Source organism: Marmota monax, unplaced genomic scaffold, assembly GCF_021218885.2.
Source record: "Marmota monax isolate L192 unplaced genomic scaffold, Marmota_monax_Labrador192_F-V1.1 WCK01_AAM20220418_F8-fsc00024, whole genome shotgun sequence".
In the NCBI taxonomy this organism is placed as follows: Eukaryota; Metazoa; Chordata; class Mammalia; order Rodentia; family Sciuridae; genus Marmota; species Marmota monax.
Window position 1 is genome coordinate 35,686,876 of NW_026695224.1, and position 121,352 is coordinate 35,808,227.

General features: G+C 64.4%; 1 protein-coding gene across 6 annotated transcripts; it reads right to left on the reverse strand.

Moving 5' to 3' along the window:
* Nucleotides 1–1,924: 1,924 nt before the first annotated feature.
* Nucleotides 1,925–66,229, reverse strand: Cbfa2t3 (CBFA2/RUNX1 partner transcriptional co-repressor 3). Of its 6 annotated transcripts, XM_046434380.1 has the most exons (13): nucleotides 65,649–66,229; nucleotides 64,541–64,709; nucleotides 20,175–20,321; nucleotides 17,728–17,805; nucleotides 14,211–14,452; nucleotides 14,009–14,098; nucleotides 10,292–10,473; nucleotides 9,541–9,761; nucleotides 7,260–7,345; nucleotides 6,457–6,655; nucleotides 6,040–6,108; nucleotides 4,680–4,870; nucleotides 1,925–3,809 (listed from the first exon to the last, which is right to left on the reverse strand). In XM_046434380.1, the coding sequence occupies exons 2-13, from the start codon at nucleotides 64,614–64,616 to the stop codon at nucleotides 3,540–3,542; spliced, it is 1,851 nt and encodes a 616-aa protein (XP_046290336.1). In that variant the 5' UTR covers nucleotides 64,617–64,709; nucleotides 65,649–66,229; the 3' UTR covers nucleotides 1,925–3,539. The 6 variants fall into 6 exon arrangements, with proteins under 6 accessions (XP_046290336.1, XP_046290337.1, XP_046290340.1 ...); XM_046434381.1 differs by lacking the exon at nucleotides 65,649–66,229 and having other exon boundaries at nucleotides 20,175–20,318; nucleotides 64,541–64,998; XM_046434384.1 differs by lacking the exons at nucleotides 64,541–64,709; nucleotides 65,649–66,229 and adding an exon at nucleotides 45,895–45,988 and having other exon boundaries at nucleotides 20,175–20,318.
* Nucleotides 66,230–121,352: the final 55,123 nt, after the last annotated feature.

Genomic DNA, 121,352 nt, shown 5'->3' on the forward strand with positions numbered 1-121,352 from the left:
GGACACTGCTCTGGATGCAGTGGAGGGCCCTCTGCCTGGGGGGACTACAGGACACAGGACAGGTATGGGGTGTGCGAGGCCATGGGCACCAGGACCAGAGTGGGTGAAGGGGGCCAGGGTGGGGTAGAGGATGGGCAGATGGACAGGGAGGGGCAGAAGAGGGTGGGTGGAGAGAGGAGGGTATGTGGATAGATGAACAGATGGGTGGTGGACAGGTGGGTGGATGGATAGATGGACATAGGGGCAAAAGGTTGGATGGACAGAGGAGGGTGGACAGATGGATGTGTAGATGGATGGACAGGTGGGCAGTGGTGGGTGGACAGGCAGGTGACCGGGGGACCAGAGAGACAAGATGAGGAGTGCGTCAGTGGCCGCATCTGGGCTGGGCAGTGGGCAGAGCAGGGACAGATGAGGCCAGAAACACAGCTGTGGTGTCAGCCTGAGGGCCCATTTGGAAAAACTCACACCAGGGAAATCTGGGGCCCAACCTAGTCCCTGTCCACTGTGGCTTGGGTGGACCCCCGTGCCCTCCAGCCCCAGCTGTCCCTGAGCTCAGGGACAGTGCTGATGGACGTGCGGACTAATGGGGGGCCCACTCCTTGCCCTGCACAGCCCTGGCAGGCAGTGGGGCTGGGGTGTGGTCCAGCCTGTCCCACCCACCACCATGGCCACGCAAGGAATGGGGAGGCCCACGGGACGCAGCCAGGGTCCTGGGCAGGGCAAGGAGACGAGGGCGGGAGAGGCGAGGGAAGCACACCAAGGGTCTCTTTCCAGAAGGGCAGGGGCAGCCCCTGACCGCCCGTCTGCCTGTCCCTGGACGGGCCTCGGGCTGGGATCTCTGGCGCCACCTGTCTGCTGTGATGGTCTCCCGTGCGAGCTTTGGCCCTGGCACAGGAGGTGAAGCTGCCATCCTGGTTGGGCGCACGGTGTTCATTGCCACCCATGAGGCAAGGGACACATAAGTGCCCTGTCCCCTTGGCCACCGCTCTGTGCTTGGTTCTGCTGTGGGGTCTTTGGCTGGGTGGATCCTGAACACAGTGGCCCCAGGGGCCCTACCTTCCTCACTGCTCCCCGACTTCAGGGGGCCTGGGGAGCCCCTCAGCACAGCACCGCCACCTGCGCTTGGTCTTGGTTTCTGGGTCCCTGGTCAGGCTCCTTACACACGCAGGACTTGCTCTGGGCAAGTGGCATTTAACAGTTGGCCTGAGGGGCAGCTCTTCCCAGCTGGCCCCTGGAGGCTGGTCTGGCTGGGTACAGCAGCTGGCCCCGCCTCTCTGTCCTGCTGGTCCCCAGGGAGCAGGAGGGGCTTACAGACAGAGCCAGGTAAAACCGCAGGTGAGCGCTCATCCACACCCACCTGGGTCTGCTGCCCCTGCCCCAGAGCTGCCCAGTCCTGGCCTGGGGACACGGGACCCAGGAGGGCTGCGCTGGTCCTCCTCACCCAGAGCCCACCTCGCCAGCCAGCAAGCCCGTCTTCCTCCCGGAACATGGTGTCCCCCCACCGAGCTTTGGCCTTTTGGGCAGTGGGCTGCTGGGCCGGGCACCAGCAAGACGCAGCATTGGGGGCATAGGTGGGGAGCGAGGTGCCCCCCCAGGGAGGCAGGGCCCTCTGTGGGCATGGGCATGGGCACATCCTCTGCACCTGAGCCGAGGCTGGATGCGAGACCAGGCTGCGTGCCCTGCCATGGAAGCAGACCCAGGCCCTGGCTCTCTGAATCCCACAGAAGCAATCCTCCCCCAGGGCAAGGGCCCGGAACCTTCGGGAGGTCACAGGAGCCAGGCGGCTGTGCCAGGCTGGGTTCTGCAGGCCCTGGCTGGGATCTTCTCCTAACTCAGAGCAGACTCCATGACAGCTGGGAACCCGCGCCACAACCACGCTCCCCAGGGCCGCGTGCAGGACCCGAGAACTGGGTCCTAAGCCATGTGCTTCCCAGGTTTCTCTTAATTCTTTATTTGGCAAACATCTCTTCCTATCACCACCATCGCAGACACCATTTTTGGACCTCTGCGAAAACCAAGTACATTCACATTCATGCGCACTGTGCCTCGGGTAGGGCCCCTGGACGCGGTCAGAGGCTGGCCACCACGTATTGCACTTGTCCTTGGCGCTTTTCACAGCGATGCACAGCAGTGTGGGTGGTAGTCGGCTCTGCCCTCCCACTCAGCGTGGCAGGGACTGGCCATCCTTCCTTTCCTCCTTGAGTGGTGGACACCATGGGGTGGAGGGCAGGGGAGGGCTGGGATGGCCAGGGTGCCCAGAACGAGGGTGGAACTCAGGGCTATGTACATCTGAGTCTCGGGGAGGGCAGGGCAGGGGGCTTTTGTTTGTGGGCTTTTTTTTTTTTTTCTGCAAAAGTTTGGGAGAAAGAGTAGCTGCAGGGAGACATGGGCGGTGGCGTTGGGGCTCCATGGAGGTGGGACGGGCGGGAGCGGAGGTAGAGGAGGAGACCAGAGCGGGTTCTCAGGAGCAGTGTATCTCCTCTTGCTTTGAAACGCAGTCCAGAGTCAACCCAAAAGATCAACACGGCGTTGTTTCGGGGTTTTCTCTCTCTGGGAAGAACACTCGAGCACTTTCTGCTCACGGGTGGAAAATGAAATGTGAAGTGTCACAGAGGCGTGGGGACAGAGCGGTGTCCTGCTTGCGCCTGGGGATGACAGCGCAGGGGCTCAGGCTCAGCGTGCCTGCCCAGGGCCGCCAGCTCAAGAAGACCCCAGGGTGTGCCAGACCCCACTGTCCCAAGACCTCCAAACAAAACCAAAACTGAAACAGAGAGACCAGCCCCCAAACGAACCCAACGTGACCGAGACAGCGCTCTGGCAGTGACAGACGCCTGGGTTTGGACGTGGTGCTTTCTGGGCTCCCTGCAGCGGAGGTGAGTGCGGTATCCTTGGCTGGCTAGCTGGCAAGGTAGTTAGCGGGTCTGCTTCCTTCGCCTTTTTAAAAGACTTTTTGGATTTTTACTTAAAGCCAGAGTTTGACATTAAAGGAAGAAAAAAACCTGAAACCGAAAACACTTCTCGAGTCGGAAGCTGGACTCCCACCAATCCTGCGCACCTGTCGGCCGCAGGGAGGCCGAGTGCAGTGAGTCCAGGTCTCCGGCTACAAAATCACAGTTTTATTCCCTTTTTAACAAGGAGGGGGACCCCCAGCCTTCCTTGTCCCTTTCTGAGTAGCTCTTTTGCCGACAAAACCCCTCAAAATTCTTTGCTGGAAACATAAGCCCCGTGAGACTTCCAGTGTAGAGAAGGCGGTGGACCGTGAAGACGGAACGCCCGCGGAGGGACGCGCGGCCACTCCCGCGTGTGCTGCGGCGTGGGTCGGTGGTGGAGGCGGGGTCGTGGGCCGCGGCCGAGCTGCCTGGGGCTGCGAGGCTGGCGGGTGGACTTTCTCGGTCCTGTTTTCTTTTGGAGACAAGCAGTAGCAGCAGTGACTCCGACCGGCCGCCCTGTGGGGCCAGGTGGGCGGTGGGCGCGGCCTCCAGTGAGCCGGCCGGTGGGCGGGGCATGGGGTCCATGTGCTGGCCCGGGCCTGGGAGGGGTCAGCGGGGCACTGCGGTGTCCAGGGGGCCGGGCGGGCCGGGGGAGCCGGAGCGGGAGGGCCCGGCAGAGCCGGCCTCGCTGGGGCTGGCCGTGGTGCCGGGCTGCGCGGGCAGTGGGTCGGCCACAGCGGCCGCGGGCCCCTGCAGGCCCTGGCCGCACACGTGGTGGTGCTTCTCCCAGTCCCTGTGCTGGCAGAAAGACCCGCAGTAGCGCGCCACGTTGCAGCCGCTGCACGTCTCGCTGGCCTTGCGCCCGCAGTTCCAGCAGCTCTGGGTGCGAGGAGCAGAGGGCACAGTCAGCCTGGCCAGACCCGCTGCCCAGCTCCCGCCCGGTGCAGCCATCCACGGTGCTCAGGCTGGCCACCGTCTCACCGAGCGAAGCTGTGGCCGGGGAGGGCGGCGTGTTCCCCCCGCCTGCTGCACGGCCCCCACTGACTCCCCTGCAGGTCTGCTGTGCCCACTGGAGCAAGGAGCCCCTGAAGGGCCACACACTGCCCACGTGGTTCTCCCCAGGACATCTCTGTGAGGGCTTCGCTCTCTGTCTCACCTGCTTCTACGCCATGTCCCCTCTGACCCCCAGCCTAGCCCAGCACAAGCCCAGGCAGGTTTGGGGGTCTGTCCTTCAACAAAGGGCATCCCCAAGGCCCCCCTGGAGAGGTCTGTTCCTCTCCCTGATGTTTCTGCTGACCAAGTTCTTGGGCAATGAGGAAATGGGCCGCAGACTGTGCCCAGCACGTGGTCATCCAGGTGCACAGGACCCTCTGGCCTTCTGCTCACGTAGCCCCTGGTGCCCACAGGTCTCCTCAAACCTTCTGCTTTCACAGCTCAGAGAAGAACCTACGCTTTGGTGTCAGCGACCCAGGGTCAGATAATGGCCCCACACAGGCCAGGGCCTTAGCCGGCCACCTACCCTTGGACTAGTTTCTGTATCTGCATGATGAAGAGGGCCGCAGGGCACCTCACCAGGCTGTGTGGGCAGCAGGCTGTGTACCTACTGCAGCCACCTGTGATGGCCACCGGATGCGGACCTGGGTTACAGAGCTGTTGGCTTCCAGCCACACTTGGCCCACCCCAAGTCTCACCGTCAACCCCAGTGGACCCAGAGACAGTGCGGGGCCTAGGAGCGGCCAGTGGCCCTACCTCGCTGGAGTCCTCCTGCTGGTTGACCACGGTGAGGGCGTCCTCGGAGGCCTGCCGCTTGGCCTCGGCTAGGGCCCGCTCCATCTTGGCACGCTCTGTGCTGATGAGCTCGTGGGCTTTGCGCTCCGCGTCCGACACGGCCCTCTGCAGCTCCGACATGGCCTGACGCTTCACCTCATTCACAGCCTCTTCTGCAGGACACGGAGGCCAGGCTGGGGTCAACAGGGCTCCGGGCCTCCCCCACAACCGAAGCAAGGGCCATGTACACGCACACACGGGCACAAGTGTGTGACCTAACACGTGTGTACAGGCAGGGGCCTGAGGGACCGCGGGCCGGTCGAGCTCTGACCACCACTCCATCTGTAGCGGTCTTCATGCTGGTGTGTGAGGGCCAGGCCCACGGGGAACCCACACACCACACTGGCCCAGGCCCCTCTCCAGCACGTCAGCAGAGACCTCAGGCCACCTGGAACCTACGCCTGCTGCCTGGCCCTACAGTGGAGCTGCAGCACAGGGCTGAGGCTGCGGCCCACGTCCAGAGTCCACTGGTGACTTGCGCCATTCAGTTCCGTGGTGACACTCCTGCCCTCTGCAAGCGCCTGCTAAGCACCCCGGGGCTGAGGCCTACCTCAGTTTCCCCGAGGCCTGCTGTCCCTGCAGCATGGTGTGAGCGGGGCTGCTGAGAATGTCCCATGGGGTCAGGGTGGGACCAGTGGTGTTCCCTCCTCAGGTAGCCAGGCACCGCAAACCTCCCACCCCAGCCTCTACGTGGGGATTGCTGGCTGCTGGCAGGGCCTGAGCCCTGGTCTGAGTGACATCAGGACCTCATCACCACACAGCTCCACATGGACCTCAGCAAGGCGCTCACCAAGCCCTGCCCCGTGGACAGCTGAGGTGCCTGCCAGGCAGGGGGTGTCCAAGCCAGGACCCTGGCCACAGCCCACCCCTCATCTCCAACTCTCGGCGGGGGCCCTCCCTCCTCTGTGCCTTCAAGACCCGAGGATCCCGTCTTCCTCCTGTTTCACACTGAATCCTGCCTGCTCCCATCTCCTCTGAACCACTGCTGCCGAGCAAGCACGGGTCTCTCTCGCCACCCTCAGATCTTGCTGGGCTGTTTCCCGCCGTGCCAGCGGATGTTCCCACATCCTCCCCTGCTCAACACGGTGCCCAGCAGGCTGCGTGGACTCTGAGTGCTGAACTGCACAACATCTGAGCGTGTGCACAGCAGGATGTGCAGAGTCCCTGGGCTTTGCTGGGGGAGGCCCAGCTGAGACCCTAGGTGCCTTTGGGCACCCCTCACTGCCGGGCCTGTGAGGGGCTCCCACAGCTGTCCCGGGGTCTGTCCTGCAACTATACTCACCGGCTCTCCTCCAGATCTCCTCTGGCATGTAGCCAGAGAGGGTCCGAGGTGTGAACTCCCGGTGGACATCTGAAAAAGATGCGGCCTGAGGTCAGCTCCTCCTTCACACTGCCCAGGCCCCAGGAAGTGCTTTTCACTGGCAAGAGATCCCTAGGTGCCCAAAGGTGGAGACCCTGCATTGGCATGGGGGGCAGGAAGGGAATGCTCTGGAACCCCACCCAGGTGGACCCTGGGTTCAGGCTGGGAGCTGGGCACATCCTGGGCCCTTCTTGGTTTTGCAGAGTCCCCTGGGGTGTCCCAGTCTTCCCACAGAACCGGTGGCGTCTTTGTGCAAAGCGGAGAAGGCACCACCTTTCCAGGGAGACTGTTTTATCCTGGCCTGTCCCCCGGGCCAGCCCGGCCCTCCTCAGTGCACACCTGGCTGAGACCCCTCGGGGCTGGCGGAGCTGTTAAGGGTGCGGGTGGCAGCGGGTGTGGGGCCCTTTTTCACATCCTCCGTGTCACTGAAGCGCCGTATCCAGTGGTGGAGCTCCTCCCGGTCGGCCTCCTGGCACCTGCGCAGCACCGTGAGTGACCGCCGTGTCTTCTCCACCATGTCCATGATGCAGTTCAGGAGCTGAGTGGACAGGGCGGGCTTCAGCACCTTGGAGCCTGGGGGCAGCCAGACACGTCCCGCCCTGCAGGGTTGGCTAGTGGAGACCGGTCTCCATGGAGCAGAGCGGCTGGGCAGGGAGGGCTAGGGCTGGCTCTAGGCGGGGTCCTCATTACCATGGGCATCAGGCTGGCATGGGTGTGGGGACTGGAGTCCCTTCTCCCTGACCCTCTTAGGATGCTTGCTTCGGGACTGCCTTTCCTTCTCAGGCGAGGCACGGGTGGAGGGGACGCAGTCTCAGGGCCCACAGGTGGTCTGAGGAGCAGGACGTGGCCCACCGGCCCTGAACCCCTGGGCCACTTCCCACCTCCAGAGGCCCCACGGGACTTTCCCCAACGTCCTACAAGGTTCAGGCGGTGCCCTGGAGAGCTGGGCAGGAAGTGGCAGGAGGGCTCCCGGTTCCTCCAACAGTGCCTGGCCGGCTGCAGCCCACAAGGGCACACATGAAGGTGGCCAGAAGGACAAGGTGGGTCCAGGCAGGGCGCTGGGCCCAGCGGAGCCCACGCTCAGCGCAGCTGCCCCCAACGGCCCCCTAGCCGGGCAGCCCCGCGGCCCGCTGGGCACTCACGTTGTTGAGGTGCTTCCACTCCTCGGCCCACTCGCGCTCCGTGAGCCTGTGGTCAATCACTTCCTCCTGCCGTGTCCCGGGCGCCCCTGCAGGAGGGCAGGCGCAAGCTCAGGCCCCGCCCACCATCCCAACTCCACCAAGCCCCGCCCCACAGCCCCTCACCCTCCCAAGCCCCGCCTCTCTCCCAACCCCGCCCATGCCCCTAAAGCCACTCTGCTCCGGGGACACCCATTCGCCCCCAGCACCGGCCCTGCTCTCGGCCCCTCCCATGGGCTGTGCCCTGGACCCTGATCCTTTGCCCACTGACCCCCAGTGCCCCAACCCCCATTGGTGAGGAAACAGCTCAACAATTGGGAAGAGGAGACAAATCTGTTCCTGCCCCTGGCCTAGCTGTGTCCACCCCCCTCTGCCTCCTTGCTGCCCGCCCTGGGCCCACAGCTTCTCCAGACCTGACTGTGAAGGGCCTGCGGCTGCTCAGCAGCCCAGGCTCCTGCGGCTGGCCCTGAGAGTGTCTCACAGTAGTCTGCACTCCTGTGCATTCCTCAAAGCCAGGTCACCGCCCTCTGCAGTGTACCCAGAATTCCTGTCCCAAGTGCCTTGTTGTATTAGGTAAGGTGACTCTGTCTACTCTAGGTCCTCCTAGAAGAGGACAGCTGCGTGTCCCCAGGGCTGAGCTCTGGCCTGGGTGCTCAGTCTTTTCCACTGGAGCATGAATGAGCCAGCCCCAATGTCCCAGCCAGCTCCGCAGCAGATGGTGGGGCTGAGAAGCCCATTCCCCATGGGACCTGGGTCCTCATCTGGCTGCCCACGCCTCAGTTAGTCCACCCTGCCTACCTCCTGGGGTGAGAAGAGACTTCAGAGACATATGCCTGGGAAGCAGGCTGGTAAGCGGGGGTCCTGTGGGCTGCTGGGTGGCGCAGGGCTGCGTGCCACATGCCTCAGCCCTTGCCCATGCTTAGCCCTGGGGGCCGGTCATCCTTGGAGGCTGGTAAAGGGGCTGTGTTGGCCCAGACACAAGTCAGGGAGGGGTGGCGGCAGGTATGGCCCAGGGTTGGCCAGCTGCAGTGAGCCCTCAGTCCTGGCCAGTGAGGCGGCAGGGGCGATGGAGGCAGGTGCTCAGTCTCTAAGACCCAGGGAGGTCCAGCATCTGGTCCTCCTGAGAAATGCCTCCAACCCTCCCCTATCATGTCCCTGTCTGTGCCGGGTGGCCCAGAGTCAATCTATGCTTCCGAGGCCTCTTTTGGGGCCACCTTTGGTCCCTAAAGATCTCCTAGGTCACTGGACCTCAAATGCCTCCCTCAAATTACAGAAGGGCTTGGGAGGTGGCGGCTGGAGCTTGCTCTCCACCAGGCTCCTGGCCGCCAGCAGAGCTGGGGCCCGTGCCAGGCCCCAACCAAAACAGTGGCTGAGCTCTCTGCAGCAGCTGGAGTTTATTTTTGCATTAGCAGAAGCCGGTGGGAATCAGCACCTGCCTGACCCGCCACAGAGAGCCAGGAGCCGTCACCTGCTGCCTGGGCCCAGGCCCCGCGTGCCTGCAGGGTGGGGTGGGAGTCAGCCTCCTACAGGAGGGGCTTCCCTGGCCCTATCTGGGACTGTCCGCACCCTGGGACCCTGGGCCGGCTGCTCCTGGGCTCCTTCACCAGCACACACCGGGGCCGTGTGGGGGGCATCCTCTTGGTCCCAGCCCACAGGGGAGTGAGGCCAGGCAGGTGTGGCCACGAGACCTCGGCCGTGTCACCTGCGCTCTCTGGGCCTCGGTCTCCCGTCTGTGGTGTGGGTGTGCAGGAGAGGGCGCCAGCCCCGTAGGGTGTGGTCCATGTCAGCTGCTGTCCCTGTCACCAGCTGGGCCTCATAGCACACGCTGCCTGGGCCTGCGGTAATGCCCCGGTCCTCGCATGACTCCTGCTCAACCCAAGTGGCAGAGGAGGAACTAAGGCACAGTGAGGCTGCCAGACCTGCCCGAGGGTGCGCTGTGGGGAATCACCGATGGGGTCAAGAACTGGGCAGCTCCTGGTCAGAGGCTGCCCAGCCTAGGTGGGTGCCAGGCCCTCAGGGTGGTGACCTTGCAGCCCCAGTGGGGTCCCCATGGGTGCAAGCTGCCCTCCAAGGCAGTAGGAGGAAAGACGCACTCCCGGCCCCCCCGGGGTGTGGCCGGCCCGTCCCCCTACCACTGCTCCCTGGACGGCCTGCCATGCCCAGGTGCAGGTGGTGGTAGGTGCAGCGTGTACTTGGGCACTCGCAGCCTGCTCAAGCACCCGACCAGCCCCAGCACGCTGCTCACCCAGCTGCCGGTGGCGCTCTCGGGTGTCGGGGTGGCGGTAGGAGTCGCGGAAGTGGTGGGCCATGGCCATGTCCTCCAGGCGGAAGTGCTGGGGCGGGGGTGGGGTGGGGTGGGGCAGCCCGTTGCTGGGGCTGTAGCGCTGTGCGGGGCTCAGGGTACACGGCCGTTTGCTGAGGTGGTCAGGGTGCAGGGAGTCACGGTCTGACCCGTTCTCTTTGGTCCTGGCCAGAAGAGCAGGTGGAGGGCAGTGGTTATGGGCCGCCAGCCAAGGATGGAGGTCCCGTCAGTGCGCAGGGACATGGGCGTCAGAGAGGAAGGAGGTGCAAGGGAGACAAGTGGTATCACCCTCTGCCTCCTTCTCCCCTGGTGGGCGGGCCCCCCGGGTGCCCCAAACCAGAAGCCCAACCCCCTGTCAGGGGACCGGGCAGACAGGAAGGCCCAGTGACCAGCAGCCCCCAGGAATGTGGACATGTGCCTCTGGAGGCCAGCGGAGGGGGCCCAGCCCAGCCGCCTGGATTTGATCCCCTCGGGCTGTACATTTGGCACCAAGGGAGAGTGCCAGGAAATATCTGGGGACAGACGTCCTCCTGGGGCTCCCAGGGGCATCTGGGTCCAGCCCGGCAGGGCAGGCTGCTAGCAGGGCAGGTGAGCTGCCCGCCCGCCTCGGTGGAGCCTGCGGTGGGGGCTGCTGGCCAGGCAGGGCCTGAGGCAGGAGGACCCTGTGCCCCCTCCTGGCCCGGAGCCGTGGTACCTGTCGGGCGTCCTCCTCTTGCCGTTCTCGTTGACCTCCAGCAGGGGCTCGGAGCAGTCCGCGGGGGAGGGGGTGCTGGTGCCCAGCAGCAGCTGCTCGTGCTGGGCCAGGTAATGGGCAGGCGTCTGCTTGGCCAGGCGGGCAGAGTGCAGGAGCTCCCGCTGCAGCAGAGGCAGGTTTGCCTGGGGGGGGGGCGGGAGCGGCTTGGCCAGCTGCACAGAGCCCGGCGCCCGCTGGGCTCGGGGACTGCCGAGTGGGGGGAGGAGGACAGCGGGCAGGACGGTACCCTGTCCGGGGCACACAGTGGCAGGTGGTGCCTGAGACCCCAGCCCAGATCCTGGACACCCAGGCAAAGCTTCCTCCTGTCACCTCCCTCCCTGGGGACATCTGGAGGCAGAGGGAGTGTGCCTGCACCCCATCTCAGCAGTCACCACACCATCCCCGGCACCGAGGAGAAATTCAAGGCTCAGAGACTGGGAGCAACCAGCCCAGCACACACAGCAACTGTAAAGGGGGGTTGAGAGCAGAGCCCAAGTGTGTAGTGCCCGGGGTCTCCACTGGCCCCACCACGCTGGTGGGCAGCCTCCGGCTCCTGCCCTCTGGAGTTCCAGGCTCAGCCTGAAACAAAGACTGGTGCTGGGACTGGCCACCAGTGTGCTTCCTGCCACCGCAAAGCTCTGGGCACATGGCGCTGGCCCCTGTCCTGTGATCCCCCTGCCATCAGTGACATTGGGGCCACCAAGCAGGGAACAGGACTTGGCTGAACCGCTTCTAACATTCTTTGCCAGACACCGGGCCCCTCTGGGCTCTGGGCTCCGGGAGAGCGCTGCTGGGCCCTGGCCGGGCTCCTCCGTGCTTCCCAGGCTCCCCGAGCCACTAGGGGTGGGGCGGGCAGGCTGCGCCCTACCACAGGCTGGACGGGGCCCAGCGGCAGGCCGCTTGGGAGAGCGGCCACTCTGAGTGCTTGTAAATAAATACGCTCCCAGCTTGCTCCTGCGCACAGAGCCTCCGGCCCCCTGCGCGTGTCCACGGCTGCCCAGCAGCGGCACACCTTGTCCAGCTGCATTAGCTGCTGGGCCTGTTCTCTATTTGCATAGCTGGACAGGGCCAGCACCACCTGCCGAGCATGTCAGAGTTGTGAGCTGGGACCTGGGTCCGTCCAGGAGGGCCAAGAAGCCCAATGTCCCCCCCCCCCCCGTGGCCTCCCCTTGGCCAGTGTGCAGGGTGGGAGAGGCAGGAGTACTGCTGGTCACTGTTAGGGTTGGGGACATCTGGATTGCGGCCCAGGTGGGGCCAGCCAGCAGCGGCCTTGGGTGGAGGCTGGGGGGCAGGTCTCTGGCCTCTGGAAAGCTCCCATCTGGCCACACGGGGGTGGGTCCCGGAAAGCTGGAGGGTCTGATGCACAACAGCTCTGGGCTGGGGGATAAGGCCACTGCTGGCCCAGCCCCGTGGGGGGGCAGTGTCCCCACCTGTCCCCAGGAGCCCAGGACTCGAGGGAGACGTCACTCTGAGGCTGGCTGACCGAGCTGGTCACAACACCCTGGTGTTCGGATGCTACAGGAAGTCCAGACAGCCCTCCTCACCGACGCAACTGAAGGGAGGGACCCTGAGCATCAGAGAAGGAGAGCCCCCTGACCCTGTCTCTGGCTCTGCTGAGAGCCGCCTCTCAGGCTCGCCGGACTGAGGGTGTGCTCTGAGGACGGCCCCCCGGCTCAGCCACTGAGGGGCTGTGTGGTAGTCACTTAACCTCTCTGGTTTCTGCCTCACCTGCAAACCATGGCTGCACAACTCCCCATGTGTCAGTTTCCTGAAAGCCCTGGTCAATCAGCTTAGTCCTTCCTATCACCCAAAGGAGCCCGTGGCTCCAGGCAGGACCCAGACGGGTGCCTCCCAGGGCAGCATGAGTACCACTGGGCAGGACTGTGGGGCCGTGAGAGTTGGGAAAGGCTCTGCAGCTGCTCACGGCCCACTTCAGACAGAGCCCAACCTGAGGGGCAGCTGGGTTCCAGGTCCAGCCTCAGCAGGCCAGACTCCCACTGAGCTCTGGTCACAAGCAGTGGGGACAAGGGCTGCTCCCAAGGGGGACCATGGGTCAGGGCTCTGCTGAGCCTGATCAGCAGGCCCTGGAGGCTCCGGCCTCCCTCAGAAGCTCCCTGGGGTTGGGTGGGCTTCGGGACAGTTGGCAGGCAGGGACCTGGGTGGCCACGAGGAGGGCAGGCCCCTGGGCTGCCTGGCTCTCACGACACCGAGAGCCCTGTGTGCAGAGGGGAAACTGAGGCCAAGGGTCCCTCCTGGGGGCAGTGCTGGGCCAGTGCTGTCTGCTGGGGTACCATGCTGGCGTGGCTGGGTGGACGCTGGCACTGACTGGGCTGGGGGCAGGCTGCATGCCTGCTGGGTAGTGAGGACGCCGGACGCCCTGCCCTGCACCCAGGGTAAACAGGGCAGGGACACTGTGGGGCATGGGCCACCAAGGTTGGAACTGACGTCCCACAGGGGATGGTGGAGTGAGCAGTCGGGGCAGGAGGGGTCCAGGGATCCCAGTGATGGCCAGATGGGCTGGGCTCTGGTGCCAGCAGCTGCTCCAGCCCAGCAGGGTGTGGGCGGCTAGGGAGGGAGTGGATGTGGGTGTGACGGGTGTCCCTGGAGAACAGGGGCTGCCAGAGAAGCCCCGTGGTGGCTGTGGGGACGAGGGGCTGGACAGGCCAGGCTCGAGTGTGGCTCCCTGTCCTGGGGGGACTCGGGCCTCGGTCGTCCTCCCTAACGGGGAGCAGTGGGGGTGGTGTGTCTCCCTCTCAGGGGCGTGGGCGTCTGTGATGAGCTGGACGTCACCCCCGCCTCAGGGAAGCAGAGTCCCCAGCACTGCTGCCCGGCCAGGCCGCACGTGCACCGGGAGGGGGCGTCCCTCCTGCCTCCCAGGCCTGGGGGTGCCTTTCTCGCCACAGAAGCTGAGGGCAGAGCGAGGGGTCCAGGCGGCCATGGTGGGGCCAGGCGGCAGAGAGGTGCCGAGGACTGCTGATCACGGGGCTCGGCAGGAAGGGCTGCGGGGCCACACGGGGAGCCTCCGGGAAGCACTGACCCGCAGGGGCCACAGTGACCCCTGGTCCCAGTCCCCAGCCTGCTGTCCTCATCCTGGTGCACACGGACCACCAGCTCCTTTTACAACTAGCACCTTGTGGCTCCATGGGGCGGGGCTGGGGCCCAAGCTGCCGCCGCGCCTGTGGTCAGGCCCCGGTGCTGGCCTTCTGTACTTCTCTGATAGCTCTCCAGCTGCCCAGCTGCCCAGCCACATGTCACTGCTTCCCTGATCTCTCCATGTCCCACTTACCCTCTTCCTGGACACTGGCCCTGCTCCAGGGCCTTTGCCCATTCTGTTCTTGCCACCTGGAAGACTCTGCCCCTGCTGCCCACTGGCCCTCCCAGGGGGACACCCCATGCTGGGACTTTGAGGGCTTTTCCTGCTGCACAGCTCCAGGCTCTCCAGCCACAGCTGATGGTGGCCAGGTGCTGTGCTGGGGACTGGCCCAAGCGGGAGCTCTGTCTCCGAGGGCTAGTTTGGTAAGTGACCAGTTGGGTCTGGAAACTAGTTTGCAGCCTTAACTAGCAGAAATCAGCCCTGGCAGCTCTGTCCCCCAGGGTGGCCGAGAACGAGGCCGGGCCGGGGCTGGAGGGCCGGCCTGGGCCTCGTGGGCTGGGCAGCAGGTGGCAGGTCCGCCTCACCTTCAGGAAGGGGATGACGAAGGGCCGCAGGGGGAAGTTGGTGGCCTCTTGGAGCTTGGCGTGGAACTCCTCAATGGTCAGCGTCGAGTTCTGTGGGGGACGCCACCTCACTGAGCATGGCCGCCTGAGCCGCCGTCCAGCCACGCCCAGCGAGGGGCAGCCCCGGGGACACCATCGCCCTCTCGGGCGCCCAGCCACTCACCACCAGCCCCAGCACCAGTGTGCGCACGCGGTCCCCGATCTCCGGGGAGATGTCGCTGCCGAACTGCTGCAAAGTGGTGAGGAACCGCTTGAGCTTGCTGAGCTGCCGGGCCCCACAGGCCGGGGGCAGGTGCTGCGTGGACAGGGAGGCCGTGGACGAGGTGGCCGGGCCATTGCTGAAGCCGTTGGGCGTCGACGGGCTGCTGTGGATGGCCGTGGGCGAGTGGCTACTGCCGTTCATCACTGTGAGGGGAAGGGGGTGAGGCCAGGCAGGCTGTGACGCGCGGCAGTGGTGACGAGGATGGCGATGGCAGCAGAGCCCTGGCACAAGGCGTCCGGCCTCACCTGCGGGCTGCTCGCACCCCTTTACAGGTGTGCACAGTGGTCGTGGGGCCAGGCCCTTCAGCCAGTAGGGATGCGTGCCCATGGCGGCCTGGGTGCCCACCGCGGGCCGCAGGGGCTTCGGCACCCTGCGGTCGCTGGCTCGCTCCTTGCCCAGGGGCGGAGGGCCTCCAGGAGCGAGAAGGACCTGCCACAGCCCACTCCCACCACCACAGCCCACTCCCACCACCACAGCCCACGCGGTGTCCCCACAGTTGCTTCTCAGGTGCCCTGCCTGCACAAGGCCATCGCCCATTGGTAAGTGACCAGTTGGGTCTGGAAACTAGTTTGCAGCCTTAACTAGTAGGAATCAGCCCTGGCAGCACTGTCCCCCAGGGTGGCCGAGAACGAGACAGGGGTATGTACATAGGCCCCTGGCTGGCCACACAGAGGCTGGTGGTGTGGGGCCAGTACCACTGGCCACTGAGACGAGACTGCCTGTGGCCTTGCCATCAGTCGATGTCCTAGGGCTCTGGTGACACCGGGGCTGCTGCACTGAGTCCCGGGGGGTCGAGGCCACCTGCACCCAGGCGCGTGCACCAGCCACACCCCTGCTGCTGGCTCTCCTGGGCCTCCCGAGGGCCCCTGCCCCACCAGGCCCCCCAGGTGGCCGGGCTGCAGGAAGCCTGTGCTGGGGCCGCGCTCAGGGCCACCTGCTCCCTCAGGCCCAGTTCCCCTGAGGCTGGGCCCTCGCCTGCCACCTGGGCCAAGGCCTGATAGGGTGGCAGGTGGACGGGGACCCAGGGCTCGGCTGGGGCAGTGCCAAGCCGCCTGGACACTTGAGTCTGCTTGTGTGAGTGTGGGGCCTTGGTGTGTCCCCCTAGAAGAGGCACCTGCCCGGCCATCCTGACCTGGGCTCTGGTGACCTCTCCTGACCCCTGCCATTCTGTCGGCTAGAAGGCAGGGCCTGCCTCTGTTCCTGGCCTCGGTTCCCCTGCAGCGGCCCTTGCCAGATCCAGTCCCCGCTCTGCCCACCTCCGCCCTGCCCAGACGCAACCCCATGTGGCCATCCCGGGGCTGCAGCCTGCTCCCCTGGGCTCCCGGGCCCACACAGGCCACTTCTGCTGACCTGTGGCCTGGCCACTGGGTGAGACTCGCCCAGACACCGCTAGACGCCCCACTGCAGAGGACCCTGGACGGGGCAAGCGTGCTTCCACCCAGGTGGGGGCCTGCAGTGGGCCCGCTGCCTCCCAGCCCACACAGGCCTCACCTTCCAGAGGGCTGGATGGACACAAGGCAGCGGGGACCTCGGCAGGATGCTCCCACGGCCAGGCCACAGTCAGTGTGGCTGTCCCCTCGGGTCCTGGCCCTCGCTCCACCATCCCTCACCCCCCGTCCCCGGGCCTGGCAGTTGCCTGCTGTGGGGCTGCTGGAGGGGAGGCCATCGGAGGACCTTGGACCCCATGCCACGAGGGCAAGCCTGCCTGGAGCAAAGTCCGGGTGTGGGTGCCGGTCAGCCCAGGCCTGGCTCTGTCCTCCATCTGCACTGGCCCCAGGTTCTCCCGTGGAGCTCCAGGGCAGAGCACCGGGCCGCCCGACTGCTGCAGGGCCAGCTGCCCCTCCCTGCCCGCTGTCTCTGCTGGGATTGAGTAGGCTGCTTGCTGACCACTGTGCCCCACACGGCAGGGCCTTGAAGACCACTTGCAGGCAGGGGAACGGGATGCACATGCGCCCACTCTCCTCACGGCGGCACCCGTCCAGCACGCTGCTGCCCAGGCTCCGGGTCCTTCTGAACCCAGCTCTGAGCAGCTGGGCCCGCACCTGAGCACGTGCCATGGGAACGCTGTCAAAGGACCTCAGAGCCCCTCCGGGCTCCGGAGTGACTGGCCAGCGATGCGCCAGTGCCACACAGCAACAGTCAGCGAGGGGCCAAGTGCCGGAGCCTCCCTCTTACTCCGGGTGGTCAACGGCCACCAGATTCAGCTCCCTCAGCCCTTGGTCCCCACCCTCCCGGGCCTCATCCAGGACCCTGCTGTGCAGTGGGCACGGCCAACCCCTGGCAGATGTCAACACACACAGCCTGGTCAAGTCTGAGGACAGCCCCTGCTGCCACCCAGCCACGCAGGGGATGCCCTGTCTCCACGGACCTCCCATCGCAGTGGGCTGGCTTCTGGCGGCTGATGTGCGGGTGCCAGGTCTCTGGGGCTTCTGGCGGCTTCTGAGACATGCCACTGTCCAAGCCGCCGGCCCGGCCTGCAGCGCTGGCCTGGCCTGGCCTGGCCTCCCCGAGGCCTGCTTACCAGCCTTGCCTGGGCGCCCGGTCCCTGGCCTGCTCGCCTCGCCTGTCCGTCCGTCCTCCCTCCTGCGGCTGTGAGGCAGTCTCGGCAGCTTGCTAAAGAGACGCCGAAAATAGCCCGGCACAAGTGCTCCCGTCCCGCGACAGGTGTGTTACTAAGTTAGACCGCACACGTGTCCCCGGCTGAGGTTTGGGGGCACATGCTGGCACCCCCACGGCTCCCGCCGCCTCCTGGCTGCGGCAGGGTCAGGCTGGGACGGAGGAACCCCACCAACAGCCTCCTGCCGCCCTGCGGCTGGGAGCGCCATCCCCGTCCACAGCAGAACCCTGGCCACGAGGGCAGACAGGGCCAAGTGCAGCACGGTGACTGCTGGACCAGGACCACGGGCAGCCGCAGTGCCCATCTCAGCCTTCCTCACCGCCCAGGCGCCAGCGCACCCGCAGAGGGGCTGCAGCACCTGTGGGACAGCGCTCTGGGTCCCAGCACCCGGAGGCCGTGTGGCCAGCACTTGGAGTCATCCACGAGCGACCACCAAGCATGAGGCGCGGCTCGCCAGGCCCTCAGGCCCTGGTCGGGAGCCGGGCACAGTGGCCTCCCTGCCGAGGCGGCCCTGCGTCGGGGCGGGAGCTGGAGGCGGCTCGGCTGGACTCACTATGGACAAGGGTCACTCTGTGCCTCCCAGTGCTACTCTGCTGTCAGGGAAAGAGGCCCACGGTGGCCGTGCCCCTGCTGCAGGTGCCACAGCTCCTGCCCAGCAGTGACTGTGGGACTCAGGCCACCGTCTGCCCTGCCCTCTCCTCTCTAAGGATGCAGCGGGGTGGCTCGAGGGGGCCTCCCCGGGCCGGCTCTGTGCAGGGCGAGGGCCTCCTGGAGGCCCGCGGGTCTCGTTATTTTACTTACAGAGGCAGACCATAGACCACTTTAAGGAGCCGTGAAAACGGCCGTGGGGCAGTGACGTCGCAGCTCCGTCCTCTCCATCTGTAAGCAAAATAAGGAGAACACGCAGTCAGGAGGGCGCTCAGCCGGCCCCCGCCTGCCGGCAGCACTGTGGGGACTGGACTCTGGCATTGCCAGGCTGGTGCACACCCTTGGGCTCCTCTGCAGAACCCGGGCTGGCTGGGTGGCCTCGAAGGGCACTCTGGCAGGACCCTCCACGAGTCTACTAGGACCCTCACTCTTAAAAACCCCTCTTCCTCCAAGGAGTCTGAAGACACCACTCTGCACTGTCCTCGAGGCACCTGGGGCCCAGGAGTGTCGCAGGGACAGGGTCAGGGATAGAGTCTGGAAAATGGACCTGGGGCTAGAGCAGCCTTCAGGCTGGGCATCCAGCGAAAGGGCACATGTGACTGTCCATGGGCGGTGAGCGGGCAGGGCTTCAGGGAGACCAGTGGGAGCCCCGTGAGCAGGCAGGAGCCCAGCCAGGGCGCGTGGACAGGCGGAGTGGGACCCACTCAGGGGCTCCTGTCCTGGGGAGGCCTTCCCAGGCCTCCAGCCTCCTGCCCACCCTCCCAGCCACACTGTGGCTCTGACTCCAAGGCCAACTTGTGCCCAGGAAAGCCACAGCCCTCAAGGTGGAGCCCAAGGTCAGTCTCTCGGCTCTTGAAACTGGCTGGCTGCAGAGGCCTCGCCAGGGCTGGCCGGCCAGGTGCGTGGGCACAGCTAACCTCCGGCTGTCGGGGAGTCACATGGGTCGGGGACAGATCGGAGTCACCGCGCCATCCTGAGCCTTGGAGGGATGCTCCCGCCAGCCGGGGGCGAATGCCGGCAGAGAAGGCAGCCGCTGTGTGGCCCTGCTCACGGGTGGGGCCCGAGCCGGCCTGGCACCAAGGGCAGGGCACTGAGCCCCCTCACCTGCCACCTCGCCTCTGTTCACAGGCCTCCGAAGGAACCTGAGGGTCCCACAGATCCCGAGTGTGGCCCCGCCAGGACATCTGCCTGCTTTTGGACAGGGCCTCTGGTCCCAGGGAGGGCAGGCAGGGGAGGTGGAGCCTGGGGCCAGGACTGCGCTGCCACCGGCTGCTTCTCCCTCCTGCTGGGTCCAGTGCCTCACTGGTCACATGGCCTGTGGCTCAGGGGCCACCCAGAGCCACCACCTGTCCCCAGGGCAGCACAAGGCCCCCAGTCTCCCCCCCCCACCTGAGAAGAGCTCGGAGGCCCTTCAGTGGACAGATGCGCGCCCAGAGGGAGGACTGTTCCGGAAGAGGGAGGGTGACGCCCAGGACCCTGAAGGCAGAGGGGCTGGGCCCTTCGGAGACAGTCGAAGGATAGCGTGGTGGGCCATGACGCCCCTACCCTGGACTGGCTCGTCCCAATGTCCCAGGAGGCCACCCCTGGGAGCAGGCGGTCCCCGCCTTCACCAGCAAGCCAGATGGGCCCAGAGCGCCCGCCCTGCGCCTCGGGCTCACGTCCATCTCGGCCCAGAGGCAGGTCCCGGGAGGAAGGGGCCAGAGCAGCCCAGGCCTAGGCCCTGGGCAGAGGAAGGCCACTGAGGAGGAAGCTCTGGTTCTCAGCCTGTGGGGGCCGGGGCCACCAGCCTGAGGACCTGCCTCCTCCTGGAGGGCCTGGGGGCCAGAGCAGGGAGGGCCAGGCTGAGGCTCCTCGGGAAGGGCTCGGTTGGAGCTGGCCACCCCCACGATGCCCTCTGGCGGCTGAATGCGGGGAGGGTGGTGTGGGGTCCTTCACCCACAGAGACGGTTTTGAGCCCCCACGTGGGTCCAAGCCTGGGGTCTCCCTCCTTCCACCCGGGCAGGACCCAGCATCTGTGCGTCTCAACTCTGAAAGGGGCTGCAGTGGCCTTGGACCAGAGCCTGGCTCCTGCCCAGCCCCCGCCAGCTGCCCAGCCTGGCCGTGAGCTTGAGACCCCTGCTGGGCTTGGTCCGCAGCTCTGCTCCTGCCCCGCCTGCTGTTGGAGGCCCTGGGACTCCTGCTCTTTGCCACCCCTCACGCCCTGTGGGGCTGGTGCCCAGGCAGCCTGCTGTGTGACCCTGGAGACATCCATGTCCTCCTCTGAGCTCCGGGTCCTGGAGAGGCCTGTCCTGGGCATGTCCAGCGGTCACCTGGCCCAGCTGTGTTCTGGGAGTGTGCCTGCTAGCCCACTGTACCCTCATAAGGCCCCAGAGGCAGGGTGTGTGGCTGCTCCGCTCTATAGGTAGGAACCAGGCCAGAGAGGTGAAGTAACTTGCCCAAAGTCACACAGGGTAGACTGGAGCCTCCAAAGCTGAGGTGCCCAGCCAGGGACCTCAAGGTCCCCACCACGGGCCTCTGCTCAGGGCCCAGCACAGAATGTTAAGCGCCGCTGCCCCCACCCCTCCCTGGCGGTGGGAGAGGTGGAGGCTAGGGTTACTCACACGTGTGAGGCGTGCAGGAGGGGGGCCGGGTGGCAGCCTGAGAAGCAGCGGGTGGCGGGGGCGGCATGCTGGGGGGTGTGGACCGAGGCTGGCTCTTCACCTCCGCAGGGGAGTCGGGCATCGCTGCGGCCTTCTCCTTCCTGTCTACTGGGCAGCAAGGGGAGAAAGAGAAGGCAAGTCAGGCTGGGCAGGAGTGTCCCGTCCAGGCCCCTCGAGGCTGGGCTGGGCCGAGCACCCTGGGCCCCTGGCTCCACCCACCCTGCAGAGCTCAGCTGCCCTCACAGGAGGCCGAGGTCCAGCCTAGACACTGGGTTGACCGGAGGGTGGGCTTGGATCAACCAGCTGGGGCAGGTCCCCCAGCCTCGTTTCTGCAGACCCCGGAGTCCGTGCCCCCCACCAAGGCAGGGCCAAGTGTGGCCTCCACCTGCATCCCCTGCATCTGTGTCCAGACGGACGCCAGCCTCCCACCCCAGCCGCATCCGTGGCCAGGGCCCGGGAATCTGCATTCCCAACAAGCCCCAGTGAGGCTGCTGGAAGGTTCCGGGCCTTCGGGGAGTGTGAAGGGAGGATGCATCGATCCCAGGGTGCCCTGGGCCCAACCCTGAAATGTGTCATGGCACAGGCCAGGGGCTGCAGCGCCTGGGCTTGACTGGACCCCAGGGGACATGGGCTCCCTGAGGTCCCACAAGCTCTGCTCAGGATAGTACATGGGGAGAGGGCAGAAAGATGAAGGCCAGGGTGGACCAGTGGCTAGGTGGCCCTGACCCTCTGATGTGCCCCAGAGCAGGATGCTAAAGGGACAGCACCTGGCATTGGGGCCAAGAAGGCCAGGCTGAGCCTGGCAGATGGGCATGAGCCCCAAGCCCCTGTACCTTGGCAAGGCCAGCGGCCGGGCAGGTGGGAAAGGCCTAGAACTGCAGCTCAGGCACCAGGGGCCTGGCTCCCCGGGCCAGCAAGGTGGGTGTCCTCTCCCCGCAACGCACCTCCTGCTAACAGGAGGCCGCAGGCCGGGGACGGGGTGAGCCAGCTGGGGCCCCAGGCCTGCCGCATGGTCCTGTGACCGTCATCCCTTGGCACACCCTCATCTCCACCCCAGGCACCAGGGACACAGGGACGCGTGTGGGGGCCTGAGCCCGCCGTCTCTGTGGACGGTGACTATTTAATGACATTGCCACCTTGGAGTGCCCAGCACCACACAGACCTCACCTCGCCACCCCTCCCCGCTGCAGAGACACTGGGGACGTTCCCAGAGCCCCACAGCTGGCGGGTCCCGTGGAGAGGCCAGGGTGGGAGCAGCCGGTGAACAGCGGCCACCCAGGCCGCCCGGCACCTGCTGTCCCTCAGCTGCAGCCTCTGGCCTCCCTCCTGCTGGGAGGCTCCCCTCCCCCGCGCCCGCCTGTCCCAGGCTGATGGCCGGGCACACGTGTGGCCGCAGCTGTGGGGACCCATCAACACCATCCTGGCTGCAGGGCCGGCAGCCAGTCCCTGGTGACAACCAAAGAAGGCGAACGTGGCTGGCTGCCGAGAGGAGCAGGCCGTCCTCCCAGCCGTCGCCGGCCAGCAGGCGATGGGTAGGGCCTGGGCCAAGCACTTCAAATGCCAGGCTGGCCTGGGCCACAGGCCTGGGCCACTGGGGACACTGCCGTCTGGAGTTTGCGAAGTCCTTCCTCGGAGGTGGCTACACTTGAGCCTTGAGAACTGAGCAATGCAGAAGCATCAGAGAAACCGAGGCTGGGCAGGAAGCAGGGGCCCACTGCTGCCCGCACCGGGGGCTGGGCATGGCTTCGGGTAACAGCCGTGCTGCCAGCAGACAGACTGCCCAGGAGACCGTGGTGCTGGGGGCCCAAGTACCACGTCACAGAAAATCGCCACCTAATGTCACTTGATGTCCCGACCGCGCCCGTGTGCCCGCAGTGTTCCAGACGCTGACACTGTGCCTGTGAGCAGCGGGGGTTAAGGTCACCCTTTGGGCAGAAGAGGAGGGCGGCAGGGTGGGCTGCCCCGGCCTTCCCTCCACCTTGTGCTCATGAAGACCCTACGAGGTGGTCGCGAAAGCCCGTTTCACAGGGAGGGCCAGGCTCAGAGAGGTGCAGTGCCCTGCCCAAGGTCACAGAGACAGACGGGTGCGGGAGTTCTCCAGGGTTCACCTGGTTGTCTCCAAAACGCCTCCTATTTAGGGTTCAAGGGCCTGCAAAGAGGGGGTCCTCTGGCATTTAATCCAGAGGTGGACTTGAGGTGTGGGAGACAGGAGGTCCATGGCCAACCTCCCAGGTCCCACCTGCCCGGAGTTGTGGTCATGGGGACAGCTGGGGACAGTGGACGGGACGCGAGTCTGACGTCCCTGCTCTGTGGCCTGCCTCCAGCCTCAGCTGCCCGGTCTGAGGGGGGTGATGGACCTCTCTGCAGGCATCTGGGGAGCAGAGGCAGTGAGGGTGATGTCCGGGCACCCAGTGGCACTGAGCAGTAGATGGCGAGCCCCTGCGTCCCTGCTCTGGGGCTATCCCAGCACAGACCCTCACCCCTCCCAGCCCAGCTGGACGGCCTCGTGTGGAGGAGGGGAGGGGTGGGCTGAGCGGCAGCTGCAGGGAGCTCCCGGTCCCTCCTGCCCAGGCCCAGCAGAGCCTCCAGTGCAGGGGGCCTCGCCTGCCCACCAGGAGCCTCCCGGGGCTGAGCTCAGGCTCCGCTCCCTGGAGAGGCTGCCCCCAGCTCCCCGGCCCTCCTGGTCATTCTGGTGGAATGGGGCCCACGCAGGACCACCTCACACAGCACGCTCTTGCTTGGGGCCTCCCACGGCAGCGGCCCTGGACGGAGGGCTTGGGATGGACCTCCCCATTGGCAGCCCCCAGGAGGGCCTCTGGAGACAAGTGTTTCTCCGGGGATCCCCAGCCTCAGGTCTGGGGGGACAGAGGGGTGTAGGTGGGACGGAGCGGTGGTCAGGGGCTGGGCTGAGAGCTGGCCTCGGGTCAGGATCCCTGGACACTGGCTCTGGGCAGGCTGGCGGTCCTGTGGGCCTCTCGGAGCCCCCTTCCTTGCCTCACGGTGGTGGGGGCGGGCCAAGGAGATGGAGACAGACCCCTGTCCACCAGGGGCATGGCACCCACAGCAATGCCTGGCTTGCTCCGTGGCTGTTAGGGTCCCCGGCAGAGGCCTGGGCTGAGGCATGTCCTTCCCGTGCCCGGGTTCCTGCCTGCTCACTGAACCTGTGTCCCGCCCAGGGCTGCTCCTGCCCCCGAGACCCACAGTGGGCTCAGAATGACCTTGCAGCCTGACAGTAGCCAGCGTGCAGCCTCTGTCCACTTCTGAGCAGGGACACTAGCCCGAGGCTCCACTGCAGGTGCCAGGGGCAAGAAGCCCGCAGCTTCCCACCAGGGTGCCCAGGAGCATAGCCCAACAAGGTCCAGGTGCTGGAGTCGCTGACCTTCTCCCCAAGAGCCCCTCCATGTGCACCCCGTGTCCTCAGCTGTGCAGGGCCTGGGTCTCCGGCCCTCAACCCTCCCCAAGGGCACTGTCACGGCCCGTGCCACAGGGGGAACCGACCGAGGCCCAGAAACGACTTCCCAGAGCCAGCCATCCTGCGAGGGGCTGAGTTGAGCTGGACCCGTCCACCTGGCTGCAGCCACAATCCTCTGCCCCCACCTGATCTGGGCTTGGGAGGCCGGCTCCAGGGTGAGGCTGTGGAGGTCTGAGGCTGAGGCAGCTGGCGGTGGCCGCTAGGCTAACTTTTCCCTGGAGGTCGGCACATCACGTCAAAACTAACAGCCACACAGTGCTGACCACAGGCTCAACCGCTGTCCCACGGGTCTTGCTGAGGTGCCCAGCCATGGCAGAGGGGCAGGACGCGAACCCAAGTGCAGCCCTGGCCTGAGCCACTGTGGCCACTCCGCAGAAGCAGGGCTGCCCGTGCAGTGAAGCCAGGCGAAGCCAAGGGGACGGGGCAGGGGACAGCTGCGTCCCCACAGCAACCCCGTCCCCACGCCTGTGACACTAGCCTGGTCCTGCTCCTCCTGCCCTTCCAGACAGCTCAGGTCCCGACCCTCCCGGTCAGAACAGCACTGGCTCCTCCTGCTGGGCAGGTGGAGAAGCTCTGGGGCGCCTGGCTGGCCCTGGGTCCTGGCTCCGAGGCAGGTGGGTGGGAGGCAGGGCCCGTGGCCCCAGGAGCCCAGCACACGGCCTGCGCAGGAGGAAGGTCTCCTGGGCCAGGGCCAGGCTGCCCTCCTGGAGTTGCCCGCAGCCCTCGGAGGTAGAAATGGCCCCACCCCATCTTACGGGTGGGGACAGCAAGGCCCAGAGCTGCTGTGACCTGCCCAGCTAGTGACAAGGGAGAGCCCCATCCTGGTCCTGGCTGCCTAGCTCGGCCGCCTCTTCTTGCCAGTCCCAGAGGTCAACTGCAAATAGCCCCTGCCTGGGAGTCAGAGGGGTGGGCGCTGCCCTCCACCGTCTACCCTCCCCCATGTGTCTCTGGCTCTCCCCAGCACCAGGATGCTCCTCCCAGTGTGGACGGCCATCTAGCCACCCCACCAGGGACTGTCACCCCACCCTGGGCCCCAGGAGCCTCTCACGGGACTGGGCGGAGACTTAGGGAGCAACAGAGTGGGGGTCCCCAATGCCATGGCCATCCCAAAGGCCGCCCCAGGCACAAAGGAGCCACCAAGACGTCCCAGAGACGAGGGCGGTTCTCGGTGGCTGGGCGCGCTCCTCCCCCTCCTGCCCAGCTGCAGGCTCTGCCGCGTTCCCACCCTGCAGAAAATTCCCAGGGCCCGAGGCCACTCCCAGGGCCCACGAGGGACACTGCATCTCCCAGACGGCTGTTCCCGTCCCCAGTGTAGGTCACTGAGCAGCCAGAGGAAGGGCTCCCTCGGCCAGGCAGCGCCGGTGGGAAAGAGCGTGGAATGCGCTGGAACAAGCCACTCCATCCATCACTGTCCCCGTCGGCGCAGTTCCCAGCCCGCCCTGCCCAGCCAGGAACTGGCCACAGCCCAGTACTCCTGGCCTGGGGTTCCAGAACCCTCCAGGGAGGGGCCTCTGGTTTCTGTGGGCGCCTGTTGGACTGGCTGTGCTCCCTCCAGACCTGCCGTGGCCTCTGCGGGTCACGAGCTGGGAGGCTCCCCTGGGCCCTGACCAGCAATGATGGGTGTCAGCGTGGCCAGAGTCCCCACCTCGCACCTCCGCCCCGAGCTCTCTGTGCACATCGCTGCGTTTCAACCCCACCCTGGGCAGGTGAGGAAGCCAAGGCCCAGCGGGTAGGGGCCCTGGCCTCAGGCCCACTGGCCTGGGTCTGGAGTCCACTCTGTGGGTCCTGATGTGCTCCACAGCCCCACCCAGGTTTTCCTGGCTGGCCACAGGCCCCTGGAGATCTGCACGATCCCCAGGCCCAGGCGTCTCATCCTGCCGGTGCACCGACCCTGCCCCATCCCGGGATGGTCAGTGCCCAGCTGCTGAAGCCCCGAGTGGGCAGCCTCAGCATCCACATCTGTGAGCACGAAATGCACACGGCACTGTTCCCGGAGGTGACATGGCGCAGGGCCGACAGACACGGGCCTCTCAGGGGTGTTTTCTCTCAGTGTCACGCAGATGAGCCAGCAGCAGAGAGGCCAAGGTCCCCCGCTGCCTCCTCGCCCCTGGGAACTGTCCCACAGCCCAGGGCGCCCGAGGGCACTGCACAGCCGGTGAGGCCTTGGCTGGGCAGCAGGCCAAGGCTCAGGAGCCCTGCCAGGGGCCCATGTCAACCCCATGCCTGGCCATCTTAGGAGCCAGAGGGTGGGCCACCCCCACAGGACGACCCCAGCCAGGACGTGCCACATGGCCGGCACTCCCTCTGCAGCAGGGCAGGGCTGCCCAGGCCCCATGGCTGCCCTCCTGCAGAGCCTGCAGCCCCCTGGGCCAGCCCCCAGAACCGCCTCGGGCTTGTCCCCTTCAGGACAGCCATGTCTGTTCGCCTTGGCTGCATCACCCACAGCAACTCCAGGTACACAGTTGGTGCTCAGCAAATGCTTGTTGAGGGACAACCACAAGAACCCAGGGAGCCTTGACATGGGGACAGTCCCTGCCCACGCCTTCCTTCACCTCCACAGAAGGCAGCTCCCAACCTTCAGACCCAACACTCCCACACTGGACTCCACGCCCAGCTGTTTAAAGGGGTCTGCAGCAAGGCCACACACAGAGGGGCCACGCTCCAGGGTGTCCTGCAGAACCCACCCGGCAATGTCTCAGGACAGCGCCCAGAGTGGTGCCCACTGGCTTTGCAGAATGGACACTGTCCTGGCCCCCATGGTCCTAGGCAGGCCATGAGCTGTGGGTGGCAATGAGCAGTGTGGGAAGTCCTTACATCAGGGGCTCCGTGGTGACGCCCCTGTGGGGACAAGAAGGCTTCCTCTGAGGCCATTGACAAGCAGCAGGTGTGGCCTTGACACAGGTGAGGCGGGCACACGCCAGCCACGGCAGGGCTGCCCCGAGTGGCCAGAGCCGGGAGACGCAGCAGAGGCCTAGGTGTGTCCCTGCCTACCGTGCCCTCCTTCCCTCCGCTGCAGGGACTGGCCTCTGGGGTTCCCTGAGGTCTAGAGTCCCTGGGGTGTCACGCAGCCAGGCTCTCTCCGCCAGGCCACTCGGGGCACTGACTCTCCTGGAGCAGCCCGGTGAGAATGTGTGGCACCCACGGGGAGGGGAAGGGGCGGCACCCACGGGGAGGGGAAGGGTCGCACCCACGGGGAGGGGAAGGGTCGCACCCACAGGGAGGGGAAGGGTCGCACCCACGGGGAGGGGAAGGGTCCTCTTCTCCGGGGCGTGACGTGGGGCCTGGGCTCCTTGGTGGAGGGGCAGTGAGGGCACTTGGGGCTTCCTCTCGCTAACGCAAGACACTGCGCTGACCCCGGAGCTGACCGCGGGCTGAGCTCTCCCAGCCCTCCTCCAAAGCGCTGGGAGGGGGCTGGCCCGAGCGCAGGCGTGGCGGGCGGGCGGGCGGCTGCAGCCCTGGGAGTCCCAGGCTGAGTGGGCAGCTCCCACATCTGGCTTCCATTAAGGTCCCGCCGCCCGACGAATAAGGAGTAAAAATAAAGGGATTAGTATTCTCCCTCCATTGGTCAGCAGGCCACCCGCCCCTGCGGGTACTCAGGGCCAAGTCCGGATTCCTCCCACCGGCCCTTCCCTGTCCTCAGAGGCCTGACCCAGGACAGACCATTCCTCCGGCCATTAACTCGCTGCCTGCCACCAAGCCCGCCCCACTGTCCAGCGCTGGCCACTCAGGACCTGGGGACCCCACGGCACCCGCCTGGGAGATGATGAAGGCCACAGGTGGCCATGGCAAGAGCGCTGGCTCCCACATGGGCGGAGAAGGGGGACTGCCCGATGTCTGGGGGCCTCCTGCTACCCACCGGGAAAATGAGGTCCTTCCTGGGGGTGAGCTGGGACAGAGAACACGGGGCGTCGGCGAGCTCAGGACCCTCCACCGTCCTGCGTGGGAGCTGGGGAGCCACCCCTCTCAGGCGCCCTCCGGCAGCACTGGGGAGGGGAGTCCGGGCCTTCCCAGGGCCTGCCTGGCCTCTGTCTCAGCAGCACCGCCGTCGGGAGGCAGCACGGGCAGCCGCCCTGGAGACCTGCACGTGGCGCGGGCTCTGCACGAGGCCCCTTCGGCGTGCCTCACGGTGGGGCCCGGCGGGCTGTCCTTGCCCAGGGTGTTAAGGGCCTGAGCAGCGGCCGGGACCCCCACCTCGCCTACGCCCCCGGCCAAGCCGCGAGGTGTGGAGCCCGGTGTGCAGACAGGGATCTGAGGCTCGGAGCTGCGATGCCACTTGGCTGGGCACTCGGTCGACCCACCACAGGCCCACGTGTGGCCAGCTCCGGGGTGGACCTGCCCAGCTGGTCACAGGCAGCCTTGCCCCTCAGGTGGGTGTGCTCAGAGCCTGGCCAGGGAGAGCCCAGGGCCACAGCCTGGAGGTGACACCACATTGGTGCCGGCTGGCGGTGGCCTGTCAGCCCACTGCAGTGAGCCACCTCCACACAGGCAGGTGCCAGGAGGCCCTCAGGAGTGGAGGCAGCAGGTCAGCCTTTGAGCAGAGGCCGTCCGAGCCTGATGTGCTGCAAAACTGGGCCCAAAGCAAATGCACCGCACTCCCCGCCCAGACCAGGGCCCTGTGGAAGGGGAGGGCACCGCCTCCACCCTCGGCTGCCCCCAGCTGGTTCCCAGGCCCAGGGAGAGGCCCTGTCCAGGCAGACCTGGCCTCTGCTCCCTTCCACGCACCATGCCCATCCATGTCTGGGGTGTCTGGGGCTCAAGCTGCATCTGAACTCTTGCTCCCTATGATGAACCTGGGTTCACCAAGGAAGAGGGGACCAACTAGACACTTGCAAAAGAGCCTGGTGGGTGACAGAGGGACCCAGGGCCTCCCACCATGCCTCTGGCTCCATCTTGGCCAGCTGCACTGGCCACCCTCCAGTCCTACCACCCAGCACTGTTATGCCTGCCCCAGGGCCTTTGCATCTGCAAGGCCGTCTCCTTGAAAGGTGGGAACCTTTCAGGGTTGGCTCCCAGGTCCCTCCTCAGAGAGGCCTTCCCCAACCACCTCACTCAAACTACCGCGCCCTCCACACCACCCAACCCGTTTTCTCCCGAGGACTGCTCAGCACCAAGTCACACTGCAGGGCCCCTTGTGTTTACCACCTGCTTCCTGGAGCAGCGTCCGGAGCAGGGCCTGGCTCTTGGTGCTCAGAGAAGGCTGCTGTGTGGCCTCCTGGCGCCTCCCTGAGCCAGCTGGCCTGGGAACTGCCCCTCTGCCGTGGGAGGCCGGGAACAGATGCCCCTGCAGGTGTCTGCAGGCTCAGGAGTGAGCCCGTGGCCAGGCTGGACCCCTGCTGGCTCCGGCTGCTTCAGACCCTCCCCCATGAGGGGACACGGCCGCCAGGTGCCCACTGGAGCTCTCCCCCCACAGGCAGCTTCCCTGCCCTTGGACCTGAGCTGGCCCCAGGCCTGCTCTGGCTGACGGCCAGCAGTACAAGATGGGGGCTGGCCAGGCCCCGGCCCCAGCTGCTCCCTGGCGGAGCCTTGGTGAGGGTGCAGGCCAGCCTGCAGGAGCCCTGGCACACGGGAGCCTGGCGCTCAGCAGAGCCGCTGACCTGACCCACCGCTGACCACAGACTCCAGGGCAAGCCCCACTGAGGCCAAGGGACGGCCACTTAGCCTGCCCCAGCTGCCCACCTGCAGAGCCACCAACCAGGGAGGACAGCCGTGCCAGGCACACAGCTTGGGCGTCCAGGGCCTGGCTCATGGTGCCTCTCTCCATGAGCCAGGTGGAAGGGAGGCCAACAGTGGGGACTTACAGAGGGCAGAGGGCAGGCTGGGCACCAGGAGCAGAGGGTCTGTGGCACCTGGCTGCAGAGGCCGAGGCCAGCGCCACCCCAGTTCCCTGCCCCTGCTCCTCTGTGGTGGCATCTCAGCTTCGGCCAAGTGCTTCCACCCCGTGGATCGCTAAGGACGGACCTTGGTGCCCCGACACCCACCTGGGCGGACATTCAGCACAGCACTGTGGAGGGTGACCAAGGCATGGGCAGGTGGACACAAAGGCCGGCCAGTTAAACTGCACCCAGGACCCTGAAACTCAGGCTGTAGGCAGGCTGACGTGGGGACAGGGCAAGGGGGGACAAGGCTGGCCAGCATCTGCCAACAGCAGCAGCCCAGGGCCAGAGCAGGGGCCTACGCCTGTTAAGCACCCATAACCTGCCCGGTGCTGCCCATGTGGACGGGCACATGTGTGTGGCCACCCTGTGCCCCAGGCCCTCAGTCTCCCGAGGCAGGAGGAATGTGGATCCAGCTGCCCGGGGGACTTGGCGAGGCCCAGCCTCAAAGAGACGAAGGTTAAGGGACGCATGAACCGCGGCACACGAGAGTGGACTCAGGGCTTCGGGGAAGGGCAGAGGCACCGCGTGACACTCAGACATGCAGACCCCAAACCACGGCCAAGCCCTCCGTGCAGCTCACAAAGCCTGTCCTGTGGCACAGGTCGGGATGCGGGCTCCTCGCCGGGGGAGTCGCCAGGAAGGGCCCAGGGGCTCGGACATCGGGAGACGCTGCGCTGGCCGAGGTCCAGTGCACACTGGGTGAGCATCAGGCTGGGCACTCTTCTCTGTGGGCCGTACGTCCCAAGCGCCTTTCCTGGGAACTGACCACCAGAGTGTATCTACTGATGTGGAAAGAGGCCCTCGGGGGAAGGTCACAACCGGTGGCAGTGGGCGACCCCCTCGTGGACACAATCACAGCTCTGGCTTCAGGTGGGAGTGGGCGGGGTGATCCCATCCTGGCCCACGGTGTCACTGAAGGGGCTTGGGCCTGCCTGAGCTCTGGTTTGGCTACAGACCCCAAAGTGCCACCAACCAAAAGTGCCTGGTCCCTGTCCCATGCCCCTTGGCAGTGCTCAGAGCATGGCCTTCCAGGCTTGCTGGGCCAAGCAGAGTTAAAAGGCGGGGAGGGTGGACGCTCAGAGTGGCTGGAATTAAAATCTTCCAGGCGCTCCAAAGGCCCGCAAATGGGATCCAGATGTCCAGGCCTGCTCACCCTGCGGCTGGCGCTCAGAGGAAGCACATTCCTCGCCCAGCTGCTGGGGCCGAGTGCCAGCTACTCCCCGAGAGCCCTGGGGAGGCAGCTCCGCCATCTGGGCCGCCCGCTGCCAGGCTGGGGCGGGGGCTGAGGAAGGGCCTCCGCGCACAGCACTGTCCTGGCACTCTGGGATCGGAGGTGGATCTGGTCCCTCACACCCCAGGCACTCATGCCACCAGGAAGTCGCCATCTGCAGTCGGCATGGCAGGGCTGAGCGAATAGCCACGAGAGCAAACATGGGCAAGGTGCCCGGGCAGGTGAGCAGCCAGCAGGTGGGTGGTGGGTGGGTGGTGGACAGGTGGGCGCAGGGATAGGTGGGTGGTGGAGGGATAGGAGGGTGGATGGCTAGTGGGTGAATGAGTGGATGGAGGGATGGGTAGGTGGGTGGAGGGATGCGTAGATGGATAGGTGGGTGGAGGGATGGATGGACCGACGGATGGGTGGGTGGGTGGAGGGATAGGTGGGTAGGTGGATGGCTAGTGGGTGACTGAGTGGATGGATGGGTGGGTGGGTGGATGGTGGACGGATAGGTGGGCAGGTGGCTGGGTGAGTGGGGGAGCCCGGGTGGATGGCTACCCCTTGCTCCTGGTCCCATAGTGAGTCCTTCACTAGTCTAACCTTAGAAAGGCTGGAGCTGCCCCTCTGGGAGACAAAGGTCTGTGGAGCTGGGCACACAGGGTCAGTGGGTAGAGGGATGGGTGGACAGGCAGATGAAGGGGCTGGCCATGGATGGGAGGACATGCCTAGGAGGTCAGGTGGTCAGTCCTCTGAAGAGGCCCTCCTCCCTCGGGACCACTCCCACACTGACCCCAACCTCTCAGGCGGTGGGAGTGTCCCGAAGGCTCCTCTCCGGTCAGTTCAGCCCAGGTGCGACCCAAGCAGGAGCCCACCCTGGACCTCATGGGCGGGGTGAGGCGCAGACACAGCTGCATAGTTGCCCGGCTTTGGGTCAGGAAGGCCCAGTGCAGGCCCCAGCTCCACCTCTTGGTGGTGTCCGGCAGGGCTCACTTGTGTCCCCTGGACAGTGGTTGTGGGATTAAGGGAGTCCCTGCCTAGGGACTGCCTTGCACCTGCTCCACCTGCAGACTGCCCCGGTCAGGTGGGGGACCAAGGTGGGCACCTCTCTGGCTATGGGGCTGGTCGGTGTGGCCCTCTCTCTGGCTATGGGGCTGGTCGGTGTGGCCCTCTGGACGAGGCGTGAAGGACAGAGCGTCCAGCAGGGGACGTGCTGCCAGCAGGGCCAGGGGTGTGTGAGCCTTGTGCCAAGCAGGAGTGTCCTCTCATGTGGTGAGGCCTGGGGACATGGCCCTGCTGCTTACAAGATGACCACAGATAGCTGGGCAAGGCACCTGGGGGGTGAGGGGGCACCCCAGAGCCGGGAGGCCAGACCCCTCAGCGCCCAGGAACGAGCTCACCAGCCCACCCCCCGGGGGACAGCGGGAGCTGCCGGGGAGGTCCTCCGACGCCGGGAAACCAGGCCAGCAGCGCACAGGGCTCCCTCCGCAGGGGGCCGGCGAGCGTGTCCCTTGATTAAAGATGTGCAACCCGGGCTGTGCCAACGCCCAGGGCCGGCTGCTCCCCGGGACACTCCAGGCCACCCCCCCAGCCCCGCAGGGTGCCGTGCCGTGCACAGGAGACACGTGTGGACAGGTTTGTGATCTGGTGCCGGGAGCCTGAGACTTGGCTCTCCTCGGCTTTGGTGGGGACACAACCCACCTGGGCCCAGATGCTGCCCCTGGAGGGGGCTGGGCAGGCCTTGCCTCCGGACTCCCACCTGTGTCCCCTCCTCGGCGGCACGAGGACATCCTGTGGGCTGGCATGAACCTCGTCACATGGCATGGCCTTGGTGCCCACCGCAGGGGCCCTGTGGACTCATGAGCCTGGGAGGGGCCGGCCTGTGGCTTTCTGTCTTCCCTCATCCAAGCAAGAACACCAGGCGCCCCTTCTGAGGGCACCCAGCCGGCCCCTGACCACAGCCCATCTGCCAGCATTGGCCACAGCCGACCTCACACCAGGCCCTAGTGCCTGAGCGGCCTGGAGCCCACTCTTCCCAGGCCCATTCCTGCCGGGTTCCAGAACATTCCATCTCCTTGCTCCATGAACCACTTCTGAAGGTCCCACAGACCCCAACTGGGGGTCAGCAGAGTGCAGACTCCCCACTGGGGTGCTGCCTGGAGCCTCAGGTGCACGCAGTCCACCCAGGTGAGCCTGTCACCTGCTTCACAGGTAAGGAAGCTCAGACTGGGCAGTAAGCCGTGGGCTCTGGCAGCCTGGCCCAGGCGGTCATCCCCATGCCAGGTGAGGACCAGGTGAAGCTTGCTCCCCCAACACTCCAGAGCCAAAGGTGCGGAGCCCTGACCTGAAGTCCCCTCTGCCGGCAGCTGCTGTGCACCCCACAGGTGTGGTCCTGGCCCTGGGCCCCTAGCTAGCACAGCCCTCTCCGATGCAGACCCAGCCCGCACTGCAGCCCCCACATGGGACTCCTGCAGTTGGAGACGACAGGGGTGCCACAGAGCAGGGCCCATGTGGTGCCCAGGCGCAGGCGGCTCCAGTCCTGCTCCCTGGGGGGCCCAGCGCCCAGCCTCCTGCCTCCGCAAAGCCTCCAGTGCCCCTGCAGGGTGCAGAGGTCCAGGCCTGCACTGTGCAGCACTGGCCAGACCCACGGCCACCAAGCACTGGAAAGGTGGCCACACAGGGAAGACCCAGTGGTAGTGCAGGCACAGCACCCGTGCCCCCACCAGCAGCCCGGTCACCGTCCCTCGGTCGCGATCACCCGAAAGCCGGCCAGAGGGAAGCCTTGGCTCCCTCACAGGAGGCACCCACCTCTAGCCTGGCAGTCCAGCTCTTTGCCCTGGGCCAGCTGGGCCTGGGGAGGGGTCCCCGGGGGCAGGCTGGGGCTGCCCGAGTCCCCCGCCCAGGAACACCACATCCTTTCTCTGAATTTAAGGAAGCAGCTCCCTGGAAGCTCAAGCAGTGGCAGATGTTTCCTCCTGGGGCTCCCTGCCCCGCCCGCGGCCAGGCTGGGCTCCAGGGCCCTGTGGAGGTCAGGGTGCGGGCCAGCCTCGCCCCTCTCTGGGCCAGGAGGAAAAGGCTCGACAGCGTGTTCCACAGACGCCTCTGCCATTGTTTATGTAAACAGGTAAATTGTTTCCTGCCTCGATTAAAAACATCTGCTACGTAAATGAACACCAATTAACTCATCCTGTTTTTAATTACTCTGTTAATTACACGCAGGCAGCAGGAAGGGTGGCACCGGAGCCTGAGCCCTCCCCCTGCCTGGCAGGCATCCGCAGCGTCTGGCTGGTGACTGGCTGGTGACGCCAGATCGGGGTGGCAGGGTGGTGGTGGCACCCTGCCAGCGGGATTTCCTGGTCAGGCTGCCAAGTGGGGACCTCTTCCGGGATCTCCCTGGGTGGGGGTCTGGCCCGCAGCCCCTCCTGTCCCGGGCTGCCTGTAGGTCCTGCTGCTGCTAGGAGTCAAGGCCCAGGGACAGAGGCCTGCGTCTGCCTCTGCCTCACTGGAGGCCGGAGGCGGCCTGGCCTGGGGCAGGGCCCACCCTAAGCTCCAGGCAGGGGAGGTGGTGGGATCAGGCCCACCCTCAGCAGGTGCCCAGGCACAACCTGTCAGCTGTCCGGAGCACACAGAGGAGAGGGTGCTGGCGTCTGGGGAGCCCCAGTGTGAGCACACTCCTGAAGCCCCCAGGACACGGCCCATGCTCCAGACCCACCGGTGGGTTCTTCCTCCCTTTCTGGAAACACCGCCGCTCGCCAGCCGACTCCCAGCATGTAAATAACCAGGACCGAGGCACCGTGCCCCTTCGCCTGGTCTCCAAGGTGCGCCCTCACTCCCATCTCCTGGGTCAAAGCCAGCTCAGGAGGGTGGTGGCCGTCCAAGGCTTGGGACAGGTCAGAGCAGGACTCGAATCCATGTTCCTTTGGCCCAGCCTCTGTCTATGTGGCCAACCGATAGCTTATTTAATCCACCCAGCAGCCTGGGAGTCGCCCTGGTGGAAGTGAGAGGTTAAAAACTCCCGTGGTGTCGAGACGCGGCACTGAGGCCCAGAGAGGGCGAGAGGGCCTACAGCGCACAGGCAGGGGGACGAAGCTGGGGCTCTGACCCAGACTCTGTGCTCACACTGACCTCCCAGCCCTCGCTTACACAGCTGCCCGGCTCCATGGGGCCCCAGTGCCATGGCTCCGGACTGACAGGTGTGGAGGGAGAGGGCCGGGGCTGGGTGGGGAGAGCGGGGCCTCCAGCCAGGAGGCCTGTCCACTCTGTGCTGTGGCTGTGGCGCTCAGAGGAGATGGGCCTCTCTTCTGCCCACAGGCAGGAGGACTTGGGCTTCCTGTGGCCTCTGCCCCAGGCTGAGCTCCGGCCTGTGGCCTGGGGGTGTCCTGGGTCCCTGGGCTGAGGCCAGCTTGCTGTCGGACGACCCGAAGGTAGGGCCTGGACCTTCCGCAACCTGCACCGGGGCCACTGTGAGGGTCTGGGCCGCTCCTCTGGGCCTTTTCACCAGTTTGAGTAAGAAAACGGACCCTCTGCCACCCGGGTGGAGGCCAGCCTGTCCCCGCTCCCGACCGTCCCAGGCAGAGGAGGCCAAGCCCCTCTGGACCTGGTCGGCACCACACCTTCTGCTGGGAGGCCTGACGCTGCTGGGCGCTGACCTGTCAGGGCGGGGAGGGCCCCGGCAGTGGTCTGGGCTCCTGGCGTCACCCAGTCCCGTCCTTCAGGCCTACAACACACGGGGGGGGGGTGCCTGCTGGGGGTGGCCCCGTGACCTCCAGGCAGGCTCTGGCCTTGCTTCCCCACCTGGGCCCAGCTGGGTCACCTCCTGGGGTCGGGGCTTGCTGTGAGGACCGGGGACCGTGCACAGGGCCCAGGACAGGCCCAGCCCTGGTGAGTGGCACAGGCTGGACCCACTGGGCCAGACAACCTGCTGCACGGCTCTGCGGTGGGTGGCAGGCCTCCCGCTCACAGGGAGGTCCCTGTGGGCCTGGTCTTGTCCTCCTGGAGCCGGCAGGTGGCCTCAGACAACAGACTCCCGGGGAACAGAGGAGCCAGCCCAGGGCCAGGGAGGCTCAAGCGGAGGCTCCCAGGGCAGGGCAGGGCGGCCTCAGAGAGGGTCCAGGTGGGGGGAAGGCCGGTCAGGGTGGACAGGGCCCCCAGGGCCAGGGTGGGGGTGGGGCAGGCCTGCTGGGCTCTGGTTTACAGCGGCCCTTGAGATGCCGGGAGATGGCAACTGGTGTCCCCACAATGTGGCCCTGGGACGAGGCAGAGCCCCCGCAGGGAGGACAGGACCCTCTCATCAGACCACATCTGATGCCCACACTCAGCCCATCGCCAGGCTGGCTGGACGTGCGGGGGCCCACCCGTGGGTGAGCGACCGGGCCAGCTGACATGCTGACCTTGGGCTCAACCCGCTCTGTGCCTGAAACACAGGGTCCTCTGGGGCTGGAGTCTTCACACCAACCTGGGTGACAGGGAGTGAGGCACACAGAGGGACAGTCCTGGAGGAAAGTGGGAGCCACGGGTCACCGTGCTCACAGTGCCCCACCCAGGGTGAGGTGTCCACCCCCTGTCTCAGCTCTGCCAACCCAAGGTGGAATTACACAGAGAGGGCAGGGGCCTGCCTGGAGTCACACAGCACCGGCCTTTGCCTGTCACTTCCCTGACCCAGGGAGACAGGCCGTGTCCACTGTGGGTGCACAGCCTGTTTCCAACCCTGCCCCAGATTATCCTCTCCCTGTCTCTGCCTTGGGAAGGTGCCAGGCGGGCAGATGGGCCGGGTGCTGGCGCTGGCACTACCGCAGCCGGGGTGGCAGCTGCTCTGGGGGAGATGCGGAGCTGGCTCTGCCGCCTGCCTCCCGAGCGGAACCTTCTGGATGTTTTGACTCATTCCACCCAATGGTCTCCCGGAGCCTGCAGATCTGGGGCTGGGCCCTGCCAAGTCAAAACAGCTCGGGAGTCTTCCCCAGGGAGGGAGGCCGGCGGCCAGCTCTGGGGCCCAGGAGGCCTCCCCACCCAGCTCCTGGGGGCCACGCCGCGTGCTGGCCACCAGGCTCTCCTTAGAGGGCGCAGGGCCTCAGCCAGAAAAGGGCCCTGCGTGAGGTCCGGCAGTCCAGGGGCTTCTGTAGGCAGTGCTGACCAGCAGGGCTGGTCTCAAAGCCTCCCTTCCGCCCACCAGTAGGCAGCTCCCAAGGAGGGGTGGCCCTGCCCACGGGGAGCACTGGCCACGTGTGTGGGCCGCACCTTCCCACCTGATAAGGGGCCTGTGCGGGGGACCGGGCAGCCAAGTCACAGGCCACAGGCTGCCGTGGGGCCTGGTGAGACTCGCAACCCGCCTGGACCTCCCAGGGCGGCTCCCGGGGGTGAGGGGCACCGGCGAATGCCAGCTCAGGCCAGGCAGTTCTGGCTCCTAAAGGACACGGCAGTCCTCTTCCGGTGCCCAGGGTGACACCCTGCTGCTCACCAAGTGTCCCGTGCAAGGACATCGTCCCAACCTGGCCTTGGAAATGTCCGTGCAGACCCTGCCCAGGGCACAGCCTTCAGGATGGAGCAGCCAACCCCGCTCTCTCTTGCTGGCGGCACCAGAGAGCGTGACGGAATCGTGACGGGAGCTCTGTCACACGCCGCACTGGGGAGGACCTGTCTGTCGGGGCCTTTCTCAGGAGGGGTGTTGAGCTGGGTCAGCCTGGGCGGCTGTGCCCAGCAGGGGGTCAGCATGGGCGGCCGTGCCCAGCGGTCACCAGGGTGGGGACTCCCAAGCCTTGGGTTCCTTCGGGGCTGGCTTGGTGGATGACCACATCAGTCTCCAAGGGGGCTGTGGGACACCACTCTGCCTGGCCCAAGTCCACTGTGGCCCACCCCGCTCCCCCTGCCTCAGGGCCTGGTCACAGCCTGCCAGCCACTGCCCTCCCCCGCAGGCCTCAGCAGTGTCCCTGTCGAGAAGCCAGGCCTGAGCCTGACCCACCTGCTGCCCGCCCTCCTTGCCCGCCGGGCCTGAGGACAGTCGGGACAGCAGCGGCAGCTTGAGCTCTGCGGGAGGGACGATGAGTCCACCCGAGACCTCCACGGCTAGGGACCAGGGTCCCCGCGGGTCAGCGTGGAGGTCAGCCCTCCGGTGGCCACCTGCTCACTGAATGGGCCTTTCTGAGCCGTTGTGGGTGCGGATTGGGTTCCACCAGGGGGGTCATGGCAGCTGGAAGCCAGAGGGGTCGACTGAGGGGAGCCAGGTGGCCACCCGAGGTCCTCCCTGCTGCTCGGGAGGCGGCGGAGGCCAGGGAAGGAGGCCAGGGACTGCCACAGCTCACGCCCCACATGGGAGTGGCTGCTTTCCCATTCAGAGCCAAATCAAGGCCATCGTCTGGATGTGTCCTCAGGGGCCATGGGTTCTGCCCAGGGTCCAGTCAGGTGGAGAGGGCAGGGTCCATCTCTTCTTCTCTAGGACCACCCACCTGGCTTCCCGGTCCTGCATGGGACCAGAGCCAGAGTGACCAGGAGGACAGCAGCCTCAGCCACTGGGGGCCTCTCCGGCACGGGAAAGTATCTAACGTGTCCATGCTCCGTGGGCCAGGCAGCAGAGGGCAACAGGAAGCTGATGTGCAGCAGAACTGTCCACCGCCTGCCACTTCTTCCTGCCCACGCAGCCCAGGTCCTAGCCCGTCCTGACTCAGGTCAGGGGCTCGACCCCGGCCACCCGCTCCCAGGCTGCGAGGAGTGGCGCCCCGTGACTCTGAGGTCAGCTCAGGACAGCTGTGGCCACGCGTCGACCTCCATAGACCCCGGGGCCCCCAGGCAGAGCCTTGGGTGCGGCAGTCCCAGCTGCTGGGTGCCCGGCGGGGCCCTGGACAGAGGGCAGGGACGCTGGCCACTGGGCGTCCCCAGGTCACAGTCCACAAGTCCTGGATTAAAGCTGCCCAAACAACCCGCTGCAAGCCCTTGCTGCAAGCCCCCGGCCAGGGTGTCCCAGCCAGCAGGCAGCTGCCCCTCCCCGCGGCAGCACTGTCACCCATGAAAAGCGGTGGCAGGGGTTGTCCGGCAGGCCTACCAGAGGACAGGGCGCAGCCCTCCAATTCTTCTTGAAGCCAGTGGACAAGTCAGACCCAGGGACCCAGGGACCGTAAGACAGAGGTCCCAGCAGAGGTGGGCACACCCTCTCAGACACTGCAAGACCACAGCCAAGGAGGCAGGAGGACCCTGGTGCCCCTCAGCAGATGCCAGACTGGCTGTGTGGCCTGCGCACAGTGGGACACTGGCGGCCACATGCAGGGCAGAGGCTGACTGCACCGCGTGGGCAGACCCAGAGCACACCGAGTGAGACGGCCGGCTCCCCGGGGCTCAGGCTGACCCATGAGTGCCTGAGCAGGGCTCCACGTCCACCGCCGTCCACGGAGAGGCCGCTTCCAGGGGCTCCCCTCAGCAGGGCCCCCGCAGCCTCGTCCCAGTAGACAGGTCAAGCCACCCTCGGTCCCAGGACCAGAGGACACCCTGCTGACCTCGGAGGTTGGCCTCAGAGGAGTCCAGGGGGACATCCTGTCTGCTGGGCACCAAGCGTCCGCAGACTCCAGGTCCTGAGGAGCGTATGCCCCAGCGTGGTCACCCTTGGTACCCACCCTGCCCTTGCTGGACACTGCAAGGCCTCCTCTTGCCTGTCTGCCCAGTGACCTTCTCAAGGGGTAGCCTGGCCACTTGGGGCTCCCTGGGACACGCTGGTGCAGGACCAAGGCCAGAGCCCTTCGCTGCCCTGCAGCCCCCGGCCTCCTCGCTCCCAGAGGGCCTCTGCCCAGCTGGGCACCTGACCCTGGCACCTTCAGGGCCAGGGTGGTCACTTCACTTTGTGGTCACTTGGGGGGTCCCTGCTTCCTCCGCCCTGCGCTGCCCAGTGAGCTCAGAAGCCCAGAAGGGAGAAGACCCCCAGCAGGAGGAGCTGTCCCCAGGTCACAGTCCACGAGTCCTGGATTAAAGAACACACGGCACAGATTGATCCTGCCGGTCCCGGTCCTCGTTCTTACTTCTTGGTTTAGGTAGTGGGGATGGAACCCAGGGTGCCTAACTACTGGGCACACCCCAACCCTTTTTACTTTTCAGTTGGGTCTCGCCGAGTTGCTTAGGGCCTCCTAAGTTCCTGAGGTTGGCCTTGACCTTGTGATCCTCCTGCCTCAGCCTCCCAACCTGCTGGGACCCCCGTGTGCACCACCATGCCTGGCCATTTTCTTTCTCAATGTGGCTGCTGGGCCACCAGAATGGTGCAGGTGGCCCTGGCCCCTCAAGGGCAGGGTTGTGTCCCTTGGCCTGTGGGGACAGCTGAGGCCCATGTGAGCAAGTGGCTCATGGAAGAGGTCACAGCTTGGAACACTGAGTGTCTCGGGTCACATGCAAGCAGCAAAGGAGGTGCCGGCCAGGAGAGGTCAGCACTTGGTAGCCTGACTCTCTCTCGGCACCCAACCTGACCCTGTCTACCCTGGCTCCCAGGAGGCAGAAGCAGACAGGGTCAAGATGCACGGTCAGCAGGGAAACCAGAGGATCTCAGCCCAGATGCCCAGTACTGGGCACTAGGAAATGACAGTGGAACAGAAGCCAGCTCTGAACCTCGAGGTGTGACAGGGGGCACCCAGGCTCAGAGGGGTCAGGCATCTCACCAGCCTACGCGTTCCCTGCCTTAGCCTGGTACATGAGCGGACATCTGTGCATGAGTGTCCAGCTGGGCCAAGGTGGTGGTGTGGTGGGGTGGGGTGGAGGGAGGAGGCAGGGTCACAGAATCCCAGGATTGGGGGACCTGGTGTGGCTCTGGAGTCCTAGTGGCCCTCTGCCCCCAGCCTTGGTTCCCTCTGTGCTCAGGGAGTGCAGGGCCCCCAGCCCCGTGCTTGGCTCTGAGCTCACTGCTGTGCCTAGGAGGGAGGAGGACACGGGGTCTGCTGTGCCACAGGACAAGCCCTCTCTGCTCCCTGTACTGCAAGGAGGCGGCAGGGATGGGCTGAGCATCCAGGGTGGGGGCCAGGAGAGAAGGACGGGGCACAGACGCCTGATGCCCACACCCACCACAGTGCTGGTGTGCCCAGAGGACAAGGCCTGTGCCACCCATGGTGCTTCATCGCCACAGGAGAGCCAGTGCCCCTGAGACTGTCTGCACAGAGAGGTGCCTTTCTGAGTGTCCCAGAGCTGTGGGGAGGGGATCCAATCCAGACAGGGCTCAGAGACGGGGAGTGCTGTCCCTCCACTCCCCACTTTCTCAGGACAGGGCAGGGACCCCCAGCTGGACCGGGGGCTGTAGCTGCCTCTGGCCTGGTCCTGGGGAGTGTCCCTACACCTCCATCCCACCTGCCAGCTCTCCACCTGTGAGACGGGACCCAGTGTCCTGTGCCGGCTGGTTTCTCCCTGGGTCACTGGGTGCTACAGGGGTCCTCGGGAGTCCCCCCTCGCCAGGCCACTGGGGCACACAAGGGCCTTCCCAACCTGCTCTGGGAGTGTCCGAGGGCATCTCCCAGGGCGGCCTCTCCGTCCCACCGGCTGCCTGCTGTGTGGACTGTGCTCAAGTAAACAGAAGAGCACTTGAGCCGGACATCCTCAAACTCCTGCCACGTCCACCAGGTTCCAGCCCTGGGGGCCCCTGGGCACACTGGGGAGCAGGTGGGGGCTGAGCGCCTCAGTGGAGGGGGCCTGGGGCCGGCCTGAGCCTTGGCTGCAGCACCCTCCTCCCATCAGGCCAGCTCCTCTGCTGTCCTTCCCAGTGACAGCCGGCTCCTGTGAGATGCCACCAATTACCCAAAGCAGAAGTCCGCCTTCTGTTTTATTGCCTCAGGAAACTGCAGCAGGCCCCGCCCAGGTCAGGTCAGGCTGGGGCTCGAGGGCAGGACGCGGGGCTTCCACTGTGGGTGCGGCCCCATGGCCCTTCTTGCCCTTGCTCGCTTGGCAAGGTAGCCAAGGTGGTCAGGGCACATCCCCACGGCTCGCCCCCGCCTGCCCTCCCCTGTCACCAGCCCCCCAGAGCATCCCACAGGGCAGCCTCAGAAGCAGGATCAGTTCTTCTTGCCCAGGAGAAGATCTGAGCTGCTGGCCACAGTCACAGCAGTGTCTGGGGAGACCAAGAGCCAGGTTTGTTTCCGTAGAATAACAGTGTGGGGTACCATGGCCTGAACCAGACCCCAGGCCCCTGTGAACTGCCCCAAAGTAGCCCTGGCCCTCCTGCTGGCTCCCACCAATCACGGTTCTTCCCCCATCCAGTCCTCTCCCCTCCAGTGGACAGGGTGGTCTCAGCTGAGGATGCATACAAGCTGCCAGGGGCTCCGCAAAGCCCCTGCCCTGCCAGCCCCGTACTGGCCACTGGGTGGAAGCTCCAGGGTGCCCACCTCTGCTGCACCGGATAGCACTGCAGGGGGCTCCCCAATCTCTGCCACTGAGCTGTGAGCTCTGAGCCTCCTGGGGTAGGAAAGGGGGGGTCCACAGCAGCCACCTGCAGGGACGGTGTGAATGGGAAGCAGGGGGGCACGCCTCGCCCAGTGCAGCCCGATGGACCCCCGTCAGCAACAATGTCCGGCCCCTGGCCCAGCAAAAAGGAGGTGTTCAATCAACACCTGCCCAGAGAATGAGGGATGGTGGCACACACTCCAGGAGCCTGCTTTGTCCCATCAGCAGCCACAGCAGGGCCACACGGTCACCAGCCTGGAGCTGAGCCCTGGAGGCCCAGAAGCCACATCACCACTTGGACCTGATTCCAACAACAGTGAGCACCATGTCCACACAGCAGACAATGCCAGGCTTATAGCTGGTCTCAAAGGACACCCCCCACCCCCCGCTGTAGCATGCCAGGTGGGCAGCAGCAAAGGGCGGCCAGAGCCTCAGGAGGCCAGGAACCACTTGGGTAAGACGGGTATTGGGTCTGCATGACCCACACAGGGCAGAGGTCGAGGCATACTGTCCTGTGGTTGCCCCCAGGTATCCATGACAGCTGTGGCCACCTGCCTAAGGCAGGCCCGGGGAGGGCTCCTGCATTGCAGAATCAACCTCCGTCACCGTAGAACCCAGGTATGCTCAGGAGCCCCAAGAAGAGGACCCTGGGGCCCAGGCAGAGGAGGCCACAACTCAAAGGGCTGGCTGTGGTCAGACTTGTCCCCAGGACTCTGAACATCGGAGGGAGGGAAAGCGTCACCTCCCTCAAGTGGTCACGGGTCTTGGACAGCGACTGCAAGTGGGACGCGGAGCTGGGCAGCAGTGAGCAGGACAGGCCCAGACACAGCAAGCCCAGTTCCCGCACCTGGCACCCACACACCAGCTAATCCCACACGGGGTCCCGAACACACCTGCCTGTGCATGCACAGGTGCAAACACACTGAGGTTCTCCTGCCCCTCCTGGGGAGGAAACAGGGCCCACCCTGCTGCCCTGATGCACGGGGGGCTGGATGGTCAGAAACCCCAACACAGCCCGCCTGCAGGGCAGCAGGGCAGGAGGAGGCCCGCCGCCGAGGAGGCGGCAGTGCCAAATCTGGCCCTCCTCGGTGGCAACCCTGCCGGCTGGGATCCTGCAGATTAGTGACCCAGCCCTCCGGCGTCTTCAGATCCTTGCGTAGGAAGGAAAATTAATCTCTTCCAGTCATGCAGAAAAGAAAATACATGGAGCCGAACCAGAGCTTTCCTGGAGGTGGTAACTCAATTATGTGGATAACCCGGTGACAGGAGGAGAGACCAGGACCTTGAGGACCGGTGGGTGGCACAGCAGCCCCAGAGGGCATGGGGGAGGCTGGGGTGACCTCCACTCGCCAGCCCAGGCTTTGCACACGGCAGTGAGAGGCCCCAGCACCAGGAACCACTCACACGCCTCCCACTCCCCCAGTCAACAGAGATACGGCATCTACCCTGTGAGGCAGATTCCACCAGAAAATTGGTCCTAATGTGATAGTCTCCCTGCCTGTGACCGTCCAGCTCGGGCAGCACCAGTGCAACAGCTGCCCCTCCAGCTCTCAGCTTTCCTTCTCTGCGTTTCCCTCTCGTGCTCAGGAGTGGTCTCAGCCCAGCAAAACAATGCCAAAGCACGGCTCTGGGGCAGGGTGCACAGGACAGAGCCCGCCTGCCAGCTCCCTGCCACCGGCACCTGCCTGCCCAGGGCCAACCACGTTTCTGGCCTCCCACTGTCCACTGCAGCCTGGTGCTCCCCACACAGACTCCGTGTATGCGCCCAGGCACTGTCTGCAGGGCCTTGCCTCCCCTTCCCCTGCACGGAAAATGGGGGCCGCTGGCTTTGCAAACTGGGCAGGTGAGGCTGGACTCTCACTCCCAGCCCTGACCCGGGAGGTCTGGGAGAAAGCCGAGTGCCAGTCTCAAGAAGTTTCTCAAGCCTGGACCAGCAACTTGCAGGGGCAATGCCAGGGCTCGGAACCTTGGGCCCTTTGTCTCCAGCCAGCCCTGTCCTGAGTGGCGGCCCGGGAACCTCCTGTTTCTGGGCCCAGGGAGGAAACACACACCCAGTCAGGCAGTGAATTGACACCCTGGCCACAGGGTCGAAGGAACGGGCCTGATGGCCACGCAGACTAACCCACAAACAGGCACACAAGATTGTGTTTCCTCGCAGCTACTCCCTGGGTCAGGGTCAGGCCCGAGCTGGGGGCTGCTGTGGGGGAGGGGCTCCAGGCTCACAGGTCTGCCAGCCACTCTGGCCACCCAGAACACACCAAGTTCAGAGCCTGTGCTCAGAGTAGGCCTGGGAGCTGGGTGCCTCCAGCCTGGCTGCCTTCTGCTCCACCTTACTGACTGGGGCTGAATTTCCAGCCATCTGTCCCTCCTCATCGGCTCACACCTCCCTCCCCACTGTTCCCACAGCCTGGCTCCAGGCCTGCCCTACACACACAGATGGATGGTTCCCAAAGGCTGGGAGCAAGATCGCCCCCCAGGGCTGGCCTGAGCACCTGGAACGTCAGAACCCAGGGAACACCTGCGGGCCCCCCTCCCCACCACGGAGCAGGGCACACCTTGCTCCACCACCCTGGGTGGCAGCTCAGGGACCAAAACAAGAGGGGGAGGAGCTAGAGGGAGCCAGCAGCCCCTCCTCCCCAACCAGGCCACCCCAGTCTTTCCTAGGGTACCCCTCTGCCTCCCCAGTCCGGGCCCTGTCCCCCGTGCCGCGCAGCTTTGTCAGGAAACCCGGTCGCTCCAGGCGGAGTCGCGGGACTCCGCGCCGGGCGCTCAGTTCGCACCTTAAGTTTAACCACACCCCCGGAGGGTCGGGCTCTCCGCTCACCTGGGGGGTGCACTCGCCCAAAGGGGTGGGCGCTGAGCTGGCTCCACCCTGCCGCGGGCACAACTTTGTAAAGTGGGGGCGGGGGCGGCCCGTGCGCTCCGTGTGGCTGCGGTGCAGACCCGGGACGACAGCGCGGGCTGAGCCGGTGACAGCGGCGCCGCGCGGGCGGACACAGCACTTACGGTCCCGAGGTCCGGCGCGCGGCGGGCGGTCGCTCCCTCGCCACCCGGCTCCCGAAGCGTCTTTGCCTTCGGACTCAGTCCGCACCTCCGTAACTTGGGGGCGATCGGCGCGTCGTCCTCTCGCGCGGCGCCGGGCTCAGGCGCGCCACGGGGCCGGAGCGCGCGGGGCGGCCGCCTGGGCCATGCCGCTGGGCTCAGCCGCCCGCGCGGGAACAAAGCGCGCACGCCGCCCGGGCGGTCTGGCCTTGCGGCCGCCGCGTCCAGCCGCCGCGCCTCTGCTCGGCTGCCGCGCGCCCGCCCGCGCGTCTCACGGGGCCCCGCGGCCCCCTCCCCGCGCGCTCCGCCCCCGCCTCCCGCGCCCCGCCGCCGCTGCTGCGCCACCTGCCTCCCGCTCGGCGCCCATTGCGCTCGCTCCGCCCCGGGGCGTCGGCGCGGGAGAGGCGCCCGGCCGGTGTGCGCTCGGCGCGGGAGAGGGCGCCGCCCCACGCCCGGAGCCGCTCGCGCGTCGCCCCGGGGCAGCGAGCCGGGCTTGGGACGCGGGGGCCGCCCAGAGCGCGGGGCCGTGCGGGCGGGAGCGGGCGCGCTGTCCTGCGAGGCGCGGGTGCGGGAGTGGGCCGCGCGGGCCCCCGAGAATGGTGCGGGCGGGCCCCTCGCCGCGCCGCCCCCGCCCGCTCCGCAGGCCGCGCCCCGGGAGGGCTGGAGCCCGAGCGCGCTGCTGCGCACACCCACCTCGGAGCAGTCGGCGGCCGCCGGCCTCGCAGCTCCGCAGCCAAGGCGTCTGCGCCCGGGCGGGAGGCAAGCGCCGGGCGCCCCTCCTCCGGCCGCCGCGCCCCCAGCGCGCGCTCCGTGGGGCGGCGGGGACCCGGGGCCACCTCCACGCTCGGCCGGCAGGGAGCGCGCTTCCCCCGCTGCGCGCTCGGCCTCGGTCCCCGCGGCGCTGGGCGGCCTGCGGGGAGGGCGCAGCATCCCGCGCCCCCCGCAGCCCGGCCGGGCGTTCGCATATGCTTTGCATACGTTTGCATATCATTCATTTTAGTGTCGGCCTGCAGAAAGGCCCCAAACCGCTGCCCCGCCGGTTCCGCGCCCCACTTTCTCCTCTTCCCTCCCTTCCTGGGCCTGAGCCCCAGCCGCCTTGCCCCTTTCCTGGAGGGCTGGTTGACACATCTGATGCCGTTGCCCATTTGGCGCCTTTTCTTTTCTTTTACCCCAGGGTCACCCTCTTAGGAGACAGAAGGGGTTACAACTTCAGAGCAGCAGTGCCTTGATTTGCATCTCATTTGGCATAAATCTGCATGTGAAGACTCAAGGTCTCCAATTGCTAAGTATAAAAGCAGCCATGTGCCAAAAGAAGTCCCTCTCCTGCCAGGTCTGCGGCTCTGCCTGTTTCTCCCTTCCCCAGTCCTTCTTGGGATGTGGCTCTGGGAGCTGCGAGAAGGTAAACTGAGACAGAGTGGGAGCTCCTGCCCACCGGCCACTCCAGGGGCACTGGGCAGAGGTCTGTCTCGTCCCACCACTGGCTGTGGTCTAAAGCCTCAGTCATCATCTGCCTGAACTTTGCCCAGTTTTCCAGTCACTCTTGGCTGGTTCTGCCCACGTGCCTCTCCTGCTCTGTGGAGCATCGACGGGTCCCAAGCCCACTGCACACAAGGGTGTGGATCTGAATGCCAGGTGTGCGGCTTAAGGCGGCAGATGTTCCGCCCGAGTGGGTTGACACCAGTCCCCTGCCTCCTTGGGCTCCAGGGCCGGGACTTGAGATGCGGTGGTGCTGTGTGCCACAAAGGAAGGAGAGCACCCCGCCGTCCTCACCCCAGCTGCCTCCTGATTCAGAGAGATTGGGGTGCAAGGAGTGTGTCGCCTCTGACCCCCTGGGGCAGGAGGCCAGACCAGGGCTGGCGTGGCCCTTCTCGGGGCCTCAGGGGTGGGCCTATCACTGTCCCAGTCCTCTGGGTCTTCTGTGTCGAATGGCTGTGGGGGCCCTGAATGAGCAGCGCTCACAACCATTGACCCCCAGACGCTGAGATGGGCCTGCGTCCTTCCTGAGAGGTCCCTGGTGCCCGCCTGAGAGCTGTGGCTGGTGGGCACATAGACGCTGGGTCCCTTTTGTGCTGAGTGGGCCGACCACTGCCCAGCCCAGCCCAGCCCAGCCACATCGTGCTCACATCATGCTCGCATCATGGGGGTTGACAGCTGCCGCTGCGCTGGGCACGGCCACCCACTTGGCCTCCCGGGCTCAGTGTCTATGGAGTCAGGAGCTCAACTCACGTCAAAGGAGCTACCTCCCTGCTCTGGAATCGCGGCCACCCCAAGGGAGCCAGCTCGCCCACGCCTCGAGTCCCCACTCCTGTGGAGGCCTGCGAGGGACGTTGCCTTGCCCAGGGCCCTGTGCAGGCTGGTGCCAGGCAGGTGCTCTGCTGCAGCTGGGGGCTCTGCGTCACGGCCACTCTCAGGCTTCCAGGACTACTTGAGTTGCTTCCGCTCTCCTGACCATCCCCAAGGGCAGCGCCCCTCAGTCCCCACAGCTGCCAGCTCCGGTTTCCACCCAGATGGACTCCAGCCTGGTGTGCTGCCTCTGCTGCACCACAGGTCTTTCTTCCGACACCTGGTAAGCCCCACGCCGGGCAGCCCTGGCCAAGTGCAGGCACCCAGCACCACCTGCCACGTCCCACGTGCCTCCGTCACCCACATGTCTGCCATCACCCACGGTGGCCTGCAAAAAGCTTTTGAGCTACTATGGACTCCCATAGTAACAGACGCTTTTCTGTTATCTCCAAGAATCTGCAACAGAAGTCTAGCTGCCACGAGTATAAAACCTGACCTACTCTGAGTGTGGACTGGTAAATAAGCTAATGGGTCTGGGGATCATGGCTGTTGGATAGGAACCATTATCTGTTTAAAAATATGCAAACTGACTCCCGGAACACCTGGATTCCACTCAGGTCTAAGTGTAACATCAGCATGACCTGTGAAGGAAGGCTTGGCAAGCTGCACTTACCAACATCTCAGACTTTTGCTCTGCAGAGAACATGACAAGACACAACGGGGGAGCGGCTCGTAGACCCTGCCTATTCCGGAATGCCCAGCATCTCCGTGGAGAGAAGACAGATCCCAGTTCACAGGAGAAAGGTCTGGGCAGGCGCCTGTCTAGGAGCGGCCAGGGCAAGTGGGCCGGCGGGCCGGCGAGGCCCAGGCACACCCGGGGATGCAGACCAAAGCAGCTGTGCACCTGAAGAAGGCTTGGGGGACCGACCCCTGCTCCTGCTCCTTAGCGTCACCCACACACAAGAGGGGGGTTTCATTTTTATTCATTATTTATTTAGTAGTACTGGGGATTGAACCCAGGGGTGCGTAACCACTGACCACACCCCGGCCCTTTCTATGTTATTTTGAGACAGAGTCTTGCTAAATTGCTGAGGCTGGCCTTGACTTGTGATCCTCCTGCCTCAGCCTCCCAAGTTGCTGGGATCACAGGCCTGGTCCCGCCCCCACGGCCTTACCCAAGTGAGCTAAACAGAGGCTCATACGAATCCCTGCCAGGAAGGGGTTAGAGAAGCTTCATTCACAATTGCTCAAAGCCAGAGGCAACAAGCCATCCTTCGAAAGGTGCGTGAACAGGCTGGGGTCCACCCATGGAGGAGGACGAGTTATTTGGACAGGGAGGCCCAGGACCCTGGTGTGCATGTTGCTAAGTGAAGTAGCCATCTGAAAGGCCACCTGCTGACACCCTCACCCCATCCCCCAGTCTGCAGCATGCTGCAGAAGACAAAGACAGTGCAGGTGTGGGGATCCAACTGTCTGCCTTTTATCAGGACTGCAGTGCAAGGTTGCACAGGGAGTGCACTGCATCAGAGGCTTCTCGGGTGTCACTGTTTTGCAGCCACCTCTGTCTGTGACCAAAGATGGCTCTACCAGTCACCAGGTGAACTGTCCTCAGCCAGGCCCGAAGTACCCTTCTGGGGTCCAGCAGGACCTTCGTGGCCCAGGTTTCCAGGGGCCACAAGAGGCCTCTGGGTTCCCAGCTGCACCTAGGAGCTGAGGTCGCAAGCTCTAACCCAGAGCCACCGTGGGAAAGAAGGATCAGCAGGGCCAACCAGGGCGGTGACATTTCAGGGGCACCAAAAACTTGGTGATCAATGGCAATTGCATTTTGATCCAGTATTTTAAAATATTAGAATCAGTGACAAAAACACATCATCATGAGCACAATATCAAAATCCCACGTGAGGACAGGGTCACCCTTGGACTCCCTTCGCCACAGGCAGCCATGTGCCCAGCCTGCCGTGTCCCCCACCAGCTCTTTCCCCCACGTGAATCTCGAGGTCCGGGGAGGCCCGGGGACCTGCGCTGAGACGGGACTAGAAGGTGCTGCAGCCTGGCCCCCCGCGGCTCCCCGCCGGGCCCTGTGCTCCTGGGGACCCGGGAGTCCTGGGAGGGGCCCCGCGGCTCCCAAGGGTCCAACCCGGGGTCACTTGTCTCTAGGTGTTGGAGCCCTAGCTGGGAGCACCCTGAGCAGAACGAGGCCGGGGTGAGAGAACCACCATCGGTCACCGCAGGCAGAAGGCCCGCTGGGCAGGACGAGGCCTCGGGGGCGGCCCTCAGCAGCCCTGCCCCGCCCACCGTCCACAGTCCCTCCTCAACCTCAGGAGCAAGCCGCTTCTGCAGATGAGGCCACTGGCCCCAAGAGATGCAGGACGGGGGTGGCCGTGCCAGGATGGGCTCCGACCCGCGGCTCTCACTTCTGACCATATGGGTTCAGTCTGGGCCCTGTCCTGGCCACCCATCTCTGCACAGGGGGTGATGTCCACCAGAAGGAGGCCTTGGGCAACGAGGGCCACCCTTCCAGACCGTCGGGAGCGGCCAGGAGGAGGCGCCGTGGTGGGAGTGGGCGCGGCTGGGCAGGGAGACTGGAGGCCTCCTTGAGCAGCGCCCAGCACCAGCAAAGCCACGCAGCTGCCTGCACAGGGCAGAGGCGGGCGTTGGCCCGGGCGCTGGGCTCCCAGGCAGCAGGCCGCTCTCTGCGTCTGGCTGTCCTGGTGAGGTGCTCACCCCAGCCTCCCTGAGCTCGGAGCAGGAAGGGTTCTGCACACCTCTCACCCCACGGAGCACCCACCACCCCGGGCCACAGGGGGCCTCTGTCTCACTGGCCACCCAGGGGGCCATCTCACCAAACGGCAAGGCCCCGTGTGGTGATGGAGCTGGGGAGCCGGGCTCGCAGCTCTGCAGGGACTCACTGGGCACTCACTGGGCAGCGTGGAATGGTCATCCAGAGCCTTGAAGTGGATCTGCAGCCCATTTGCCAGGTGTGTCCACCAGAGGCGTTTGGTGTAGTCCACAGCAGTCAGGGTGTGCCAGGGCCCACCCAGGCTGAGGCCAGGTGACCCTGGAGCCTTCCCTCGGAGCAGGCCTCTGCGTAAAGGTGTGGAAACACATTTGGACTCTCGCGAAGTGAGAACAGGCCGCTGTCTGCTGGGAGGAACGAGGAGGGAGGCCGTGGGCGGCGTGGCCCTGTGTCCTGCTCTCTGCTCCTACGTGCATGGATCCAGGCTGTTCATGCAGTGTGGGCGGCTCCTCTCCTGGGCCCATCCCCTCGGTCCTCCCTTCTTTCCGTCATGGTCTGCTGTGGCTGGAGGGAAGTGGCCACAGCTCTGGGAACTGGGGACTGAAGAGCTGCAGGCACACAAGCTTGTTTTTGTCTTGTCAGTTGTGGAGGCCAGCCTCAGGTTTCGATCCTCCTGCATCAGCCTCCAGAGCCTCTGGAATCACAGGTGTGTGCACCCACTTGCTCACACAGTTGTAAAGTGGCCCAAAGACAAGTTTGAGTTCTTGCTTGCATTTGTTGGGCTTCAGATTGGAACCAGGACCGGCATAGACAGTGGGAATGACTGGCAGACAGAGACTCTGGCAATGCACACCAGAAAGGGAGTGTGGGTGGGGTCAGGGTGCCCCAGGTCCCTGGGGAAGCACTTGCCCTCTGGAGTGGCCCAGGACAAGTTCGTCATATTTCTCACTTCCTTTGGGGGGACAAAGCCCACCTGCATTAAGGAAGGCAAAACAAAGTCCTGAAAGTATCAAGGGAAACACAGCGTCCGCTGGTGACGACGCAGCCCGGTGTCTCGGAGACAGTGCAGAACTGCCCGTGGGCAGAGCGAGTCCCCTGCACCCCGGGGGCCCCTGACACAGGCCCACGCACGCCATGGGGCACCAGGACAAGCCGCACCGCAGCAGCAGGCAGAGTGCCTGTCCACCGGGAGGACGCATGGGCACAGCCACCGCGTGCTGAGGGCCACGCGCCTTCTCTGCTCCTCTCTCAGGCTGCCCCTCCCGTCTCGTCCCCTCTGCTCTGCGGGGTTTTGAACTAATGAGAAGGGAGAACCCACCCTTTGCTCTGGGTGAGGGGCAGTCCCAGGGTGGAAGTGCCGCAGAAGGGGAGTGGGCTTGGCTGCCCCGCGGCTCTGGACGCAATCCTGGCCTGCCTGCCTCCCTCCTGCTGAGTGACGCCACTTGCAGTCTCTGTGTCCTGACTGGCACCCCGGATCCAAGGCCCCCGAGGGGAGTGAGTGCCCAGGGAGCCCTAAGACCCTGGTTCCAGCAGCCCAGGTCCATTAGTGCCTGGGCCAGAAGAGGCCTGTCCACTCCCTGCTGTGCAAGGGGGTGCCCTCAGTGAGCCAGAGACCTGGGCGGGCCCGGTGCTGAGCCCTGGTCCACACACCTCCAGCTCTGCAGGGCCGTGGTGGCCACTGTCGCCATCGTGGGCTTCCCCGTGCTGCCCCACGATGACCTGCTGTGAGCTTTGGGCACCCCCTTCGCTGCAGTGAGGCTCCCCGCCCCTGGCTCACTGGGCCTGTCAGGACGGGGTGAAGGAGTGACCCTCTGACCACTCACACCCCTGAGCTGCACTCTTCCTAAGTCTCTCAACACGCCTGCTCCTGCCTCGGAGAGGAAGGGCCGTGGGCCAGCTGTGCCCTGCCGGCCGCCCTGTCCTCTGGGCTGCCTGGGTCCTGCCCCACCCCGTCTGACCTGTGTGCCCAGCAGGCTCTGTCCAGGACCCTGGGCCTCAGGAGACAGAAGGAAGGGAGGCCAGAGGTGCTGCCTGCTCAGGTGGGTCGAGGAAACCTAGAGCAGGGCGGGGGCTGGACCTCAGAGACAGAGGACACAGGGTTCCCCAGGCCACCGGCTTCCCTGACTCCCACGGGCTGTCAGGCCACCCGAGCACCTGGTCCCCGCAGACCTCTTCATGTCAGAGCTCCAAGGGACTGAGGGCTGTGCTCAGGGAAAGGGGCGGGGGCCGCCGGCCGCCTGTCCTCCCCTCCCAGGACGCCCTCGGCTGTGATGGAAGGACCCGGAAGTGAGGTCTCTGGGTGTCTCCTGCCGAGCGAGGGGCTGAGTGGGCCTGCAGGGGACCCACCCCCTTCTCCCTTCCCTTCCTGGACACCGGATCTCAAAGGGTGGCCGAGCTCAGAGGCCGGGCGGAAGCCCTGGGCACCTCACAGGGTCACATTGCAGGCAGGGGCCTGCTGTGGCTGTGCACCTCGGCCTGTGTCCTCCTGCTGCCCGGTGCTGGGCACCCAGCCAGCGCTGAGTGAGGCAGAAGTGACCAGGCTCCGGTGTCCACCCCAGAGTCGAGCTGCAGGCCTGAGAGCGGCTGGGCTGGGCTGGCGCGGCCTGGAGGAGGTGAGACCACCGTCCACCCCAGGCCTCGTGCGTTGGGAGGGTGGGAGGGTGGGAGGAGAGCCTCCCTTGCCACTCAGGCCAGGGAGATTTCTGTCAAAGTGGAAATTTACTCCCGGGGAAACAGGCGCTGCTCCCTGACGATGCCGTGAGTCTCAGCCGTGCTGCCCGGGGCTTCCCTGAGGGGCCACTCCCTCCCTGTCCAGACCAGCTCCAGTCCATCTCTGTGTCCTCTGGAGGGTGGGCTGGGCCCTTGGCTTGCTGGCAGAGGAGGTGAGAGGGCCAGGCGCAGCCCCTCCGGGCAGGGCCCCCGTGCAAAGGCAGTGAGGCGGGCAGGTGGGCACCAGGGTTCTGGGCGTGGCCGGAGGGGACCTAAAATAACTCAGAGAGCCCGAAACTCCCAGGGAGAAGCTGAGGGCTGAGGTCTCCTCTGATGGGGAACCGCTCCTGGCGGGAAGGAGAAGTTCTGCTGGGCAGGGGTGGGTGGGGCTGCAGGGAGCCCGGGTGCTCCCGCTGCAGCTCTGCAGGGGCGCCTGACGGTGGTGCAGAGGCTGGACTGAGGCCCAGCCCCTGGGCTCCTGCTGCTCATGGGGCGGCTGGAGAGTCCGTGTCCCTAGACCCACTTTGCAGGATAGTCTCCAGGCAAGAGACCAAAGTAGGCTGCCCGTGAGGTCTGAATGGCCCACGAGGCGTCGCGCACACGAGGAGTCGCTCTTGGCGCACGCCCGTCTCGGCCGACCCTGGGCATACGCTTGCACTGAACGGGTTTGTTCTCTGAGTTCTGACTTATCCAAGTTCACATCTGTGGATGAGGTGGCCGAACCAGAAGGGGTCCGCGGCGGGCCGAGGGCTCCTGTGAGCAGCAGTGGAGCCCTGTCTCCTGTCTCTGTGGCCACCCATTCTCCCCCTGAGCTGGCCTCTCTCCAGCATCCTTCAACAGGAAAAGAGACGTGGACTGTGGGACTCAGCACCCAGGACAGAGCCACCAAGGATGTCCAAGGGTGTCCAAGGGTGTCCAAGGACACGCGGCCTGTGGGAAGTCAGCCTGGGCCTTCGTGTAGCAGCTTGACACACACAGTGGTGTTTAAATGGCTTTCTTTGACCTTGATGCTTTCCCAAAGGCGCCATGACCGCAGATCAGGAAGAAAGGGGGGTTCTCAAGAGGCTGCGACCCCCGGCCCAGCCTTGAAGGGCCAGCGGGCTTCTTCCTGCTTCGCAGTCCCACTGGGGCCTCACCCTGCTCAGCAGGGAAGTGCTCTGACGTGAGAGAGGCGCGAGGCTCCCGAGGCAGGGCCGTCGGTGGGGCCTGGTCACCCAAGCCCATTTGCAAGGACCCCAAAGACAAACGGAGCTCTCGGGCACAGCATTGCCGAGGGGCCTGCCGGACCCTGCAGCCGCCTGCACGCCAGCATCTGTCTGCTGTGACGCTCCTTCCCATCTTCGTCTGATGTTGAGGTGGAGGCCAGGCCCTGGGCAGCTCCATGCCACCTCCGGCACAGATGGCGCCTCTCGTGGTTGGCTTGGGGGGGGCCCAGGCCTGCCCATGACTCCTTTGCTTCACTGGTGCAGGAAGCAGAGGGTCCTTGGCACCCTGTGGCCTGCGGGCGAGGAGGTCAGGTGGTCAGGGAGCGATATAACCCCTTCTTCATGGATCCCAGAGCCAGGTGGACGGAGGCAGGAGCTGCAGGCCCCGGGCAGGTAAGCAGCTGTGGGCCAGGCACGGGCGGGCAGATCCCATAGCAGTCTGCAGAGGGTGGGAGGTGGCGTGTGGTGGGCACAGGCCCAGGTGGGAGGGAGGGAGTGGCGCCCAGGGCAGCAGGGTCTCTGCCAGCAGAGAGGTCCACCTTCTGTGGACAGGCCTGCCCTGGTCAGCGGAGGCCTGGACCTGGGGTGGGGCTTACCCACTGTGTTTTTTTTTTTAAAAATCAAGTTTTTAAAAAATGTGATAAAATAAAGAGAACGTAGACTTTCCACTTCAACAACCCGAAGGGGCATTTGGACCCTGGTGTGTTGTGAGCCCATTGGGTCTACCTTTCGGGGCAAAGCCAGCACTTCTAGACCGAACCCTCTGGCCCTGGTGGTCTCTAACCCACTCAGTCCTGTGTGTCCTTTTGTTCTGCACATTTGTAAAGATGAGGTCAGGTCGTGTGTGCCTCTGAGCCGGCCGTTTCTGTGCGGTGCCGTTCTCACACCCTGAAGGTGTCGAGAAGGTGTTTCGAAGGCAGTGAGCCTCCAGCCATCATCTCCCAGCCCCCCCTCCCTGATGGCATTTCCTGAGCACCTACTATGTGCTGGCACTGAAGTGACCAGCAATCATCAGGCCAGCAGGAGCAGCACCTGCATCACAGGAGGGGACAGGGGAGTGGACAGGGGAGGTTGTCCCAGCCACACAGGCCACTGACTCCTCTCTCACCTGTCCTTCCTGATCCTCCTCCCCCAATTCACTATGTCTTTGCCTCTTCCCCGACCACGTCTGAAATGCATCTTTGACACATGCTCATTATGTATTTGCATAGATTGCATTTTTAGTCTTTTGGAAAGTGTACCCTGAACTTTCCTCCCTGCCTGCCTTCCTGTGTTCTTTGCCATTTTCACATCCACCTACCCACCCAACCATGCATCTATCCATCCAATTATCATCCATCCATCCATCCATCTATCCATCCACCCATGCATCCACCCATCTACCCATCCACCCACCCATCCATCCACCCATCCATCCACCAATCCATTCATCATCCATCTATTCATCTACCCATCCACCCATCCATCCACCCATCCATCCATCCACCCATCCACCCATCCATCCACCCATCTACCCATCCACCCATCCATCTACCCATCCACCCATCCATCCATCCACCCACCCATCCATCCATCCACTCATCCATCCATCCACTCATCCATCTACACATCTACCCATCTACCCATCTACCCACCCATCCATCCATCTATCCGTCATCCATCCATCTATCTACCTATCTACCCATTCACCCATCCACCTATCCATCCACCCACCCACCCATCCATTCATCCATTATCCATCCATCCATCCATCTACCCATTCATCTGTCATTCACCTATCCATCCATCCATCCATCTACCCATCCATCCATCCATTTCTATCAGTGTTAGAATTCAAAGTGGCATACTTGGGGCATTTAGTAACATGCTCATTTGAGTTAAGAGCTGACAAACGTCCTTGGTGGGCTGGTTTTCAGAGAGGACATTCTGCCAATAGTGTTCAAGGCAGAATTTCCAGGAAGGTAGTGAGCCAAGTCTGCAGCTTCGAGGCTTTCATGAAATGGGTGCTGAGCATGCGTGGCACGTGCGGGTGCTAGGAACACCCCCCCCCCCCGTGGCTGTTGAAACAATGGTGTTCAGACGTTGGGAAGCAGCCCGTCGGGCACCAGGGAGGGCCCCCTCTAAATGGGTGCAGAAGGACACCAGAGGCGCTGGATGCTGTCTGTATGACCTGGTCATGTCCCACATGTCTGTCTGGGTGCTCAGACCTGTCCTCGTGACCCAGGGGTGAGGCTATGAGGTGTGGTTTGCTGTCACCTCTGGGAACTTCTCTATCATGCACTGGGCCACCGTTATCCACCAAAAAAACAGCAGTCCCAGGTTTGCATGTGACCGAGCTGAGTAAAGTCATTTCATAAGAGATTGCACATCAAGGGGAGGACTTGGTCCATCAAAAAACAAATTGAGGGAGCATGCCAGCGGACATTTAGAAAGCATTACAGAGCACTGGGACTCCCGATAGGCCCCGAGGTGTCCCTGGCACGTCCCTCCCCGCTGACACCCCTCTCAGCGCTGTTCAGGGGGAGGCTTGGGCCAAGGCGGGCAGAGGGAGCCCAGGAGCGCAGGCAGGTGCAGAATTTCCCTCGGGCCACCTACACAACAGAGGAGGCAGCTCTGCCTCTTCCTTCTGCCTTAAAGGGAGGCCCAGGCGATTCCCACCACCCGCTCCAAGTGCAGCGGACTTTCCCAGGTGCCCAGGAGGCCATGTGCTCACTGGCCTGCAAATTCCAGGACTTTCCACCATCTGAGTCACACCCCAGAGGCTCCCGAGCCATAACTGCTAGGTACAGACAGAGCTGGTACACCAGAGCTGCCCTCCTGTCCAGTCTCCCATGGACTGAGGAACCCCTTGGAGCAGCATGTCCAATAGGGATTTGATGGGCATTGCCCAAGAGACGCCCTGTGTTCTACAGCCAGTGTCCCAGGGAAGGAGAGTGAGGGGAGCTTCAGGCTACAGTGTCCACCTGAACCCATACACAGGGACGTGTGGCTGCACTGTACTCAGTCTCAGCGGTACTCCAGTGGTTTGCACCCGTTTCTGCAGAGGACTTTGGAATCCCATGTGCTGTACAGGTCATCAGGGCTGCCTTCGGACCAGCTGTCTGCAGTAGCCCCTGGAGGCTGCAGGGCTGGAAGGACCCCCTGCCACACCTGAGGCAGGATCCACAGGCCTCCGTGGGGGGTAGTGGGCAGGATGGACTGTAGGTGCACAGGCAGGGTGGCGGGAGGGCGGCCTTGCAGGACCGGGGCCAGCTGCCTCCAGGAGGGAGGAAGCACCTGGCAATCTCGCCTTGGCAGGAAGTTGCCTCTCGCCTCCGGCTGCACTCTGCTCTGGGTGGGGAGCCCCATGGGGACCCCCGGTGGGGATGGCCCCTGCACGAAGGCAAGGAACCCCTGCTGAGGGGACCTAGCGACTGCTGGGTCTGGGGAGGACTGGGGACAGGAGAAGCCCCGAGGGACTGTGGGCAGTGGCAGTGCTGCCGCTTTCAGAGTGTGAGGTCCCAGCCCTCCGTCTAGAGCATGCTGTCGGGGGATGGGAGTGGCTCCGGCCGCTGCCTGTCAGTCTGTCCAGGGCTGGGGGACATTGACACAAGGCCATCATTGGGGTCCCCTTGGAGATCACCTGGGAGGAAGCTTGGCATCAAGTTTGCATGAGCCACTCCCAGTGGGGAGGACAGGAGTCACCTCTGCAGGTGGAGCACTGTGCCTGGCCTGGGGACATGTGGGCCACCAGCAGGGCAGATAGGACGCAGTGTCGTGGGGAGGCTGAGTGACCACGGGCACACTGCCCCTCTCTGGGCCTGACTGCTGAGCTCCAGGGTCTGCAGGGCTGGCGGAGCCCTGTCCCCACACAGAGCGTGTGTAGTGGGTGGAAACCTCAGACCTCTCTTGGTGGAGGACCCAGCAGTGGGAAAGCCCTGAAGGCGGCGAGGGACCGGCTCCTGAGGAACCCCCAGATGCGGTGGAGACGTCTGTGCCCTGCTGGCCCCAGCTGGCTCTGGGTGCACTCAGGTGCACCCCGGCCGAGAACTGAAGTGAGGGGCCGTGAACGCAGCCGTGAGGGCCTCCGGCCCCCACCCCGCACCCTCTCCAGGGTCTGTGAAGCTGGGGCTTTCCAGGCACTCAAATCGCGCCCCGATCCGGGAGGCCAGGAGGAAGCTCTGGGGCCCGCAGGGCGGGGTGAATTCCCCAGTTCCCTCTCTGCTGGGCCCTCCTGGCCTTTGTCTGCAGGGGCAGCTGCAGGGGCGGCACCAGCCGGGCTCCCTGGGGAGGCATGGGGGTGAACTGGGGCTCTGCTGTGCCGGCCCCTCTTCACCAGCCGCATTAGGGGGACTCGGTGGACGCAGGCAGCTGGTCTCCACCTCGGGGGTGGCTAGGTCCAGCCCACCACCCTTCACACATCAGGAGGCCCAAGGTCAAGAGGGCTGCCTGTGTCCAGCACAGAGGACAGAGCCTTGGCCTTGCACCTTAGCCCTGGCCCAAGACCCAATGTACCCAGGCCAATGTAGAGTCTCCCCTCTGCTCCCCCCCAGTGGACGGTACTGCCCAGGAGGACCACAGTCATGACCTGGACAGGCCCCTCGGTCCTCCTGACTGTCCTGCTGCATGACTGGGCTTCTAGCCCCTTTTGGGGGGCGATGCTCACAGGCTGGGCCAGAGTCCACAGTGGGCCCATCCCACGGCCCTCCGGGGCTCTGCCTGAGCTCTGGGGACAGCCAGGGAGATGGGGGGTTTGGGCAGAGGGGAGCCAGCTGCTCTGGCAGGTGTGGAGATGGGACCTGGCGCTATGCCTGTCCTGTCCCCCGCAACGGCGCTGTACCACAAGGCAGGTCAAGGCCCCTCTCGTGAAGACCTGTGCTGCCCAGCAGGCGGTCTCCTGGCCCACCCATCTGAGGGTGGCCCTGATGCCAAGCCCAGGTTGGCTCGCCTGACACCTCCTGACAGTGGCCTGTGCACACACGGCCCCAACTAGGTACCAGGGCTGGGAGGGGCATGGACACACTGCAGGGCCTTTGGGCAGTCGGTGCTGCAGAGGGAGGGGGTGGAGGGGAAGCCATGCCGTCGCCCTGGGCCCCGTCCCTTCCCATCTTCCTCTGATGCGATGGTCTTCCCAGGGTGCGATGGAGGACGCAGGGCTCCGGGGAGGGCCTGGGCTCTGTGGAAGCCTCCGGGTGTGGGTGTGGCTTGTGTTCCCAGCATCCCTCGCCCCCCATGTCCTGGAGGCCCCTGCCTCCCCAGGTCCTAGCGTCCTTCCTGAGACCCCCTCCTCCAGGGCTGGCATCGCCTCAGCCCGGCCGTCCCCCAGTGAGCAGCTGGGCCATCTGGGGCAGCCTGCCCAGCTCCGGAGCAGGTGCTGGGCGGGATGGGCTTGCCGGAGAGCCCAGTTCCTCTGCTGGTAGCAGGAAGAGAGCAGGGGGTGGGTGGGCAGAGGCCTGGGGCTCACTCACTACTGACACACTGTGTGGCCATGAGTGGCCGTTCCCCTCCTAGCCCATGCCCCTTTGGTAGAGGACGAGGTAAGAGCAGATGGAAGTCAGGGACCAGATCTGCCATATTTAAGGCCTGTGATAGTCCTCAGGCTCTGACTGCAGGGGTCCTGGCTCCTAGGGAGATGCCCTCTGGCTTGGAGGGACAGCTGTGACCCTGTCCCCCTGCCTGGGCAGGAGCTGAGGCCTTATGAGACTTAAGGGAGGCTGGGCTGTAGCCTTGATCCTGGGCTCGGGTCAGGCCCTAAATCCTGGGCTGCTTGGGGGCAGAGGTGGACGCAGCTGAAGGGGGTCTGGTGGGTCTCAGCAGCCCCAGGAATGCCCCGGCCTTGGCAGTCCCACAGCAGCCTGTGACGTGCTGGTCACGTCTGCTGGTCCCACACCTCAGGGACACCCCACAGGCCCCCCTGGGTGAGCTGGCCCATCTGCACCTCTCCATGGACAGGCCCTTAACTGTCCTCTGACCGAGGCCCTGACTAGAGAGACCCAGACAGTCAGGCCTCCCAGGCCACGTGGCGGATGACCCCAGCTAGTGCCGGAAGGCGCCCAGACGCATAGATCCGCTGTGTCCAGGAGGCTCTGACACAGCAGCAAACAGTCCATCATGAGGCTCCCAGCCAGAGCTCGGGCTCCCTCAGGCCAGTCTCTGAGTCCCTCCCCTGAGCTGGAGCCCAGCACGAGACCTAAAGCCCAGCACCCGGGGGCCCCGTTTGCCCCTGCCCTGCTGGCTGTGGGGCAAGGACATCTCCTCCTGTCTCTGGGCCCAGATCCTGCTCTGACCAGGCTGAGATGGCAGATGGGGATCTCGAGGCCCCGCAGGCCCACGGCCCGTCCTGCTTCAGCCTCGGCAGGAGTGCGAGCAGGTCGCCTTGAGCCTGCTGGAGACCAGGGGTCCTTTCTCTCTGAGCCCTGAGCTGGGTGCCACGGCCACCATGAGCTGGCAGGCAGGGGACACGTGGATCAGGGAAGCGGCGGGTTTGCCCAGTGGGATGACCACGGAAGGAGCCGAATGCCGCAGGAAAAGACCGACGGGGGACAGGCCTCCTGAGGAGCTCTGGGCAGCTTCCAGAGACTGACCAGCGCACGCGAAGGCCCTGGGTGTGGTGGAGCTACTGGCTGCGAGGAGAGTGCCGAGCGGTCGACAGAGTTCGCAGCAGATTGCTCTTCCAAAAGACGTGCCGTCAGGGTAGCCCTGCCCTCGAGGGCCTCCAACCTCTTTCTGGGCAGCCCTCCTGAGGGCCACCTCCACCTCCGAGCAGACACCCTGGGCCAGGCAGACAGACCCCTGCTTTGGTCTGACCTCTGACTCCATGACCATCGATAACTGTAACAATGACCAGAGCCCAGGGGCATCTGGGGGCAGCTCCCCCAGAGGGGTGGACGGGTTTGGCATGTGTCCCCTGGAAGGAGAACTGGGCGGGGGAGTGGGGGTCCTCACCCTCGCTGCTCCCATCTCTGCCTCCCGTCCAAGCACATCACAAGACCAACGTGTCAGAGGGGCTGTGCTGGGACCCGTCAGCGGGAGGCGTCCCCCGCGACCTGGGGAGGAAGTGAGAGCCGGCTTCGCGTGAAGGGTGTCCACCTCCAGCCTCCAGGACCACTTCCCCCACGAAGCTGGCCTGACTGCCTGTCCTGCACCCTCTCTCCCTAGGCTCCCCTGCACAGGGCTTTCAGGCTGGGGTTGCCTTGCCCTCAAGGAGCAGGGCCCAGTCTCCCTGGCACAGAGGAGAGCCTCTTGAACTCCGCAGAGACCGGCCTTCCTCAGGGTAGGGCCACTGGACAGCGGGGGAATGCCCAGGGGTGGCGGGATCAGGTTGAGAGCTGGGGGCTGGTCAGTGGGTTGGCCCGCGTGGTGACAGCAGGCAGGTGGGGTGTGGCTGGAGGGGGTCCCTGGGCTCTCTTGGTCCCTGGTGAGTGGTGCTCTCTCCATTTCCTGGGGCCACACCCTTCAGCTATGACCTTCTGTCTCACCTTGGGCCCAGAGCTGTGGAGCCGGCTGAAGGCGAACTGAACCTCCGAGGCCATGAGCCAAAATAAACTGCCCCTCCTCCGAGTTGATCCTGCGTCTTTCGCTTACAGCTGAGTAGCCCATCCCTTACCAGAAAGCTGCCCTGTGGACCACGTGGGTGGCGGGAGGGCTGGGGGACAGTCCACTCTCCTCCTCGCCCCTCTCCTGATCCCTGCTGGGACACCTGAGCCGGCAGCACCCTAGGGCCAGCCCCCTACCTAAGCCCACTCAGTGGTCAGTCTGATGTTACAGTGCTGGAGCTGTTCCAAACTGCCCGCCCGGCCCTGGGCCTCAGACCCTGGCAGAGGAGACCCTAACATCATGAGGTGACCAAGAGGGAGGTCGGACGGGGGCCGGGGATGCCTGCAGCATGCGAGAGGTAGAGGGACGGAGAGGGACGGAGAGGGACGGAGAGGGACGGAGAAGGAGTCTTGCCGAGCTGGAGGGGCACAACCTGCCACAGCTGGACTTCAGCCTCCTGGCCTCCAGACTCCAGAGGGTCCTCTCCCATTTCAGTCCCCAGCTTGTTGTACAGTTGTGCCTTGGGACAGTGAGGGACGGGTTCCAGGATCCCCCGGGGACACCAGAACCTGCGGTGCTCAGTCCCTTGTATAAACAACATTGTTTGTACAAAACCGACAGACATCCTCCCGGACACCATAAATCAATCACCTGCAGGTCACCCATGACACCTGGGCGGTGTGAGTGCCCCGTGTGCAGCTGTCACACTGTGCCGTTAGGGAACGAGGCGAGAAAAGCCTAAGCGCTCTGTGCACATGCACCTTCTCTTCCAAGTCTTTCTCCCCGAGGTGGCTGTCCCTGGGCGAGGGACTGGCCAGTGCAGAGGAGCCACACTTGGCTTCTGCAGCCCCGAGGAGTCCATCCAGCGGGGAAGGGCATTCCCGAGAGTGGCCTGACTCCGTGGCTGCATGGGTGGGAATGTCCCCGGAGCCAGCCCACGTCAAGCTCTGGGTGCCACCACCCCCAGGCCAGGTGGCAGGCGTCCGGCTGCCTGTCACCTTTCAGGGCCTGGCCCCTGTCCTCCCTGCCTCTGTGTGGGCTCTGCCGGTGGGGCCAGCGCACTGCCTCCCCGTGGGCTTAGGCTGAAGCCTGCCAGCTGGACCCCGTCCTCCATGGCCAGCCGGCCTGGCCTGGTTCCTCCCCAGCACCTCGGCTCCCCCTTCCGGGGGAGGCAGTTTGTCCTCTGACTCAGCCTCCTTTTCTGTAATCCACACGTCTCCTGCTGCGGACGCGGGCACCTGGCACCTCTCTCCCTAGGCTCCCCTGGACAGGGTTTGCAGGGTGGGGTTGCCAGGTCTGCCACGAGCAGGGCCCACCTCCCTGGCACAGAGGAGAGCCCGGCCTGTAGACACACCTCTAACCCCTGACTAATGCCCCTGCTTCAGGATCACCGTGCAGAAGATGGTCAGGAGTGGAGGGCCAGGGCCTCCCTGCGCCCTGCTGACTTCCGGGCCTGACATGGCCAGAGGGGGTGAGGGCCTTGCCCACCAGGCCGTGGCCAACTCTCCCTGCCACTAATTGTGAGCAGCAGCGGGCAGGGCAGACTCACCCTTCAGCCTACAGTAGGACACATGACCCCTATTCAGACCTCCAGGATTCTCATGGCCTCCTGGGGCCCGGCCAGGCCTCCCTCCTCCTGGGCCAGGGTCCTCCACAGCCTCCACAGCCTCCTCCAGCCGGGCCCAGCTCGACACTGCCCCTGGTGATGCTTCCTGGAAACGCAGGGCCCCAACAGGGGCCTTGGGGAGTCCCTGGCCCACGAAGTGACCTTCTGAGTGACTGGGTGTCCTACCAGAGGCACACCCGGACCATCTGCTCTGGGCACCCCCAGCCACCAACACTGCAGGCACGAGCACAGCACAGTGGGGTTCAAGGCCACCTCTTGGCTCTGACCTCCTCCAGGGTCAACACCCCAGTCAGACACACCTCTGGCCATGCACTTGGGACCCTCTCTTCCCACCCCTCCCGGCCTTTCAGAGGCCATGCCCACATCCATCCCGGAGCAGGAGGGTCTGAGGAAGCAGCCGACCCAAGGGTCTGCAGCAGCAGGGACAGAGCAGGCCACAGGCCCCCAGGACATCCCGGCCGGCAGGACCACCCCCGGAGGAGGGGCAGCTGCCCACGCCTCCGTCGCGAGCGTCTCTGAGTCGCCCCCTGAGAGAAGCCAGCAGTGTGGAAGCTACCTGTGAGTCACCGGGCCCTGGGCTAGCTGCAGGCAGGGCCAGCCTCTCTGGGATGGGCAGAGGAGGCCATCCTGGGTCCCCAGGCACAGCCAGGCCTGGATCTGCAGAGGCACCGGGAACATTGGCACTGTGGGCTTCGGAAGGATCCAGAGGCTGCCCAGAGAGGAGCCACGTGGCTGGACTGGGGAATGGGGCTGTCTGCCTGCACCTCTGAGCCCCCAGTGTCATGGGATGAGGCCCTCCCAGGGCCAGAGGGACTGGTGGGCTGGGGTCAGAAGGCGTCAGGAAGCTGAGCCCTGCCCAGGCTCCATCGCCCCCTACTCCTAGTCAGGAATGGCCTGCTCCCTGACACCAGGGCCAGCACCCTCTCCTCTGGCCTGGTTTCCCCTCCCAACCTGTAGAGGCAGCAGGCGGGGGCGTCCCAGGAGGAGGGGGCTCTGCGGGCCCCACTCCCGACTTCCAGCCACAGCCCCCACGTGGAAGGTGCAGCCCACCCTCTCCTGGACGGGCTGAGCATCTGCCCCTGGGTGGGGCCAGGGTGAGTCTTGGCACCTGCCAGGGCCTCACAGGCCACCTGCCCCAGCTGCGGGGTGCTGCTCCGTGGGGGGCCACCTTGATAATTGGGGCGGGTCCACACGGCCACGTTGTCGCCCAGTCTGCCACCTGCTCAGCTACTGCCCCTCCCCCGCCCCGGCCCAGCCTCTTACCTGGACCGCCCTTCCTGGGCCCCCGGGGCACGGAGGCCAGGGGCCCACTGTCCAGCGTGGAGGCTGCTCGGGACATGGAACTGGAGGTGGGTTGGAGGCTGGACTGGCGCCCTGGCCCTCAATCCTGGCAGGCCTCTCTCAGAGGTGCCTCTCCCAGGCCTCTTGGGGTCTGGAGGGAGAGAGGAAGGGTGGGATCCGGTGGGGTGTTCTGGAGCCTGGCCTCTGTCCCCCGAAAGCTCCAGGCCCTTCTAGCACTGCTGCCTGCAGCCTGGGTGTTTGGCCCTGGGGAAGGGGGGGGAGGCCGCAGGGGCTCATGTGACAGGGCGGACTTGGGGACGGTGGGGGAGGTCCGCCAGAGGCTGCAGGGGCGAGGCAGCCAGCTGTGTGGCTGTGATAGTGCGGTGGGGGCCAGGGGCCGCAGCTGCACCCCCCGGCTCCCCAGCAGGAACCATCTGGGTCCCCGCCGCCCGCCCTCCCTCACAGTCATTCCGGTTTGACTTTCCAACAACTTCCTCCTGCTGCCCAGCTGCCCTGAACAGCCCTGACGGCTGGCCCCTGGTGGGAGGTGGTTTTCCCGGCCCTGGGGCAGGTCAGCAACACGGGGCAGTGTCCATCCTGGCCCAGAGCCCCCACCTCCCAGCCTGCCTGTCCTCCCACGGGCACAGCCAGAGAGGTCTGGGGTCTCCACCTCTCCTCCTGCTCCCAACAGACCCCAAGGCCCCTTTCTGCTTGTCCCCCACTCTGGAGCCGCCCAGCCAATGGGTCTCTGGGGTTGGCTGTGCCTTGGGGCAGATACGGGGGAGAGTCCTGGTGGGCCTCTGACCAGCCTCCCGTCCAGCTCGGGCTCCAGAGGGCTCCCCCCACTCTCTGGGTTCCTGGGCCCCCGGCTGCCCTCCAGGGACCTCCCAGCAGGTTGGCCGAGGCAGCGTCTCTGCACGGCCCACACAGGGTGTGGGGGTATGGCTGATGAAAACCTCGGGGTGAATCCCACCCACCCCGCCCATGGGCCACTGGAGGTGACCAGCCACAGGCGCGTGGTGGGCCACCCTGCCCAGCAGCCTGGAGTTCACTGGGAGGCTACCCACCTTCTGGAGGCTCCAGAACCCACCTCAGATCTCCTGTGACCAGACTCGAGGGGGGCACCCCCATGTGAAGGTGCTGGAGAAAAGCTGTGGTCGGGGGTTCAGCGTCTGTCAGGACGGGAGGGCAGCAGGCAGCTCACAGAGGGGCCAGTGTGCCCAGGCCTGAGGGGCTCCAGACACCTGTGGACAGGTCCATGGCCCTGGTGGAGGCTCAGGGGTCTCAGGCCAAGTGGGGGGGCACAGACCCGGGGGGGCGCATGGCAGCTGTGTTCCTCTCAGTCTCCCCAGGTGCCCGGGGCCTGCAGGCGGAGGTGGTGTCCCCACTTTGAGTCCAGGGAGCCTGTCCCTGAGGAGCCTTCCTAGACGTGGCCCTCTCTACCCTGCTGGCCCCAGGCTCTGTCCCCAGTGTTGCAAGCGGGGATTCCAATGAGCTGGGGCCACCTGCCACTGTCACTCTGTGTCCCTGTGGTCTGACCAGGGTGGGATTCGGGGTCAGCTTCCTGACCCTCGGTGTGGATGCTCCTCCTGGCCCCAGGTCCTGGGGTGCAGGGGTGCATGCCAACGACCCTCAGATGGCCTGTCCACTGAGGGTCGGGCTGTACTCACATCCTGTCACTGTCTACTGTCACTTTCCAGCCTGCAAGGGAGCCAGTCTGGGGGGAAGTGAGGTTTGGGCGGAACAGTCCTGCCCAGGCAGGCAGCCGCAGGGGACCCTGGGCGGGGCTGTGGGGCAGGTGCTTGTTCCCTCCCCGCACATGCAGCACCCCAGATGGGAGCGTCCACTTCTCCAGGGGCTCTGAGCTGGCCTTCTGCTGGTCCAGCCTGACTTTCCCGCCGGTGGCTGGACAGGGGTGGGGCTGGGAGGAGACGCTGCCCACAGTGGGGGCTGCCGGCACCTGATCCCCATCCCCTGCCGGGCAGTTGGTGCTTGTGGGAAGCAGACGTTGGCTGCGGCTTTCCGAGCCGGGCGGCCCAGGAGATAAGGCGCCAGGGAGGAAGTGGCTGCAGGGGGGCACTCCCCAGAGACCACTGCCGTCTGTGGCCAGCACCCCTTCCCTCCTCTTCCCTCTCCCTGCCCTTGCACAACTACCTCTGGGGCCACACTGGGGTCACACAGGTGCCTGAGACGCCCTGGTCCTGCCCTCTGTGACCTACAGGAGAGGGACACCCAGCAATGAGCCCATAGACGTGCCTGGAGGCCACGGGAGGCCCCGGAGGTGGGGCTGGGGGGGCTGCAGGGCTACCAGAGCGGGAGGGCGGGGGCAGCCACAGGTCCTATTTGTGCCCCTGCTCCCGCTGTGCTGCCCGTGACGGCTGGGTGATGAGGGACGGGTGAGGAGCGCCTGGCTCTAGTGAGCGTCCTGTCCACTTCACAGAGCAGGGGGCCCCCGGAGCAGCCTCCCCGCCACACATCCCTGACAAGACCAAGTCACCCTGAGAAGGCCAGATGGGGACACACAGCCTCCCGCCTCTACCTCTCTGTCCCAAATGAGGTGTGTCCGGTCATGGTGGACAGCAGGTACTAGGCAGTATAGGTGAGGCTGGATACCAGATGCCCACTGTCCCCAGCTCAGGGCGGGGCCGAGCAGACCCAGAACCAGGGAGAAGGTGCTCAGCACATGCTGGGGTGACATAGGGCCATCCTCAGGAGCCCAGAGAAGGGCCACTGGGGAGGTCCACAGCAGGGAGGGTGGGGCTTGGGCCCCTTCTGGGCCATGGGCCCCTTTGGCATCTGCAGAACCCTGTGGCCTCTTCCCGAGGGATGCCTCTGAGAACACAGTGAGTCCACGGAGTCTCTGAGGCCCGCTGGCTGCAGCCCAGCACCCAGACAGGCTTCTCGCTGACGGCCCCTGAGCCACGGGGACCTGGCTGCACCAGCGCCAACAGCAGCCGAAGGGATGAGCCAGGCCGAAGCTGTGATGTCCCCGACATAGGGACAGGGCCATGTGGGCGTGGGTCTCAGGTGCACCTCGGTGGTGCCCAGCGGTGGTGCCAGGTCTAGGGTACATGGAGTGCTGAGTTTTGGTCAGAGGCTACCAAGCTCCATGTGTGTCACTTCCTGCGCTGTCCTGGCTGCCCTAAGTCCGACCTGAGCCGCCTTCCCTGCCCTGTCACCCCCTGGCTCCAGGACCCAGGTGGGACAGCCTGGGCCTGTGAGGGCTCCCGGCCAGAAACCCCAGGCTCAGCGTCCTCAACTGTGGAACGAGGGTCGCCACGGAGTTCACAGAGGAGCTGGTGGAGGGACTGGAGCCCCTCCATCCTGGCTCGTGTCCAGGTGAGTGGAAGCCAAGGGAGGCCACCCCTCCAGGGGGTCCCGGCCAAGAGGGGCTGGGCCAGGGGAAGATGGACCCTTCCTGCCATCTTGTACCACCTGCCTCCAAGTGGGCTTGCTGTTTCTGGAAAGTTCTTCCTCACAGTCCAGGGCCCTGGGAGCAGAGGGCTTCCTCTTTCTTCCTGTGTGTGCCTGTCTGTCCCCAGCCCTCCTGTCCCCCACACTGCCACAAACAGCTCTGCCCCAATCCCGATGTGGCCGCCACTCCTCCTCCTGAGCCTTCAGTGGCTGCCAGGCCCCCGCCAAGGGATGGACTTTGAGGGCACCTCAGACGCCTGGTACAAGATGGCCCAGCCCCTCCCGCCCTCAGAACGGCGCCTCGTGGTGATTCCTCACCTCTGGGCCTTCCCGACCCTCCCACAGAAACTTCCCCTGCCTGGAAACCTCCTGCCATCCCTCAGAGCCCTCAGAAGTGCCCCTCACTCGCTCCGTGGCCACCAGAGCCCCGTCTCAGCACTAGCACGTTGGGGTGTGGTTCCTGTGGGCTGGTCTCCCTGGACGAGTGGAAGGCGCCCAGGGCTGGGCCTCACTGACCGCTAGGCAAAGGGCGAGTGGGGGCTCGTCCATCTGGGCCCTTTCTGGCTCAACCCCACCCTCTCTTGCCCCAACACTCCACTCCTATGGGACGCATCACAGCCCAGAGGGATCAGGACAGCACCCGAGGAGCAGCCTAGGGGCGCGGGGACCTGGGGCACCAGCAGGCACAGGCCAGGCAGTGCTGGCTCGGGGCCTCTTGAGGCTGGCAGGGGCTTCCCTGGCCTGTTGGCCACCTGAGGCTGCGGTGGGAGCCAGAGGCCTCGCCCCAGGGGGGCCTGCTGTCCTTCCCCTGGCACCAAGAGCAGAGGCTGGCCCAGCAGTCCACGCTGCAGACCACCAGGCTCTGCCTAGAGCCACCTGGGCTTGCTGGGGCTGCCCATGACCCCATGACCACTCAGCATCAATGACACAGAGTGTCATTATTTGCCACCGGAGGCCAGGGAGGCTAAGGGACTTGCCCTCCTTGCCCAGCTGTGTGTAGGACTGAGATTCAGGACCCAGGCTGGACTCTGGGCGCAGGGTTCTGGTGGGACCGTGGCCCTGGCTTCCTGCATAAAGCTGGGCTCCAGGGCTTTGCTCCTCCACAGCCCAGACCCCCCTGGGCCCTGCCCATCTGCAGACAGTGAGAGGCCAGCCTTGACACTGTTCCTGGGAGGGGCCCTTGCAGGAGCCCCTGGCCACTGTCCCTGAGAGGGGCCCACTCAGGCACAGGCTCTGCTTTCCGTCCGACTCAGGCCAGGACGCAGCCACGCATGGGCTTCCAAATCCCTCCCTTCGTGTCCTCGGGGTGGAAGCTCAGCCCACCTGAGATAGTGAGCTCGAACCAGAGGGGCCAAGAGGGACACCTATTCATCTGCCCTGGTGTCAGCATCTGTGTAAAAGGGGAGGAGATTGGCTCTGCCCACCCCCATGTTCTAGAACATTCTGGAATATTCACCCACTGGAACCCAGGAACTGGGTAGACCTGGCCCTTCAAGTAGCATCTACCCAAGAGGAATGACCATCCTATGCTGGGCAGCAGGTGGACCTGCACCCCTGCCTCACAGCTCGACCCCTCTGCCCACTGTGGGCTGTGTCCAAGTGGGACTGGGCCCTGGAGGGCCCCGCTGGGCCTGGCCAAGGGAGACAAGGACCTTTTAGGCACACGGAAGGAATAGGGAGAGTGGGGGCTGAGAAGCATGTGGTCCACCAGGGCACGGGTGCTGCCAGCCCGGGAGTCCTCCCTGAGCCTGCCGGGGCCAGCCACCCTGCCCACCGGCTAGGCACTGCGGTCACCCTCAGAGTTGTATCAGAAGGGAAGCTGAGCCCCACCTGGAGACATTTGTCTTTATTTGCACTGATTTTGTGATGGTGTCTGTGACATCTCCCTCAGAAACACGTGTGCATTTAGAGCACACCTCTGCCTGGGGTCCGGCCTCTGCCTTGATCTAGCAGCCTCTGACATCAGAGGCCTACCAGTCCCAGAGGCCGCGGGTCGCAGTGGGCAGTTGGCGCCATGGGCTCTGGGTGCTCTCACAGCTGAGGAGCCTTTGCACGCAGGCCTGCTGTGTCTGCTGAGCAGCGGGCACCACCCCCACCCGCTCTCGGTGCCTCTTGTTTTGAAGCAGCTGTTCCAGGCTGTGGCCTCTACTCGTGGGCACAGCTGAGCGGGTGGCTCTGTGCTCTGCCAACTTATGTCCAAGGAGGAGGCCAGTGTGCAATGGCCGTCTGTGCCCAAGTCTCAGGGGCTCGAGGCACCTGTCTGGCACTGGTGCCCACCTCAGATTGTGGTCACGCAGCCGGAATGCCCTCCCGCTCTGCCCTCCCTCTGCCCTCCCGCTCTGCCCTCCCTCTGCCCTCCTGCTCTGCCCTCCCTCTGCCCTCCCTTTGCCCTCCTGCTCTGCCTCCCTCTGCCCTCCTGCTCTGCCCTCCCTCTGCCCTCCCTCTGCTCTCCCTCTGCCCTCCTGCTCTGCCCTCCCTCTGCCCTCCCTCTGCACTCCCTCTGCCCTCCTGCTCTGCCCTCCTGCTCTGCCCTCCCTCTGCCCTCCCTCTGCCCTCCCTCTGCCCTCCTGCTCTGCCCTCCCTCTGCCCTCCCTCTGCCCTCCTGCTCTGCCCTCCCTCTGCCCTCCCTCTGCCCTCCTGCTCTGCCCTCCCTCTGCCCTCCCTCTGCCCTCCCTCTGCCCTCCCTCTGCCCTCTTGCTCTGCCCTCCTGCTCTGCCCTCCCTCTGCCCTCCCTCTGCCCTCCTGCTCTGCCCTCCCTCTGCCCTCCCTCTGCCCTCCTGCTCTGCCCTCCCTCTGCCCTCCCTCTGCCCTCCCTCTGCCCTCCCTCTGCCCTCCTGCTCTGCCCTCCCTCTGCCCTCCTGCTCTGCCCTCCCTCTGCCCTCCCTCTGTCCTCCCTCTGCCCTCCCTCTGCTCTCCCTCTGCCCTCCTGCTCTGCCCTCCCTCTGCCCTCCCTCTGCCCTCCCTCTGCCCTCCTGCTCTGCCCTCCCTCTGCCCTCCCTCTGCCCTCCCTCTGCCCTCCCTCTGCCCTCCTCCTCTGCCCTCCCTCTGCCCTCCCTCTGCCCTCCTGCTCTGCCCTCCCTCTGCCCTCCTGCTCTGCCCTCTGCTCTGCCCTCCCTCTGCCCTCCCTCTGCCCTCCTGCTCTGCCCTCCCTCTGCCCTCCTGCTCTGCCCTCCTGCTCTGCCCTCCCTCTGCCCTCCCTCTGCCCTCCTGCTCTGCCCTCCCTCTGCCCTCCCTCTGCCCTCCTGCTCTGCCCTCCCTCTGCCCTCCTGCTCTGCCCTCCCTCTGCCCTCCCTCTGCCCTCCCGCTCTGCCCTCCCTCTGCCCTCTTGCTCTGCCCTCCTGCTCTGCCCTCCCTCTGCCGACTTTCCGCTCAAACTCCAGACACCTCAGAACACGAGTGGGTGGGCCTGGAGGGGATCCTTGTCCTGGGAACTTGTCCAGCTCCTCACCCACCAACCGGGTGGCATCAGGGATATTCCCTGTGCCTTTGGGGACTCTAATAGGAGGGGCTTTAGGGCCCTCTCAGGGAAGCAGGTGCTGGGAGGACATGGGCACCATGTGGGAGGTGACGAGGCCAGGTCCTGCAGGTCACATCCCTCTGTCCCGCCTCTTCCTGGACTGTCTCTCCTCAAGGGATAGAGCTGCTTAGGTTTGCCCCTCGCCCCTCCCCAGGCTCCTCCCCTCACGGACACCACGGCCGGCCTCTGGCTTCTCCCCCGTCTGGGCAGAGGCGGAGGCAGCCAGGTGGCCATGACACACTGCCCTGGGCCCTGGCAGACACACCCTTCCCCCAACGCGCCTGCAGTGGCTTCCAGGTGTGTGACCCCGTTCTCACCGATGCAAGGGGAAGTGGGGCTGCGGGGGCTCAGGGAGAGGTGTCCCTTACCATTTGGGAACAGCAGGGGACACAGACTTGCCAAGGGAAGGCAAAGACCTGTCTCTCCAGCCCTGCCTCCCACCAGACTTCTCCTGGGTGGCGGGGCAGGGCAGAGGGCCCTCATCTGCCCTGCTCTCCTTCCTGATGGCCACTCTGTTCTTGGTGGCAGGGGTCCTCACCCAGAGGGTCCAATCTCGCTGCCCACTTTCACTATGAGTGACTGCAGCCCAGGGTGGCCTTTGTCCCCTGCGACAGGCCTGGGAGCCTGGACAGGAGGCTCTTTCCTCTGGGTAGGATGGTGGGTGGGGCAAGGGTGCGGCTGGCAGCAGCCAGGGCATCTCTTCGAGGGAGCCCTCTCATGGAACCAGAGACAGACGGGAGCAACGCCGCTGAGCCCCCGGATGCAGCCATGCCTGAAACACTGGTGACATTGACGCTTCCCTGGGGGCTATGTTCTGGTCACTTGTAATGACGGTCCTGACGGGCAGCTGTCCTGCCATAACGGGGTGTCTGTTTGTGCCTTTATTTCTGCCCGGCTGTCACCAGTGGGGCCTACCTTGGTGTTTTTCCCTGTCTACCTGTGGGCTCAGGAGAGTCCTGTCCTGCATCAGGTCCTGCCGCACTGGAGCAGAGCAGGTGCCTGGCGTGTGGTCCCCGACTGTCACCGTCAAGGGCGTGGCTGCCCACTGTGCAGCTCTCTGAGGCTCTGGGGCCTCTGGGAGGTCCTGGGTGTGGTGGAGGCCTGCCACCTGTGTCTACCTCCACTGGGCACTGGCTTCGTGGTGGCTCCTTCCGGCTGCCGCGTGCATCAACCCTCTCCAGCCCTCCAGTCCTGGCCTCTTGGAGCTTTTCACGCACCTGCCTGTCCCTGGCTACTCTAGAGCCTTCTCTTGGGATCGCGCAGCACCTCGGGGTGCTGGAGGCTCACAGGTGCCTATCGGGGGAGGAAGGGACTTGGGGTCTTCCCTAAGTGGGGCCTTGGGCCTCCTCTGCCCTCACACTGACCCTGCTCAGTCTGGCAGGCACGTGGGCCGAGGTGCCCAGGTTGCTGGGCTGAAGGCTGCTGCCCGTGCCCCCAGGGCTGACCCCTGGCTCCTCCCGGCCTCATTCTGGCCTGGCAGCTGCCACTGTCCCAGGTGGGCTCCTTGGTGTGGTGGCTGCAAGGTGCCGGGCTCTGCAGGGCAGCTGTGCCCAGCTGGAGTCCGTCAGTCAAACAGCCGGGTGGGTACAGCAGCAGAGTTGGAGGTCATTTTTTAAACCACCAGAGAGCAGGCTTGGGGACGGATGACCCTGCGCCTCCCCTGAGAAGCGTGGCGACAGGCCTGAAGGAGTCGGGACCCCCGGCCTGCAGCTGGCGCAGAGTGCGGGGCAGCAGCACGGGGCCTCCACTGGCCTGCGGGTCCCGCTCGGCCACTCTCTGGACCCAGCCTGGTCAGAGATGCAGACGGTGGCTGTCAGTGCCGCGGTGACACGTTCGCCACTGTCCCACAGTGCAGGGCTTGGACTGCCTGCTGTGCCACACGTCGTGGCTAGGGGGCCGTGACCTGGCAGGGGGACCTCCAGGCTTTGGGAGGACAGAGGCAGCGCTTGGGGTGATGTGGCACAAGTCGGGACCATGGTGGCCGGCAGCCACCAAGGGCTGAGCAGGCGGGAAGGCTGGCAGCTCTGTGGCTGTGACAAAGTGCCACAGACGGGCCACAAGCCTAAGACCCAGGTGAGGACAGGCTCTGCCCTGGAGGCCTCTCCTTGTGTCTGGCCCATGAGCTGCTTTCCCCGGCGTGTGGCCCTGGTGTCTGTCCGTGGCCAGGACACGTGTCCAGAGGGATGAGGCTGCTACTGCTGGTCCCCTTTTGTGGACGAGAAGCAAGAGAAGAGCAGTGTGGGGGCCCACCCCCACCCCACTCAGGGTCCCCCTCAGGCACCGCACCTCACACCGCCTGCTGGGCACCCGCGAGAGCTGGGTGCTCTTCTCTGCATCAGGGCCTCTGCCCCAGGTCCGAGCACCAGGGGGAGCCAGGCAGTGAGCAGCTGAAGAAGTGGCACCAGGCAGCACATGGAGGCTGTGCTGTGGGTGGCGCCCGGTCAGGGAGGCCCAGGTGCACCCACGCACCCACCTGGGATGCCCACCCTGTGGGAAGCATCCAGAGCAGGGCTGGTGGTAGGTGCCAGATAGTAGCCAGGCCTGAGAGTAGCCTGGTTTGGCCCTCTACTCTGAGCCCTGTTTGAGCCTGGGCTGGGGCCACAGCTTGGAAGGGAGCAGATAGTAACCAGGCCTGAGGGGCAAGTGCCAAGGCCCTGGGGCAGGTAGGCCTTGCAGGGCACAGCCAGTGCTGGTCCTAGCAGGAAATGGTGGGCAGGTCCTGCAAGGAGTGACCCTTCACCTGGCACCACCTCCCAGGGGCGAGGACAGATCTGGGCGGGGTCGAGGGGCAGTGTGGCACCCTGGGACATATTTGGATGTAAATATTTTCAGCCGTGGAGCAGCTGGGAGACGGGCCTCCAAGCTCTCTGAGGAAGCTAGGAGCTGGGGCCAGATGGCCTCTTCTGCAGGTCGCATCACCTCCCTGTGGGGCAGGAGGGGGCCTGCGCCAGCCTGGAAAGGGCTCCGGGCCAGGTCCCAGCTGCCCTTGCTGGCTGTCCCTGTGGAGTGGGGCGAGACAGGCCTGTTGCCCTGACCGTGAGGGGAGATGGGCCCCGGGGGGCACACGATGGACGCTCGGCTCTGACTCCAGGTGCCCTTCGTGTCCCCTCATGGTTAGCCAGGTGGCCCTCGCAGGGCCGTCCTCTCGGAGGGTCCTCCTGGCTGTGTGGGGAGCCTCAGGACCCCTGCCTCCTACCCCTGCTGGAGGAACCTCCTCCCACAGACCTCGGAGGGGCCAGGCGCTGCGGGCGGCCGGAAGACCCAGGACCAGGCCTGTGGGACACACCACTCAGGGCCGCCCAGGGTGCTGCGTTCAGGGCCTGCGTCCACCCTCAGCTCTGCGAAGCCCCCAGCCCGAGGGGCCCTGCTCGCCCCACATGGCACACCTCCCGCGACACCTGCCAGCCTGTCCCTGGCAGCTCACTCAGGAACCCGTGGCCCCGTGCAGGGCTCCACCAGGGACTTCCCAGGGACAGGGGCCCAGCGAGGCCCTTCACCATCTTCAGGTGGCAAGGGGGAGTTCCAAGATGGCTGCGGACCTCAGCTCCCTCTGCTGCTGACCACCGCACTCAGGGAGGGAAGGAAGCTTCCCCAGGTCCCAGCGGCTGGCTAAACGGTCCATGGCTGTGCCCAGCTGCCAGGGAGGCTCCAAGGTTCCCAAGTCAATAGGGGTGCAGTGTGCGTCTGGGGGGCAGGGTGAGGACCCAGAGTGGGCAGAGGCGCCTGGCCTGGTGGAGCCTGCCGTGGCGCCTGCTGGCACCCAGAGGGCCGAAGGCCGTGAGAGTGAAGGACACATGGGCCTTGGGACGGCTCCCTGTGCCCTGCTGGGCCTGGGGCTCTGGGCCCTCACGATGCTCCCTAGAGTGGACGACCCACCTCGACAGCTGAGGGACTGCTTGGCCGTCCTGGGCCGCTCGGAGGGGCCTAGGAACACCCAGCTGGCCCAGGATGGGAGGAGCACACCCCTGCCCTGGACCCCACCTGCCTCCCCCAGACAGCTGCCCAGTCCCCGAGGGCCCCCCAGCCAGACACCACCTGGCTGCCAGCTGTGTGCAGGGACAGGAGACGGGCTGCTGGTGTCTTGGGAGGCCCGGGTCTCCTCTTCAGGCATGGAGACCCCAAGGCACCTTCCTGGGGAACCCCCGAGGGTCTTGTGTGGCTTTGTGACCAGGCCGGCTCCCGAGCGAGCTTCCCCGGCGTGGCCCCCGCTGAAACCCTGACCCACAGCCGGGTGTGAGAGGCCCAGAGGCAGCGACGGCAGATCACACTCCTCACAGCCTGGGAGAGGCAGGGCTCGGGGCTCGTCCCTGGCTGGGGACAGCGGCCACCTCAGGCTGTGGGCAGTGGCTTTGCCTCGGCCGGCTGTGCCCGTGATTTGGGCCTCAGTTTCCCGCAGTCTGATGGGGGACAGGAAGTCGTGGGGGAAGCAGCTGCTCTCTGTGGAGCATAGAAGTCCCCTCGGCTGGGCCGCCAGGGCCCGCGACCTTGCTGCAGGAGCTGGTGTCCTCTCCCGGTCCCGGGGTCGTGGTCTCGGGGGTCCCACTGAGCTCTGGAGCTGGGACGCATGGCGCCTGCCTGTTATCTGGCTTCCTGGTGACTTCCCCAGGCTGCCCGAGAGGGTGGCCGAAGAGATACTGGGTGTGGGTGGGAGCTTTCCTGCTGGGGACGTGTTTGAGTGACAGGGGCAGTTGCTGGTGGAGAATCGGCTGCAGCACCTGCCATCTGGCCCAGCCTTTTTCTGAATTTATCTCCTGGGGCCCAGCCCGGTGGCCGGCCGTCATCATTGCCAGGGCAAACTGGGGGTCAGGCCGTCAGGAGCCTTGGCAAGAAGCGAAATCCACAGCCGCTGAAGGCGTGAAAGGAGGCCCGTCTGGGGTGTCTGGGCGCGGCTCCCTGCCCCCAGGCCTTGTCCCCCACCGCCCGCCCAGGCTGACCCCCGGCAGCACTGTTTTCTCCTCGCACCTGTGCCCTGTGCGGGTTCACTCAGCCCCCGAGTCTAACCGAATCCAAAAATACCACGCGGGCCCATCTGGCGGCCAACTGATGAGCACAGATGTGCTGTGCATCTCAGAGGCCCTGGCAGCCAGTCAAGGCGGTTAGGAGCGGCACCTGCTGCCCGCTCCCGGCTCCTGGCCCCCCCAGACCCAGGAGCGGGGGGGGGGGCTGAGGAACCTCCTGGGGCAGACCCACAGAGAGCCTCACCCCCAGCTGGTTGGGCCCTCTGCTCTGAGCCCCGCTCTGACCTGGGCTGGGCCACAGCTGGGAAGGGAGCACGGTCACCCCCAGCCTTGGCACCTGCCTTCCCTCTGCCTAGAACAGCCTCCCCAAGGGCCCCCTGGTGGCTCCCTCTCTTTTGGGACCTCGGCTCAGGCTGAGCTGAGAGTGGCCTGATGTAGAAAGGGTGAGGAGAGCCTCCTTTGGCGGGAGCAGCCTGACTCACACGAGGAGCATCTTTATTGGCTTTGTCTCAAGAGGTGAAGAGCAAGGAGGGGGAGCAGGGCCCTCCCTGGAGAGGACAGGGCAGGGTGGGTGGCAGCGGGGGGCCAGCAGGAGGCTGTGAGGGGCAGCTGGGCACGGGCCGGGCCCAGGGGCACAGCTGGGTGCTGGATGTGCGGTCGAGAGCCTCGCAGCAGCCGGCGGAGATGGCTCCAGTCCTGGGATGCGCGTGAGCGACCCGCACCTGCATGGGCCGCCTGCCTGGAACAGCAGGGTCTGAGCGGGGAGCCCGGGGGCGGCCAGACGTCTGCCCCAGCCTCCCCCCACGTCCCAGGTCTTCTCCCCTCCACCTCCGAGGGTGTCCTTGGCCTTCCCCAGCTGTTGCGCTCCTCCGGGGGCCTCCCTGGTCACGGCTGGGTCTTCTCTGCTTGTGGCAGGAGTGCTGATGTGGGCTGGCTGCTGTGAGCCCCACTCACCGACACCCCTTTCCAGGAGGCACCTGGGCTGGGCAGTGGCTCAGGAGGACGGCACTCACCTAGCCTGTGCGAGGGCCTGGGCTCCCTCCCCACAGCTGCAGCAGGAGGAGGAGAAGGTGGCGGAGAGGGAGGGGGACAGAGGGGGAGAGGGGGAGCAGGGGAAGAGGGAGTGGGGGAAGGGGAAGGGGGAGGGGGAGGGGGAGGGGAAGGAGGGGGAGGAGGAAGAGAAGAAGAGAAAGGAGGAGTGGGGGCGGGAGAGAAGTAGGAGAAGAAGGGGGAGGGGAACAGGGTGGGAGGAGGGGGAGAGAGAGGAAGGGAAGGGGGTGGGGAGGCGGAGGGAGGAAGAGGAGGACGAAGAGGAGGAGGAGGAGGAGGGGGAGGGGGAGGGGGAGGAGAAGAAAGGCCACCTCCCCCTGTTCATCTGTCCCAGTGCCAGCCTGGGTTCCTCACTGTCACACACGGTGATGTAATAAAAAGGGTGATGAGAGCGTCCTTTGTTCTGGGGGCTCCTGGATGGGGCACAGACAGCACAGGCCAAGGCCAGCTGGGGGCATGAGCCCACCCCGCCAGGGAAGGGGAGAGGGGCCGGAGATGGCCAGAGCCTCCCTGAGCGCCTGCAGTGTGCAGCCAGAGAGCTTCCGGCGGGTCCCCCTCCCCGTGAGACAGGGCCCTGTGTTGGGACCCTCGGGCCTCCCCGTGAGGCTGTCCTGGGGCTGCCTCTGCCCCGTTGCCGTGTCCTCCACGATAACCGATAACCGTCAGACTGAAGTGTGTCCCGAGCTCTGTGGGCCTTCCTGGCAAACACTGGACCACCGCGGGGTCCAGGGAGCCCAGTTCTCAGCAGGGCCAAGAGAAGCCTGGTGACAGAGGTGGAGCCCTGGGGCCTGAGCCTCATCTGGGGGTCAGCACCGTCTCCGGGGGACAAGGCCAGTCAAGTTCATTGTAGGACCCCAGCACCTTCCACGGAGAGCCGTGGACGACTGCGTGTGACCTCATGGCTGGCTTCAGACGAGACGCCCTGCAGGACAGTGCCCGTTGCTCCTCAATAACGTGGTCCTGACCCGCCCCCCACCTGAATGTGTCCTGCAGAATGGGGCTGGGGGTGGGTCCAGGAGTACCTTCCGACGTTCCTCTGGTCTATGTTAAGTTACTTCTTTAAGATAACACTGGTCACAAAGTCCACGCAGGGAAAGTGCCAGTCTTCAAATGTCACAGGCTGTTACCCCCTGGAGGGAAAGGACCGGAGGCAAACTCCAGATGGGCGGGTACTTTGAGATGGTCAGCCCCAGGTAGAAGATGGAAAGTGCCCACCATCGAAGGGCTTCACTGGGCGACACGTAGCTCCGAACAGAAGGGCAGGAGCCTGGCGTGGTGGCATGGGCAGCACTGATGGCAGCTTCCGCCTCACAGGTCCTCATAAGAAGCACCAGGGGACGGGGTGGCATGGTGGGCGTGGACTGGCCTGAGAACAGGTCTCCTGTTCTTCCACAGTAAGAACCCAGGACCCACAGAAAGGACTCAGTGGGTCAGGGCCCTGATTTTCATGACCTGGCACAAGGCGAGGGCAGTGCAGGGTCTGGGGTGTGGCCTCTAGCCATGGTCACCGGGGTTTGTCCCCAGGCTGCTCTGTTCCCAGTGGAAAGGTGGAAAGGTGCTCTCCCTCCCCATCTGGGTCCCCCTCCCCCTCTGGTCCCCTCCTCCCCTGGCCCCTCTCCTGGCCCTGGACTCTTTTCCCAGGTCTCCCCAGGGTCCAGCATCTAGAGGGGCCTGGGGCTCCGCCCTCCTGTAGGGTGGCGGTGGCTCTGATGCTCAGTGACATTCAGGGTTGCCCCGAAGCCTGGGGTTTGGCATCAGGGATCTAGTCCCTGACCTGCAGCCAGAGGTCTAACACCAGTGTGGGGAGGGCTGGCTCCTCCCGAGAGTCTGCTCCAGGGTCCTGCAGCTTCTGGTGGTCTGTGGGCCACCTCTGGGGTGTCTGGGCCTGGGGACGCAGCACTGGACCTCTGCCTGTCTGTGCAGGCCTCCTCCCTGTGTGTCTGGGTCCAGATCCCTCTCTACAAGAGGGCAGCCACCCTGGGTCAGGTCCCACCAGCCCCAAGCTCTCCTTGGACTCGGTCACACTGTCAACGCCTGTTTCTGAAGAGCCATGACGGCGGTATCCTGGCCGGATCCAAACGTGAACTTGGAGGGTTTTACGTTACCCCAGAGCAGTTAAATACCTTCCTGCCCCAGGCCCGGGGGGGCCCCCAGTTAATACCTTCCCTGCCCCAGGCCCGGGGGGCTCCCAGTTAATACCTTCCCTGCCCCAGGCCCAGGGGGGACCACCCAGCTCCAGAAAGCCCTTTCCACGGGGGCTGCTCATCCGGGAGCTCAGCTGTGTAGGGATTCGCTCCTGTCCCCCGTCCCCATCCCCGTGGCTCAGAGCCATTCTTGTTAGTCTCCTTCAAGTGGCTTGGACAGGCCCTGGGGAGGCTGGTGGCACTCCCAAGTCTGAGTCCCCGCCCTGTAGAGTGACTGGGCCCAGGGCGCCGTGGTCTGGGTCACTGCGTACGTGGCCTCTCCACAGCAGCCCCTTGGGGCCCAGCAGCCACCCCAGGCTGGATTCTAGCTGGTGGCAAGTGTCCTCTGCCTCTCCAACACCATGAGGACCAGGGCTCAGGGTCAGGATGGCTGGGCTGGGAGGGGCAGCAGACCCTGCCCTTCCAGGACTGACCTCAGCAGCCTTTGTAGGGGCTGCAGGTTGGGAGGTTCCAGGTCTCAGAAGCGTGTCACCAGGTTGTCCTGGCCTGCCTGAGGTGCCCAGGAAGGCCCCACGGTGGGGGTTCAGGGACTATAAGGCCAGAGCGCTGGACTTTAGCTCAGCCTTTCAAACCCATTGCTGCCCCTGCCTGCCCCCCACACCGGATCCCAGCCCCTGCTCCGGGGCCCCTCCGGCCAGCCCCCTGTGTCCCCAGAACATGTCCTACTATAAGTGTGAGATCCCCCGAGGCCCCCAGCTTTCTTCTGGGGTAGAGTAAGGTGAGGAACATGCCCCTCACTTTGGAGTGACTTCCTGATGCCCTGACACCAGAGTCCTGAGAAGGTGGCAGCCAGGGCACGTCCTTTACCCTGCAGGACACACACGCCTCTCCCAGGCTGGCCACAGCTGGCCACTCGGTCCAGGGTCTTGGGTTAGGGAGAAAGGGACCATCTGCCAGACTCCAGATGGCCACTCCTCAGGAGCTCTAGCTCAGCTCTGGACTGCAGATGTCTGTGGCCATCGAGACCTGTGCCCTGCTTTCTGGGCTGGATGTGTGCCGCCTGCCGGGGCAGTGCCATGGAGACCAGGCTGGTGGAAGCCCATGACCCGGGGAGTCCCCAACGTTGTTCTCACCTGAAGTTGAGGATCCGGCTCGATTCAGGGACAGACCAGATAGGGGACATGACAGGGCCACCACCCCGTGACGTCTCTGATCTCCCAGTCTTCAGAAGGCAGCAGATCTGCAGCAGGCCTCCCGAGGATACAGAAAGACCATGGCCAGGAGCCTGGGCAGGGCCACCCTGGCGAGCAGAGGCCACTGCAAGGGCTTGAAGGAGGGGTGAAAGTTGGGGGCCGGGCGGGGGTATGGGGGTTCTAAAGGCCCTGGGGCAGCGAGGCCTTGGGCTCAAGGGCAGTGGAAGGGAGAGTATGCCACAGTGGGCAGAGGGAGGTGTGGCCTCAGGCAGAGGTGTGGTCACAGGTGAGGTGTGGCCTCAGGGTAGAGGTGTGGTCCCAGGTGGAGGTGTGGCCTCAGGGTAGAGGTGTGGTCACAGGTGGAGGTGTGGCCTCAGGTGGGAGGTGTGGTCACAGGTGGGAGGTGCGGCCTCAGGGTAGAGGTGTGGTCACAGGTGGGAGGTGTGGTCACAAGTGAGGTGTGGCCTCAGGTGGAGGTGTGGTCACAGGGTAGAGGTGTGGTCACAGGTGGAGGTGTGGTCACAGGTGGAGGTGTGGCCTCAGGGTAGAGGTGTGGTCACAGGTGGAGGTGTGGTCACAGGTGAGGTGTGGCCTCAGGGTAGAGGTGTGGTCACAGGGTAGACGTGTGGTCACAGGTGGAGGTGTGGTCACAGGTGGAGGTGTGGCCTCAGGATAGAGGTGTGGTCACAGGTGGAGGTGTGGCCTCAGGGTAGAGGTGTGGTCACAGGTGGGAGGTGTGGTCTCAGGTGGAAGTGTGCCCACAGGGTAGAGGTGGGGTCACAGGTGGAGGTGTGGCCTCAGGTGGAGGTGTGGTCACAGGTGGGAGGTGTGGCCTCAGGTGGAGGTGTGGTCACAGGTGGGAGGTGTGGCCTCAGGTGGAGGTGTGGCCTCAGGTGGAAGTGTGCCCACAGGGTAGAGGTGTGGTCACAGGTGGAGGTGTGGCCTCAGGTGGAGGTGTGGTCACAGGTGGGAGGTGTGGCCTCAGGTGGAGGTGTGGTCACAGGTGGGAGGTGTGGTCACAGGTGGGAGGTGTGGCCTCAGGGTAGAGGTGTGGTCACAGGTGGAGGTGTGGTCACAGGTGAGGTGTGGCCTCAGGTGGAGGTGTGGTCACAGGGTAGAGGTGTGGCCTCAGGTGAGGTGTGGTCACAGGTGAGATGTGGTCACAGGTGAGGTGTGGTCACAAGTAGCCCAGCCTGCAGCCTGGCAGGCCTCCTGAGTGTGGGTCAGTGTAAGGGGCACAGACAGGTCAGAGGGCAGACTGGGCAGGGCCGGGAGCCGGACAGTTGCCATGAGAGCCAGGGCCTTCTGAGGTGGGGGAAGGTGTGGCCAAAGGGCCCCTGGCAGATGGCCTGGGGGCCCAGATGATCCGTGGTGTAGTCAGCCGCGGCTGGGTGGGGGGCACCATGTGCACTGGGGTGTCCTTGGGGAGACGATCTGCAACGTAGAGCTGAGGAAGCTCTGCTCAGACCCCAAATACTGGGGTGCTGGGAGGTGGAGGGAGCAGGGCCGGTAGAGCAAAGGCCACGTTGGGTCCCCAGGAGAGCAGGGGCGGGGCAGGAGCCTGCCCAGAGGGCACCTAGGAGGTCACCCAGGAGGGCCAAGGTGGGCCCGAGAGGAGGGGCAGGAAGGGAAGGCTGAGCCCCTCCAGCAACAGGCTCCTGCTGCCCAGGTGCCTGCATTCACCCACTAGGGTCTCGCTTAGAGCCCAGCTGGAGGTGTGGGCTCCAGAAAAGGGATGGCCGGGAGAGGAGGCAGATGGACAGCTGTCCCCTTGCCTGCCGGCATCAGGTGCACAGCTGGCCAGCCCGGCTGCTTGCTGGAGTGGCACAGGGAGGGAGGCTGGGTATGTGGAGGTGAAGGCCAGACACCTGGCGGAGGCTCAGGTCCCAGGTGCTCACCTTTCTGCCCACACCCTGGACCCTGCAGTGGGCAGGAAGCCCTTGGCCAGCTTGCACGGCTCCATGCTGCCTCCCTCACTGCCCGCCTGTGGCCGTCTCCACCTGCTCTCTTCCCTCCTCCTGGTAGTTCCCCCTGGGTTGCCTGGGCACGGGGCAGTGAACACACCATGCCCCTTGCACCCTGGTGGCCAGCGCCCGCCTCTCCTCCCAGTTTCTGGCTCTGCTCACTGTCCCTTCACCCACGGCTTTTGTCCCCTCCTTGCCTGGCCTAGCCCAGCCGAGAGCCCTGGAGGCCTGTGCTGGCTTCCTGGGTGGCAGGCCGTGTGGCCCAGCTGGAGCAGGATTGGGCACCCCCGCCTCCTTGCCCACCTGTCCAGAGGCCATGTGTGCTGCATGTCCACGCATCTCTGGCCTGTGAACGTGGCACTGATGCCTGCCAGGCGGTGGGATGGCCGAGTCTCGTGCCAGCTCCTTCCTCACCTCCGTATGTGAACGGACAGCGGCCTCCAGGGACGACCCCATATCCTGGTGACACGGGCAGCCCAGGTCTGTCCTGCACCACACACGGTGGGCGGGAGGTGACCGTGCACCACAGGCTGCCCAGGCTGGGACCTGTCCCTGCAGCAAAGCTGACTGACACGAGAGCAGCTACCGCCTCCTCCGTGTCAGAGGGGCATTTCACCTCCTCCGTGTCGGGGGCATTTCACCTCCTCCGTGTCAGAGGGGCATTTCACCTCCTCCGTGTCAGAGGGCATTTCACCTCCTCCGTGTCAGGGGGCATTTCACCTCCTCCGTGTCAGGGGGCATTTCACCTCCTCCGTGTCAGAGGGGCATTTCACCTCCTCCGTGTCGGGAGCATTTCACCTCCTCTGTGTCAGAGGGGCAATTCACCTCCTCCGTGTCAGGGGGCATTTCTCCTCCTCCGTGTCAGAGGGGCATTTCACCTCCTCCGTGTCGGGGGCATTTCACCTCCTCCGTGTCAGGGGGCATTTCACCTCCTCCGTGTCAGAGGGGCATTTCACCTCCTCCGTGTCAGAGGGGCATTTCACCTCCTCCGTGTCAGGGGGCATTTCACCTCCTCCGTGTCAGAGGGGCATTTCACCTCCTCCGTGTCAGAGGGGCATTTCACCTCCTGTAGCTCCTTCAAAACCCACCGCCCCAAATTCACGGTGGTCTGCCGTGTTGCTTCTGCACGGTTTCCAGTTCCGGGTCTCGCAGGAGCTCCGGGTAGCAGTGTGTGCTCTAACGGGCTCCTTGGGCCCTGGCACCTCTGGTGACGTGTTTGTGCTGTGTGTGTGCCAGCACGTCCCTCTGTGGGCTGCACTCGCCGTGGCCTCCTGGGGTCTTCTGGCACCAGCCCCCGCGAGTCCCCCACTCTGGCCTCGGAGCTTCCTGTCACACCTGCTCTTGGTGCCCAGTGCTCACCTGTGTGGGGCTTGCTGCACGGGGGCAGACGCCTGGGAGGAGAAGCCTCTCTGCCTCTGTGGATGCTCCACAGGCCTCCAGCTGGGCCACGCTGCGGAGCCCCCAGTGGACTCTCCTGACCAGGACCCCAATACCTGGGTCCACCCAGGGCTACCGCTGTCCTTCACGAACTTCTTCCCTCCTGTTTCATGTGTCCACTGTCCCACAAGATAGGCTTGTCCCAGTGTCCCCATGTCCCATGCAGACCCAGCCCTGGGCCCAGGCATTTCCTCCCAGAGCCCTGGGGGCAGCTCCATGGCCCTCTCCCTCCCAGGGCTTCTTCCCTGGGCACGAGTCACTCAAGGCCACTCGAGCATACCCCACGGTGCCTCCCAACCCTGGGTGGCCTTGTGATGGTGTGGGGAAGGGAGGCTTCACAGAGAGTGCCTGTCCCCAGGAAGAGAGGGTGCCACTTTCTCCTGCTTCAAGCTCTCTCGTAACGACAGAAGCTGGCTGGCGCTCTGTCCACTTCTGGACCTTTTCTAGCTGGGCAGGATGGCTGCAGGACAGTCACGCCCAGAGCCCTGGGGACACACCATCCTCTCATTCACACAGTGTCCAGGTGAGTCGGGGGCTCAGCTCCACGTCAGGGCTCAGGAACTGTGGCTGCTCTTCTGATGCTGCCATCTTCACGACCCCAGGAAGAGGGGCATCTCACCGCAGGGCTGGGGATGGGGCAGCTTGGCTTGGGGACCAGCCACGGCCTCACCCCAAGCCTTTTGCACACCTGAGCTTCCTGGTGCTCAGGCCTGATTCCTCCCTGGGGGTTGGTTGTCTGGTTGACAACGGTGCCCTGAGCATCCTGGGTGGGCGTGCAGGGCCCCGTGCTGCAGGCTGAGGTTGGCAGCGCCGTCCTGCAGGAGGGGCTCAGAGCTGGGCGGGGCCACGTGGCTTCCTGGGGCTGGGGGCAAAGGCCACACACTGGGGGCTTTAATCACAGGCATGTACCCCTGGCAGTCTGGAGGCCAGATGTGACAGGAGGGTCCCCCCCCAGGCTCAGGGGACTCCCTCCTGCTGCCTCCTGCTCCTGTGGCCCGGGCCTCCTCCACTTACCACTTACGGCCACTTTGTTCCAGTCTCCACCTCACCCTCAGGGCATCCACCTTCCCTGAAGTGTGAATCTTCCTCCTTCTAAGGACATGGGCCATTGGATTTAGGACCTGCCCTGCTCCAAGTGATCCGATCACTTAATTTCTCTTGCAAAGAGCTTTTCAAAAATAAGGTCACATTTACTTCTGGTTTTTAGAATGTGGCCGTGCCCTGAAAGGCCCCCTTCCACCTACCAGGGCCCCAGTGATCCTAAACCGGGAGTGGGCCCGTGCAGGAGAACGGGAGCCAGCGTCTGACCCTCGGCCACACCTCGCATGAGCGGCCTGCAGCGGCCCAGCTGTGAGCCATCACGTGCCAGGGAGAAGGGGCACACAGGACCAAGGTGGCCAAGGTCACGGGGTCCTCACTGGTGCCGACTCTGCCGGATGAAGACTGAAGCTGAGCACAAGCGGCCCCCGGGGCCCCCGCCTGCAGTCCCTCCTCCTTTCTGTCACAAGTTGCCAGCCAGGAGCCAGTGACAAAGGCAGATAACCTCCCGGAACCTGGGTTTCCTCGTCTGTGAAAGGAAGATAACCACATCTCCCTGAAATCAGGGGCCATCTGGGAGATGCCGACCAGGAGCTCAGAACTGCCCGTCCTGCAGGACAATCCCCAGGGAGCCAACTGTGCCAGCCAGGGTCCTGCAGAGGGGACCGGGCAGGGGATGGTGGACAATGGGGAGGACAGGTGGTCACGGGGAGCAGAGGGGAGACCCTGGGGCTGGGGCGGGGAGGGCCCCACGGTAGGGCTGAGGGCAGAGCTGGGCACCCTCCCTCCAGCTCAGCCTTTGGGCACGGCGGCAGAAAGATGTAAGCGACCGCAGCCTGCCTTATTGAAAAAGAAAATACTCCCTGAAAGACATTCAATGAAGTAAATAAAAGAGATAAAAATGGAAATATCAAGGCAGCAACTTCTCTTGTGATTACAGACCGCGTGGGGCGGGCGGGCGCCGGGGGACAGCTGCAGCAGTGCGGCCTGATAAGGCCCCGCAGCCTGTGCCGCGAGATAAGCCGGCTGCTGCCCTCAATCCGCCGCCATCAATATTCATGTGGCCTGAGCAGCCGGCACTGCAGACAGGGCAGACACGGGCGGCCGCCACTACCCAGTCCCTCCTAATCCGCCTGCAGGAGTTTAAATGCTGTGGAAACCATGAAGTTCAGCGGGCACCATCAGGGGCGGGCACCATCAGGGACAGGCACTGTCAGGTCTCCTCCCGGAGGTGGGGGCCAGGGGGGCAGCTCCACCACCTGCTGGGAGGCCCCTGGGGACGGGCCTGTCAGGACAGTCCTCCTGATACTGGGCAGGCTGGGCGGCAGCTGCTGTGCCCGGAGGGTGGCCAGAGAGGACCCAGTGCGGGAGCCCAGGCATGGCCCTTTGCTGCCAGACCTGTCCACCCAACAGAGACTGGCTGTCGGCAGAACAACACAAGCAGGTCCAGGGCTGCAGGAGGACGAGCAGGACAGGCCAGAGCAGCAAGGACACCGAGCGGTTCCTGCCCAACATGGCCTGCTTCTGCTTGGGGCCCTGAGGACCCCGCCCTGGTCTCGGGCCACTTTTGGCTTCAGTGCCGGCTTGCCTGCGTGGGGCCTGTGCGCATCCAGGCGTCCACACGGCCTGCACATCGCCTTCACATCTTGGCTCAGGTGCCACCCCTGCCCTGTGCCCCCTCTGCATACCCCTGGCCCCACAGTCCACACCACGCCCCCCATACACCTCCCCAAAGGCAGACGGGAGGCAGGGCTGGTGGCCCCTGGACCTTTTGGGGGGAATGGGGAGGCGCTGAGGGGCAGGGCCCAGGAGCAGCTGCCACCAGCAGTGACGGCCCAGTCCCTGGAGCTGGCTCCAGGGGGGACCTGGGGAAATGGGTGGGACGCAGACCTCGGGTCCGCCGGCAGGCTGGGTTCCCAGGCAGGTGGAAGGGGCCCTCCCCTGGCCGCAGGCCCAGAGGCGGCTCAGGAGCCAGACAGAGAGGCCAGGGCACAGGAAGCAGGGGGAGGGCGAGCAGAGCAGGACAGCCTCGTGCACTTGTGGCCCAGAGCGGTCACGGAGGGCGCCCTGCGCGCCTGGTCCTCGCCAGCACCCGGGCGAGCTGCGCGGCTCCTGCAGACCGGTCACTCTCACCACCTCTTTCTCCCAACTGGATTCTTGGGTCCAGCTGTCCCACAACCGGGCTTCCCTGGGGTCAACCAAGGACGGAACCCCTTCTCCGGACAGTCGGCGGCTCACCTGGAGGGAAAGAGTCACGGGAGTTTGCAAGAATTCCTGGGGCCCTTCATTTGCTCTGAGTGTTGTGCCTATCCATGTGGCCAAGTCACCCATGTGACAGTCACTGAGGGCTACCCCCAGTTCCCTAGCACCCTGGTGCCCTGTCCCCAGTCACCTGTGTGCTGCTGCTTAGTGGTTCCTTCCCACGATGCTGTGTCAAGGAAGTGCTGGGGCCATTTGAGGTCACCCAGGAGAGCTGGGACCTGGTGATGTCTACCAGTCGGACAGTCCCGGGCCAGGGGAGGGAGGGACGCCCGGATGGAAACCTGTGGGAAGCTGGGGTTAGGTGGCATCTCCCAAGTTCCAGAGCAAGTCTTCCGAGAGCCGACGTCGCCTCCCTCTCCCCATGTGGGTTCTTGCTGTGACCTCAGTGACTTCCACAGTGAGCTGGGTGTGGAGAGGGACACCATCGGGGACATGCTGTCACTGCTGGCTCTGTGACAAGGGCAGCCCAGCCAGCTTGGCTGTGGGGCTGGGTGGAGAGACCCTGGTGGGGAGGCGGCCCCCATGGCCACCCCTCCCTCCCCAGCCTCATCCTGGCCACACGCTTTCTGAGATGGGGCAGTGGGAACACACCCCACGATGGCCTCTCTGCCCAGGGCTCCGCTCCTCTGGGCGGCTCAGCCTTTCCTGCGGCAGGAGTGCCCAGGAGAGCTGCCCGAGATCCAGTGTGTCCGCACCCCTGAGCAGACACCCCCACAGCAGGGAGGGGCAGTTCTCAGCACCCGTTCGGCTCATCTCCTTGAGTCTTAAAAAGCACCCGTGGCCGTTACTGGCCTGTCCCAGGCTGGTGGCAGGCACTTATGGGGGGAACAGTTAACCCAGAAGTTAGCAGAAGTTTGATAGTCTAGGAAGTTAGCCCTGCATAGTTAGCCCAGCTGACTTCGTCCTTAAGGACACGCAACATCCACCCACCCAACAACCCATGCACCTTCCACATACCTACCACCCACCCACCCACCCAACAACCCATGCACCTTCCACATACCTACCACCCACCCACCCAACAACCCATGCACCTTCCACATACCTACCATCCACCCACCCAACAACCCATGCACCTTCCACATACCTACCACCCACCCACCCACCCAACAACCCATCCACCTTCCACATACCTACCACCCACCCACCCACCCAACAACCCATGCACCTTCCACATACCTACCACCCACCCACCCAACAACCCATGCACCTTCCACATACCTACCATCCACCCACCCAACAACCCATGCACCTTCCACATACCTACCACCCACCCACCCACCCAACAACCCATGCACCTTCCACATACCTACCACCCACCCACCCACCCAACAACCCATGCACCTTCCACATACCTACCACCCACCCACCCAACAACCCATGCACCTTCCACATACCTACCACCCACCCACCCAACAACCCATGCACCTTCCTCATACCTACCACCCACTCACCCAACAACCCATCCACCTTCCACATACCTACCACCCACCCACCCAACAACCCATGCACCTTCCACATACCTACCACCCACCCACCCAACAACCCATGCACCTTCCACATACCTACCACCCACCCACCCACCCAACAACCCATGCACCTTCCACATACCTACCACCCACCCACCCACCCAACAACCCATGCACCTTCCACATACCTACCACCCACCCACCCAACAACCCATGCACCTTCCACATACCTACCACCCACCCACCCAACAACCCACGCACCTTCCACATACCTACCACCCACCCACCCAACAACCCATGCACCTTCCACATACCTACCACCCACCCACCCACCCACCTGCCATTCACCTATCCACCATCTACTACCCACCATCAACCTATTACCTATCCACCCACCCACCCACCCATCATCTACCCACAAATCCCCTCCATCCTCCACTCTCCATCCTCCACCCACCACCCTCCCACCCATCCATCCATTCACACACCCATCCACAGATAGGTGCTGAGATTGTGCATGAGCCTGGGTGTGTGGCCAGCCCCTGGGAAGCACAGCAGTGGACAGCACCTGTGTCTGCCTGCAGGGTTACAATCTAAGGCGAGGTTCCAGGCTGGCGAGCTCCCCTGGGGCAGCAGTGGCCCTGGAGTGGAGGACACAGCACCAAGCACTCCTGTGGGTGCCCCTGTGTCCCCCTGGTTCTCTGTACGGCTCCTTCTGCACACGTCCTTAACGGTGCTCAGCGCTTGGTCACAGCTCCAAGGGGCTGAACGAGGGGTGGGCAGGAGATTGTGCCGGGTGAACAGGGAGGTGTGACCCACCAGCCTGAGGAGCCTCCTGGAGACGTGAGGTCCGGGAGGGAGAGCTGGGGAGGAGGGCTGCTGAGGGTCTTGAAGGATGCCCTATAAGTTGGGGGCTGTGGACACTCTGCAGCCCCCTGGGGCTGGAGGATGAGAAGCAGCCCAGGGTGTGAGGGTCAGGTGGGGTGCAGGAGAAGGGGTGGGCGGGTGCTCCTGATGAGGGTGGGCTTTGGTGCCCGTTGACCCCGTGGTATGGGGGCCACTTAGCAGGGATGAGGGCATCCGACCTCACCAACCCGAGGGGGGAGTCCTGTGGGGACAAGGAGGAAGGTGTTGCTCCTGTGGCCGGGAGGAGGCTCGTGTGGAGTCGGAGCCCAGCGCTCCTGCTGGGGTGCGGGTGGTCCTTCTGCTGTGTGACCAAACCTTCGTCACAGTGGCTTCAGACAACCATGACTGTCACCTTGACTCAGGCTGGCTGCGTGCCTGGGTTCCTGCCACCATCGGGGCCCCACTGGCCCCGCAGGGGGCCCAGCTCTCCACATGGCCAGTCTGGCCTCCTGCCACGGCCTCCTCTGGGGGATCCAAGAGGACAAAGCTGGAGACCACCCACCCTCGGGGCCAGCACGAATCACACCTGCCACGTTCTGTGGCCAAAGCCAGCCAGGACCCCAGACTGGTGGAGATCCCTCCTTGTCATGAGGCCAGGTTTCATAGACCACAGTTGTCCCCAGCATCAGGCCCAGGTCAGCTGGATGTGTCCACACATTCTTGGCATGTCTGTGCAATGTGCCAGGAACAGGGGGTGGACAAGCACAGGGGGTTTGGGCACAGAGGGGTCAGGAGGGGTTCAGGACCCTGCAGAGCTCTGTAGGCCTGGAGCAGACGGCAGAGGTGGATATGGGGAGGGCAAAGGGTCCAGGTGGGGCCCCTTTCCTGCCAGGTGGGGTGGGGGTCTGGCCAGCCTCTGGGCAGAGTGACAAGATCAGAAGTGGGTCTGGCAGGAGGGGGAGGGAGGCAGGTGGGCGTGGTGGGGAGCTCCCCCTGGGTGGGGCGGAGTGCACGGAGGGCTGGCAGGGGCCCCTCCAGGGAGAGTGCGCTGCAGGGCGCAGACCCCCCCCCCCAGGCCCTCCTCCACGCCCAGGTAGCCTCATCTCATGTCCCGACTGCAGCCGAACCCGGCCCAAGGAGGCTTGAGCAGAGAGAGATCCTGGGTCAACCCCCCTGGGAGAGCTTTAGAAATGCAATTAAATGGAAAATAATTAAATCCAATTAAAGAGGAACCGTGGAGGAGTTCTGGGGACTCCCCGCCGCGCTCCTGGTGCAGGCCCTGCCGCTCGGCCTTCTTGGCAGCCTTCCCAGAGCTTGGCGGCGTTTCTAAGGGGCAGCTGAGGGCCTGGCTGGGTCTCCTGGGACCTGCCCTGCAGATGGAGAACTGGGACCCTGGACTCCCCCTTCCTCTGGCTCTCGCTCCTGTCTGCCCAGGGACCCCAGTCCCTCCCCCGGAGGCCTGTTCTCCTGCCCGTCCTGCTGTCCCCAGTGGAGCCAGATCCCAGGAAGCACCTGAATGCTTTTACGAGACCTGCCTGAACCCCGGTCCTGAGTGTGCCCCAGGGTCTGGGAGCGGGCCAAGGGGCCCTGGCCTAGTTCTGCTGATCTGGGAATCTGGTTTGTGTGAGGTCTGGGGGGCTCTGGGGGCAGGCACCCTGGGTCACACGTGGAGACCCTGGCTGGCCTTGTTCTCGCTTCACAGAAGACTCACCAGAAGACTGGGATGGCCAGGGTGGCCATGCTGCTGCCCTCCCTGGGAGCTGGCCTTTTCTGGTCATCATTGAGCCATATCCTGAGAAGTGACTGGAAGTGTGGAGGGAATCAGGCATGGCTGGCTCCAGGTAGCTGGATGAGGGGCTGCTCCTGTGGCTGGGGGCCCTCTGGGTGGCCTCCTGGGAACTTGCTGCTTCTGTCCTTGGCTTCGGCCCCAGAGCAGCACAGTGAGGCTGGGTGCAGCTGTGTGTGCCTCAGACTAAATTGCTCGGGTGCCAGGAGGGCTGGCAGTGAGGCAGGCGGCTCCACTGAGGTCGTGGGCCCCTGGCAGCAGGTTCTCACCCTCTGCAGATGAGCACCTGTCTTGGGTGAAACCCCAGGTCATGGTGGACCAGGTGCCCTGTTCCTGGAGGGACAGCACAGACAGGCTTGGGGACACCTTCTTTACTGAAGATTTGTTAATACTACAGAGCAAATGCCCACGACACAAACAAGAGTGAGTGAGCCAACCAGCCGGCCCAGTACGGCCACCAGCAAGAGAACCAGCTCCCTCCTTGGTGACACAACACCAGGGGCCTCCGAGATGGACCGCGAGCAGGAAGTGTCTTGTGTTTACGCACGTGTGCGGCTGCGTGCACATGAGTGTGACACAGAGTGTGCATGGGTATGGGTGTGCCCACCTGCAGAACAGTCCTCATCTGCTGGCCAGCAGGCTGCCCACCTGTCCAGCATGAGCAGGCTCACTGTGCACATGCTGTGGGGACTGGATTTTCTTTCCAGACAGTGAGGAAGCCCCTGGAGCGTCCGGGAGGGTGAGAAGCAGGGTGTGGCTTGGCAACCCCACGTGGGGAGGAGAGCCTGCTGCGGCCCGCGGGCGAGGTAGGTGAGGGGCTTCGCGCCCGGAGGCCCCCAGGCCTGGTCTCTGAAGACCCAGGGGAAGACTTGCAGGAAACCTTTCTCTGGCTCATCGGGGAGGCTGACAGGAAAGCACCGCTTGTGTCTCCGGGTGATGCTCCGGTCTTATCAGCCTGTGTCAAGAACTGTGGAGGGTCTGAGGCTAGCAAGTTGGCCTGCCATGCTTTCAAAGACACTAGCAGAAGACACGAGATGCCTGGAGCAGACAGACCTAGGTCTATTACACAGGGCACAGCCAGAAACTTGAATTTACGGCTGCTTTGATTTCCCTCCCTCAAGTCCTATGGGCAGGGCCCGAGGACAGCAGGCACACAGGTGGTCCTCATCACAGTGAGCAATACTGAGTTTAGGGACCTCAGAACTTCCAAAGGGCTGCAAGCAGACTGGCCTGTCCACCCCAGAGGAAGGAGCGTCCTCCTCACAGTAGCAAACAGCAGCTTTGCCCTCTGCACGGGAGGGTCGCTCTCCACCTGGGCTGTTCGCTAGGTGAAGATCCTCGAGCGATGACCTGAAGGAAACCCACAGCACCCCCTGAAAGATGGCTGGGAAGCGCCCCTGTGGCCCACTCACAGGACAAGGGTCCTGATGGCGGGTCCCGCACTCCACTGGACCTCAGCAGGGACCTGACGTTTCCTAATGCTCTGAGCTGGTCACTTGCAGCCCACGTCCCCATGACAGTGTCCTTTAGTCTCTTCAGTCTCATTTAGTTCACAGCACGACTGGCAGATAGTCCAGATGCTGCGTCCCCACTGAGGGGTGAGCGCAGGCGAGGTCTGGCTGAGGGGCTCAGGCACCTGCCCGGTGTCAGGTGCGTAGGTCTGCCTTTCTGCTTCCCCCCGGCCACAGATTGGACTTCTCTTGCTGGTGCTGTTTCCTGGCTGAGTTCAGTGCAAGTCTAGGCAAGAGGAGCCCCTGCTCCCTTCTTTGGCCGAGAATTAAGTCCACCGCAGGCCACTGATGTCCAGCACCGGCTGGCGGCTTTCCATGGCATAGGCAGCCTGTGCATGGGTGCCAGTCCTCAAAACCTGGTCACACCCGTCTCTGTGGCTATTTGGCGGCAGGTGCTGTGTGTGGTGACATGTCCTCTGCTGTGAAGGCTGTTACTGAGGAGTTCTTCCTCTATTGGGGTCAGGGATTGGCGGACGGAGGGCGTGGGGCTGAGGGCCCAGCTGTCCCTCCCAGCCCTGTGAGGTGCTCACCCAGCAGCAGCCATACACAGACCCTAGAGCAAGCTCCTGGCTCTCCCCTGCACCCTGCCCCAGGTTTCCAGCATGGTTCAGCTCACAGACGTCCCCAGACCCAGGGCTGCAGGGTGGACCCGCATCCCTGTGCACACCAGCAGCTGGAGAAGCCCAGCGCCGGCACAGCAGCTCAGCTTTGTTTGAATGAGTGCTTTGAACACCTAAGGAGCCCCAGCTTTGGGGTGTCTGCTCACGTCCATGGAAGTTGCAAGTCACAAGACACACCATGGAAAGACCCAGGTGATCACTGCCCAGAGATTCAGGTGAGGACCACATGTGCACACCCCATCCCTGCACAGACCATATCACACACACACACACGTGCACACACCTGCACCTGCACACACGCCCATGCTCCAGGGCTGGTCATGAGTCCTAACCTAACAGTCCCCCTGGGCTCTTGTCCCCCTGTGGTCCCCTTGTGTCCTTCGGGGTCTCCATTCTCTGGAACTGAGCTCTTTGAATGGGGGGAGGGGAGATAGCATCCCTGGACCTGCCTAGAGAGCCCCCCGGGCAGCCCCTGCCTCCTGTTCCCTGAACCCAGACCCCGTTCCATCTGGGTGCCGGGTTCAGCCGCCCTCGGCCCCCCACCCCCGCCTGCTCTGCCTCTGCTGCTCCAGGCTGCCTGCCGAGCGTCATCCCGCGCTCGGCAACAGCTGGCTGAGCTTAATTAAGCCCCACAGTGCCAGATCCACCTGGCAAGGGATTAACAACAACAAGAAAATAGCAAACAGCCCGGGGTGGGGGCACAGAGCTGGGCCCTGCTCCTCCCAGAGGGTGGGAACCGGTGGGGAGGCTACTGGCCTCTGTCTCCTGAGGTGCAGTGGCCACCAGAGGCGGTGGGTCTCGGTCTGTGGGTGTTTGTGTGCTGTACTGTGGGGGGTGGGTGCAGGCCGGGGTCGCCCCCCCTCAGGGGAAGGGTCTTGGGCTGCACCAGGCTCTGAGGTGGGCTGTCTGCACACAGCTGCTGGCACCTGCTGTGCAGGACCCTGGGTGGCTGCCCAGGTCACAGTGTGTTTGCAGCTGGCTGCACCCAGGCAGGATGACCACAGTGGGGTAAGACCCCACCACGCTGAAGTGAAGCCAGGAGCACTGGGTTTGCCTCAGCGGAGCCAAAGGAGTCCCCCAGAGCAGCATCTGCTTCCTGCAGTGGACAGGGTGCAGGTGGGGCCAGCTGCAGGCCCTGGAGAGCAGAGGCTGGCAGAGGAGAGCAAGCCACACCCCGGGCCCTGGGCCTGGAGTCTGCTCAGCAGAGGTGCCTCGACTCCGCAGCCTGCAGTTCTGGGGGACAGAGGGGGGCGTCTCCAGGCACAGACCCCACGGTGAGGGGCCAGCAACTGGGGACACAGCCGACTGGGCACTTTCCGGGTTACCGGGCATTAGCCAGGCTGTGCCCACGGGCTGATTCCCGTGTCCATGTGATCTATAGCCTGTACCCATTTGCTTCCAAAAGGGGTTTGGGAATTGCAAGGAAGCCATGGGATGGAAAGGGATGTGGCAGGTGAGTTTCCTGGTCATGGGCTGTGGCACCGGCAGCCCGAGTTCTGTCCTGAGCTCCACACCGACTCTCGGGCTTCTCAGGGAATCGTGGCGAGACAGGAGCTTGGTGGAAAGAGCTCCGTAAGCCACGGGAGGCCGGGAAGGGTCCTCCTCGCTGACCCTGAGGAGGTTCCCAGCCTCGGTCTTGCTTTTGCCCTGGTGGAACTAGAACAGCAATGTCCACCTGATTTCTGGGGCAGCTGGGAGGCCAGGGGAGCTGAGGGCCGTGGATCCCGGTGTCCACTGTGAAGTGACAGAGGGTTGTTGACGGGTGCTTCCTCTGCCACACGAAGTTCCTGAAGACGACAACGTGGTCACTCCCTCCTGGTCCCCACTGTCCCAGGTCAGGCGCAGCCTGATGCCCTCAGCTCTTGCTTGGCGGGTGACGATGTGGGCCCCGTGGGCGTGCACGCAGGCCTTCATGTTGGTGTTTCTTACTAGTAAAAAGGGGGTCCCTTGCCCTGCGGAGCTGGAGCCGTGCGTCAGCCCACACGACGCCTGGTCCAGCAGAGAGGACGGTGACAGGCGCAGCTGCAGCGCCAGAGGCTCCTGGTGATGAGGAAGGGACAGAGGGAGCCAGATTCCAGGGGGCCCAAGGACTCCCTGGTAGGGGCACCCAGGAGCATCTGCTACGTCCTGTGACACCGTCTCCTCTCAACCCGGGAGGGCGGGGACGCCGGGCCAGCCTCTGCAGCCTCTGAGGACTGCAGACAGACCCGTGCCTCCTCTCGGTGCTGGCCCGTCCATGCAACCACTGACCTGTCCTTCCTGGAACCAAGACACCTCTGCTGTTGTCTGTGTGGTGCTCTGAGTCTGAATTCAGCTTTTGTCAGATACTCTTCTTTTTGGAGTCTCTCTCTCTTCTTGCATCTTTTGAGGAGTTGGCTCAGTTGCTTTGGTGTCGATGTTTTGGTGTGAACTTGTCAGAGGAGTCCCTCCGACGTCTGCAGCTCCGCGGTGCTGTCCTGTCTTCATTCCTCATTCTGGTCCTCTCTCTCTCTCTCTGAGAATCTAGGAGCTCATCGATTTTATTAATCTTTTCAAAGAACCAACTTCCAGGGGGTCCTGGTTCTCTCTGTTCGTTTTCTTTTTGGTTCATTTCTGCTCTTTATTTAAACCTTCGGAAAAGAGAAGATCAATTTCCTCTTCTTTTTCTAGATTTTCAAGGCGGAAGCTCAGATCATTTAAGTCTTTGTTTTTTTCCCAACACAAGGGTGTGAAGTCGTAGATTTAGACTCTAAGGCGCCTTGACCACAGCCCACAGGTCTTGAAGGCCACGTTTCGGTCGTGATTAGTTCAGCGGTCTCCTCGGCACGTCCTGTTGTAGGCGTGTGTTGTAGGAAGTCACAGGAAGTTCACAGGGATCTTAATACGATGGTTCTGACTTCACTGTTGGAGGACGTACGCCGAGTGGTTCTGACCCTCCTGCTATTGAGGTGCGTTTTGTGGCCAGGGATCCGTGTGCTTGGGGACTGGGGCACATTCAGCCTCTCAGGTGAAGAACCCTTCCGTGGTCGACACGTGCTCTCACGTGTGTGTGACCTGCCACAAGGGCGCTCAGCCTGGGTCAGAAGGAGGGGAGTCAGTGGGACTTCCCCGGCCCCCTGGCATTCCTGCCAGGCCCGGCCTCCCGTCAGGGGCCAGAGGATGCCTCATCATGGAGGCAGTGGGGCACCCGGGGGGCGTCCCCAAGGCCATGCTCACAGGCCCCGTGTAGGGAGAGTGGGGCGGTGGCAGGTGTGCAGGAGGCAGGGAACAACACTGTGACTCCACGTCTCCTCCCGGGCCTGGGGAAGCAGCCATGTCACCGAGGTAAGGGCTCTGGGAGCTGCAGGCTGGTGGCCTTCTCCCCCCGCCCTTCACCCCATCCTGTTCCCTGGCCCCGCCCACGGGCAGCCTCCCTGCCTCCCGGCCTCCCTGCCTTTCCCTCTGTCCTCCTACTCCCTCCCTGTTCCTCCGCATTCTCTCTCTCCCCCTCTTGAAAGGCAAGAGAAATGGAAGTCAGGATCTTCTCTTGGCGATAATTATTGAAAAGTTCAGCGTGGAGACAGACAGCGGGGCGGTGGGGAGGGAGCGGGGACATTAAAATGCATGTGCACAGCTTGCCTCTGCGGCAGATGTTGGCATAATTAGAGAGGAAAAATTATGAAATTAATTTGTGGTTCAATGTACTCTCCGTGGTGGGGGAAGCTGGGCTCCAGTTACCCCTCATGCACACATATGTGACACATGCCTGTGTGCACACCACATCCTTGTGCATGCACACACACGGGAACCCGCACACACAGCCTCCCAGGAGAGGCGATGGCCAGGCCTGCCCAGGGAGACCCAGGGAGGAGGGTGGAATGGGGTACCCTCCCCTGAGCACAGGAGCTGGTGGGGACCAGGAGGCACAGGGTCCCACCCAAGTCCTGGGTGTCCCAAGAGCAGCACCTGCTTAGGAGGACTCACGAAAAACAGGGGTGGGGGCCTTCTGTGAGGTGCCCACTGCTCCCCCCCGCGGCCCGGGCCTGATCTTGGCTGGCGAGGGGGGTGGCAGTCCCCCGCATCAGCAGGTGTGCGTGCCACCTTGCACAACATGGGAGAGCGCAGAAGGGACGCTGTGGAGCAGCTTTGGGGAGCAGTGGTCCCTGGTGTTAGGTCAGGCAGTCAGGGCGGCAGGGTGGCAGGCTGGTGTGTGGCCAGCTCAGCTGGCTAGAGTGCGCAGCAGGCCACAGAGGCCTGAGCAGTGCAGGACCAGCCCGCCTCCCCGCTGGAGCACGGCTCCCTCCGTGGGGGGACCTCCAGGGGGACTGACTGCAGGGCTCCTGGGTGTGGCGGAGGAGCCACAGCCCCTCACAGACAGCCCCACATCCTTTCCTCTGCCCGCCGATCCAGTGGCCTGAGGGCCTGGGTCTCCCTGTGTGCTCAGGAGGGCCGGGCAGAGGCTTTCCATCTGCTCTGGGTGCTGCCTGCAGAGAGCTGACCAGCCCTGGAGGCCTCTGCCCCTCACTGGCCACCATGTAGGGCCTCCTCCCTGATGGGGCCGTGACATCCCAGAGGGCAGCTCCTGTGCCCTGTACCCTCTTGGCCCTACCTGCAGGCCTCAGTGCACCCACCAGGCTGTGCAGCCCCAGCCGGGGCCTCTGCACCCTGAGTCTCCATAGCCCTCTCCCTCGTCTGTACCCCAGGGACATCCCTTCTGCGTGCTCCTGTGTCCCGCAGCAGAGACGCCTGGGCGACCACCCCCAGGAGACTGGCCCTGACCCCAGCCCTGGAGGCTGCAGCCACACGGGCCACAGGGTCGTCCCCTGACCCCCTTCCCCTCTGACCACATCCTGCAATGTCCCAGACATGTGTTCCTTGCACCAACAGGCGGGCCTCCTCCAGCTCCAGCAGGCGTGGTTGCTATCCCTGTGTCCACTTGGGCCTCACATCGGGCCTCACGTCGGCCCTACTCTGGGAAGCCCTCCCTGACTTCCCTCTGAAGGGCGGGAGCATGGCTGCCTCCCTGCACCAGGACACCCAGGCACTTTGCGGACTGCTGGGCGCCCCCCCCACCCTGGTCAGGTAGGGTTGTGTTCTACAAGATGGCCAAGCCCCGAGACACCCAACGGTGCTTTGGACAATGTAGGGCTGGGGGCTCAACGCAGCCTCGGAAACCCAAGGCTCAGGCAGGTGGTGGCGTAGAGGATGTGGGGGTCCCGGTGGTTTGTCCAGAGCCGGGGGATCGTGGTGCCAGGCCCAGTGCTTGGCCCCCAGGCTGTGGGACCCCAGTGCTGGTGCTGCCCGCTGCCTCTTGGACAGGGACACACTGTGACGGGCCATGGTGGGAGGCTCTCCCCAGGGTCAGTCCTGGGTCTGACGCTCTCCGAGGTGCTGAAATGAGCACTGGGGTGGGGGGCGGTTAGGCTGAGGGGCCTGGGGGCGCTGGGGCTGAGTCAGCCCCCTTCCTCCCCACTGCTGCCCACTGCCACGCAGACTGCACTGACACCCGCTCCCCAAGGTGAGAAGAGCCCACAGGAGGACAGAGTGGTCCCTGGAGGCAGGTGGGCCTCAGCCGCCATGTGCCCTGGGCAGGGGGAGAGCACCTCCTCTCCAAGTCTTTCCCCCCATCCTGTGGGCATAATTGTGCCCGCCCACCCAGATGCCACAGGTCGGGGTGGGTGTGGGCTGGGCGGGGAAGGAGGCCACGTCACCTCTGCCGTCCTTGCTGCTCGGGACTTTGTCTTTGTGTCAACCCCCCTGACCTCACAACCTTATTGCAGACTACAGCAGCGGAAGGGAACTTGAGGCTGGCTGAGCTCACGTGACCCCTGTGGGACTCCGTGCAGGATGTGCAAGTGTCTGAGACAATGGGGGTGGGCAGGGGCTGTTGCTGCTCAGGAGACTGAGCAAGAGGGTGCCGCTGCCAGCCTGGGTGCAGAGCAGGAGTCTGCCAGGGGTGGTGCAGCCAGCAGTCACGGGTCCACACACAGCTGCCCGAGGTGCGGGAGCCCTGCTGGAGTGGGGTGTGGACGCGAGCGGCCGGGGCCGCAGCCCCACCGCGGCCCTCCCCAGCTCATTAAGGCTTCCCCACTATTCTGACATTTGTGCGCATCACGTACCGGCAAGAAGTAATTTACTTAGAAGAAATTAAAAGTTCATTTTAATTGAGCGCACACTGCAGTATGCAAATGAGGAGCACATTATGTACACTGGAGCAGAGACAAAGCTCCCGTCAGCACTTAACCCTCCGTGTGCCGCGCTCCTCAGCTCCACCGGGGCCCGTGCCCTGTAGGGGCCGCCCTGTCCCCAGGCAGGAGGGGGACAGCCTGGACCCCCTGAGCTCTTCTCGATGTCAGCACCACGTGTGCCGGGGACGCGATGGCAGGCTCTGCCCGCCCGACCCCAGCCCAGCCTTGGGCAGTGGGGCCTCGGCCAGGTCCCTGGCTGCTCAGCACTGGCCTGAACACAGCAGACGATCCCTGGGGCCTGGCAGGAGGGTGCACCCCGCAGGGGAGGCCCACACTAGATCCCGCCCTGCCCGGGATGTCAGCCCTCCCTCTGCAGACCTGCGCCCAGGCCTGGTGTCCAGCCCGTGCTTGGGCTCCACAGCCAGAGGAAGGACACAGCACCTGCTGCTCCCCAGGAGCCACGTGTTCACCCTGGCCGACGGCCCACAGCTGGTCCAGTGCCACTCCTGTGGAGACGCAGGCTCGTCCCCTGCTGACCGTCACCTACGGCCACAGCCCTGGAGGTCCAGGGGGAGGTGGCTCATCCGCATCTGTACCTGCTCCTGATGTCCAGGCCCGTCCCTGTGACCTCCTCCAGGGCTCAGAGCATCGGGGCTGCTCCTCAGGGAGGGGAGACTCCGTGGGCCTTCCCCAGGCCGGCCCTGCTGGGTCCTCCCACGGAGCCCCCGTCCCAGCCCAGAGAGGAGGGGCTGGGAAGGCCCAAGAGCAACGGCCTCAAGGACTGCTGCCCGGGGCCTCCCGGCCAGAGCCCTCCAGGAGGCTGGGGTGCCGAGGCATCGGGTCCAGGCTGGGTGACCAGGCTGACTCAGGATCTCGGGTCTCCCCGCTGTTCTGAGGACGGCAGTGTGGGCACCTCTGGTCTCCCTCCCTGTGCCGTCCGGCGTTGGCCGCAGCCGCCCGCTGGGCCTTGCACAGTGTCCCTTTGCCGCCCTCGCTGCCCTCTCTGTTCAACTCAGCAGGGCCCTCCCAGGCCCACAGAGGCTGGGCCTGCTGGGCAGGAGGGCCCTCGGGCTGTGGCTGGCTGCTTTGCTCCGTGTTGGACTCTCCTACCTGTTAGTCCTGGGCCCGTGACGACCCGAGTGAGGCTGGTTCCAGGGGACAGCCAGCTGCAGGAGGCGACGAAGCCCTCCAGGCCCAGCCTCGGGGCCCACAGAGCCGGACACAGGGCCACTGCCTCACGGGGATGAGCGGGGACAGCGGGGCCAGAGCAAGCGGTCCCACCCCTCCAGAGCCATTTGCTGGTCCCGGGAGGCAGCCAGCCCGCCCCTCGCTCCCTGGCCCTGTGTCCACATGCTCAGGCCCCTCTGCCACCGTTCCCCGACAGAGCAGGTGCAGGGGACCAGGGCCAGCCTCCCTCGACCCTGGGAGCCGAGACCTGGGGAGGACAGGTGTATGTCCAGCCCCTCCCAGCAGGGCCAGGCGGTCAGGTGTGGGGGACAGCAGCTCTGTCCCTTCCTCTCAGGCCCTGGAAGGTGAGGCCCATGGAGTGAGTCTGGACCCTTGGGCCTGGGCCAACCCGGGGACCTGCACCCCAGAAGCCCTGTGGGCGATGTGCCTGGTGTCCTTGGCCCCCCAGCTCCACACCCTCACAGGGGTCCTGCCCTTCGGTTCTGGAGGAACCCAGGGAGGCAGAGGGCAAGGTCCCCACAGTACTGGGCCTTTCCTCCCCTCTACCTCCCCAGGGAGCGGGTGCGCACCTCTTCCCTGGGGAACCTGAATCAAATTGTGGGCCCTCCAGGTGCTGGGATGTGATCTGAGGATTCTCAGTGTCCCCTTGTCCCACCCACCCTCTTCTGGACTCGCTGTTCCTCTGAGGAACTGGAGGAGGAGGGTGGGGCTGGGCTGCTCAGCTGAGGCTGTGTGACTTTGACCGTGCACAGAACCCCTCTGGGCCTGCTTTCTTCCCACACCCAGGGAACACATCATAGCTGAACAAGGCTGAGACACACAGATGGGATCTGTGGCAGCCTCCCCAGCCCCCTCCAGCCGAGGAGCCCATGGCTAGCCCCGGTGAGCCCGGCCAGGTTGGGGGACTGAAGTCTCGTCTGGCTCCGACTCTCTGGCACAGGAACCAGGGCTCTCTGTCACCTGTTAGGCCTCCCTGGCTGAGGTCCTGCAGCCACGTGTGGCTGTGGTCACTTGCTCGGGGCCTCACGTGTCCCTGAGCCTTGCTGCACAGGCCTCTCGGTGAACAGATGTCCCCCTACCCTTTCTTCCCAGACGTCAGCCGCACCTTGGGCTGCCAGGCCTCTGGTCCTGGTCAGCGGAGGCCACTGCCCTGCAGCTATTGGGATAATCGCAGTCCCACAAGTGTCTGCACGGGGCTCACAGGCGCTGACTTTACGGAGCACGTGCCACACCCTGCATGGCGCCCACCCCTAGAGACCTTGCCTGGCCTGGGGAGAAGTGTCTCACACAGGCCATGGTGGTCAGGGGCCAGCCGCATCTTCCAGAGCCCAGGTCTCCAGCAGCCCAAAGCCCGTGCTCTTGGTCACAGTGTGCTGCAAGGTGGGAGCAGAGGGGAAGGGTGTGGCGGATCTGGCACCGGCCCCTGATGGCAGAGGTGGGCGTGGGGACCATCTGGCCAGGGAGCAGATCCCAAGGCCTTGCACCGCTGTGGGGGGTGGCAGTTGTGGGTCTGAGGCCCAGGACTCTGGGTCTGCTGGGGTTGCAGGAGAACTGGTTCCCTGTACTGAGGCAGCTGTTCCGGGGCCGTCAACCTCCAGGCCACCAGGCCTCCTCCGTGACCTGCACAGGGTGCAGGCTGTCCTGGAGAGGTGGGCACCAAGAGCACCTTGTTGCTCATCCACTCAGGTGGCTACTGGGCCTCGTCGGCCTCTAGTGCCCACTGACACAGCAGCTCCAGGGGGAGAGTGCTGGGATCGATTGGTGACGTCGGCTGTGGCTCTGGAGGGGACAGAGATGGAGACACGGGCTGGGAGAGGCGGGGATAAAGCCATGGCACCTCAGACCCGGCCTGGACTCGGCCCCACGAAGCCCACCTCTGGTCTGCTGGTCAAGGGGAGACCCTGCCTGTGCGTTGCCCATGCTTGCTGGGGAGTCCCGTGGGGGTGGGGGTCTGGGGCCACTGCAGCTCCTGCCTCGAGGCCTGGAAAGGGCACGTGGGAACAGGCATGGTGCTGTGCTCTCCTGGTTTCTCATTCAGAAACGTCAGCTGGGGCTGCGCATCTGCTCGCATCGCATGGACCCTGGGCATCCCCAGGCTGGACAGAGGCTCAAGGGGCCAGCTGCTTACAGGCCCAGGCCCGGGTCCGCCATCGGGTCCTGCCACAAGCCCAGCTCTGGGCCCTCCTCGGGCTCCCACCTGGTAGGACAGATGCCTGTTTGACCCCTGGCCTCAGGTGTCCCTGTCCCCAGGCCTCTCTCCCACCAGCTCCATCACGGACCCCGCCACTGCGGACCCAGGTGGAAACCTCGTCTCCAGGAAGCCCCCGCCTGGCCCTCTGCAGCAGAAGCTCTAGGGCGGGGCGCCCTCTGCAATCTCACCCTCCCATGGTCCCTCTGAGTAATTCCCGAGAGGCGTGGGCAGCCCGTGTAGCCTATGCCACACTGACCCTGGCGCCACACTGACCCTCAACGTGGGAGCAGGGGGTGAAGTGAATAAGTTAGTGGAGTGGCCAAGGCCCAGCTAACTCTGACTCCGAACTGCAGGTGAGGACCAGCTGAGGAGAACTGGGCCTCATTAGCAGGTCCCTGGCCACCCCAGTCCCTGTACTGTGTGTCCCCAAGGCAGCCCATTGTGGGCCTGCAAAGGAAGGGACCACTGGCTGAGCCCCACCTGCGTGGGCAGGGGTGCCTGAAGTGCCACAGGGAGGCCTGGGTGAGCTGCACGGGGGCCTGGGGAGGGCCACCTCGCCCCCGGCACATCTCCCAGACACGGAGCAGGAAAGAGTTAAGTCCTCTGTGAGCAACTGAAAAAAGAAAGTGGTAAACAATTTTTCTCTCCCTCGGCTAAATTAATATGCAAATTCCTAAGCCCCCCTCCATTCCAGTCCCCTGCCTTGAAATTAGCGAGGTAGAATGCTCAGGCTAATTATGCATTCAAACGAGCCGGCTGCGTGCGCCCGACGCTAAGAGGATGCGGAGAATGATTGTGAGAAGATGGAATTGACATTCGAGCGGGCCCTTCTGGTACATCTGGAACCCCTCTCGCGTGCACGGCAGATGTACCAGGCGGTGACCGTAGCCACCCTGGCCTGGGAGGGGGAGAAGGACTAGGGTCTGCTCCCCACCAGCTAACCCCCATACCCTGCCCTGACAAATGACCCCCCAGGATCTCTGGGGCTTATGCCCTTGGCCAGGACCACGGGCAGGCGGTGCTGTAGCCATGTGAGCTGCGCAGGGGTGGCCCGTGGGAGCTGGGCAGGGTGGCCTGTGGGAGCTGGGTGCCACCCTGGGTCTCCAAGGCTGCATCAGATAAAGCCCTGGAGCTCACTGAGGGGTCTCCACACGGGCAGGTGGCAGTGGCTAAGCTTGTAGGGTCCCCCAGCCCCTTTCAGTCATGTTGCCCACAGCACAGATGTGTCACATTCTACAGTTTAGGTAAAATTCTGTTGTGAAGGAGTTTCTCAGTGGAGTGGAAGTTCGAGCATCAAGGAAAGCAGAACAGAGCATGCCTGGCACCAGGGGTGGACAGGGGCAGTCAGGAGCAGCAGACTCAAAGCTGAAGACAGGTCCAGCCTGGGAAATCTTCCCTATAGAGCCTCATCCTTCATCCTCCAGTGAAGCCGTACTCCCTGCCTGAAGTCAGGCTCTCCCACCCCAGCCTCCTGCTGCCACACTGTCAGCCCTAGCCACTTCCAGCTTCTCACCACGGGATCCTCTCCAGAGTGATCACCGAGCTGACCTGCTTCTGGACCACTGGCTTGCATAGCCTCATGACACCATTCCTGTTCCTGAGGAGCGTGGCCAGTAGCATTCCCAAGGTTGGAGGGTATCTTGACAGCTGTCTCTAAGTTCCTGCAAGACACGGTGTCAGCCTGGAATCTCTGCAGTTCTTGACCTTCACCTCACTGCACTGAAAGATCTGTCCATTTGGAAGTTAGTGAATAAATTGATCAGGCAGCCCTCGTCCTGCTGGACACACTTCTTATAGCCGCAGAGGAGAAGCCAGGTCCTTTCTGAAATGCAACCTTAGCAGCATGAGCCTGAAGGATTCAGACCCTGATCCAAATCCATTCACACTGCTAGCAGCAGCATCACCATCATGATCACCGTTATTGTTACCATCACCACCATCATCCCCACCATCACTACCTCCAGCATCACTATCATCACCTCACCACCATCTTCATCCTCTCCCTCATCACCATGATCATGACCATCATCATCACCACCAGCAGCACACCACCACTACCATGACCATGACCATCAGTATCATCATTACCATCATCACCATCACCAACACCAACCATCATTACCATCACCAACACCATCATCACCACCAACACCATCATCACCATCAGCATCACCAACACCATCAACATCACCAACACCATCATCACCACCACCAACACCATCATCACCACCAACACCATCATCACCATCCCCAACACCAACCATTATCACCACCACCAACACCATCATCACCATCATCACCACCAACATCATCATCACCAATACCATCATCACCACCAACAACACCATCACCACCACCAACACCATAATCACCACCACCAACACCATCACCACCAACAACACCATAATCACCACCAACAACACCATCATCACCACCAACACCATCATCACCAACACCATCATCACCATCACCATCACCATCACCAATACCATTATCACCATCACCACCACCACCAATAACACCATCATCACCACCAACACCATCATCACCACTACCAACACCATCATCATCATCAACAACACCATCACCACCAACAACACCATCATCACCATCACCACCACCATCATCATCACCAATACCATCATCACCACCAACAACACCATCATCACCACCAACACCATCATCACCATTACCATCACCATTACCAATACCATTATCACCATCACCATCATCACCACCAACACCATCATCACCATCAACATTACCAACACCATCATCACCACTACCAACACCATCATCACCACCAACACCATCATCATCACCATCAACACCATCATCACCATCACCATCACTAATACCATCATCACCACCACCAATACCATCACCACCACCAACACCATCATCACCATCACCAACACCAACCATCATCACCACCACCAACACCATCATCATCACCACCATCACCAACACCAACCATCATCACCACCACTATCATTATCACCAACAACAACACCATCATCACCACCACCAACACCAACCATCATCACCATCACCAGCATCATCACAAATCAATGCCACTATCATCCCCATCTCAATGACCCTTGCCATTCTCTGGGGACTTACTTCATACCAGACATGGTGCCAAATGGATGAAACACACAGTCACATTGAATTCTCACAGGCCTTTGAAGCATCTGGTATCACCCTCAGTCTACAGAAGAAACTGAGTTCACTAGTTAAGTGACAGAAGTTGAACTTGAACCTAGGTCTTTCTAACACAGGAGTCCTAGGACCGTAGCTGTATAATTCTACCTCTTCCCATCCCCCTCAAGGCCACGCCTTCCAGGACTGGGCAGTTGGTCATCCCCGAGGTGTGAACGCCTGCCGCTGCTTCTGAGCCTAAATCATAGCTGGGCCTTAGTTCAGAGCCAACCTGAAACATCCAGATACCAGCTTTTGTTACCGCACAACCAAGACAGAGATTCTCGTCTCCCAGAACGTTTGAGCCAGACTCAGGCAGATGCATTGGTAGGCGAGTCGGACCAGCTTGACAGACTTGCCCTTGCCAGACAGGTACCCTGCCAGGAGACAGGACAGGAAGGGGGTGTTGGGACCACCCCAGGCCCACAAGCCGTGCCAGACCTTAGTCAGAGAAGAAAATGGATGCCCCCACATTGTCCCCCCAAAAGACCTGGGAGCGGGCCGCCCCAGGTGCAGGGCTGGTCAGAGCCTGAAGGTTGCAGGCCCAGGGCTGACAGGCCAAGTCACATCCTCTCTGCTGGCCTGGTCTCCTCTCTATACTGCTGGAATGTTGGACTGGACATTTTCCAAAGATCCTGGATTGAGGCTTTCTGATATCAAGTCCAGGATCCTATTAACTAAGTCATCCCCCTGCCTCTCTTTCCATAACCCTGACCCTCCTTGTTGAAGGCCTTGGGCTACTCAGCACTGATCTTCAGACAGGAGCAGAGCAGTCCCCAGAGAGGACGCACAGTCAGGAATGACGCCCTTGCCCACAAGGCCCGTAGCCACGGAGGGCCGCCACAGGAAGGTGCGAGGGCCAGCAGAGGGTGCAGACGGGCCCCCTTCCATCCAGCCAGGGAAAACAGCCTGATTTCCAAAGTCAGAGGGTCACAAGAGCAACCAGCGCCTGCCAGTGGCCAGTGGGCAGCACGGGAGGAAGGGCACCACACTGAACATGCTTCGGACACAGTGAAGTCACGGGATCTCCCCCAAGACGTGGTGAGCAATACCGCTTTCTCCTGACCCCAGCGGACACCCAGTGGCATGGCAGGCGGAGGAAGACGAATCACCCGGGAGACGGTGCATCTTGGAGACGATCAATAGTGACCGGCCGCTCGGTCACGAGCAGAAGTAAATAGATGGGAAGATTAATGAGACTGGCTGGGGAGGGCTTGGAGCACGGTGAGGAGGAGGGACGTCCTGCGAGGTTGCCAGGGAGGGTGGCTGGTCGGCTCCTGGTGGCAGCCACGTTGGGGCCCCACGGGATCCTGGGTGGCCCAGCAGTGAGCACTGACCCCCCTGGGCTGGAACCTCCGGGGGGGAGAGGGGCCCCAAGGCGGCCCCTGCACCTTCAGGACCAGCTTCCTCCCTGGAGGCAAGGAGCTGCCGGGAGTCAGGCGGGTGCTTTGTCCCTCTGATGGTGATGCATGGCCCCGCTAACTCGCTGTGCGAGGCTGTTAATTGTGGCACAGCTGCGGTGACAGCCCTCCAGGCGCTGGGCAATGCTGGGCTGCGGAGCTTGCTGCAAATCAACACCATTTGTTGTGCAGGACGTGTTTCATTCCCACACGACACGCATAGCTTATCACCTCGCTGCAGTAAGGGGGAGAGGTGGTCTGCCCGCTGGCCCTGCCTGGTCCACTGGAGCCCACTGCTGTGGGGAGGACACCAGCCTGACCCTCCAGCGTCCAGGGTGATGGGGGGTCCTGAGTGACAGTCCCAGCCCCTCTCTGCTGGTCCCTGCAAAAAAGCCAGGCTCCAGGCAGACACACAGCAGCCCCTCTGTCTGGCCTGTCCAGCTCTGTGGCCTCAGGGAAGCAACTTGACCTCTCTGAGCTATTTCTTCAACTGTGTAGACATGTGCCTGCCTCCAGGGAGGCCAGACCAGACCAGCACAGCTGCACTCTGCCTTCAGGGGACAGCAGCGGAACACGGAGTCCGCCTGGTTGCTGGGACAGTCTTGGAAATCAGGCGACCCAGAGGAGAGCCGTGCCCTGGGCGACACCAGACTGCTCTTTCCTCTCCTCCTGAGCTGCCCCCGCTGCCTCGCATCTTGTCTCCAGGTCCTTACCCTCCTCATGGGCTCTGTCCCTGTCCTCATCCCCAACTGAGGGCTCCAAGGGCCTCACTCAGCTGTCCTCCTCCAGCCGGGACATGGCCTCAGCAGGAGGGCCAGGCAGTCCCAGCCGCTTCCCGGGAACAGGGACAGACCCCTGGGCCCCGAGGGGCTTCTCCAGGGCCCACGCCCCCCCTTGCCTTCCCTGCGGAAGCAACAGAAGCTTCCATAGTCCCAGGGCCTCTGTGAGGATGGCCCACAGCAGGAAAGGTAGCCAGGGGCAGTGACCTAAGGGAACCTGGTCACTGATGGAGCTGCCTCTCCCTGGGGTGAATCTTGGCCTCCTGTGGTTCCAAGAGCCCTGTGGCCTATAAGAGGACTGAGCAGGGGCATGGGTCCATGTCCTACAGCAGGGGTGTGGGTCAGGGGGTGGCTCTGCAGGCTCTGCAACCACCCAGCAGAGGTGTGAGGTCAGACCCGGGCCTGCGAGGAAGAGTGGGCTGGACATGGGCTCCTGGTGGTCAGGGCTCAGTGCCTCTGGATGCATGCAGAAGCACAGGCTGGACTGAGTGTCCATGGGGGGGGGCCTCCCATGAGGCTGAGGTCAGGAGGGAGCCAGAGTCACGCTGCAGCAGGTGGGCGGGGCAAAGGTGTGTGATGCCCTGCCCTGGCCACTGGATGTGGCTCTGTGACTAGTGACGGCAGCCGCTCCGTGGGCAGGGCCGTGCAGGGGCCCCTCGCTCCAGCCAGGGTGCACTTCCACCCGTGTCTGTATGGGGGGTAGGGCCAGGGAAATGGCCAGCCTGGGACCCTGCCTCCCAGGCACAGCTGGGGAGGGGCAGCAGCGCTCATCTCCTCTGCGTCCAGAACTCGCTGCGGATAGTAGCAGCGATTCTGAGGACTGCGTGGAGCCAGGGTGCCCAGGTTGACCTAGAGCAGAAGGGTCTTGGGCTCCCCGTCATGAAGCCTGGCCTCGGTGCACAGAGCTGGCCCCGGGGGGAGGAGTGAGCGGGCACTGACAGGTGCCAGGGAGCAGGCTGGCCGCTGCACCGCCAGAGGGAGGAGGTGGGGTGCTGGGAGGAGGGACTCCCTTCTTCCCTGGGCTGGCAGGGCAGAGCGGCTGGCCCTTGGGGGCTGGCTGGTCCCCATGGGTGGCTCGTCCCGTAGGGTGCGCCTCCCTCCCTTGGGACCCCGGGGCTCTGGGTGATAGGCCTGGAGGCTGCCCCAGCTGCTCTGGGGCAGAGGCAGGGCAGGCCCTGGTGGGCGGAGGGCGGAGGGCGGAGCCACGGGGCACTCTGGTCCTTGGCCGGGAGGGCCGGGTGGCGGGCGGTTTGGAGCTTGGGCTTGCTGGCAGTGCCCGCTCACTCCCAGGCCCCTCCTGCGTGTGGGAGGCTGCAGCAGGCTCCGTGTCAGGAGGCAGACAACTCCATGAATATTTCATCAGGGAGCAGCGTGGGGCCGGGAACATCTGGCAGGAGTCTCGGGGCTGGGCGCCAGTGCAGGAGGCGGGCACTGAGCGATCCGGAAGGCGGGGTGTGGGGCAGGTGGGGAGGCCGACCTCCCTGCTGGTGGGCACCATGGAGCCAGGCAAGAGGTGGGTGGGCGACCCTCCCAGGTCCAGCAGCCACAGCCCTGCCGGCTCCTCCTGTTCCTGCCCACGAGGACCCACCAGCATGGAGCAGCCGTGGGCTGGCCTTGGGGGTGGGTGTCCTGACAGCTCCGGCCAACCTTCCCCGGGGGCCCACAAGCAGGCCAGAGCGTATCCAGGTGGGAGGGTCCCAGAGCTCCACCCCTGGGTTAAGCAGGGCCCGGTGCTCTCTGTGTGGCAGTGAGGCCATGGGAGACACCTGCAGGCCGGTCAGGACAGCAGAGAGCCACCTGGAGCTGGGCAGGAGGCAGTGTGGGCACCCGGGGGACCCTGCCTCCACCAGCCCGACTGGGCTGTAAGCCAAGGCTGGGGGTGGGCCAGGGTCACAGGGCAGAGTTGGGGTCCTGTGTGGCCTCTCTGGGCCAGGCCAGCACACAGACAGGCATCGTGCCCTGCTCAGTGGACAGAGACGCTGGACTCCCGGCCAGGTGCATAGGGTGAGCAGGGCCCTAAGCAGTGGGTTCTGGTGGGTCTGGCCTCCACATGGCCCAGCTGGTTCCTTGAACCAGTGGCCAGGGGGACATGCCATGCCAGGGTCAGGGGAGAGTGACCAACAACAACCAACAGGTGCTGTCATCTGCAAGCTCAGTCCCTGTGTCAGTCCTCACAGCACCCGTTGCTCTGGGCGGGGATGCTCCAGGGACCCAGGGAAACCGGGCTGGGCGCCCTCCCCAGAGCCATGCTGGCCCTGTTTCCATCCAGCTGAGACCCCAAGCAGGAGACCCGGCCCTGTGGCCCCATGCCCATGTCTGGTGTGGGCAGTGACCACAGGACCGTGTCTCCCTCACCCTTGGGCTCCTCACCCAAGTGCTCCCCAGGGCACAGGCCCAGCCCAGGCATTTGGAGAGGAAGCAGCTTGCCCAGGTGACACCCGGGTACGAAAGCCCAGCATGGCCGCACTTCAGGCTGTGGGCTGAGGGAAGAGGAGGGCCTGGAGAGAGGGCAGGCGCCGTGTGGCCGACCCCCGGGAGCCCTTCCTGGTGGTCCCTGGGACGCCTCTGGGTGGGCCTCCACTGGTGTCTGAGCCTCCCCAGAGGCCGCTCCTCCTCCTGCCTGGCCTGCCCCTAGAGCCTGCCTCCTAGGTGTCTGCAGCAGGAGCCCACCCGTCAGCCCCCGACCTTGACTTTGAAGCCCCTCCCTGGCCCTCCCGGGGGAGGCTCCACTGTGGAGCTGAGCCCTGGCCCTGACTTCACAGGACCACGGACACCCCAGGACTCTGTGGCCCTGAGGCTGCCCCCACTTGGCCCCGCCCCACCCTCCAGCCACACCTTTGTGGATCTCTGGTGTCCCTCTGCTGTGCCTCTGCCAGCCCCAGGGGAGGGGAGCGAAGGCACGGCTCCACGCTCTCCATGGACCTTGCAGGGGTGCTGGGCAAGGGCGAACCACAGCCTGCGGCTCCTCCCTGGCCCACTCAGGGCCACTCACGTCCCTGCCAGTGGAACGTCCCCACCCCCAGCCCCCTTCCTGCCAGTCTATGACCCCTGGGAAGGGCACCGGGCTTTGTCCTGGGGCGCTGGCAATACCCTCAGCCAAGCCCACCTACCGGGCCCTCGAGTTCAGCTCCTGGTGGCAGCACTGTGCCCAAGCCCCCCTGAGGGCACATTTGGCTCCTCTCCACCCCTGCACACAGGCCCTGAGGGGCCACACCAGGCTGAGGGGAGGACGGGGCCTCTGGGGGTGTGGGGGAGGCCAAGCTTCTCTGGAGCTCCGAGACCCTCCTGGCAGAGCCCCCAGTCCACCCCCCAGTCCACACCTGCGAGAGGAAAGACCACATCCATGGACAGCGTGGGGACCTTCTAAGAGCTGGCCAGCGAGGACCTGGCCACAGGGCATCGGGCGGAGGCAGTGCAGCCGTGAGCCTGCAGCGGGCACAGCTGCTGCTGACGGACCCCCAGACCCTGGAGGGACATGCCCAGCGCACCTCAGCCCCAGGCAGTGTCAGGGGACCTGGAGCCGGCACAGTCCACGGGGCCAGCCCGGACACGGAGAGACCAGCCCCCAAAGGGCCCTCCTGGCGAGCTGCAGGTCCCACACCTAGGGAAGCCGAGCTCCCACCTGCACCCCACTTGCACCCCAGCAAGCCCCTCGCGGCCATTACCTGTGCCGTGCCTGCCGCCGCCTCTGTCCACCGCCTCCAGCCCCATCCTCAGTGGCACCGCTGCCAACCGGCTGCGCCTCCCAACCCGGGCTGCCGGCGACTTGCGGTGGTTGTATCGTGGGGTTTGGCCCGTGCCGCCACTGGCACTCGGCGATGGCAAGCGTCCATCTTCCTGCACACCCGTCCTTCACCTCCGCTGCCTCCCGGTGCCCTCAGAGTCCCCGCGGTGCCCGCTCGGAGGGGAGTTGGCACGGACGGAGCCCAACCCGCCTCTGCAGCTGAGTGTAGCCGGCTCCTTTTTTGTGTATTTTAAACACACACGCACACTCTTTCACACGCACACACGCCAAGCCCCCCACCCCCAACAACACGCATCCCTTCTGTCGGGAGCAGACCCAGCCAAGAAAGCCCCGAGCAGGCGGGGAGGAGAGGGGGCCTCCGAGCGGTGGAAACCAGCCCCATGCTCCTGCCTCCTGTGCCCATCGCGCGCCCCTGGCGCCCCCGCTTACGAAAACCACCAGGAAGGAAAAAGAGGACTCACATCCGAGTCATACCTCGGAGCCTCCGATCGGGTCACCTCCCTCCCAGCCCCGTGCTTCAGAGCAGGCTCTGGCCCCACCGCCTGCTTCCCACCACTGACCCTCCTAGCCACACCCCCGTCCTGCGGCCGTGGTGGGCACGCCGGCTCCCCCGCACTCCTGGCCGTGAGGGGTGTTTATCGAGTGCCAGCCCCGCTGCACCCATGAAGATCTGGTAGCCACAACAGAGGGGCCCTGTCCTCTGGCCACACCTCCCCGCTACAGGACTGGACGTCTGCAGCCGGGGGCAGAACCTGGTGTCCTACCTCAGGTCTGCAGAGCCCAGAGGAGGTTCCCAGGGGATGCGAGGGTCAAGACCAACCTGAGACCAAGGAGATGGCAGAATAGGGAGACCCAGCCACCCAGAGCGGCAGGGGTGGCCCTTAGCACCTGGCGAGGCCACTGTGTCCTCCCCTCTGAGCAGAACCCTTCCTGCCCGAGGGCCGCCCTGCTGCGACTGCCTGCTTCCTGCCTCTTCAGACCCAACAGAAATAGCCCCCACTGGCCAGTCCCTGTGTCACGTGTCCAGTGAGCCTCCTGGACGTGGCGGGGAGGAGGAAGGGTCCTGCATGCAGCGGCCCTGCCCAGGCCAGCAGCAGGAGGCAGGGCATGGCGGCCTCTCCCCGGCCCTCCACTTGCCCCCAGAGCCCAGCTGCCTGTCAGTTGGGAACGCTGAGCCAGGTGGACTCTGGTTCAAATTAAAGGTCACCCTGCCCTGCCCGCTGGGACCCTTCGAGCTGGGCGTGGCTGCCCTTTGGGGTTGGTTTTCTCCTGCTGACTGCCCAGGGGCCTTGACCCAAGCTTTGCTTAGCATGCTGGACTGTCGGGTGAGTGTATTGGGTGCTGTGCGACCACCACTCTGTCCTGTTCCAGAACATTCTCTTCACCCAGAAAGGCACCTGTGCCTGTTATCAGTGCCGGCCATGCCCGGCCCCCTCTCGGCCTGCAGGGAGTGGACTCACCTGGGCCCGAGCAGCACGCCCCAGCTGGAGTCGGGCGCTCCCTGCAGTCCCGGGGTGTCCTAGGCGTGGCCGGAGAGAACTCGCCCGCGGAGCTCCTCCTGATCAGCACAACCTGGCCCAGGCCACGTCCCTGCCCCTGGCTTTCCTTCCTCCACAGGGTGCCCGGTCCTCAGGTAAGTCCCCAGGGCCAGATCAGGACAAGGCTCCATCCAGGCACAGGAGAGTCAAGCTGGCAGAGGCTGTGGGCAGTGCATGGCCAGGCAGGGCCAGACTCACTTTGAGTGACCAGCTCTGACATGAGTGGGGCTCTAGGGGACAGAAGGATGGCATCTTCCTCTCTCCAAGAACAGGAAAGCCTGGGTCCAGACTCCTCCAGGTCAGTGAGGCCACCTGCTGACGTCCACTCCCTCACTCTCACCCCTGGGATAGGGTGCATTGCCCAGCAGCTCTGCTGCCCACAACGTCCACTCTGTGGCTCATAACAGGCGCGTGGCAGCAGCTGCCGTCTCAGACCAGCTCAGGGGGCACCAGCCAAGTGGCGTGTGTCGAAGACCAGGGCAAGGCAGGGCCTCCCTGTTCTCAGTCCAGCCGGGAGAGAGCTAAGGCTCTAGGACCTGCAGCCACACAGGGTCAGCACACAGACCCTGGCCAGCACTCAAATGTGCCCCAAGCCCCTGCTTGGCTTGTGAAGCCCGGTGTCCTTGGCCATGTCCAGTGACCTCAGAGCTGGGAGGAGCACACGAGAAGAGGGTGGTGAGGGGCCAGGGCATCCGGCTCTGGCCTGGGACTGTCCCTCAGCCAAGCTGAGTGTGGTCAGAACACGGTTGGGTCAAGGGCAGGTGGAACAGCATTGGGAGTACTGGACCTGCAGCGACCACCTGACCACAGAGCCATGGCAGGGACGCAGCGACCACAGCATGCAGGGCCTCCCCAGGGACAGTGCAGCAGTCAGCACTCAGCGCAGCCCAGCCAGCCCCCCAGCCACCGAGACGGGCTGAGTCAGGCCCAGCTGGACAGAGCCAGGGAAGGTTGTGCATCTGCCTGTGAGTGTGGGGGAGTGCGTGTGTGAGTGTGTGCATGTGCCGCGTGGGAGCGTGTGCTGTGTGGGTCGTGTGGGACCGTGTGCGTGTGCCATGTGCCGCGTGGGAGCGTGTGCTCTGTGTGCCGTGTGCTGTGTGGGTTCAGGAGTTGGCAGAAGGCCATCCTGCTGTCCCCAGTCAGCCTTGGGGAGGCGGCGGCCACCGACACCTTGGCTGCTACAGAGGAGGCCAGGTGTGAGCCATCGACACGCCCAGTGGAGCGGAGCGTCCCTGCCCCCTCCTGGGGCCACTGCAGGGGCTGCCTGAGTCACAGGTGTCCCCCAAAGGTCTGAGTGTTCCTGGGAGTCCTCAGGGACGCTGGACCTGCACAGCCTGAGCCTAGGAAGGCCAGCGGGAGGTGGCTGAGCGGTGCCATGGGGAGGCTGGCAGACCGGGAGCTCCAGCTAAACCTGGGTGCAAGCCTCGACTGCTCGTGGGCCCGAGGAGCTGGAGTCACATCTGGTAAGTTCACCACCGCCTCTAGCCAGTTGGCTTTTTCTTCTTTTTAAATCACCTTTTTATTTTTTTCCAATCTTTCACTCACTCACTCACTCATTCACTGTTGGTCATCTTTTATTGACTCTTAGGAATCCCTCCCAGCCACAGGTGCCTGCACGGTGTCACACAGACGGTAGCTTCTGTGAGCTGTTCCCCTGGTCCTCCTGCGGGCCTCGACCTCTCCCCGTCACACTCTGACCCTCCCGGCTCCTTCCTTTGCTTCCTTGCTCAAGGGACAGGGCTGGGCAGTTTCCTCCTGGGCACACAGCTACAGAGCCTTGTGGGGAGGCCCCCGGCTGGCTGGCCACCGTGGGGTTCCGTGGCTGCTCAGACACCTGCCGGGCACAGTCGGAGTCTCCTGGTAGCTTAGCGGCTGTAGGTGAAGCTCTTGGAACAAGGAGGTGTTCTTGGAGGTGTTCCGGCTGCGCTGCTGCAGGCCCCGCTGCGGGGTCACATCCCCTGGCGTCTGGCCTTTGGATCACGTGCGGAGGTTCCCTGGGCTACTCTGCCACTTGCTTCAACTCTGCTGGTTTAAGCCCGTGCTCTCCCCATCCCCCACCAAGATGGCCTTGACCTTCCTATTCCTGTTTTCCAGCTCACCTTTACTTACTTGCTTTGGTCTCCTTGGGCTCAGTTGCTCTCTCTGCTTGGACCTGGGTCCCTGAGGGTGCCTGGAGGGAACCTGGATGCACCCCATGGGGCTGAGGCCAGGAGTCTGCCCCATCTCCAGGTAGCCCGTGCTTGTGCCTGTGTGTCCCCTTTTATTAAGATGGCGTCTAGGTCGTTTCTCCTTCCAAGTTGACCCCTGGTGAGGCCTTCTCTCACTGATTTAAAATCCCGGAGTCTGGGGACGCTGCTGGCTGGGGTCTAGAGTGCAGCAGCACCCAAGGGGTCCCAGCCCAGCAGCCCTAGTGGAGACCAGGGAGGTCCCAGCACAGCAGGGTGCCGTGGCCCTGATCTGCTTTGGGGCATTCACAGAGACTTCCTCTGCCACCTAAAATCTGCTCATTTTAGTACTTGCTCCGTGGGAACTTGAAAAGAAGGTGTTTCCTCAAGTTTGGGTGCAGAATTTAAATTTAGATCTACCCAATTAACTTAATTAATAATAATATTTCTCAGTTCCTCATTTTTTAACATTTCATTAGTGAATTTGAGAGGTGTTGCACTTGCTACAGGGTCCATTGGCTTCTCTGGGACCATGGAGGCAATAGGAGCCCCCTCGAGGTGGGGTGTCGCTAAGTACCAGGAAAGTGCAGGGATCTAACAGACCACCCAGAAGGGCCCGCCCTGCCGCCTAGCTTGGCAGGAGAAGAAGCAGGTCAGTCAGGCAGGAGGGCTTCCAACAGACAGTGCTGGGACGACCAGGCACCTGCAGGCACGGGCCGAGGCCTGACCACGTCTCGCGGCTGACACAGAGCCCACCTCGTCCAGAGCCAGAGAGCAGGTCTGTGGCTCGCAGGGAAATCTATTCCTGTGCGTCTCGGGCGCAGATTGTCCGCTGGGGCTCTGGCCCTCTAGGGCTGTGGGTTGACCGGCACTGTGCACATGAGTGTGTGGGTGTGCGCAGGTGGGTGCCGGCAGGGCCGTGCGGCTTGCTGTCTCCTCTGAGCCCCTGTCTGGAGAGGGTGGGATGGCCGGGCTCTGACCACACTGTGCCCCAGAGCTCAGGGCCAGAGCTCAGCTCAGGATGTGGTGATGACGGTGTGGCTGGTGCAGCAGGTGCCACGAGGGCTCAGTGCAGTGTCCCTCTGTTGCTGGGTCAGGGAGACAGGCCTCGGTGGGAGCCAGTCAGGACTCCAGCTGTAACTCCACTGCTCTTGACTTAAACGGCCCTCACCAGGCTGACCGGCTGACCGGAGACTGGGACGACGCTCTCACAGCCTCACTGTGCAGGAAGCGCTCCATGGAACCCCAGCCTGGGAACTGGGAGTCAGCTCCGGCCCTCTGCTCTCATGGATGAGGACAGTGGGGATTCTTTAAAAAGGGGGCCCCAACCCTCCTTCCCTCCCTCCCTCCATGTCGAAGCTGGGGCCCCACCACTCCTCCTGTGGACAGCCAGAGCTGGATTTGGGTGGGAGTGACGTGACATGGACCGGCTGGAGCTCAGGCCTCGGGGCCTCCTGCCTGACCCTGCTGGAGGCAGATTGCCATGGGGTCGGCGGGTCCAGCACGGCGGCTGTGCCCAGGGAAGCAGACCAGGGCGAAGTGCACAAAGCCAGCCATGTGAGGGGATGGCCAAAGGCACTGGGCTGGGGAAGGGCCTCGGCTGAGGAGCCACAGGGCCAGCTGGTGGGGGAGGCCATCTGGCCCCCTCCAGGGGTCAGGGAACATGGAATGTGTGAGGGTTGGGGGGCACAGAGGAGGGTGGGAACGTGTGGGTGTGGATGGGCAGCAGGCAGGGTCAAGCTGGTCCATGGCACGTGAGAGGCAGGAGGGACCTCATGGGAGGGAGCAGGGCATCTGGACACCAGGGCGGGGGGCAGTGAGAGGTTGCAGGGCATCCCACAGCAGCAGTGGCCCAAAGGGAAGGAGGGAGACCCTCGACCTCGCCTGAAGCCACCTGCAGTCAGTACCAGACTTTCCCTCCAGCCGGGAGTGTCCAGGGAGGGCCCTGGCTCCCAGCCAGTCCTGGACATGGGCCCCTCCTGGGCTCAGGGAACCTGTGGTCCTCTTCAGCATCTGCCTCTTCCCTCCCTCCTCTGTCCCACGCTGGTCCTGAAGCTCAGGGTTCTGTGTGGACCAGCTCAGGGCGGCCACTCCAGTAGACAGTGGCCTGGCTTCTGAGGTCACAGCCCTACCCCTCCCCAATATCTTCACCCCCGCCCAGGGTCAGGAAGTCCGAGTCCCCCCAGCAGCTGCCCTCTCCTGCAGTCAGGGGCAGGGGCTGGAGGTGTCAGGGGCTCTGTGATGGCAGGAATGAAGCCCCCCACCTAGGAAGGAGGGGAGAGGCGTGTGTAGGCAGGGGGCTGAGCTCCGGGCAGCAGCTTCCCTGGCTCTGCCTGCCGGGCTGCCACGGGCTGGTGCACTCAGGCTGGGCATTGGCTGGAGACAGTCGCAGCCAGTTGCTTGGTGGCCAAGTGGCTGGAGCAGGTGTCTCTGCCCTTGTCCTCAGCCTCCTCTGCACCATGAGCAGCACAGGCCCCTCAGGGTCTCCCCACCACGGGACACTTGCTGGATGAGATTGTCATCTTTTGACCCTGGTTTGGGGGTACTGAGGCATCCAGGAGCCCCCACAGGGAGGCCTGAGCAAGAAGAGGCTGAGGAGTGGGAACCCAGGTCACGGGGCTCGGTCCCCAGGTCGGCCAGGCCAGGCCGGAGGCAAGAGGAAGGAGGCCAGCAAGGACGGACTGGCCGCGGGGTTTCCCAGCCACACACCCGTTAGCCGCCCAGTGGCACCCGGAAACGTGGGCTGGCCTTCTCTTAAGCCGAGATCCTGACCTTCCCCACCCGTCCACCCCCTACCATGGGACAGCTGGAAGACTGAGAGCCCCACGTCACCCAGGGCACGGCCTACAGGAAGGGCTGCCTCCTGAAGCCCCTCTGGCCCAGGAGCCTGGCTGGCTTCGGGAGGGGCCTGGGCACAGGGACACTTGGCCTGCACGAGGCCCGGTTCTTGCCGCTGTGCTGACCCAGGGAGCCCTACCACACTCGGCTCTACCCTAGCCCTGTTCACCCTGCGTCCAGGGGAGGCACTGCCCCTTGGCCACCAGGAGTCCTGCTGGCTGGCAGGCCCCCTCGCCAGCCCCAGTAGGGCAGGGCTTGCCTGGAGTGCAGCGCCCCAGACGGCCACCCGCTGTCTGATCCTTTCCGAGCCCCGTCTGCCCTCCACTGCCAGCAGACCTCGAGGTCACGGCTCCTCCTCCAAGACCTTCTCGCGGTGCTTTCTCAGAGTCCCCCTGAACCGGTCACCCAGCAAACCCCAGCCGCCCCTGTCTAAGACCGAGGCTTCACCCGGGAGGAGGGTTCCCTCTGGCCTGAGGCCCCAGCCAGCATCCCAGGATGACCAGAGGCTGCAGGCCTGGGGATGGCCAGGCCCTGACCTTCAAGAGGGCTCTGCCATCTCGGACCTGAGGTCTGCCCTGTAAGCGGCCCATGGGGGTGAGCGGCTCTGGACCCCGCGTGGCCAGGCCTAAAGAACAGAGGCTCTTTCCACTCTCTCCAGGGCCACGTGCTGAGCCCCGTCCTCCTCTGGCTCCAGGGGGCTCAGGCTCCCAGAGGCCAGCCCAGCTGCAGCGGGGCCCCTGTGCAGTGCGTGGGTGTCGGAACATTCCGCCCACAGAGCCAGGTGCCACCACCCCGGGGCACTGGGAAGTGAAATCGCTGGGTCTGTGCTGGGCGTGGTGGGTCAGGAGTGGTGGGTCCACCAGGCGGACTTTCAAGGTGGAGTGGGGGCTGGTCCCCTCTGAGTCTGCCCAGCAGAAGAGAAAACCTTTGCCTCAAACAGACTGGACACTCGGGAGTGTGGGAAAGACCCCACCCTGCCCTCTCGCCGACACACGCTTCTGCCCAACGGCCCACGGGGCGGAAGTGATCTGCGGCCAGAGGGGTGAGCATCTCAGGCGCGGGTTTGCTGGTCATGGCCCCCCCAAGGCCTGCATGGGAGGACCACCCTGCACAGGGCTGGTGGCGAGAGCCCCTGGTCCCAGCCTCCGACAGACACCACTGCCAGCCCCCTACCCGTGTTGCAGGTGAGGAGACTAAGGCTTGGAGGCAGGACCGAGGCAGGCAGCTACAGCTCTGTGGAGAGAACACGTGGCCCCTGGTTTAGAGCATCACATGTTTGAGACGGCTACAGCCGAGCCCATCTAGGCTCAATCAGCAGAGTGCAGCGGCCACACCTGTGATCCCAGCTACTGGGGAGGCTGAGGCAGGAGGGTGGAGAGTTCCAGGCCAGCCTCAGCCACTTAGCTGGACCCCGTCTAGAAATAGAAAATAAAAAGGTCTGAGGTGTGGCTCGGGGCAGAGCACTTGTCCAGCATGAGCGAGACCTGAGGTCAGGAGCACTTGGGAAGGTCTGGAGCGCCATACAGCCCCCCACCTGGTGGCCCCAGCCCCAGCCCCTTCCCGGGCAGCCTCTGCTCACCACCCAGGGCAGGGGGAACGAAGCCACGGACCCAGGGTGCTGGAGGCCAGGACAGAGCTGACAGGCTATGCCCCGCCAGGCAGTGCCCTGGGATTGCGGCTGGGCACGGCGTCATCGGTGGAACAGGCAGCAGGTGGGGAACACCACTGACCTTGTGCAAGGTCACTCTGCTAAGAAATAGTGAAGATGGAATTGCTGGGTGGGCCATGTTCAGGGGCCAGTGCTGTTGGACCCCGAAGGCCTGCCCCCGGCATCTGCGGTCTCCTCACTCCCACTGGGCCCCCGCTCTGGGCTTGTGCGGAGCGGATGGAGCACCAGGCAGCCCCAGGCCAAGCTGGAAGGGTCTGATATGTGGCCCGGTCCACATTTTCCCAGCATGGGTTCCTATAGACTGGGGTTCTGGGCACCCCCAGAGCTGCCTTGGGGGCTGCGAGCAAAGCCTCCGTCCCAGCCCGTGCCCCAGGAGCCCCTGCTGCTCCGTTTACGTATTCCTGGCTGATGCTGTCTGAAATAAATGAATATTGGGCTCCCTTGCAAACAATTGGGAGGGGGTAAAGAGGTGTGTGTCAGACAAGGTGAACTGGGTTTCATGCACCCCGCCTTCCGGGGGACTGGGGCCCCGGGGCGGCCGTGAGCCCCTGGAGCTGTCCCGCAATCCAGCTCTCCCTGGTCCTGGCCTCTGTCTGGACAAGCTGTGCGCTGGCCTCCTGAGCAGGGCGGGCCGTCAGCCTGTGGTCCTGGGACGTCCTCCAGCCGGCAGCCCCCTCTCCCCTCCCAGGGAGGCCCCTTGCCCCACGCCCCACGTCAGCATCTGC

Bases quoted from the DNA above. Each gene is read 5' to 3' on its own strand.
- Cbfa2t3 (XM_046434380.1), bottom strand. From the start codon at position 64,616: ATGTCCCGAGCAGCCTCCACGCTGGACAGTGGGCCCCTGGCCTCCGTG. The intron at 10,474-14,008 runs GTGAGGCGGACC...CCCCCCCCCCAG, and splicing joins TCGTCATCCCCTTCCTGAAG to GCAAACCTGCCTCTGCTGCA. The intron at 7,346-9,540 runs GTGAGCAGCGTG...GCCCTCCTGCAG, and splicing joins AGAGCGCCACCGGCAGCTGG to GGGCGCCCGGGACACGGCAG.